The sequence below is a fragment of the Argopecten irradians genome, chromosome 1 (assembly GCF_041381155.1).
Source record: "Argopecten irradians isolate NY chromosome 1, Ai_NY, whole genome shotgun sequence".
Classification (NCBI taxonomy): Eukaryota; Metazoa; Mollusca; class Bivalvia; order Pectinida; family Pectinidae; genus Argopecten; species Argopecten irradians.
Window position 1 is genome coordinate 22,418,025 of NC_091134.1, and position 144,179 is coordinate 22,562,203.

The 144,179-nt window shown below is 34.8% G+C and overlaps 4 protein-coding genes across 18 annotated transcripts; 1 reads left to right on the plus strand and 3 right to left on the minus strand.

The window, feature by feature from the left end:
* Positions 1-465: 465 nt before the first annotated feature.
* On the minus strand, positions 466-19,789 carry LOC138321093 (phosphatidylinositol N-acetylglucosaminyltransferase subunit P-like). Of its 5 annotated transcripts, none has more exons than XM_069264514.1 (5): positions 19,747-19,789; positions 6,684-6,788; positions 6,215-6,287; positions 2,578-2,696; positions 466-2,240 (listed from the first exon to the last, which is right to left on the minus strand). In XM_069264514.1, exons 1-5 carry the CDS (start codon positions 19,772-19,774, stop codon positions 2,128-2,130), a joined length of 438 nt encoding a protein of 145 aa, XP_069120615.1. In that variant the 5' UTR covers positions 19,775-19,789; the 3' UTR covers positions 466-2,127. The 5 variants fall into 5 exon arrangements, with proteins under 5 accessions (XP_069120615.1, XP_069120650.1, XP_069120641.1 ...); XM_069264549.1 differs by lacking the exon at positions 19,747-19,789 and adding an exon at positions 12,763-12,920; XM_069264540.1 differs by lacking the exon at positions 19,747-19,789 and adding an exon at positions 8,124-8,157.
* Positions 8,398-38,211, plus strand: LOC138321038 (nephrocystin-4-like). 7 transcript variants are annotated; one of them, XM_069264450.1, is made up of 28 exons: positions 13,351-13,472; positions 20,559-21,168; positions 21,628-21,768; positions 22,116-22,303; positions 22,755-22,813; positions 23,128-23,280; positions 23,576-23,769; positions 24,174-24,328; positions 24,706-24,832; positions 25,137-25,370; positions 25,685-25,884; positions 26,261-26,368; positions 27,866-28,115; positions 28,418-28,518; positions 28,847-29,035; positions 29,642-29,737; positions 30,207-30,321; positions 30,550-30,693; positions 30,992-31,205; positions 32,480-32,593; positions 33,694-33,902; positions 34,181-34,407; positions 34,829-35,018; positions 35,286-35,375; positions 35,839-35,995; positions 36,258-36,373; positions 36,831-36,997; positions 37,276-38,211. In XM_069264450.1, exons 2-28 carry the CDS (start codon positions 20,890-20,892, stop codon positions 37,796-37,798), a joined length of 4,740 nt encoding a protein of 1,579 aa, XP_069120551.1. In that variant the 5' UTR covers positions 13,351-13,472; positions 20,559-20,889; the 3' UTR covers positions 37,799-38,211. The 7 variants fall into 7 exon arrangements, with proteins under 7 accessions (XP_069120583.1, XP_069120551.1, XP_069120536.1 ...); XM_069264435.1 differs by having other exon boundaries at positions 13,408-13,741; XM_069264443.1 differs by having other exon boundaries at positions 13,408-13,730.
* A 2,344-nt stretch (positions 38,212-40,555) lies between these two features.
* Positions 40,556-83,315, minus strand: LOC138321080 (uncharacterized). Of its 2 annotated transcripts, XM_069264502.1 has the most exons (5): positions 82,653-83,315; positions 82,047-82,132; positions 79,066-80,287; positions 46,994-47,189; positions 40,556-45,367 (listed from the first exon to the last, which is right to left on the minus strand). In XM_069264502.1, exons 3-5 carry the CDS (start codon positions 79,828-79,830, stop codon positions 43,290-43,292), a joined length of 3,039 nt encoding a protein of 1,012 aa, XP_069120603.1. In that variant the 5' UTR covers positions 79,831-80,287; positions 82,047-82,132; positions 82,653-83,315; the 3' UTR covers positions 40,556-43,289. The 2 variants fall into 2 exon arrangements, with proteins under 2 accessions (XP_069120603.1, XP_069120594.1); XM_069264493.1 differs by lacking the exon at positions 82,047-82,132.
* A 13,122-nt stretch (positions 83,316-96,437) lies between these two features.
* Positions 96,438-116,591, minus strand: LOC138321116 (putative defense protein 3). Of its 4 annotated transcripts, none has more exons than XM_069264583.1 (4): positions 116,261-116,591; positions 98,552-98,810; positions 97,467-97,543; positions 96,438-97,189 (listed from the first exon to the last, which is right to left on the minus strand). In XM_069264583.1, the coding sequence occupies exons 1-4, from the start codon at positions 116,472-116,474 to the stop codon at positions 97,023-97,025; spliced, it is 717 nt and encodes a 238-aa protein (XP_069120684.1). In that variant the 5' UTR covers positions 116,475-116,591; the 3' UTR covers positions 96,438-97,022. The 4 variants fall into 4 exon arrangements, with proteins under 4 accessions (XP_069120684.1, XP_069120676.1, XP_069120664.1 ...); XM_069264575.1 differs by lacking the exon at positions 116,261-116,591 and adding an exon at positions 114,984-115,239; XM_069264563.1 differs by lacking the exon at positions 116,261-116,591 and adding an exon at positions 110,309-110,659.
* Between the last annotated feature and the right edge of the window lie 27,588 nt (positions 116,592-144,179).

Sequence of the window (144,179 nt, forward strand, 5' to 3'; positions counted from 1 at the left end):
TTGTAGACTAGATTATATGTTTCAGTAATTGCAAATGAACACAACTTGGGTACAGAAGAAAGGCAGTGACATGGGAGACGTTGGTAAGTCTTCCAGCGATGTTTAAAAACGCTTGATATTACCACTCAAGTTTCGTGACATATTATTTAACAGCTTTATTCAAGCTGGCAATGGAAGTTAAAACATTCGTGTTGATATAAATTTGGCTAAACTTGGCTGAACTTCGCATCGAAGGAAGCTAATTCTACATGTAGCATGTAATGATGCCTCTTGATTATCTTGACTGGTTGTAGCTGCGGTTGTCTCTTCGTCCCTTTATTACTTGCTACTTCCGGTGTGACGTATAATGTCTTGTCCTAGTCCATGAATCTGGTTACACAGTAGTAGTGTAGGATTGACATCGGAGAGATGACCAAGGGTACATAGTCGAGTTCAATATAATGTAGAGTAGTACAAAGTCAATGACAAAGATAAATCGTACAATTTTATTGAATTTTGGATGAATTGTAAAGATAATCAGTCTTTTTGGTATTTAAACAAGTCAAAGCAGTTAATAACTTACGAATTTCAGCATTCCAAAGTTTTGATCATTTCAAGTTTAAAAGAAATGGACCCAGTCCTTATGTTCACAATTACAATTTGATCAAAAATAAATGAATTGTCACATTTAGATTTCACCAAGATAGTACCTTCATTTTACAAACATATATACCATTTGGTTTGCTGTTCCTCTTTAACTGTGTTTCCAAAACTCTGCTGATATTTACTAAGTCAATATCAGGAAACTTGGGTACCTTTGCATAAGTGTAAAATCGTTGAACAGAGTTCTGTGAATTCCTAATTCACCCATAACAAACATTCACATGTTTGCCTTTAGCTGCAATGTTGTAGCTCAAACTACTTTTAGACAGAAAATGTTGTCGTTTTTAGAGCTACAATTGGTGCCTATTACTGCTAATGGAGCAAAGTAATGGTTATGCAAACCATTATTTAAATGCATTTTATCGTACTTGTTTTATATCGGTTACCTACTAGGCAATAAAACTGAACCATATAAAATATCAAATTCTCAGCGAGACATTTTGTTTTACATATACACATATGAATACCTTTCCGCAGTGAATTTATACAGCAAGTCTACAAAGTATGAATTTGACGTTTTGTGAGCGGTACGGTAGATATCAAGAATGGTAGTTATGTTTGTTTTCGACAAAAATAATATGTAAATGCTTGTATACGCACAAAATACTTGGAAACCTACCAAAAAGTATAGAAAATTGTGCCCGAGTGATTTTCGGAGGCACTGCTCCACTAGGACACATAGGGGCCAATTCGTACCCGGCCGAAAAGTATAGTAGGCCGGGTACGAATATTCGTTCTAGTTTCCCTTTAGCTATGATATTTAATTCATAACAATCTGTTTATAAGTCATTATCAGGATTTTAATGACATTTATTCTTCATTGCAGTCATTTGATAAGCAATTGTTGATTGTTGAATATATACATGTAATATGTTGAATCAAATCTATTTTTGGTAACCGCTTATTTTAACTTAAACGTGTTTAACATGTATATATGACCTCTGAACTTAATAAGTGTACTATCTATGACCTCTAAACTTGTTAAGTGTACTATATATGACCTCTGAACTTGTTAAGTGTACTATCTATGACCTCTGAACTTGTTAAGTGTACTATCCCTGAACTTGTCACCCTGCAAATATATTGTACAAATGTTTTATGCTTATTCCTATTGCAGACAATGGATAACCATGGAAAGACAGGTATTGAGTGACAAATGATCTTTGACCTTTGTAATCATTTATTGAATCAATAAAGGCCAGCATTGTACTGTCTATGGCCATTCAGCTTGTCATTTTTCATTAGTCATATGATGATGATGAGAAGGTCAGAATTGCAATATTGGCTACCTATCATTACATTATTCTGAAGTCATTTGTAATCCTTGAGGATGTCAGAATTGCATTGTTGGTAACCTGTCACCTTGAAATTCCAAAGTCACTTGATGACCTTGGTAGATTGAATTCCCGATGACGTGACTCAGAAGTCACATGTTGACCTTACGAAGGTCAGGATTCAGTTTCTGGTTGACTTGTGACCCTGACATCAGAATTCATCTAGATACAGCCTCTTGTTGACCTCTGAGATGGAAAGGTCACATAGTGGAGGAATGGACTCTGGTGGGTAGGTCTTGTCTGTTTGTGGAATCGCATGACTATCTGAAATGATAGACAATCAATTTTACCAATAAAGAGTTAAGTTGATCTTTTTGAAATACTGTATTTACAACAATTTTTGCCAAGGACACTTTAAAAATAAAATTGGGCTGCTTATCAGTGAATCAAAATATAAGTTGTGGACAAAAACATCTAAATGAATCAGCCATATCTTAACTTTTCCCCTACTATTGACACATTAATTAGTCACAGTAAAATACATATGCCTTTTTTCCTTTGACAGTTATTATTCATTGCAAGGGAGGCTAATTACAGCGAATCAGGTATTTCATTTTTCAGAACTAAGGATATGATGATTTTTATATCAATATAATCCTACCTTTAATAATCTCCCTTGATGTGAGTGGTGACGAGTTCAAGAAAGTCATTCCAAAGTACACAGGATAACTCATCAGAAAGCAGACACACAGAAAGGTGGGTATAGCAACAGCCCACTGTCTGTAAAGTCAATGTAAACATACAGACACACAGAAAGGTGGGTATAGCAACAGCCCACTGCCTGTAAAGTCAATGTAAACATACAGACATACAGAAAGGTGGGTATGGCAACAGCCCACTGCCTGTAAAGTCAAAATATAGACACACAGAAAGGTGGGTATAGCAACAGCCCACTGTCTGTAAAGTCAAAATATAGACATACAGAGAGGTGGGTATAGCAACAGCCCACTGTCTGTAAAGTCAATGTAAACATACAGACATACAGAAAGGTGGGTATGGCAACAGCCCACTGCCTGTAAAGTCAAAATATAGACATACAGAGAGGTGGGTATAGCAACAGCCCACTGTCTGTAAAGTCAATGTAAACATACAGACACACAGAAAGGTGGGTATAGCAACAGCCCACTGTCTGTAAAGTCAATGTAAACATACAGACACACAGAAAGGTGGGTATAGCAACAGCCCACTGTCTGTAAAGTCAATGTAAACATACAGACACACAGAAACGTGGGTATAGCAACAGCCCACTGCCTGTAAAGTCAATGTATACATACAGACACAAAGAAAGGTGGGTATAGCAACAGCCCACTGCCTGTAAAGTCAATGTAAACATACAGACACACAGAAAGGTGGGTATAGCAACAGCCCAATGCCTGTAAAGTCAATGTAAACATACAGAAAGGTGGGTATAGCAACAACCCACTGTCTGTAAAGTCAATGTAAACATACAGACATACAGAAAGGTGGGTATAGCAACAGCCCACTGCCTGTAAAGTCAATGTAAACATACAGACACACAGAAAGGTGGGTATAGCAACAGCCCACTGCCTGTAAAGTCAATGTAAACATACAGATATACAGAAAGGTGGGTATAGCAACAGCCCACTGTCTGTAAAGTCAATGTAAACATACAGACACACAGAAAGGTGGGTATAGCAACAACCCACTGCCTGTAAAGTCAATGTAAACATACAGACATACAGAAAGGTGGGTATAGCAACAACCCACTGCCTGTAAAGTCAATGTAAACATACAGACATACAGAAAGGTGGGTATAGCAACAGCCCACTGTCTGTAAAGTCAATGTAAACATACAGACATACAGAAAGGTGGGTATAGCAACAGCCCACTGTCTGTAAAGTCAATGTAAACATACAGACATACAGAAAGGTGGGTATAGCAACAGCCCACTGTCTGTAAAGTCAATGTAAACATACAGACACACAGAAAGGTGGGTATAGCAACAGCCCACTGCCTGTAAAGTCAATGTAAACATACAGACACACAGAAAGGTGGGTATAGCAACAGCCCACAGTCTGTAAAGTCAATGTAAACATACATACACACAGAAACGTGGGTATAGCAACAGCCCACTGCCTGTAAAGTCAATGTAAACATACAGACACACAGAAAGGTGGGTATAGCAACAGCCCAATGCCTGTAAAGTCAATGTAAACATACAGAAAGGTGGGTATAGCAACAACCCACTGCCTGTAAAGTCAATGTAAACATACAGACATACAGAAAGGTGGGTATAGCAACAGCCCACTGCCTGTAAAGTCAATGTAAACATACAGACATACAGAAAGGTGGGTATAGCAACAGCCCACTGCCTGTAAAGTCAATGTAAACATACAGACATACAGAAAGGTGGGCATAGCAACAGGCCACTGCCTGTAAAGTCAATGTAAACATACAGAAAGGTGGGTATAGCAACAGCCCACTGCCTGTAAAGTCAATGTAAACATACAGACATACAGAAAGGTGGGTATAGCAACAGCCCACTGCCTGTAAAGTCAATGTAAACATACAGAAAGGTGGGTATAGCAACAGCCCACTGTCTGTAAAGTCAATGTAAACATACAGACACACGGAAAGGTGGGTATAGCAACAGCCCACTGCCTGTAAAGTCAATGTAAACATACAGACATACAGAAAGGTGGGTATAGCAACAGCCCACTGTCTGTAAAGTCAATGTAAACATACAGACACACAGAAAGGTGGGTATAGCAACAGCCCACTGTCTGTAAAGTCAATGTAAACATACAGACATACAGAAAGGTGGGTATAGCAACAGCCCACTGTCTGTAAAGTCAATGTAAACATACAGACATACGGAAAGGTGGGTATAGCAACAGCCCACTGTCTGTAAAGTCAATGTAAACATACAGACATACAGAAAGGTGGATATTGCAACAGCCCACTGCCTGTAAAATTAATGTAAACATAAAGACATACAGAAATGTGGATATTGCAACAGCCCACTGCCTGTAAAGTCAAAATACAGACACACAGAAAGGTGGGTATAGCAACAGCCCACTGTCTGTAAAATTAATGTAAACATAAAGACATACAGAAATGTGGATATTGCAACAGCCCACTGCCTGTAAAGTCAAAATACAGACACACAGAAAGGTGGGTATAGCAACAGCCCACTGCCTGTAAAGTCAATGTAAACATACAGACATACAGAAATGTGGATATTGCAACAGCCCACTGCCTGTAAAGTCAAAATACAGACACACAGAAAGGTGGGTATAGCAACAGCCTACTGCCTGTAAAGTCAATGTAAACATACAGACATACAGAAAGGTGGGTATAGCAACAGCCTACTGCCTGTAAAGTCAAAATACAGACACACAGAAAGGTGGGTATAGCAACAGCCTACTGCCTGTAAAGTCAAAATACAGACACACAGAAAGGTGGGTATAGCAACAGCCCACTGCCTGTAAAGTCAATGTAAACATACAGACATACAGAAATGTGGATATTGCAACAGCCCACTGCCTGTAAAGTCAAAATACAGACACACAGAAAGGTGGGTATAGCAACAGCCTACTGCCTGTAAAGTCAATGTAAACATACAGACACACGGAAAGGTGGGTATAGCAACAGCCCACTGCCTGTAAAGTCAATTTAAACATACAGACACACAGAAAGGTTGCTATAGCAACAGCCAACTGCCTGTAAAGTCTCCATACAATCATACAGAAAGGTGGGTATAAAGAACAGCGCACTGTCTGTAAAGTCAATGTTAACATACAGACACACATAAAGGTGGGTATAGCAACAGTCAACTGCTTGTAAAGTCAATGTAAACCGTTTTCTGCCAGTCTTATATTAGCCAGGTCTGAATTTAGTACAATAGCTCATCTTCTAATTGGAATTGATCAATGAAAATCTTTAAAAAAAAACCTGTTTTTTTGCAACCTGCATAAAAACTATGGCAAAGCATATGGCAGAGACAAAAATTACAGCTTTGTTTTCATGCATATGTTCTGGGAAGACATAAAACACCAAAAAACTTGAAAGCCAGGACAAACTTGATGTTCTTTTTTCATATGTTGGTTACATGTAGATGTCCCCTTAGTATGAATAAAATTCTAATGTATCTCTATCTTATCTCATGTTTACCACTCCCTAAAGATACATTGACTTGTACAATTTCATTGTGTTAAAAGTAAACGTTAAAAGTCAAACCTTTGATTCAGACTTTCATAAGCGAAAAAGAAACTTACTTCTGTGGCCAGTAGTCCAGTCCCAATTGGTGCAGCCAAGCATCAGGGACCCACGCCCATACAAGGTACAGAACTGAAAACAGATCAAACCACCGCTACGGATCAATTATATAGGAAATCTAACATGTGACTATTATGTAGGTTTATTATTTTAAATTCGAATTACATCAGCAAATTAGTGTGAGGTTAGCATAGTCAGTATATTTCAAATACATATATATGGTGTAGTAAATGATAGTTTTCAAGGTCTATTAGAGAGAGAGTTGTTCTTTAATCTTCAAAACTGAAATGATTATTTCATAGCATCTAATTTTATATAACTGAAGAAAATTTGGATTATTATATTGACTTTTTATTGAAACTGCTGTTTAAATTAAATCATCATCTTTTCTAGTAAATCCAAGTGATAAGTCTTCATATAAAAATCAAATTATCCATTGTTGTAGTATTTATCGATACATTTACTTACAAAACATAACAAAAGACAATAGATACAAGACAAATCCGTAGATGGCCCGTTCAGGTGTCGGTGATGGTGAATGTTCCGGCATTTTCCTATTCAAGGTCTGTGTTACTGTATAAAGTTATGGTATATACAATTATTGTACAAAATACTGTATGCTGTAATTTATGGTAATGTGATGAAGTTATTCCAAATTTGCATATTACAGAGTTATCTGCACTTGCGGGTAGGTATCGATTGTGACGTCATGTGTTTGGGAGTGCAACGTCATACGTTTCAGGGAAAACGACGCGAATTGCGCTAACAAAATAATGACGTAATAATCGATACCTACCCGCAAGGGAGCTAACTCTGTAATATGCAAAGACGGAATACTAGAGGTAACAATTGTTGCAATGAATCAATTCATAATATGATAAATTGATAATATCAGCAAAAAATAAATTGTTTTTCATATTACATTTTGGATGTTATTCAACTGTTGTAGCAGAAAAGTCTATATATCACCTTTTGACTAACTAAGGTGATACATTTTCTGCTACACCTTTAATTAGCTAGTTAATTGTCAGGGATCAATCTAGGTTTTTGGGGAAACTACCCTTTTTCAAAATAGGGGAAAAGTTTGGCGAAATATAGGGGAATTTGAATCTTCTTATTTTGGTTCATAATGATATTCATTTTGACGAAAAAGTACTGTAAAATAACTAATTTTATTTTTAGATTTAGTAAAGCAAGATTTTAAACTCAGAAAAAATTTGAGTTTATCATAAATTTTGCAGTAGCTGTATGATAAATATGAAAAAATTTGCAAACAAAAGTCTTAAAAAATTAATGAAAAATAAGTCACAGGGGAAATTGTGTTACAAAAACGGTCATTTTTTAGCTTCCAATGGGGAATTTTTAAATCTTTAGGGGAATTTTAGGCCAGAGGGGAATTCATTCCTTGAGGGGAAATTTATCCATAAACGGTAATAAATCAGAGCTATATAGATTGATCCCTGACTGTGTCTCACACCAGTTATAAGAAACAATAAGAAGTATAGGTTAAGAAGTCTTTAATTTTAACAATACCCTTTTTTATATCTACATGTAGACAGGTAGATAAAGGAACTTTTAACAAATCAGTTATACTTTTACACGTGTAGATAGTATGCACCTTTAGATGTAAATACTCATGATGTGAAATTAAACACAAATAATCATTGATGCATTGCAGTAGGGATTATTTACATAACGTTAGTATAAAATTGTAGACGTACAGTAAAATGATGATCATATATTATTATATACCGTGACATCACGATCTGTACGTAGCTGTGGGTTGACACATCACTCCAAACTATGTTCGTTAACAAAAGTAATCATCCTTATCATCATAACATCAATAATGTGTCTTAAATGACCACAATCAAAGGAAATTTAATTAGTAACTCATATGCTACATACCAAGTTGTACCCGGAAACACAATACACGTCGAACATAATAAAAGAAGTAGGGAAACGTTTTACATACATCCGGGAATAATTCACAGCATTGATTGTCTAAATGTATTCAAAATGTTAAGATAAAACTTTTAAAAACTTTTGTTATATTTGTGTGCTACTAGTTTAACAAATTAAGACAATATAGTGTCAATAACTGAAGCAATATATTACTGCACTGAATATTTCCGGAACATTTTACTGGAACATTTAAAATTATAATCTTCTAAATACCGGAAGCGCTATTTCTGTTTACATCATGGCGGCGATTGTCTCCACTGGTAAACAGTGGAAGGATTTTTTTGAGAAAAATAACCATTTGCCACCTGCAGAAAACCGGGAACAAGCTGCCCCTGAAATATCAACTCCTATATGTATAAGTCTGACGAATATCGAAGGCCTATTTGGTCGAGTAAGTATAAGATTTTCAAATTTATAGTTTGCCGCGTGTCTGAGCATGTTTTGATTTTTTGATTCTAAACTGTCTTTAGCAATATTCGTTACATCTGTTTGTTTCATGCATATACAACATATTGTATATGTTATGATTTTGATATGTTATATTTGTTGCGCAATGTTTAGCGCCTAAATCGTTGTATATTCAATGTATGCATATATGCAAAAACATTAATAATTTGCAACAAGCTTTGATGTCAGATGCAAACTAAACACAACAGTAAAAGTCTCATTTCCCGCTGGATTTGAGATCTAAGACTGATAAAGCCATTACAAGGCCAACCTTTGTTATGAAATGTGGAGGATATGCTGAATTAAACTATACCCAAACAAAAAATATTTTGTGTATTTATAGTGTACTAGCTTACAAGGCTCACGAGGTTATACGCATAAACAAACTCACTGAGGTCTTCAAAAGTCATTTTTGCAGACATGTTTTCTATAATGTTATTCGTTCAAATAACACCAGCCAAATGGCAAGCTTATAACTAAAGTCAACCAGAAACTTTCTTTTAAGAAGTGATCACATTTAATTTTGACATTAAAATACAACAACGCTATTGGCATAGCATAATGAGACACTGGTGAATATTACTGGATACACCAGTAACACCAGGTACATTAGATCCTGTCCGGATCAATGCCTTTGGATAAGACTAGTACTGAGATCCCAGTCATCATAGCTGTGTCTATATTGGTCAGAAAAATAACGTCCATTAAAAAATTAGCCTACCAGTGGACTCTCATATTATGTCAACTATTTGTATTTGAATTTTCATACCTGCAACAGGAAGCTGGATGAGAAAAAGAAAGCAAGTGTCTGTTCTTTATACTGACAGTAATACTGCAGTATAACTTGAAATACAAAATGTATAATGAAAGGTGTTCAAAGGATGCACCTGCATCTTATATGCTCTGTAATTATCATTACACCATGTAGCAGATGCATGCAGGATTCAGAGGCTGTCAAACTTAAAGTAATGCTGAACCACAGATTGATTCATTCGTCAAAAATCTGATATTCAGAGTCTGATAATTAGAGTACATCAACTCTTCAACTCACCAATGCTTTGTAATGAACATGTACATGTCTTCAGGCCAGGTGTAAGATTTAAGATTCTCGAATCCTTATCTCTCTGGTATTCACAAAACCAGATCGAATCAGCTGACAGGAATTAATCGAATATACCAGCAATTTCAAGACAACTACATTCAACATGATCAGTATATATGTTACAAGATTCAACCAAGGAAGTCTTTGAGATTTACAGGATGTGAAACTGAATGATGCTGAGACCTTCAGAAACTTTTTTTTCCATTTGTCTCTACCAATGTCTGCAGTTAAACTGTTTACATGTAGTTTTATACAAATGTGTCAGGTTTTTTTTTGAAATTGTACACAAACACAGACAGCTACCTGTTAATACTAATTATGATTATTGTACATTGTATTATAATTAATTCAAACTGGGGACTTAGTATTGTTGCACTTTACATGTAGATATATAACTTACAAGCAAAAGTCAAAACTATCTTTTTAATTCAATTTATCTTATGGAGCCGTCGATCAAAACAAAGGCTTTTGTGAAGATACTTTATTAAATGTTAATACAAGTTTTCATTGACTTCAGTAGGAAAAGACAAAACAACACTTTTGAAAAACATAATCATTCATATACATATGTATTACCATTGCCATGAACATGGCTGAAGGTCGTGTGCTAAGGTACATCTGAAGTCAAAGGGTAAAAACTTGATTGAATGCATATTATCTCTTTGCATCAAATTGAAATTGAAAAGGAGTAAATATGTATCTCAATATGTTGATAGATATACAGTAAAACAACAAACACATGTACACTTACAACAAATTCATGGTCTTTGATGAATTCATGGTCTTTGATGAATATGGTATTTTCATCAAAGACTGATCTTGATGGGTAATAATCTGACACTAACTTTGGAATGATTTGATAAAAATGGTGAATGGTTTTCTGTGTTATTTACATGTAAGCAAACTACGGTAGCTATCACTGATTTCAATGTAATATTAATTACTTTTAATTTGCCCTAATATTGGCATCCTAAATGTATAAATTCATGTCAAAGTTACTTTGGAGCAGTATAAGAAAAAACATCAAAAACTATGACCAATATCATTTTGTTTGACATTGATTTACCAGATGGTTGTGGGAAAATCATCTAGAAATCAGGTTGACATTTTCACAGCTCAAATATATATATTTATGGTACTGTTTTTTATGTATCTATATATATTGGCTTAATTTGGTGATAAAAATATATCACAATGCCTAATGCATGATAAGCACGGTGTCAAGGGAGGTAACTCCTCCAGTGCTGTTTGTAGAGTCTTAGACGTTGTTGGTCCTTAGAAAATAAACATAAATTGATGAAAATATACATGTTTGTAATTGAATCCAATATAATGTGTCTATAAATACATATTCCTACTAGTAAATGTCATTGTAATGATATCCAATTGATCAGTTACACAATTAATGTAAAAGTTTTGACTTAGTATTGTGGTAAGTTTTGACTTAGTTTTGTGGTTAAAATAAATTTCATTTTATTTTAACTACCAGTAAATGATGTAAAGGGAGGGAACGCCTCTAGTGTTGTTATCATCTTTCTGTGATAATGTATAAAGTGTAATGACTTCTACATCAGCAACAATCGTAACTTCTATGACAACCTGTTTGTAATGAAGGCATATTTACAAGTATCAAGAATCAACAACTGCTGTACCAATACTAGAAAAAAAACACCCAAAAAACATTTAAAATATATTTGGTATAGCTTGATTTTATCCATATATATGTGTGTTAATGCATGGTATCAATAAGATCTGTAGGCCTATTGAACTGAACTTTTTTGCTAATAAGCCTAGTTATGTATATTGGATCTTTAATTTGGGATAGGTGATATAAATATGATATTGAAATATAATTTGTGAAAGCAATAACAAAAGGCCATAAAACATCAAGAGTCAGGTGATTTGAAGTTTTGATATTTTAAATACTGGGTACCAAAACAGTCTTTGGTTTTGTCTTTTATTTCATATTTTCTTGATACAAGTCCATAAACATAATTCTTTACAGCATTGAACTCAATATCAAGGGTATATACTGTAATACTTCAAAAGTTGAAGCAAATTAACTGGAATAATTGTTAACATTTCCTCAATCGAAAAGCTTGTATTATTTCTATGCCTTAAAATGTTTAAATTGTATATGTTTTTTAGTAAAAAGAAAAAAACAATGTATAAAATTCAGTACAAGATAAAAAGCTTCCATTTAAAACAGATTACATATCCTATTTTAATTTCTTCATGTGTGTTTAGGAAACTTTCCAAGGCTAATTGTATCTTTTACAAGTCTTGAATCCTTTTATATAAAGTATACATGGTTCAATGGGTATCATTTTTTTTACCTGTTTAAATGCTGAACAAGGTCCTTTACAAATGTTTAAACAAAATATTTGTATAACATGTCTGCTTGAATGAAAGTCCCATACTCGTGATGTAAACAAACGTAAATACAGATCGGCTGACAATTTCCACTGTGTGGGAGACAAACAGACCAGGGAACGGAAATCAAAACGTCATTAGAAATTTAAAGAACGGCCGGCAAATCAACCTTACAACATGTGCACTGCTACAATTTACAAATAATAGAGTTTTAAGACCGATTTTGAAATTTTTTTAGTCAACATCTTAATATAATTACAAAAGCCTGCTCAATTATATCATTCAAATTCTAATTAAATTTTGTATACATATTGCAGAATTAAAACAACAGGAAAATTTGCGGAATGGGCAATAACTCATATAGGAGTTATTGCCATATCAGGTGTAGTACCTGCTGATTTCATTGAAAGGATCTTATGTCCTGCATCAATATGTTCATTTTAAAAACTTCTTCTTTAAAACCAAGAGACCTGTTTATTTTATAAGGCCTAGCTGTTACATGCTAGAGTAAATTTAAATAGCCTTTTAAGTCCTATTAATACTAGGAAAAAATTCTTTTAAATCTCATCATACAAAATATAGCACTATAGGTTCGTATGAACAATTCAAGTCTTTAAGGCATTTTGTTTCTATCTTAAATGATATAGTATATTAACCTACCATTCAGTGCCAGCTGATGTCTCCACTAGGTTTTCATGTACCAACTAAATTGTAGCTGTAAAATATCTGGTTATCGTGTTCAGAGGTCCCGAGTGTGAGCCCCATTCTTGCTGTTACAATTTTTTCATGATGTCAGTTTCTAACATTTCATATGAAATAATAGTGTTTAAGTTGCTTGCTTCTCTATCCAATCTCCAATCCATGATCAGCTTCCCTTCAAGATAGTGTGCAAACTTAGGATCCTTGGTCCCCATCATCTCACTGGCCAGTTCTGAGGTTTACATTGCCATCTGTATAGGGACATACATGTAAAGGGAAATAACTCCTAATAATTTGGAATGCAACAGTTGCAGCATATACCATTAACTAATTTTAAGATTTTTAACTATTCAACTATAGTTTAGTGTTTGTTTAAGCTTTCTTCTCTATTTGGACTCCCTGAGCCAGCTTCCATAAGGTCACTAACTGAATCTACCACACAGTAGCCTTTAAAGCTTTGACTGCTCCACCTTGTAGTAGGGACATGCTATATATATTTAAATGGAGTACCGTAGTACTCCATATGTCAGGTACCTCTTTATTGGATATTTAATCACCTCCTTTATACAAATATTTCTAACGTCATGAAAAGATTGTGTGCGTGGTCTTATAACTTGTATTTCACTGGGATTTGACTTAGCTACACGTTGGACTTTCAGAGTTCTTAAAAAGTAGGAGTGTGCCGCATTCTTTCTGGTTTTGTTTGAATTTCGAATTCATGAAAGGGTGCAACTGTGATTGAAAATGAAGTGATTTGTGCTTTTCAAGATTGAGTATATTGAGAAAGTGGCTATGGAGTAAAAAGGAAGAATGTTAATGGTGTATAAAAGTGCATCTCAAAATATTGAAAGGATTATTTTGAATTTATCGATTCCACAACTGAGGATTGAATTACAAATGTGGATGTTCAAACAACTTGCAACAGTGATGTATGGATCTGGTACAGTACAGTGTATTTGGAGGATTTGCATTTAGACTACATATTTATTACATCAAAATACTATGCTTTTACGTAAAAAAAACCCCCAAAAAACCACTTGTAAGAAAAAATATGTATCTGTAATGAAGTAATCCAGATTAGCATGTTCATAAAATGTATATAATTACAAAAAGGGCCTATTTTGATGTTGATTTGATCGGTTTGCTGTATACATTAGATTTAGGGCTATATTAGAGCATTGTCTATGAGTAAATATTGATGCTCTCACATTGTCACAGCATGACTCTCGCTCTCTATTTGTACCATAGATATAATTAATATTGATTTAATCAGTCAATACGCAGTAAATGTACGAGCTGAATATACACAAGATACCTTACCTATCCTAATGTGACAAAGGACTTAATGGATCTGCAACACCTATAATACAGATAGAAAGAAAATAGGGATTGTTTTTTTCCCATATACTTATCAAAACATTGAAAACAAAATGTTTAGTAGATATCACTAATAGAATCAGATAATTCTTGCGCAGTTGAATATGAGATATTGTTGAATAGAATCACACATTTTTTGTATACTTGAATGGGAGATATTGTTCAATAGGATCACACATTTTTTGTATAGTTGAATGTGATATGTTGTTCAAAAGGATCACACATTTTTTGTATAGTTGAATGTGAGATATTGTTCAATAATATCACACATTTTTTGTATAGTTGAATGTGATATATTGTTCAATAGGATCAAACATTTTTTGTATAGTTGAATGTGAGATATTGTTCAATAGGATCACACATTTTTGTGTAGTTGAATGTGAAATATTGTTGGATAGGATCAAACATTTTTTGTATAGTTGAATGGGAGATATTGTTCAATAGGATCACACATTTTTTGTATAGTTGAATGTGAGATATTGTTCAATAGGATCACACATTTTTTGTATAGTTGAATGTGATATATTGTTCAATAGAATCACACATGTTTTGTATAGTTGAATGTGAAATATTGTTCAATAGGATCACCCATTTTTTGTGTACAGTAGTTGAATTGGAGATATCATTGAATACCGGTAGATTGGGACATTTTTTGTGTAGTTGAATGTTAGTAAATATTGACCCCTCTTGCTGTGAGCAATTGCAGGAATTGAATGGTCCTTTGATAGTGTTATTGATTCGTGTGGTCTATTGCTTATTGTATGGTATATTGGTATCAGAGGTAATAACTAGCATACATTGATGCCTGGTACAGGATTTACTGTTTCATCTACAGAGATATTGACATTTATGACCAAATGATCCAGGTGTCTAGGCACAGTACTACAGTTACTATCATTAATTTATTTCTCAGTCTTTAGTTTGTCGGTTAGTTAGATGAATGTCTTATTGAATATTGATAGTCAGGGTCATTTACTAATGATCTCCCTTGTATATGGTCTGAAGTTTGTGTATGTTCTGGGGAACTGCAGTATTTTTGTGTATCCTTGTAATGGTGGAATTGAAGAGTTTTACGTGCCGCCACGTTATCGTTTCTGGCCAAAGTAATAGTGGAACTCTTGTCCCTTTTTATAGTGCAATCTCACCGAAGCATACTATCAGAACCACAGAACAAACACACACCACCCTGTCATACTCTCCCTATATACTAAGCATGAGCACAAACTGCGCCACTTTAGGTGACAGAACTCAGAGCCTTCCTCACAGGCTAGGAGAGCAAGTGCTCGACTCCTGGCCAAAGTGAGGCAGTGTCAATGGGATAAGAAGAAAGTCACTTAGGAAGAATAGAAGAGATAAGATCCCAAATTTAGTTGTTTCAATCTTTGGTTTGCAAATCAAAATCTTTCTATTCTGGAGCAGCTATAGGTATACCAACCGAAGACCGGTGCTTTTTCTCTAGGTAATTCTGCAGTATATTCCTCTACCTCTAAAACCTCCATGTCCAAAACATTGACCCTGCTGGCTGTTTATAGCTAGTACTACACACAAAAAACAAGACTTAAGAAACTTAATTAAACTATTTTTATATATAAGTCATCAGAATAAATTGGTCAGTGATTTGTCACGATGTTGTCGTGTGCAAACTGTGATAGAAATCTTTATTCAAGCCTTCTTGTTAAGTACACAATTAACTGCATGAACTCACACAATTCAGGCCATCATTGACATACATCAAATTTACATATGAATATAAGATCTCTAAAAATACCACTTTAGGACTACACATATATATAGCCCACTTTAGAAGGAGTATGAATGGTATTTCATTACTGTCCTCATCAAATCCCTTTTGTGAGTTTGAAGTTCCAGATCACTGAAATGTTAAAAAAGGAAAATTAATCTGATTGCTCTGATGTTCGAATTAAGAAGCTTATTATTTCATGTTATTTCTGGACTTTTCAACTTTTATTTAGCCTAATTTGTATTAATGTAGAATTAACTTTTCAAATTAAAGATTTTATATGAACTAGCCCTTCCATTTTGAAATTACATGAATTGAGAAGTATCCTTTTTTGTACGCCATGAGTGCAGATATACTTCTTTTTAATTCTTTCAATATGTAGATTATCTACATATACCGTAATACACAGTACAACCATTTATACTGATCTATCAGTATTGAATTTCCATTAATTATGAATAGAATTAATAGTACTGTCTCGACAGCTTTACAGGGCCATCAGCATTTTAATTCAAATGTATTTACTGTATGTTTGAATATATATTAATAAAATAAAAAATATTGTTATGTATAGAGAGGTATAGATCAAGGTAAAATGATAATCAATAATCAATTATCTAGGTGAAAAAACTCTGGTCTACATTGGGTGATAGTGGAATATATTGATTTTAAGGAAAGTATATGCTTACAACAAATCATCCTTAGGCCAAATATTTAAAAATATTATTCATGTAACCTTGTAACAAACTACATTTCAGTCTTAGAGATATTTAAACCCGTTTCTTAAAGAGAATACAATGAGTGTATTGATCAAAAGACTTGCAAATTTGACATTGTCTATTTAAAAAAAAAAAAAAAAAAACTCACTAAAAAGATTCTTGGGGGCTTATTAGGTTCCATGAAAGTAGCTATATATATACTAGTTGCTAGTTTATAATGGATATTATCTCTAGTAAATATTTTTAAATTTGTTTTAATTTATTAAATAAAATCTAGGTGGTTGATTGTATTCTTTGAATTTACTTTACATTAAATATCACTCCGAAAAGAATAAAGAAGTAGAACAACAGAAATAATTACATAAATAAGTAATTAAAAGCAGCCATTTATACGAATGAAACATTTTGCCTCAAGCTTGATATATTACATGCCGGATGCATGCAATTCATGCATATACATGTATATGTGTTTTCAATTTTGTGGCTGGTGTTGCCAGATACCAAATGTTTTAGTTCTCTTTGGTGGAGAACTATGTCACGACATGTTTTTTATTTGTTGAATGCCTATGGGAATAATTGTTAACATTGAACTAGTTCAATGTTTTCCATTAAATGCTGCAAGAGAATTAATCTTAATTAAAAGATTTTGCAAATTGAAGTTTAGATTTCTATACAGCCCCATGAGCAGACTTAACTTATCCATGTATAAAACTATTAGAAAAAGATCAGTTTATGAAATAACCAGCAGTGGTTGAATTTCTTATCACTGAATACTCTATATGTGGATGTAGCTGTTTTGAGTGTGAATATAAATTACAACACGTATGTGATAAGTGAATGCTATACGTATTGATCACTTAACTTGAAGTTTATAGCTTTTGACCATAAAATGATGGCAAGTTTTCAATTTGATTTACCATTTCTTTTTATCTGAAATAGGTATATACAACAAACCAGATATAATTTATGCAGTACTTAAATGACATTTTTGAGCCAGGGTAGTATTTAGTATTGAAATTCAAAATTTAAATGTCTCGCAACAAAATGAATTTGAACTTCAGTCAACATTTTGTGGCTATAGATTTACAGATAAAAATTGTCCTGAATGTGAAAAAGGAGAAAAAATCAACCAAGCATTATAAACTGTTTTGTACATGTTTAGACAATCAGATTGATAAAGCTTACCATTTTGCAAATAAATCTATAAATTTCTTCAATGTCTATGAAGAACAAATTTTCTGTTATGGTAAAACACAATCTCATTCCTATAGGAGCTGCTTTTGATGTTTTTTCTATCATACAAAACAACAAATGGTTGCTTGTATCTACGAGATTAAAAGTTTAAATAACACAGTATTTATTCCAGTGAAATAATGGAAACTAGACATGAAAGGTTTTAGTGCTTTAGCTCTCTCAGAAATAGATAAAAGACGTGATGTGCGTGACAGTAATCACTATAGATTTATGATCAGTGATATAATTGTATTGATTGCACAACCTTTTGTGAAAATTGTAGTCAAAGTTAAACATTAACCCATAAGTACTATTAATGTGTGGTTATATTACTTATATATATATAATTGTATAATGTTTTAGGTAAACACTTTATAATTGAATTGCTTCAATGAAAGAGTTAATTTTCGTACCTGAAACATACCTTGTATGGTGAAGTAGACACTGATTACTACAATACATGTATGTGTGATTTAAATTCCTCAAAATGTATGTAAATCTACATGTGTAAAGCTATATATTAATTATAAGCAATCAAGAAATAAAAGGGTTACATTAATTTTATGTCCCTACGCTGTAAGCAAAGATGGGCCGCAGTGGCGGTGTGGTTAAGATGTACCAACATATTACCACATGCCCTCCACCTCTTGGAAGTGAGTTTGAATCCCTTGTGGGGCAGTTGCCAGGTACTGACTGCTGGTCAGTGGTTTTTCTCCGGGTACTCCGGTTTTCCTCCACCAACAAAACTGGCACGTCCCTGGCTGTTAATAGGCAGGGCCCGAATTTTACAATTTTTGTCACTTGCTAAAAATAGCAAGTGCATGCCTTTAATTTGTACTTGCTAAATTGCATTTTTTATTTATAATTAAATATCCGTATTTAAATTACAGTTTTGTTACATATGAAATCATTTATATCATGTATGATGTTGTGAGGTGAAAAGGTACATAATGTATATATATCAACAACATTTTAGTAAGAACTGGGTCCCCATATTTTCCAATACAACAATTTTTCATAATCATTATGTCATTTTTACAGTTGTTCCTGATAAAAACCACTTGCTAAATTAAGCAAGTGCATATTTTTTCCACTTGCTATTCTGGTATATCTACTTGCAAAAAGCAAGTAAAACAGCCTGAAATTCGAGCCCTGAATAGGGCGTAAACTAATCAAAGCAAACCAAGCAAAGATTCTCACATGTGTCAAAATAGGTGTGGAGGGGGTCTTATTTGCGGGAGGGTCTTATTTGCTGTAAAATATGGTACCAGTATTTTGTTACTGCTATAGTTCTTTCGTTTTGAAATACAATGTACATATTCAGTTCATGTGCCTACTTGACTTTGCTTGTCACATGTAAATTTGATGCAATTTATGTACATTTGTATGTTACAACTTTGAATAATGTATCACATGGACTTCCTGCTTAGTATATATATAAATATAGCGTGATACCAAATTCATCTATTTCCACATAGTATTCAGTAATTCCATTCTAGTGATTATTTGAAGTGAACAGTGTTTATATATATAACCACTAAATATATTCTGATGTGCTGAAATTTTACAGAATCAAATTTATTTGCATATTGAAACTATTTGTTACCTCATTAAAATTCTGTTTTCGTTTTAATGAAACGATGAACTTAACAAGTTAAATGTATCACAAGACTTCTGAAGCGAAAATCACTGAAAATAAGATATCCACTTAAAGTGTGTCAATAGAAGTATGTATAGAGCGATGTAATGTGAGGTTCACCTTATAAATATCTTTATACCTGAACATTGGATTAGGTTTTAGATAGCTAATCAGACAGTGTTATTATGACAATGGTTTGGTGTATTGCCCTGAAGGGTTACTGCATTAATACGTACCAGCAGTAGTATCAGTCGATGACAGCATTCTGAGATTCAGATTATTAAGCTCTTTCCTACGTAGCCGGGAACAGGATTTTACCTGAGAGCCGGCGATGGATTTAAAGCTCTCAGCGAGTCGTATGTCTGACAGGCCATTTTATATGTGAGCTAGTTACCTGTAAAATTGACTGATGGCTCTAATCATGTATTGACGGATTATCAGGCAGTGTGAGAATCTCATCACATATTCATGATAGATATATGAACTTGGTGTTTATATTTATCGGCTGTCAGTTCTGTGTCTAACTGTTTATTGATATGAATTTATTGATGCCTATCTGTCAAATTGTCATGGATCAATTGTACTGGCTGAAGATTCTTTGATTTAAAACAGGACTGATGATATTGAAAATGTGATCTATGAAATGCATTTGTAAGTGAAAGGTATTTTAACAAGTTAGGTCACAAATCTGGGATTAATGTGTCTTGATTTAGCTGTGTTGGAAGTTGTGTCTTGATTTGATTTCTATTGGAAGCTGTACGTGTTAAATGTCGCGGCCCTATTGAGCACTGTAATTGATTTTGTGTGTCTCTATATATACATGTAATGTGACATTGGCGTGATAAAACTAGATTGTACTTTTAGCGGGAAATATATAAGTAATGAAAGTTACATGTTTACTGGCACTGTATCTATGGAAACAAGTTTTTTTTTTCTCATGAATGTTTGATTGACAAATTGGTGATGTGATTATCTACATGTATTGGGAATTTCATGTACCGACTCTTGAGTTGTAATGAAATTGCTTTCTTATAAATATTTTATTCAGATGGAAAGTAAATATTCCTGAAGGAAACCGGATCTCCATATTTTCGCAGAAGCTAGTACATGACTTGTTCAGACCTAATACTGTAGTAACAGAAGCAGGCTCAAGTTTGACATGAGAAAACTATAATTAGACTGTACATCATGAATGTTTTTGAAACATAATAATTATGATATGATGGAAGAGTGGAATGAATTCCTCCATGTTTAAAAATTAGCCTGGCACTATGGAGCTGAGGGATTATCTCTAGTGACATGGAATGAAAAGTATAATGATGTGAATGATATGAGGAGAAATATTTTACTGCATAGAAAAAGGTTGTGTCTCTAAAAACATGGAGAGTGATGCAGAGGCACCGGCGAAATCGGAAAGCGAGACTGAAGAACAGATAAACAAAGAAAACGAGTTGGAAGTACCAATAGTAAGCAAAACTAAGAGTCCAAATATAAGGAAAAGATTGAGTCATATATCACCCCGCCGACAACATGTGGTTCTACCTTATGTTCGACATGTACGTTGGAGTGTGACCACCGAGGAAAAGGTCTATTGGCCTGTAGTTGTAAACTTACGGGGAGTTGAGGGAATCTTCCCTCCCCAGAGCGCAGGATTACAGGTACTAATTGATATTATTATGTCGTAATTAGAACTTTCGCTAGCTAATCACTAATCCTGATTTCAATTTCAGTCCATATTCTTTGTTACCTTGTGTGATCATTCTGTGCTTGATTTGATCATTAACCTTCCTTTTCAGCTATAGGACTGTTAAACAATTGGTGTTTCAACTTTATTTCCTGCCAACACAAAGATTGTCTGAGATGGCTTGGTAATATAGGTCTTGTATGATGCCTTACCCAGTTTCTTTTTGTTGCAGTAATATTGAATGAAGTGGAATCATATAAAGCAGAGCAACACAATACAATTTCTAAGTGGTGCCTGCATGGATGCAGGTTTATATTAAAATGGTCAATGGCCATCGATTATTGGGGTTTAATTTTTCTGAGTTAAAGCTAGACTACAACTACATTTTCCTTCATAGCTTACCTTACTTTACTGTTTTATTTTGTAATTTCAGAATGACTCTAAAACAGTAGAATACCAGCTAAGTGTAAGTCTATACGACCTCAACTTCCGACACTTCTTTGGTCGACAATGGATTGGACCATACTCTTCCATGAATGCCAATCAGAAGAAACCAAAGCTAAAATACAACCAGGTTTGTTAAGCTCTTTAATATTATGTGTAATTTCTGCACCAACATCATTATTGTTTACTTAAGTCTTGTAGTAACCTATAACCTATATGATCAATACTTGACAATAATGGCCCCTCTTAAATTAAAGTTACATACATTGTTACCTATGTTGTCATTCGTTCTGTCCCTTTCCTGTCATGTACCACCCTGTCCAATCAAACTTTGAGTGGAAACAGAGGCATTTATGTCTTTCATACAATTTTAGGTTATAAAATTTTCATATTTCACTGACTATGTACATAGTTATTACTGAAATGGTCATTGATTAATATTCTTTTTTTGATGGAGGTTATTATTTTTGTTTGTAGAATGTGTACTTCCACACATCATTAAGCAATGCCAGTATCGCTGGGATTGTAGAGGTCATCGCCACAGTGAGGGAGGAAGACACGGGCAAGCAGAAGAAGTCGTCTTGTGGCTGGGGCCTTATCCATGTTTTCAAATCTAACGAGGACCTTCCTGACTTCGGTCGAGCCTCAAGCCTCCCTGTTCAGAAGTAAGATATTGTCTTGGCTTCAATGTCTTTGAATCATGTTAGCATTATGGTAGTATTAATTAACAGAATCTGTTGTATTACTTGGTTGTACTGGTACAAAGTCTGTAACATGTTATGTAATGTTAATTGTTAGCTTATCTCCCCTGGTACATCAAAATATTTTGGTATTTATTGTAATTGATATACATTTTGTGAAGAGTATATTTTCACATTAATTTGTGAGGAGAGTCATATGTAAATTCAAATTCCGTACAGATATTTGTATTAAAAATCATCTGTTAATTGAGAACTGAGCTGTTTTAAAAGCATATCTTATAGCAAGCACATGTTATAATAACTTCTAAATGATTGCTGTTTCTCACTGAATAACTTATAATACATATTTTATAAGTAATAATTGTGTTCTGTTATAGATGTAAATCTTAATTGTCACCATTTATCATTATCACAGAGTCCAGATGTATTATGGGACCCCACGAGCTCTTCTCTTTATGGAGGAACCAATTGAAGGTAAGCTCCCATAACTTGGTAAAGATTTACTGTGCAGGTGTGCATAGTCATTTGGTAGTATTCCAGTAAATCCATATATCTTATGATTGGATTGTAGAAGTATAAACATATAACTAAACTTTTCTTTCAAATATGAACAAAAAAGATGTATTTGATTTAAAACTTATGACATAATTTCAGGAGAGTAAAGCAATAGGTACTAGCTAAAAGCAAGCAATAAGCTTATAATCTGATCATTTGAAAGAAAAATCAATGCCATACTACCAAAAAGAGGACAGTGGTAATGACACATTGGTTACTATTTTGTACCCTAGGTAACAGTTACCTGAAGCCCATCCCTGACTGTATGCTGTCCTATACCCTGGGGACACACAAAGCCCTTCTGGATGTGATGAATCTTATACCGGAAAACGTAATCATCGGCAGTAACGATATGGTTCCTGGCCTTCAGGAGAGTCAGACTCCAGGTAGGAAGTTTCTGTCTGTCAGTTTGTATATATTCATATTGCCTCATTTGATCCTTCAATTATCAAATCTGTTGAAATATTTTTTCTCACATAATAACACATAGTATTATATACCATACATATCCTGATTTATTTTTAGATCTCCCTTGAGCTAATAAGTTACTTTCAGATAATGTTTCTAATGTTTTAATCTATGATTAAATTCTTATGAATTACATTCCACAATTAAGACAATTGTTTGGCTGTAAAATTCAGAGAAAACCCATTGTCTATATACTATTTAATTAATTGACAGGTAAGGACCAGCTAAAAAAGCCCAAGTCGATGAGAAAGGTCGCATGCCAGCTTGAACATGTCAACATCCAACTCCACCCTACAGTCGATAAGTTTGAGGAGGAACTGTCGGAGTTGTTACACAAAGACCGTGTTGAGCGGGACGGCCGGGCCACGTCTGGTACCCAGGTCACCATTGTGGAAAGGAGGCTGCTGGTTAGTGGACATTAAACTTAAATCTAAAAGTAATATAACAATGTTTCTATCTCTGTAGAAAAAGTTTATGATATCTTATGAAAATACCTTAATTGATAAGCCGTTCTTGCTATTTATATGTAGAAGCTTTTTGTCGGTATTCAATATAAAATGAAAAAGTACATGACAATTATCAGTTACTTTGGAAGTACATGTAAAGCCATTCATCAATAACTTGATTTATTTAACTAGATTGATGTCTCTTTCATTTTGTATGCCCTGCCAACACGTCCCAAAATGGGTCTATTATTATACACATTCTTACTTTAAAGAATTTTTACTTTTTTGTCATAAGTAGTCATCTTCACAGACAAAATTTGTTGTTCGATATGAATTTCATATTTTTGTCATTTCTGTGTTTGTAGGTGGGCATCCATAATGGCTGGGGATTCCTAGACAAGCCCCAGATCTTACATCTTGACCTACACACTGACAAGTCCAAATCCCTCAAACCTACAGCCAGCCCGAGTGTCCGGCGCAGTAAGAAGTTTCAACAGTCAAGTCAAAAGACAGATGATACGTAAGTACCTTAAACATTAAACAAATGAGTAGGTACATCTGATCAGTTCTGGCTGATTTTTGTATAGAGTCAGGCATTTTCTGGACAGTTAGAGAGGTTTAGTGGATTAGTTACAGATTTACTGATTATAAATATGATCTATTATCAGATTTGGTCTCAATCAGTCAAAAAAGAAAAAGGATTTGTGGTTTGAAAATAGTTATCAGTTGTTAGATTTTAGTTGGTCTATAGCTTAAATTGTGCAAATTGGCTTCGGTCCAAGAAAAGGAAATTTACTCCAATGCAATCTGAAATGTTTGTAGAACAAGGGAGGCAACTTGCATTTGGTAAACAGGGGAAATAATCTTTAGCACAAGGGAGATAACTATTTGTTACAGTGGGATGACTTTCCTGACGCTGCAGAACAAGATACAGTTAGGAGAGCTTCTAGAGGATCCTATGGTGGCTATCACGTTCACGCTAGAGTATGTCATCGGAGAGCCTCTATCTGAGGAGGACAGGAAGGTAAGGTCAAAGGTCAAAAGGTCATTCATCCAAAATAGTGTTTAGATTTTCTTAGGTCCATTGTTCTGTAATATGCCCGTAATTTGTTCAGTTTTGCAGCAAAGGAAAAACAAATACATATTTGTTCAATCAATTAGTCAGTCTGCTGATATCTGTGTTATTTATGAAAGTATATCAGACTACCCACAAAAACATTTTATTGGGAAGGCCCGGAACCTATGTGTCAAAACAAATTTGGCTACTGAGCATGGCCATGACATCAGGTCTTCAAAGGTGGTTTTTTTTTTTGTTTTTTTTTTGGCAGGTATCCAGTCGCAATGCCCGTGGAAACACTCGCACTGTATCCATACGCTGGGCAGCATGGAATCCATTCTTGGCACAAAGTTCATATGAAATTAGATTAGCACTGAACGGAGGACCAAGTCCAGCCCCCGACGAGGAATTCATCTACAAACTACCAGATACCAAGATGCAGAACGAGCAAGTCAGTAAAACAGCTGGAGGAATACTGGCATTCTCCTTCTCCTTCCAGGATCAGGTCAGTAAATTACCCAGGTACCATATCAGTACTATTGACTTCAAATGTTTGTATTTCGTAACTTGTCAAAATAGAATTTTGCGAGTAAATTCACTGGTGATAAAAAGAATGTTAATTTTTTTGTGTTTGAGGGATTTTCTCGAACTTTTCAAAGCACTCTCAAAAATGAAATATTAACCTATAAAAAAATGACAGAAGATGAAATTTTATTACAGTATATGATATATGATCCTATATTATACATAAGTAGTGTATTCTATATTAATACATCCTTATAAATTATGATTTATATTTTACTCGTGTCCTTGTTGTAGGAGGGTGGCTACAGTGGTATGCCTAGTGCTGGTATGCTTGGTGCTGGTGGCATGATGTCTGACGGCCTGATGCCGGGCGGTATGATGCCACCTTCTGGTGGCTACATGCCTGGGTCTATGGCATCAATGCAGAGTGGGGAAGGCAGCGAGATGATGGACTCTTCTGGACTACGGAAACCACCGTCTGGCAGGACTCCTCGGTAAGGTTTATTTCATCTCTTACTTTATGGAATAAAGGATTTAATTACAATTTTGTAGCAGGTACAGCATATTCAAGACATCTCCTTTATATGATACTGTTTTGCATAATCACATTGTGGAAACCCATGAGTCACTGCTTTATCATTTGTGACAGAGAGGTGACGCATGGGTTTCCAATGATAGCATATACAATGTAACTGTTTTATTTCAGACAAAGTTTCATGCAGTAGTGCATTATTCAGCTACTGACACTTAAAACTTTGATTTGTCAATTTAATCAGGATAGTATTTCTTCAAAGCAATAGAAAACTTTAAAAGAGATTTAGCATGGTATAAATATATCAGGTTTTTATACTATTCACCACCTGTTGACAGTGGTATTGGGATGTATGGTAATCAGGGCGTTATGGATATGAGGCGGCCTAGTATGGCCTCCGTGGGCCTGAGTGAGTCGACTACGGCCCGGTATACAATGGATGGCCAGTAAGATCACACTGTCACATTAACATTAACACTGCTACTCCGTAACCACACTTACCATGTTGTACTTTTGTTATTGATTTTGTTTTTATAAATTTCATGATTTGATGTGTGTGTGTGTGTGTCTGCCATTAAGTGATTTTGTGTTTTTATAGATACTTAATTTTCTTTTTTTTTTTTTAATTTTTCTTAATATTAAGCCAGCATTATCACAATTTTAAAACCAAATACAAGGAAAATTTTACTTGCACTCAGTTCACTTCAATTCTGTCAACCTTTCCTCCATGTAGGGAAAAACATAGATACTTGATCAAAAGTAAATGTTTTTGGCACCATTAATGCTATACTCATGAAATAATTATGTACATTGCAGCTATAGATTTGATAAAATTCAACAAGTTTTAAAACATTGCTATTTATATGATATTAACTTTATTTGATATCGATTGCAAAACACGTTAGTTACATATGCAAATCACTTTCAATGGCCCAGATGAAAGAGCATCGTTATAGCCCCACCCGTCTTTTCTATAGCCCAGGTCCCCTAACCCCATCGCATTCCACCCATCCTGCCTCTCATCTTTTTTGATGGCCTGGATGTGAGCGTGTGAGGGCATTGCTATAGCCCTCATAGTTATAGCCCTACCCTTCATAGCTATAGCCTCACCCCCATTGCTATAACCCCACCCCTTATTCCTATAGCCCCACCTCTCATTGCTATTAGCCCGACCCCTTACCCCACAACACCCTCCATCCATTCCACCTTTCCTTATAGATCCTTGAAAACTTAAGTGTTTATCACATCAAATCACATTGTTTGATTTTATGTTTTACTTATCAAACACACACATGTCCTCAAAGATCTGATTAAGTTGTTTGCATGCATTATCATCAAAATGTTTATGAGGTGTCATTTCACCTCTCATTTATCAGATATAGGTACTCTAATAAAACCTGTATTCAGAATCACTTATCAGTACCTATAGCACAATCTGACCGTAGACTAATGAAATTGTCAATAAGTATGTTGCTTCGTTACAATGTTTTGTTTTTTGAGGACAATTTTTTAAATGCTGTTGCAGTGAAGTGATTTCTTTAATTTCATATTTCCTTAAACTTGTAAATTTGTAATCTTTTATATTAAAACATAACTGTCCAGCATTTGATTATACAAATGTACTACAATTACAATGTACATGGAGATAAAAGTCTATGGTATATCTTTTATCTTTAAATATTTCTAGTTAAAAGAAAATTCTATGTGCAGTAAACACGTTTATAACAAACTTCTGAAGATCAAGAAAATGACTTTGTTGCAAGCGACATAATAAGCTTGCGCATATAACGGGAACGTTAATGGAGAATGAAAATTAACATGTTATAACCATGAATAATTGTAAGTGTGTTTGTGATAAACATGTACACTGTATTAGCCCATTATTCTGCTTCTCATTAAAGGTATATCACCCATTAATGTTAATTGATAATTGTGTTTTACAGTACACCAGGAAGTGGCCCCATGTCACTACAGGTGCCACAGATGATGCCGCAGAGTGGCATGAGCCACCAACAACAGATGATGCAGCAGCAACAACAACAACAGATGATGATGGGTCCCCAGGGAGTCATGTCTGGCCCCCAGATGTTCCCACCCGGCCCCCAGGGATATATGATGTACCCCCAGGGCATGCCCCAACAGTCTATGTATGGCCCCCAACAGGGGATGTATGGCATGGAGATCTCACATATGGTAGGGTGATAGACTCTAGATTTATACAGATACAGTAAAACTTTTTATTAGTGACCTGTGTACTAGCTGTATTATGACCCACTCTCCTGCTTACATGTAATAACACTATATTCTTGGAGTCCCAAAATGTTCATTTTCACATTATTTTCATAAGTATACAATATATACTATAAGGATAATTTTTGTTCTTTGAGTGGTCTTTATAGACAGGTTTGAATATGACACTTTTCATCTTTGTAAGCATCTATATGTATGAGGTCAAAGAAAGCATTTTTGATTATCTTTGTTTCTGCATTTGACAGTCTATGAGCAGTCGACAGGTGGGAATGTCTACAGAAATGAATGAACTACCTTTCACCCCTGTCCACGCACCAATAGTGGTACAGCCCCATGCTAATATTGGGTGAGTAGGAATGTTACTAATCATCAATGAGAATGTATAGAAATTAAAAAAAAAAAAAATCAAAAAAAAATAAAAGCAAAATAAAAAAAAATAACCTGTAGGCAATGTTCTAACTTAGCCTTTATGTAAGAATTTAAAAAAATGTGTTGCTGGGATTTGCATACATGCATTGTTTGGTATTTGAAGTTATGTCCTAACATTTTGAAAAGGAAAAAATACCTAAATTTCAAAAATTAAAGAGATATCTCCCCTGACAATGTACAGAGAAAGTGAAATGTATAAATAAGAATTGTTGTCATTAGTATGCTTTCTTTGTTATTCTCTATAGTGCCCAGGGATTGTCTCGAGCAGCTTATGCCCGGCTCTTCAATGCTGGGTTCCCACCGATTCTCGACAGAAACAGCGAGCCTCCTGAAGTCATTGATCCACGACAAGATCGAAGACTTGATCTCAATAAAGAGAATGCTGATCCACTACAGTGTAATGAAATTGTTTTCCAGTTCTTAGCATTCTCAAAGTGAGTGTTCTTATCTTTTATCTGTTATTTTGGTTTTCATTATGGCTTGAAGTGTTCTTTATTCCCTAAACATTTTTCATGCAGTTATTTTTTTATTTTACAAAACGACACTATTTTGTACATTTTGTAAGTAGATTTAGAACAAGTATATATTCAGTGCAAATTGTTTTGTTTAGAAAAGAAATGATTCAGAAATAAGATTTGTTACATTGTATATCAGTGCAAATTGTTTTGTTTAGAAAAGAAATGATTCAGAAATAAGATTTGTTACATTGTATATCAGTGCAAATTGTTTTGTTTAGAAAAGAAATGATTCAGAAATAAGATTTGTTACTTTGATTGTACCACTGACATATGCTCATTAACAATAATGTTTTTTGTGGTTATGTTATTGAGGACATAATGTTATGTAACAAATACCATTTACATACCGGTATACAAATACTTGATATAAAACTAGAAAGAATTAGCATTGTAACTGAATCATGTATGTACCACAAGCACTTTAATGGTTGTCCCATCTTGAGATAAAGTGTTGATGTAATCTATTATAACGAACAGTCAATAAGGGGAGATAACAATACTATACAAATCTCTCAATTTCAGAATGATGGCATTTGAAGCGACAGGACCAAAGTCTGAAACAAACACAGTCTTTTTCACCTTCCAGTTCTACAGGTGTCCTCAAGTCACCACGGAAAGGTCAGTATAGAGGTCAAATGTAGAGGTCATTAGGTTACATTAGCAGTATATCATCTGCGTGGCTGTGTTTACATACTAGATAGGCCATCCTTATACATGTACTACAATTTAGTTTAGAGGTCACCTATATGGGTGGCCATTATGAAGGTCAAAGTCTCAATGAAAGGTCAATTTGGTCAGTGATTTTCTATACCTTTTACATTGGGAAAATACTACATTTTTTATTTTTTGACATATGTATATTTTGAATATTTGCTTCTTTATTTTGGATAATCTTATTCATTACATGAAATTGGGATAATACAGTACCACAGATAAAATATTTAAAGAGAAGAGAGCCTTTATTTGCTCCAAATTCACCACATTTAAACGTTAATATTGGTGACTGCTAAGAAAATTTTGATTTGGCATTGGATCAGTTATAATTATTATATTTAATTAATTAATAGGATATTAATTTTGTTTTAAGGATGAGGCTAGCTAAACCTGAAAACGAGTTATCATCAGATCGCTACTCCATTCCGTACATTCTACAGAAGGTGCAGCCTAGTACAACAGACCCCCAGGGGCAACCAGGAATGGAGGTCAGTCATCTGTTGGTTGATTTTCCAACCAACATTTTTCTACTCTTCTTTGTAACAACCTGTGCAAATCTCTCTTGTTGCCCGAGATAGATGGATTCTAAATGTTTGAGGAAACAGATTACCTGGGGAAAAACATATGGTCAGACAGGTGAACTCACACCTGTCTTTTTGAAAAATAAAAGTAAATTAACATCTAACTAAGTTCAAATGACATATGTTATTTACCAGGTGCGATACCATATGGACCCTGCGTGTATGAAGCCCGGAGAGAATGCATTATTCCTGAAGCACCTCTCACAACAGGTCCTCCATATTGATGTCTGGGATGGCGACACTCTGCTACTGATGGGGTCATGTGGTGTACAACTCAAGGTCAGTCAAGTCATCTGATGTAGAGTCAGGGGTCAAATATCAGAAATAGGATTTTAAGGAAAATGAGAATATTTATTTGACAAAGGGACACAACTCCTTAAAACGGCTGGTTAAATTTGTTCTGAACTTTGATTGTTTGTTTTTGAAAGTTTGACTGATAATTACTTTGCGATAGAATTTGTAGCATCTTTATATAACTAACAGCTTATATCATAGTGCATCAAAGGGTTACTGAAGCATTTGGTGGTGTACATCGACATTGAATCTCTTTTCATGCATTTATACTTTGTTTTCGTAGTATTTGTGTCGATGTGGAAGTGAGGCTGTACAAACGACCTTTGAACTTGATGTGATCACCACGGAGTATGAGAATGATCCAAATTTAGTCAGCAGCAACATCAACCAAGCAGGAGGGATACAACCCATGGGAGTGAAGACCTCACTAAAAGGCAAACTTCACCTACGAATGGCTAACATAGGACAGAAAACAGATCCAAAGTCTACACTCGCAGGTATAGTCATAGGACAGAGGCTTGGGATATATAAAAGTACTGAATTTATCGTGTGTTTCTAGGTTATATATGTTTACTTTTAAATATTTGATGTAATGTAAACATTTGATAGTTGATGTTCTATTGATCAATCATACAAAGGTATGAATAATCTTACAAATGGATTTGATTTTTTTATTCTTCTTCCTGCTATATGGTAACATTATATGATCTTTAAGTTCATACTTGAAAACTGCTATGTGATTCCTGCATTATAAGATCTTTTTCAATAGAAAATAAGAAAGAAGTTGATTCAATTTAGATGAAAACTCGAATTTATGAATTTTGTTATTACAGACCAGCTGAAACCATTAAACTCTCTGTTGCCTCATGTTGGAGGCAAGAAAAGTAATGACTTATTCAGAAATCTTTTTTTAACTTTATATATATTCCTTTTTTCATATTATTTTCCCTGTCTCAGTATGCTGGATATATAAAGGAATATATGTCCAGCATCCTGATTTATTACTTGTTAATTTTTCGGCCTTGCCTTTCAGCTTTTTTCCTGCTAATTTCACCTCTGTACATATTCCAGTGTTTCGAATAGACATCTGTTGGGCTGATATATATAAAACCTTAGTTATATAAAGTACAAAAATAGCCTGTTTGAAGCACAAAATAATTTACAATGGTATCAATGATACAAACTTTAACAAAAGTTGGAATTAATTAGCAAATATTTAGTGTTGAAAAAACTGCAGATTTTTAGCACTAGCACTTTGTTTGCAGAAAATTGAAAATTTGATTTGATGATACTTCAAACATTAAGGGTTATATATATCTTGCCTATTTTGCTGATGACTGTGGTACCTAGCTGTCTCTTCTTCAATCAGTATGCTTATGGAACAAAGGGTTTTGGATTGATAGTAAAGTTTAATGTGATGTTAAATACTCCATCTAACAGTGTGTCTTTGAAATAAAAAACACGAAAACAAAAACACTTCTATCTATTCAGAGAGACTTCATTTTGATAATTTGTTCACTAAAAAGTCGACTTTTGCAATTCTATTTGCTTCAGAAGAAATCGTTCCAAGTTATTTACAATGCTATTGATATGAATTTCAACACAGGACACATGTATTTCTAGTCATCAGCAGTTCTACAGATCATATCCTTATATATATATCTATTTTTTTTTTAAATAACATTTACCTTTAATTTTCACAGAAACTTTGTGTAGCTAGTTGCTATAGTAATCGCGTAGATTTAGACTAGAATTGCTATGATATTTACAGCACAGACCATGCCTATCAGTAAAAACCCACGGGTAATGTCACAGACGGCGGGCAACAGTTCGTACCCGGGCGGACGTCTCACGGGTTCCTTCACTTCCTCTAGTGATTCTCCTGGTAACAGTTTCTTCCTTTACTAATAAAATATTGACACTTTCACTGTGTGTCAGAGAAAAATGTCTTGGAAATAGTTCAATGAAATACCTAACATGATTTTTATCATGTTTTAAAAAAAAATATGTTTCTTAAAAAAATCTTTAAACAGTAAGGGCTAATAAATTCTACTAAATTTTTACTGTATACATTTATTTTTGTTATGGTTTGTGATTGAAACGATGGGTAAGATTCTCTAAGTATTTGTTCATTTTTAAGAAAAGATTAATCATCATCCATGGTAGCTAGCGAGTTCTACAAAGGTTGTATCATTTACTGTATCATACAGCTTTAAACATGTTTTCCCCTTATATATTTACGGTATATGTAGACATAAAAGCCCCCTTATATATTTATATGTAGACATAAAAGCCCCCTTATATATTTGTATGTAGACATAAAAGCCCCCTTATATATTTATATGTAGACATAAAAGCCCCCTTTATATTTATATGTAGACAGAAAAGCCCCCTTTATATTTATATGTAGACATAAAAGCCCCCTTTATATTTATATGTAGACAGAAAAGCCCTGATAGAAATATCTTGTTTCCTGTATAGCCTCTAGTGTGTTATTTTCTGTCTTTTTTGCCTCATATATTATACTCTTCATATCACTATATAAACCTTTGTCCACCATGATTTTACCTATATCTAAGCTGAACTGACATTTATTTCATCTTCATATCAAACTTCATACTTATTATGCATTTTATTCTACAATTTGTGTGTGAGAATAAGTAATTATTGATATGTGAATTTTTATGCGAATGTTCTGCTACATGAAATTAATATTACTATAAAAATACAGATATTTTGAAATGTGAAAAATAAATACTGTTTTTTAAACTATTTTGTTTATTGGTGTACAATTATATCATACATGTAGATAATTTAAATATTTAATATAATTTGATATCTTATCTCAAATGCTGGTTTATTATTCATTTTCTCTTGTAAGTGATAATTCAGAAGAAAGGATTTATGTTGCTATTAATTATTTAGAAATTGAATGAAAGGATGTAAATATTTCTAATATATATTTACACAATTATCTATTTGTAGGTGTATCCCAGCTGAAGAAGATTGCCAGAGCTAAACATCTGGCAGACACGCACCACGAGGTCAAGTCCATGCTGATGTCACACAAGGATCAGATGGTTCCGGAGAAAGATACGAATCGTGAGGGTGACGCTGAGAGAAACAGGAAGTTGTCTCGTCTCCATGCTGTACGGCAGGCTGAGGGCATTGATAACAAAGTCAACACAATAATGGTGAGAGTTTCTGGGTTTTAGATTTAAACTTCAAACATAATTTACTGAATATTTATAACTTACAAGACAGAAGAGTCACGCAAACAAAAAAGAGACAAGAGACTGGTATCATAATTTTGAAATTTTGCACAATTATTTTACGAGTTGCTAGACCGTGTAGTCAGAGGGTTTGAGGGATTATTATTAAAGTTTTAAACTTATTTTAGAGTACCAGACCATGAAGTTCTATGGAGGAGAGACTATAAGGATTAAAGTCTAACACTTTGTGTATATTTCAGAGTTACAAGACCGAGAAGTCAGAACGTATGCGAGACTATAAAACCATGGAGATCTATCGACTTCAGACCAAGAAGGATGGAATCATGAACATGCTTAGTCAGACTATCTCCACTAACTACACAGTACATCCATCCTTCGGCACGTCAGAGTTCTTTGAATATGTCTTCAAAAATCCATTCAATGTACAGCAGACCATAACAGTCGAGTTTGATGATAAGGAATTATCGTAAGTGTTTTAAAAAAATCTTTTGTTAGTTTTTGCATTAAAATCAAATTTTATCAAAGCAAGGTTGCCGAGGTCTACTTTACACATACTTTTTTTTTAATTTCTTGAATTCTTAACAGAAAATATAATAAACCATTATGATTCTAAAGAAAATATTTCAACTGAAATTCTATAATATTGTTTCAATTCAAAAGTTTTTTTAATAATTATGAGACAATCAATTTTATAATGTATTTACCCAATGCCACCAAGAAACAAGAAGAAATCTTTGTGTATATTATTTTGTTGAATTGAAGACTTTTTAGGAAGAAAAAAAAACAAAGATTAACATGTAACAACTAAAATTTCAATTGAAGAAACATATAACACTTAAAATTTCAAATGAAAACAGAAAATAAAGTATTACACTTTTCCTTGGCAGCGTTGTGACAGATCCAAGGGAATGGCGGTACTTTAAGAAGCTGTATGAACTACAAGGAGAAGTAGAGGAAGGAATGTTTAACAACCAGAGCAAGTCTCACTATGTGGAGATCTTCCTAAGGCCTAAAGAGACTGTCCAAATCCCATTCAAATACCTCACACTGACAGCAGACGAGAGTGTTCAACCTCAGGTATGATGACTGTAGTTCTAAATACATAAGGCTGATATCTCTGTATATATAGATGTAGCATAGTTTGATCAACTGTGAGTTACTATAATTCAAAGAATGACACAGTTCATTGTGAAAGAGTTAAATTCTAAAACAGTTTTGAATATATAGTTCATAAGATATAAAGAATGTTTGAAAATTCAGAACACTTTTTTTCTGTTGAAAGAGCGTTATTGGGAAACAGTTGTTGAATGGCATTAATATATATGTATTCGTATATGATTTCAGGGCCCTGTGGATCCCTTCAAGCAGAAGAATGAGGATGATGAGGACGTTAAGAAACCTCCCACACAGACCATGAATGAGAAAAACATCAGGGTCAGTTTTAGACTGTTCATTTATAGTCTAGAAATTAAGTACCATATACATGTACCTGGTACACACAGCCAACTGCACAACTACACTGTATAAGCAAAACGTTAACTTGATAAAAGTTAATATGTACCTATGTAATATTGGAAAGTGGGAGGAGGGATCATAGTGGCAGAATGGTAAAGTTAAATTTGTATTCCAACATTCTAACACCAGCCTTCAACCTACCGATATGTATTGGGACTGTGATACCCATGTGGGGCAGTTGCCAGATACAGACAATATCACCATGGGTTAATTGACTTTCTTTGGCCACCCTAGCTTTCATTTAGCTACTAAACCTTGCACATCTTATAAATGACCCCGGTTGTTTGTCATTTGTAGGTTATATATACCTGTTGTATTTTACTTATTCTATTTGTCACTGTAGGTTACCTATTGTATTTACTTTTTCTATTTGTCCTGGCAGGTTTTCTTCAAGAGTGAGGATGGTAAGGCCGTGTCTATCCTCCATGTGAAGGTGGAGCCCCAGCCTCACATTATTGACCAGACGTTCCGCTTCTATCACCCTGAACAGTCCTTCCTCAAGAAGTCTATCCGCATGCCGCCTTTCCAGTCCCTGCCAGGTGAGTGGATACCGTAGGGAAATGTGGAGATGCCCTGTACCATGTAATAACTAATAAGTGTGGATTAATGACTAACTCAGGGACTGCTTATTGAAGCGAACTTTTCTTTGATTGCTTCTCAAATGTAGAGTCTCTATATGAAATAAGTTTCTGTATGTAATCTTCTAGGTGATCCAAGTATATTTGTTTGCGTTTTTTTTTGTAGTGTTTTGTGATTACTGATTTGTGATGTATGCTCTTTAAACCTTGATTTCCGTTCCAGGTGCCCCTGTAGGAGGCCCCGGTCTAAGCCAGGTGTTTGTACGATGTAGTAACAGTCATGTGATCTGTGACAGTAAGAGTACTCAGCCCGGAGAGCCTACTGATGTTTTCCTTAAGGTACGAGGGGAGATGATGCTGGTTTAAACCATCTGAATTTTAATTTACTAAATAGGATGTAACTAGTTTAACACATATCTAATAACAATATACAATGTGCCTGCAAATATCAAGGGGAGATAAATGGTTTACCTCATTGCAAAGAACAATTTACTTGGAGATATTTAAGGGAAATTGGTAAAAAGTAATTTTAGAAATAATTCAGTGGTAGCTGTTCAGGGGAAAACTAATTTACTATCATATATTAAGGGTAAATAATTTGTTTAAACCATTGCCTGAAAAAAAAAATCTTGAAGACATTTAGGGAAATTATTATTGATAAAAGATATGCTAGAAATAATTCAGTGGAAGGTGATAGGTTAAATTCATGGACAGAACTAATTTACTATCAGATATTAAGGGCAGATAATAAAAGATGAATATATTTCTATAACATATTAACATTTCTGTATTACAGGTGGCCTTAGGTCCATCCCCTCAGAGTAAGAGGTTCTTTGTGGCAATGTACTTTGATCCATTCATGTCCAGACCTGTACAGATTTGGCAGTTCTATGTACATGCTCTACAACGTGTGGATGTAGCATGTGTTGAAGGACAAACCAGTCGGTTTGACCTTTTACTGAGGTCAGTACACACGCCACTCTCAGAAAAACTTTATTTAAAAAATGATATTACACTTATTCCTGGAATCTAAAAAGGAAACAGAACAGAAGTTTTGATTTCCTTCAAATTTATTCATTCATATTTTGGAAAAGTCCGTTTGAAAGTGAATGTAATTTCTTAAATAATGTCCTCCTGGATAAATGCAAAAAAAAACAAAAAAACATCAATATGAATGTGAATCTGTTTTATGCAAATAAGTTTAGCATTTGGATGTAATGTAACAATGCTTTATTTTACAGAGGAACCCAGGCCTCACGCTTGGTGAAATGTTACTCTTCTCACCCCAATGAGATGCAAATGTACCCAAGTGAGCAATTCATGCTGACCGCTGGAGCTGTCCACGAAATGACCGTTGCAGTCCGTCCAATGAAAGCAGGGAACAAATTCTTCTATATAAACGTTGTAGATGTTGAGTATCATCAACTTATACGCTCATGGCTCGTGTGTGTGAGTTGTCGCGCTCCGATGGTGTCTCGATCATTCGATGTAGTCTTACCTATGGGTGGAGGGAAGGGGAGCAGTAAACGTATTCCATACACGAACCCCTACCCTCACAAGAAGGTGTTCGTCTTACTGAATAACCGTGAGGACCTGTTACAGTTCCGAGAGTCGCGGCTGGAGATCGAGGGTGGAGAGACACAGACGATAGGACTACGATTTACACCCGTAACAAAGGCGGGTAGTGTAGAAATAATGGTGTTTATCAATGACGAGGACGATAAAAATGAGGAGACCTTCAAAATTATGGTCACCTACCAATAGTGCTAGTATATACTGTAGATTTATTTTGTATTGAAAATAGTTGTTATTGGTGATAGTTCATGTTACATTGTACCTGACATGGCGGAAAAAACAAACACAACTAAATTGTACGTTTTTGACTAAGGTTGCTATTTCCAAATACATTTGTAACTTGATAGAAATAAGTCACAGGTCAAATTTAATTTTCTTGTGAAACTGAGACTGTTATCGTATATTTTGAAATTTTCAAATTTATCCAATTGACAGTCTTAAAACTGTAGATTTGGTTATCTATGTTTACCTCGCATAAATATTTCATATAAGAACAAAAACAAGCAAGACTAGTCATTTTATACACTGAAACATTGCTGCACTTTTGTCCTAAATGATATAAATAATACCAAAACAATATACAGTACGCTGTGTTGTGGAAAAAATAAGGACTGACATTGTTTTAGGTTTTCTATATATTGAAGTACAGAAGTTAAAAGAATTTGTAAAACCTAAGTCACATATCATTGGTTACAGCTTGTATACGTGATATTTTCGAGATATTAAGACATTTGTACAATTTACCTAAACATATCTTGTAACTTTATATAATTTACCTAAACATATCTTGTAACTTTATATAAACCTAGTGCCTCCCCAAGCAACCTTATCTACAGCAATTTACCTTGTTTGCATCTACTTCTGGGTTGTGTTGAACAATATTTTTCTTGAGGTACTGATTTTAAGTTTTTTTCTTTGCATGTTTACATGTCCACAGTTTTTGCCAAAGTCCGTCCAGCTTTACAGAATTGTGCTTCTGTCCATACCTGTGCCTATAGCTGATAAATGGGAATATAATCCCCATAGCCCTTCTCAAAAATACAATTGAGTAATATACAAATGTAGTAAAGAGATGAAAATGGGTCGCTAAATTCTAAAAAGAATATTTGAATGAGAAAAAGCATTGAACAAACATGGTTTAGAAGATTATAAAATATTAAAATTCCTGAAAACAATTGTAAACTCATTGCCTATTTATTACTGGGAGTTATCTCCCTTAGGTCTGACAGGTCGTTGGATGTTGAAGGTACAGTTCAGTATTTCAATGTTAGGCAAAGTATTTAAAGATAAATTACCCAACAGTGTATATGATCTGGATGAAGTTTGTATTGCAGACTTTGAATTTTCACTTGTTTTATTTTCATTGGAGAAAAAGTAGACAAAAATATAAATTTGCATCTTAGTGAGATAATTGTAAAATTTGTGTTTTTGTGAGTTTTGTTTAAGTGCATGGTAAGAAAGAATGGTCATAAAGCCTGGTATGATGAATGTTGTTATGCTTTGAAGAATAACTGATAGAAATACTTATTAACTGGTGAATACATTTCAACCTTTAATTTGCCCTCTGGGGTCAACATGAATCAGAGTTATCCCCCATATTTGTAATGATTCTTTGTGATAACTATTAAACATCATAGGAATGGAAAGCTCTTTGGGGATTGAATTGTATTCATAAATATAAAACAGCATTTTCTGTTAAAAATCTTTCAACTGCAAACATGAAAGAGATACACTTTTTTCACTTTTGAAGATTTTCTGCCATCGAAAATATCAATATCAACATTTATCAGTATGAAATTAGTATCATCTTGATATATTAAGGCATCAGATGACCATCAGATTGTATGGGTGTGGTTGTAAGACTTTACATGTGAGTTGGTTGTGTGGTTAACTGTAGTGTATGATGTGTGTACAAGCCAGAAACATTGTCTGTGATATCATTATTTACTCAAAATATACATAGATCTTTTATATAAATTATCGATCTGATATTAAAAACTGTATTATTAACATGCATGTGTATATAAATAAGTATTTAAAAGCTGTTTTTGTACGATAGAAAAGTAAAAATATTTAATAAACTAAGACTAGAAAGTTCACTTGATTTGATTTTTTTTATTTCCTGTATCTGAATTATGAATTATTTGAAGGCAACTGATTTTCAAAGAAAGGACTCATCTTAACAGAGGTAAACATTGCAATATCAAACCCCTACTACATAAGAATAAGTTTATGTAAATATGAGCGGAATACCTTCCGACTATATATTGTTGTGTTATCTCCCTTTAATTAAGCATACTTTTGGCATATTTCCCCAGACCCCTTGGTCAGACCGACCATTTGTAAAATTCTGAATGCCCAGCACCTACACGATATGTAAGCGTGTTAGCAACAAGATTAATTTCATCGGGTAAACAGAAGAAATCCTTGAGAGCAAAACAGCATTTCCTAATAGAATTCAAATATTTAGAAGCACCAAACAGACTAGGGGAAGCTTCAATTAAGTTGATTGAAGTTTCGATGGGTGGTTAAAGAAAACATTGAAAGATATTGTGGACGATACATTTTGATGCCAAATTTCGATAGCAAGTTATATGGACATTTGCAACCGCAGACTCGACTAAACCCATGGTCGATTACTGACCTAAAATATCCGTAAAACATACTGACACCTTCTAATATTGCACTAGTGGACAACTCATGGAACCATGTATAGCAACGAATAAAACATTGATAAATATAATTCACTAGATACAATTTTTTGTTTTCTGTGTAAGTCATGTAGATATAGTAATTGTTACAAATGATGATAATGTCTTGTCTGCAGCAATCGAGAACATTTTAGATATAGTATGAAAGTGTGTTAATTGTACCAAAAGGCGTCGTATGATGTTGTATAGCCTCTTGGACGTATCAAATAGATAACACAACAGAATAAAGCACTGGTAGTTTACAATTGATAAGTTTATTTTTGATTTGATTGACATTTAAACAAAATCACTGAACACAAGAGAGTACAGAATAAATAAATATAACAAGTGTTTCATACAGTTAGCGCAGGGTGCTTTCCGTTTGTTTATCCCGACATCCATCAAAGTATTTGGCATTTCTTATAGATCTAAAGGTCTGGTACCATATAGGCCTAGCTAATTGCATTAGCAAGGTATTATGAATAAATCTTCAAGATACATTGTATGTGTAAAGATGAAATTATTGAAGCAAAATTTTCTAGATATATTGAAAGATGTCGATATGTTAAATAGCTGATTATCATTTCAAAGCATTGGGAGTCACTATTAAATGATCTACTACAAGAGCTTGTAGAATTTCCCAATTATCCACTTTTGACAAAAGCGTTTGATGGCAGCTATACAAGGTAGGCATTGACTAGATTTAACACGATTCCTCGCTTTACGAAAATTTGATTAAACATATGTTTGCAAACACAGTAATCCCACATAAAAAACTATTAAATTTTAAAGTCGACAAAACTAACTTACGATAAAACAAAACATAATAGTTAGAACAGAACCTTTAGAACCTACCCAATAGTTTTGGGTAAGCCTAATTCCGAGGAACTGAAATTCTCAAATACTTCCGACTGAGCACCAACTAATATCAATGTTGGAAATAAATATTTAAAGATGCTCCACCGCCGACAAATGGCATTTTTTCACTGTCAAAAACAGGAGCAGACGATTTAGTATTTTTCTTCGGTTACAAAAGTTACTTACTTTACACCATTAGAACCATTGAAAAGTTTGAGCTTCTACTTTTACTTAAAGTTAAAAATATGAAAAATAATTAACTACATCCCGAAAAAATTCTGTGTCACTATATCCTATATGGAATGAAGTACTGATTGCGCATGCACCAAAGGCGAAATAAATTATTTTATATTATTTTTTGTGTTAATTAGACATATATCTACACGATTTAACACCAATTATTGTTCAAATGATGAATATCATTTATGCTCTGTCGGCGGTGGAGCATCTTTAACAAGTGGTTCATATTTGTTGATTAACAAAAATGTGAAACGACCGTCTTGGGTACCAGGGAAAACAAAGTGATAATGCTGAGAATGATTTGACACATTATTATAAACATCTGTTGTGAATGTTCATGACAATTTTTGGCTAAGAGATCCTTCTCACGCGAGATAATAATTCTGTTTCCACATATATATATACAATTGTTATTGAAACATCAAATAATAAGACCCAACAGTATGAAAATATGTAGTTATCAGGACAAAACGATCAGGGAATATGGTCGAGAATGGAAATTAGAAGGATAGGAAGTGCAAATCTACCAATAGCACAACAAAGTATCAGAGAAAAAAACACAACAGTAATAAGGTGAAGGATAAATAAGCTGAATTATCAATACATTCAATAAGTTAAACAATAAACATTAAACATCATTTAAAATGTAAAATAACATATAAATGGATTAATTGCAATAACGATATACCTGGGGATATGCATGTTATCCTAGACACCGAATCTGTCTTTAATAATGAAGCACTATTTTCTCATTGTCCGAATCTGACATTATATGGGTAGAATATGACTGGCATAACAAAACAAAATTATACCTTAACGTATAGAATCCATCGTTAAAGAAGAAGAAAAAAATCACAAATGAATGGCTATTTATTCTAACGAAAAAAACAAGTAAGTTACGGCATCCAGAAAAGAAGAATAATAAAAGTTTGACTGTGAAGCTTCAAAAAAGAACATAGTAATGTAGATTTACCAGTTTTTAGTAGTCTAGTTATATTTACATCACGATTCCGAAATCTATCATGCTTTTCACCATTAGCTGCCATTGCAAACTATTGAATTTATGTCAATTTGAAATAGCTGAAGTCAAAATTCAAAGGTTTAATTCAAACAAAGATTGAAAAGTTTGAATAAGCGATGCCTCATTTGATAGTATTTTTGTCAACTCTACAACTCCCGTATTAGTTCTAATCTAGAAGAGCTCTCAATGCACGACCTTTCACATTATTTTCCATTCTAATTGGACTTCTTTTCAGCTCAATTGATATTGAATGACATTGTTATTGTAATGATGATAAAATAACAAAATCGAATATACATGTAGTTTAATAACTTTACCCAGCAAGTGACAATATCACGAAGGCTAATAAGACAGATCTATGCAGAATTTAGACAAAACTTGATATTTTTTGCTGTATTTGTATATTTCAACGAATGTTTAGAAAAAAAAACATTGGATGAATCGTTAACAGAAAACCAAATAGCAGATCACTTCACAACACAACTTGCATGTGATTCTTTCCTTGGTGATATTGGTATAAAAGAGATAGCAATAATCAACTTTAGGCCGATAAATACTTAATGACATATAATAAAAGAATGAATTTAAACACTGACAAAAACTAGTTTAAATATGTTATGACTCGTCAAATGAAATAAAATGCTAAATAAAAAGAAAAAAATCCGAAAAACTAAAATTACGATTATGCATCACATACATAAATCATTTTCGAAATAAAGCTTTTCGTTATAACAAAAATGAATAAATGGTCGTACCACCGATCATTTCCAAATTAACAAACTGTGTCATTCCGTTTCTGCAAGGCCACCAGTAATACGAAGGGTTATATACCCTAATTTTAAGACGGAACTTTTTCATATTGCCTTTAATATCAGAAATATACTGCTTCTGTGTCATGTGTGTTTAGACCGGAAGTGACATCACGCGGTAAATTCTCAGAAAAATCGTTTTCGAAACCTTGTTGAGTATTTGTTTCGTCATTTGGCCAAACAGAAACTTCCTCGGGCCAAGGCGACGAGCTCTGACGAGCACGTGCATCGTCGCGGGAACATGCAGGTAAAACGTTAGATCCCTGATTAACAAGTACGGAACTCTCTAGTCCGGAATTAAATCCAGAATCCCCATGATCCGCCTCGGATGTGGAATTCACCATTATATCAGATACGGGACTACAACTTGCTTTGTCTACTAGCTCTGAATACTTATTAGGATTAACATTTTCGTATTTTAAAGATGGCAGATAATCAAATGGATTTTCACTACTTCCAGTACTTCGTGTGTCCGAGAAACTTTTTGATACAACTGCATGTGTTCGAAACGGATCTTCTTCAAGTGAAACATTACAATCTGCAGGAAACACGCTCGATCCATCCTCGGAGCCTTCCGTAACGGAATCGAACCCAGGAATCGTACCACAAACAGAAGGGGTCCCCGGACACCCTACAGAAAGAGCTTCCTCAAAACCTCGATCAATATCCGGGTCAAAAGTGAAAGATAATGGCGTCGATGTATTGCTTCGCGGACTCTCAATGTTTCGCCTGTCATTATGGTCTGCCATATACACCCGTGAAATGCGGATGTCAGATTTATTTTGATAAGGCGAGACCGTGTTTACCGAATAATCAAATGTCGGAGTATGTTCATTTTGTCTTGAAAAATAACTATCACGCGAAGAACTGTCCGACAAGTTCCTAGAAAACCTTTCTTCGACTGTTTCTATTGCATTTTGAGAAGGGGGAATAACTCTGGCGATACCGTCATTTATTTCTAAATGTGATGATGGCTCTGAATAAGATAAATCCATTGCTAGTTCCTCCGCTTTGTACAGACTCGACCTTGCATCTCCGTCACCGTCGGTCCGATATGCACGCGCATCCACCTGGCGACTTGAGTCAGCAAGGAGATCGCTCACATCTACGTCATCGAAAGATGCACGCGATTCACTGCAATCTGACTGCACTTGACTAGAACATTGGCTTGATTTACGGACATGTTGTAAGTAAGGATTCGGATGGACGTCATTTTCATGGTCCGAGTTGTCTGAAGACTTCACGCCGTTTGATATGACGTCAGGGAGGTTACCATTGGATAGATTATCGCCGTCACTATCTCGTCCCACACTTGACGATCTAGAATGCTTCTTTTGTTGAATTGATTTAAAGCTTGACAAATGTGTCCGTGTGCTGTGCACCTCTACGCTAGTCCGATTTGACTGACTTTGATCAAGAATCATTTCTATATCGCCTTCATCGTATTGTCCACTGACACCCTCACTTTCGCTGCGTTCGTGGAACAGGTGACGCTTCCTGGGTAGACTATCTGTGTTAAGGTTGTCCGGATGGTAATCACCAGATAAATAGAAATGTAGGCTACTGCTGTCCTCTCGCGCATGCGCACGTGTGACAACCTCATGTTTATTTCGAGCCCTATTTGCCTCGCCACTATCAAACGCCTCATTTACAAAGATTGGAGGCAAATGCTTCTTGCGCATTTGCTCTTTCCAGTCGTTGCGCGAACAAGCAGAAGCTGAACGCGCCAGATCTACCTCCTTGGTAGCGTCAAGGTATGTGATCGTGTTATCGGGCTTTGAATGATCTGCTAAATGTTTTTGAATCGGTGATGCATGCGAAGAAACTGCGGAAGGAGCCCGCTGAACGTGTTGGACGATTGGAGAATGTTGATGGAGTGGACCAGATGTGGCTGCGAACGCAGTTGACTGTGCGTCTATCGAGTTGTCAGGTCGTTGCCGATACCGTTGGTTCTGCTGTCGAGCGATTGTGCCAATATCCGATAGGGGGAGCTGTCTGTTGGTATTTGGATTGACGCCTGCCTGTATCGTCTCTTCAGTATGTTGCCTTGGTAACGTACCAGAAGGTGTAGACCGAGTACCGGTTCCATTCAAATGCTGTGCTGTTCGTAGGTAGGACTTCAAAGTGCAAGCGGCAGGATCTGAAAAAATAAATTTAAGAAAGGTTGGTTGGTTGGTTGGTTAGATTACCGTCATATTAACAGCTAGAAGCCTCATGTGTTTGCAATGCATTGATTGTGTGTGAAGTGCGAGACGATTTTGGACACAATAACATGTTCGTGTTGTTTGCCTCTGTAATAGTGTAACTTTTGCCGTTTTATAGCGCTATCCCACTGGAGAATACAGCCAGATACACGGAACAAGTACACATCACTCCGTCATAGACTATGCAGTTGTTTTACTAGACCAAAAGTGAGGTGGTTTCAAGGGAGACGTTAGGAAGAGGAAAGTCATTTAGGACGATGAGAAAAGATAAGATTACAAATTTAGTCGTCTTTTACGACCATAAAATGGGAGCAGCAGGTACAATTTTAACGCCTACCTACATGACAGAAATAATAAATCGAAAAATGCATTACTATTTCTGAAACATTATGCCTTTTTATATATAACTTCCATCTTTTTTGTATTTTGACGTTGTTTAAATAGAAACAGAATAAGAAAGAGTACATTCTTATTTTCATTAAATCGTGTTCATTTTGTCCCATCTGATATACCATATGAAGTTTGGTGTAAATAAATTTTCCTCAATATTTAACTTTGACATTAGTTGGCATGAATGTTTACTTAGATTCTTTAATGACATTTCTAATGCGTTCTTGTGTGGAGGAATAAGTGTTTTCGAGGAAAAATAATGTTTTAGGTACATGTTGTAGTGAATGCTTTTTCCAGCACAAATGCTGAATCGCAACATTTCAATTAATTTCTGCCATTATCGTTATGAATCTTCTATGATTTTCAGTGATTATGTGATCATGTGAAGTGCACATAGGTCGATGTTGATGAGCAATTTCGTGATGACTGCAGCAATATCGACATTGTTTTAGTGTTTTGTACTTTTGGTATGTTGCCTTGGTGAAGGTCGACCATGCCTTGTTAAACTTTGAACAAACTTCACTGACGTCAAACCCGAGCTTCACCCAAGGGCATACCAGAAGGAGGATTTAATTAGAAATATCACAAATTAATTGGAAGAAGAAATTAATTTCAAGGCATCTGATCATATTTGTAAGATAAAAAGTTACCTTAGATATATTATCCCTTGGCCAGCTAAGCCGCTGCCAGATTATCATTTGTTTTTACTTAAGCATTAATTAGCATTATGGAGTACACAATACAAGATGGATAGTCTCTTGGACATATGCTTCGGGGAAGGGTCATGGAATAAATATTATAAAATGCATAACTCAACTTTGGAAGCACTTCTAAAGGTTGCCATTGGTGACATGAACTATTTTAGGTTTCGTTTTACTAAACACAGAAGGCGAAAGAAATAACATAAACTTTTGACTAAGTTACATTTCTAAAAATTCATTTTAAAGCAATGATGTTGGCGAAATAATTCTATAAAATAACTAACCAGCTTCTGGTAGCTTTGTCAACATGTGTCTAAGGCTTTCTAAGCAGTTTGAGTCTTAGATATATGATGTGTAACCAATTGTATCAGATGACCAAGAACACTTTTTTTCATTTTTTTTTCATCATTTCTTTCCTTTTTCTTTCTCATGTGACAACATTCCTTCATAGATATAAACATCATATCATACCCTCTTCTTCCTCAGCTGGTCTCCGAAGCACGCGCACACGCCATATATAGACGAATGCATGCCGATAGCGCGTGCTGACGATCCAGAGAAGATGGGGCAGACACAGAGACTCAATCAAGACCAACCAAATGACAGCATTCTCAATATTTCTGCGTGGGGCTCCCGGCGGGGATGTCAAGGCCGCGAACTCCAACACCTGGAACAATTAATGAAAGCAAAATGAGACAAAAGAAGTTAGTACAACAGAGCACAGACACTTGTATTGCATTTGAGAAGTTGCTTTAATCGAACAAGTGTATTGGTAATTTCATAGGACTAGAGTTACCGTATAACTTTTTGGTTATGCTTTTAAAACAACTCTATGAAATGCAAGCGACAATGCCACTGAGTCAGAGCGGTTTTAAAGCAAAGAAATGATTCTATTTATTTGTATGATACATGTGTGCGGTATTGAGTTACGGGAGAAGAAAACACAGATATTTCAAATGACCGGTCCCTATTAAAAACATTTGTCTAGAGATTATTACAATGTATATAGAATTTATTTAACACATTTAAAATGAAAAAAAAAATAATATGTGATCTTGGAGTTTCCTTCCTTTATAATCCTCATGTAACAAACACAAATTGTTACATCTACGAAATCAATTGAAAGCTTCAGATAAGAAAAGCATTTACATACAACCAGATTGAATTGGAGGACTAATTGGATACAACATACTAAGCTTTAGAGGTCTTGACCTTTTGTTTTCAATATGAACGAATCATAAATATTTCTGTTATAGTTATAAATATTGAATAAGTCTAAAAGATAATTGTGTTTTGAGAGTTTGATTCCCCAGTTGAACTGAGAGGGTGATGAAATCAATTACATGTACAGCCGGCACACTAATTACTTTTTAAAAAATCAATAATATCAATTAATCAACGTCTTTTTAAATTAAGTATTTCAATAAATGAATCGCGATATACGCAACCATTACGTTATTTCGACACACACTCGAGATCTAGGACTGTAAAGTGTTTCCTTTAATGGCCATTCCTAATTACGGTGCTGTGAACCGTGTAATTGCGAGCATTGGTTATGGAGACACCAGACTGCCATCTGTTCCTGTAAAATGTTTCGTCCTTCAGGCGATTCCTAACATATGTCGTGCAAGTACGATTAACAACCGATAGTTATGACAAGCAAAACGGTACACTATTATGGAAACAAAAATAATCACTCTCTTCTTAACGCTTCGGTCGATAAACATACGTACAATCAGCTTAGATTCAAGGGTGCTCGAGATGTAAGCATGGTGGCACAGCGATTCAAATGCCCATTAGGATTTTCTGAGATGGCGAGAGTGTGATACGCTGAGGGATACAATCATGCTATGGCCGATCTAGGTTTAGTCTGATAATAAGAATATTACCGATTGTGGATAACAGGGATCAAAGAAATAGAATGGATGGTTCGTGTTTCGCTATATAACTGTCGACTTTAGGCCATATAAAGTCCATTTTTTGTTATCAGTGATTTCCATACAGGAAAAAATGGCGTCCAATCTAACATCAATCATATAACAGCACCAAAGCAGAAATATAATTCTTATCTAATATTATATCAAAGACAAAATTCCTATAATGTTAAAAAAGAGACAAAATGTAATGAAATTAGAAATAACAGAGAATCATTACTTCGAGGAACAAACACTAAAATGGTTTCGGTTACACTAATTATAGGCGATTCTACATGGAACGTTCCCTGAAGGAAACTTGACAGCTCAGTAGGCTCTTAGACCATACCGGGAACCACAAGGGTGCAGTGTTGACACGTGTGAAATGAGGGAGTAGGAACGCTTGTTACAGATAATTAAGGATTATTATTTTCCTATCAATTTATCTTGGGAATCATTTTCGTGGGATTGGTTATGTATTATTCTATGAAAGAACAATATTATACATGTATATCCTATAAGGTTGACGGTATGGTATTTTAATCGCATTAATTATTTTCTTTTTCACTGAAAAGAAGTAAGACTGAAATAACATTTTAATTATTATAAATATGCAATGTGTTTTTCATAGAGTAAGTTTTTTATTTACAATTCAAAGTGAAGGATGTCTATAACGGACTATGTCAACACAATGATGTCATACTTTAACGTCCCATCATACAGCATGGTATGTAACATTTTTCCCGATGAAGTGCGACGATTTATACACCAGACCCATTTTTATATTTAAGCCACACTCATAAAAGTTAACTCATAAAACTCGTAAAGCTGTTCCACCCTTCTAGGACTCATAAGTGATGTTGAAGTCATGGATAGAGGCGGAAAAGCGCCTAAAACAGAACGGCAATAGTTCGATTGGTGCAAAAGAATTGGCAATATTGAATTAAAAATAATGTAAAATGCCATTTTTTTGAAATGGCTTTTTAAGATTGTTGGTACAATGATACCTAGCTACACATTCTATTTTTCATCCAAGTTGCTCTAAGGCATGTCACTGTTGAGGAACACAATATCGAATGGTTTTCCTTGACATTTTCTGAGAACACAGTGTGTCGAACGCAATTCGTTTACTATGACTTTTATTCATTCATAGTATATTGCAATATCGCTCTATAAAGGCAAAGCTTGTCCATGGAATGTCTGTTACAATGCTTACACATATTGATAAAGAGATGGCTACTGTCCCGAGGGTCTTCGGAGTGCAAAGAGAAACCCGAACATGCACTCCCCTTTACTCTATAATTAGGCGGCAGTGGTTCGTTCACGGCCGTATGTGTCGGCTCATAATGACTCTGTAAAACGAGACAATCATTGCAATAAGTTGACATATTGTCTGATGGTCTCAAGAGAGTGTCCTCTGTCTAGCTATGCCATTTGTCCTAAAGTCTCTATGCTATCGCTATTGGGATTCGTAATTGACGCGGAATGGAAATCATTTGCTTTCCTCCCGATAAGTTGTGATTAAAATTGAGGGATTCGACTTTTTCATTTTGAGCTGTCTCTTTTTCAAAGCAGCTTTCGAGAGCAAAGACCTTCTTTAGTGGTAATGGAAAGTACCGTATAATATTGTAATAGCATGCTTTATAGAATATTTCAACTCAATTACCTCCAAACCGATCATATTTTTTCAAGGTGTTCTTTGCATTTCTCACGGACTCCTTGTGTAATCTTTCAATAAACATATTTCCAATGAGTTATTTTTATTATTTTTTCGTGTGACAAAAATTACTATAATACGGTCGTTATGTTATTTGAACTTAAATATTTTTTTGTGTGTGTAATCTGATATCGTGTCATTTACAAGTAAATCCGTCCGAGGTAATTAACTTGGATTCTTTATCTCTGTAATGGCTTTGATGACATACTCGAGAGAAACAGCCTAACAACCTGTAATATCCTGCATCATGTATGTAATTCTACATCACGCTTTCATTTTCTGGAACACATATCTTCCGCCTCTAGAGATCGACAACAGACCGATTTGTGCATGAGGGGGTTATTTGACTATAAATAGTGATACTCAATATATTTAACGCTTGTTTTATAGAGTCCATTCTGCTTCTCCAGAGGAGAACTAAAGTCGTAACGAAAGCCTCGCTGTGAACCGCTGCGTTAATCTCGAATCCCCCATCGGTCATAAAATTATTTCTCCATCGCTATGATCAATTATACACATTTAGAGAAACGTCACTCCCCGCACGCGCTGTCCTAACTATATTAGACCAATATGTCATCTAGTTCAAACACAAGATACACGTGCACACAGAGACACCGCGCATGCGTAAATACAACTCGGATGATACTATTAAGGCCAACCAACACAAACTACAAAACATTTAACGACGAACCGATGACTCAATGTTAAGGTGAAAATGTCATTAAATCCCTCTCGCCACATTTTAGGGCTAATGATTCTATCTGGTTCTGATGGGGTATTACAGAATACCAATACAATTACTATACTCATTTTACTGTCCTCTTTGTCATTATCACTTGCAATTTGATGAGAACTTTCTAAATTAAAATCATCGAATGAAAGAATTTTCTAGGATTAAATGTCAGAGGCAGAATATCTTTAAATCAACTGATTGGTTTCTGAATCATACTGGCATGTCAATACTATGATGCCGGTGAATTCAGGGGTTCAAAGTTACGTGATTTTCAACTCATACGCAAAATACCGATATGAAGTCAAACTTTTTATGGAATTAAAACGCTTCTCTCGCCAAACAAATAGTGCAACGTATGAGCAACAAACATGTCTGCTATCTGACAGCTGGATACTGTAACCGAGTCTCGTGAGACGATGTTCACAAAAAGTCCATTCGACCCTATTCCCTAAATATGATTGACTTTAAGTATACAATGTAAGTCGCGCAGACGTCAGTGTCCCGTGAGATTTACATCACTAGACAGACGACAGTTCAATCAACGTTAAAATAAACAGAATCCTCAGCTTTGTAACATCAAACCAACACCATTCTAGGAGTTTTTTCTTTTCAAAACGATCTCGGTGAAATCATCAGAGCAACCGACAGTATTACATAAGATGAATCACGGCTTGCCTGCCTTCCGTTGGGACGTGCGGCCCATCTGACCATGTATTTATATAAACATAGTCAGAATAATTTAGGACTTCCAAATCTTGACATAATGGCCGTTCAGCACGCATGCACTCGACTGCAGAGAAGGAAAACTGCGCGCTTTCATTTATGGGGTTGAAGCGAGTCAAGACCAACACTACCGGAGAATCGTGCGGAACTGTGACTTAGAGAGGAATCAAAATCAGGTCCCTGTGGGGGAGAATAATGCGGAAAACAAACACAGGAAATATTTTATCATTTTACGATTCATACAGAGAATGCAGATAGTCAGCAACAGAGTCAAACTTTCCACGTAGCTTTTCTCGCCAAAAGTTCAGTTTCTTGCTCATTTATGATTTTAGAAATATATGTGTTGGAGTGCATCACCGAATATTATTATGTATTTATAGTTGTAGGATGAAATTTCATTTATATATATATATATATAGAAAGACAAGATATATAACTTGTTGGGGTTTAGTTTATGTATCATTTTATCATTTGAAATGTCTATATTGTAGTAAAACGTTGTAATAGACTATTAATTACGTGAATGTCAAAATAAATATCTAGTCAACACACGCATATCATTTAATCACTACGTTTACACACAATATCTTAAGAAATTTCTAGTAACCTCGGGATATACAATACTGAAAAGGCATTCACTAGACGAACTTTGAAATCCCTAATTTACTAAGTGGATCAAATAGGATATAATACACGAAACAGGCTATCTATTTCCGCACGTGTTGACCTTGTTTGTCAGACACTCGATGGCAACGAGCGTGTATAAGGAATGCAGGATTTCCTGTACAGACCAGTTGTTCAAGAAGCATTGTTTATTCATGTCGATAATAACGTTTGAACAGACTTGATTCTGACTGTCAATTCTTACAGACATCGTTCGATTTTGTTTGATAGAAACAGAGCCGGTCCACTGTTACAGTTGCTCCACAGTTGCTCCATAGCTGTTCATGCTATAGCTAGCAGAAGCCCCGTTTAATTTCTTCCAGTTTGCCTCTAAGCAGCGAAGAGTGCCTCGATATGTCGATAACACATTGAGATCATTTTGCATAGGCTACATTTGTAACACTGTCCAATAGCCTGTATCATAGATCAACACAACTACCTATACTGTATTGTCCTCGGGAACGAACAAATGGTGCCTTGTGTACTTTTACAAGTATGTAAATCAAACTCCATGCGTCTGTTTTTGACATTCAGTCATGACCAGGGTTTTGACAACATACTAGTAGTAGCACCTGTCAAATCAAGATCTTTATTATGGTGTTTTATATCAGGAGGACAGAACCACGTGTTTCGGAATTGCTCTCCCAAGAAATTTTCTTTTAGTTTGCAATCATTATTGTGTCATATCATCATGGCCCAATTTTCATTATCTCATACATGTATTTTTCAATGTCTATTTTTCCTTATATAGAGGATAGAGTTTATATTTACAGATATTTTTTTTAAAATATTTTTCAATGTTTTTCCACATTAAGATAAGATACAATTGCATACTTGCCCCACAAAAAGTCTTTTGCACATAATACTAATAATATTTTACTTTATCAATAATCCTATCTCAACAGGGAAATGAAACAATGTACCCTAGTTTTGTTACATCACATATTTCGTGTGGTCTGCTCATATGTGCGTGTACGATCATAGTTATTTCTTTAAAAAACAAAAAAATAAGTAGATAAATTTATCGAGAGTATTGGTTGATATACAACAGTATAGACACATAAAATAAGTTTTTATCCTCTGAAATGGTACAAATCGATGACCGATGGTTGTTGGTCAGTATCTGGACTGAACGGTCAAGCATTATAAGGCATCATTGATCCCCAGGGTCAGCATACAAATTTATAGAGGTCACGATCTATCCATGGACTAGACACATAATTACCGACAAGCTCCCGACAAGCTCCTTGAACCGTCCTTTTAGATAGTTAATATGAATTATTTTTGACGTATATATGTCTCTCAAAATGTATGTAAGCATTGTTTATTCATGTCGATAATAACGTTTGAACAGACTTGATTCTGACTGTCAATTCTTACAGACATCGTTCGATTTTGTTTGATAGAAACAGAGCCGGTTCACTGTTACAGTTGCTCCACATACATTTGATACCGCGATATAGTCTCACACAGACACTTTTGTCTCAATGGTGTTCAGAATACAGTCGAGGTTCATTCAAACGGTTTGCAGACATTATAGTAATTTTAACACTAATTTAAACGTTGTTGAAAGGGTTGTCAGAAAATGTACATCAAATTAGCAGAAATCAATGTACTGCCATAAATTAAGTCGAAGAACGACGGAGCTTCAATACAACAGAAAAAAACTTTACTTCTAGTCGAGAAATTTTCGACAACGGACAGGATTTCAGATGTAATCCAACTGTATTTCTAAATGCATGCGAAGTATCTTAAAATATTGTCAGGCAAGAGCCGATGTATATTCAGAACAAAAACTGTCTTTTGACTGCTGTCAATGGGCCAACGGATCGGATACTAGTTTTAGACCAATCCTATTTAAGACTTGTCAGAGAACCGACATGATATTATTAGCAACATTATCCAGACATTGGACAGACAAAAGAAATAGGGTGCCTCGTCCGAACCAATAGACCCACGCCTAAAATAATCCTTGTCTTTTATATAAAAACAAACAAATATCATATTACACCATAGTCGTGACACACATGCTAATGCAACTAAAACAAAACTCAATAAAACCTACACTTGGGTGTTCCGGAAGAGTGACCGTTTTATGCTTCATTGATGACGCCCAAATGTAGGAAACACAAATGTTAGTGATGATAGTCTAATCGCAAAGTGGTATGGTATTTGTTCCGATCACGCCATGAGGCTGGCTTTTAAAACTGTTACAGTTTCACACTTTAAGACATTTAAAACAAGGTTGTCCGTCAACTCATATCTTTCTATAAAGCTAAAACATCGAAAAGTCGTTCATGTTTCCAGTTTGAAATATTAGTTATATTAGTCCTATTAACAGCCAGAGTAAGTTTGAAATAAGTTTGTATTTGTTTATAATCGCCAGAATTGTATTGGAAAACAAAGCTTGTGATATTAAGTTTGACCGTGTCATTGAAGGAAAGAACGGTGTGTCAAATCTACCTATGCTTTTTCGCTTGTCGCAATACCGACGTGCTTTTAGATTAATTTCTATTGTCCAATCGATTTGAATGGTTTTATTTTATTTTCATAATTCATTTACTTTTTTGAGATAGAATCTTCTTCGAGAACGAGGTGAAAATGATATATATTTCGGCTTCAAAGAGCTAGTGTGCGATCTCAGACATCAAAGAAAAATCCAATTGTTTTCTCGATCGATCACAGCCAGTACAATAACCATCGTCTAGGGAGAGGGGTTATGCATAATACATTAACTTTACTCATAAGATGGATAGATCTAGTACATATTTTGACTGACACAATACTGTAACAATAGTTCGAGGCAGATATACCGATGTCGTAACCTTAGGGTACTTTTACTTAACCTTCCAGACAACATCGGGGCATATATATACAAATTATTGGATAGTCCACACAACGTACATATATGTGTGTATTTTATTTGTCTGTGTTATAAGAACAATGGTTATGAAAACACAAATAATGATAACAATTTCTAAATCATATGGTATGAATATTTTTCTTGAGTATTATTTCATAGTCATTTAGTATTTTTTTCTTTTTTTGGCTGTTTTATTTGCTCGTTTCATATTTATCACTTTTTGTCTATTTTGATATTTGTTTCATGTCTTTATGTTTGCTCCGTTTTGATTTAAAGCACATCAATCTTTGAGAAAGAGACGGATGCTGATCTGATTTGTCAGTAAAGAATATCTATACTCGATACTAATCCAACAAAAATAGTCTATTTCTGGCTCAACACAATATCAGAATAACATTATGTTCCATGTCAATGTAACGGTAACTCCTCCGGAACACTTGCTCTATTCTCCTGTTTTTCTAGTGATAAAGGTATATCTTTCCATATATTTCTACTTGTTTCACCGTTTTAGATTACTGTAAACAATGTTATTTTCAACCACATCATTTATTCAATGGTTCTTACTGATAACTGTGAATTCTTGTCCATTTTAAGTAGAATTGGAGTTCGAGCTCATGGCGACATGGCGAAATTACGCGACAATTGTATCTATCTTTCGAATAATTAAGTGGTTTATAGTCTGATTCACGGATTTTGTTGATATTCCTCTTTTTATGAGAAATGTGGTTCATGAAAAAGTTACCATTAATATGGAAAAAAATGCAACAGAACACCACAATATCATGAATGAAAATCAGAACATGACCTCGTGTGATACAATTTGTAAAGGTGTTGACCTTTGACCTTATATTGTAAACATGTTATTACCATGTCCATCGGTAGCGTTAATGTCCTATTAAAACAGCGTTAACTGAAACATTACTTATGTTACACGACTAGAGGTCTGGTTTTGTGTTGGAACATTTCCGCCCCACATATTGATTTGGTTGGCCCAGTATTGACAATATTCATAGTATTCATTTACAAGCTGTTGCTACCAAGCCCTCGCTCACATTGACTTATGCATTGCCCCATCAGCCTAGAACGAGTCAAAGCCACGTACAAATAGTGTATAAAAATTATTTAAAATCTAACAAATAATCACTAACACCCATCTAGCCCCCTCGCTCGCACTTATTTACATACTGCACTATCAATAAAGTGCGTGTCGGTTGTAAAATCTTTAACTCGACCACCATACCACATGAAGCAAGACTCCAGCTTCGAAATACAGTCATTTGTCATTCGTCGAGTTCTGATTATATAAATATTGGAGAGAGCGTACATGCAAATCTGAATTAAATTCTCATTATTTTGAAATCCATCATAGCGTCTGACATCTTGCTCATTTGATAACAAGGACAGCCTTAGCGGTAATCTATAACTAAATATCTGTTAAATTTGCAGGCTACATGAATATTCTATCGAGCATATAAACTCCCCCCCAAACATACATGTTTCATACAATACACGTCTAATTAGTGAAAAAACTACTCTCATTCCAATATGACTTGATGACAACTCCGTCAATTAACGTAAATAACACGTCAAATAACGTGTGTGTTGCATTCCACTCACCTCCCCATCATATAAAGTGTACTGTAAACCAAATTTCTTTCGAGGCTAATAAATTTCGCGATTTTAGTTCGCTGAGATTGTTTTTCGCGGCATGAAAATAAATAAATTAGAATTTATGTTCAATATGTATTTAGTAATGACCTATTCGCGGAGATAAAAATTTCACGAATTCATTTGGATCGCGAATTCCGCGAAAGAAAATCCTACGCGAAAGAAAGTTGATTGAAAGTAATTAATATGTCATATTTCTCTTTTGTGATAGTGTAAATGTGAATATTTTCGCGAGTTCTTAATTGCGCGATTTTCTTGCATAAAACTTTCACATGGAAAATTTTCGCGATCAAGCGACCTTCACATGATAAGCGAAACTTTTTCTCTTGCGTAAATTTCTTCGTTAACAGTTTTATCACTATAAAAGGAGTAAAAAGGCCGGTTTCCCTAATGTATCATGAGACCAAGCAGGGTGTGCCGATCGATGTCTTAGGCAGTTATTGTCATTGTGATAGCATAACGAAATAAAGAACAAAAGTGACGCTTTTACATGAACACACAACACGAATATACCTCAGTATCCCAAAAACCGTGCGATTTCCGTGCGATAAGGTATAATGCAACTAATTTCAGGAAGTAGTTGCTATTTTTAGACTTCTCATGTAACACGATTAATCAAGTAATCGGTATTTTTATCAATTGCTAATTGTGTGGAAAATGTTCTAATTAATCATTGTGCATTACTCGAGCATTGGGATTTTGATGGAGTGAAGTTTTTTTTTAAATCAATTCAATAATTCATCTACAATATGAAGATAAAACGCTTGAGTCAGGGATTCCGAGTGTTACAAAGGCGACGTATCTGTCAACACTAGACCTTGAAGTACAAGTAGTTTTTTTTGCATTTGCATTGATGAAAAAAAAACAACAGCGCACAGAAAATGCGAGGAACAGAAAATTTGTATTGTTGAAAATACTTAAAAAAACAAGCATGGAAAATGCGAAGCACAGTGAAACCAAAGTTCCATTTTCCATTTTCAGCTTCCAAAACAAAAGAAGTCAAATGACATAAAAGGCAAGCCAAATCTTCGCTGCTGATGGCATGGCTTCAAAACATTAAAATGAACAGTGTCATTGTAATCTGACAAGATTGCCTGAGAACCATCAGGTAATGTTTAATAAGGAGACATTGAAATTAAGTACCATCATGTCACATTATAAGAATAGGAATCATATTCGATTGGAGTATGCATATTTTGTGTTCTTCTTTCGAAAACGGCTCTTTTAAATCCACTGAAGTTTCAGCGAACGCCTAACGATATTTCCTGTAATGATATCTGTTTTACAACCATTACTTTATGTGTGACGTTTCGATGACTAGTGTACACATATGTGTGACAAATATCATATACTTGAACCATACTTTCCACCCTGATAATAATCATTCGAAAAACTAACGATTTTATTTTTTCAGACTATTTGAACTAAAATATAAAAAAAAACCGTAGAAGGGTAGATGGCAACCTATAACTCAAATCATTACAGTAGATATAGCTGGGTTAAGTGAATACCCTGTCACAGAGAAAGCTATCAAAATTGACATGGTTTAGAGCATTTAAAAATGCCTCTGTGGAGACATCCCTCAATTACGCGTGACTGCTCCGTATTTCAGCTATAATTATACACTAATAGTGTTTTATAGGTGAAACATACATTAAGCCAATTCCTAATACAAACTTAGCACCATTACTTTGACGTATCTGCTCATTTAGGGCCACGAAAACAATTAGTACCGACCTCTGATAGGTTTTGGTATGCAATACAAACATGTATGTTCATTTACTCTAATTGTTTTTTGTTCTTTCCTGATCCCGTCGAAGAAAATATTGCCATCTGCAACGTCAATAGCATTTCATCGATTGTTCTTTTCTTCACTTTTGCTTGTAACAGTCATATGCTTCAGATGTCAACCCGTCAATCATAGTTAAGTTAATGTCCACACTGATTTGAAGTATTTTGCAGACTTGGTAATTTATAAAGTATCTAAAAGGTAACAAAAGTTTCTAATACGAAATACAAGCAGCATGTGGTCGATACCTCGATACATGCACTTTATGGCTTTACTTCGTATTTGCTCTCTGTTATGTAAACGTGCTATGTGTAGATGGATTCGTTTCAGCATTGCTTGAACAAATCTCTACCCATGGAACTCTGTCTTATATACTAACAGTGCATGTTAATGAAAGCATAAAGCTTTTTTTTAATCTGTTTATTCATATATCATATAAAGATTTCAAGATTTCCATATTTGTTACTCACATGAAAAGAAGAGAGCAGATAAATTAATCATTTGTCGAAATACTTCCAAGTGATTAGATTAAAATCAAGAGATTCTTAAGTGTTTGATGCATTAACAAGTTTTAGCTGTAGTAATCATAAAATAATTATTAATATCTTTCAATTTATCGAGTAAAGGCCACGTTTTCTAGCGTGTGTGATGTGAGTTTATTTCGCTACAATCGAGGATAAAAGACAGTATGTAAACCACCAAGGATTCCAGTCAGATGTTTATTTATTATTTACACTATGATAAATTTTGCCCTGTCTTCCCTTATAGAACAAGTAAATCAAAATACATGATGCATTTTATAGTGACGGAACTTTGTATATAATCTGGTATATGTGTGTGATAAAACATGATTTTGAAACACGCTTCACATCAACAGGTTGGGTCAGATGAAGAGCACATTGACAAGGGATTGTATCTATATGATGTTAATTAAACCAAAATTACACGGATACTTTTAATTTTTTTTTTTTTTTTTTTTTTTTTTTTTTGCAAAAGCGAAAATTCTTAATTTAAGAGATTTCTTTATGCAATGATTTCTATACTGATAACTAAGAACTTTTAGAAAAAGCATTTTATCTAACTATTGTTATACAAGAAAGTATCGTATGAAATGTTGTTTTAAACACTAAAGTTTCAACACCTACCCTTTTTGTAGACGCTTATCATAAGGGGTGAATCCAAACAGACATATGACGAATCTCAATTATCACATTTCTATATTTAAGTTAAAAAGTGTCATAAGCTAACGTATTTCTGCTACAAACTGCCAATGTGTGAACTTCACGGCCAAACTGTGAACTGCCTCCTACAGAGGAACACCTGTCGTACAGGTATAATATTAACTTCCGGTTTAAACTTAACTTCCGGTTTAACCCAGGGAGAGGCGGGAAGTGTTTTTAACTCCAATCTATGATCCCCTTTTCAATCCTGTACAAAAGCATAGTAAAAAATCATTGCATGAACAAACTAAAGTTGGTGTACAATAATTGGTGTAATTCGTGACTGATTTAAATTTGCTACGAAACGTTAAAAAAAATTAACTAGCTTAGAATAGCGAAAATATAAAAGATTTAGAAAAGTTTGATTTTAATTGTTGTCATTGATTCTGATACTATACTACATTTGTTATCTATTTTATAGCCAAGGATTGTTATGATAGCTGTAACAGCAGGATAACAATGTTTAACACTGGTACATTTGAAAATTGAAAATGTCCATTTGACGATTGTCACACAATTCTAATCGTTGATATCAAATCGCAATGTAACTCGACCCTTCTTATTTTTCTTCATCGTATAATATTCGTGTAAAATTCATGCCATTGTTGTCCGAACTATCACATCCTCCATTGTTTCTGCTTTAATCCACCCACAGACATCAATAATGCAGAGTCGCAACTAGGATTAAACCGAGAAGATGTCGATATCTCAAAAATCATTGACACATAAATATTTGTTTATGGGGAATGTTTTATTGGTACTGCGTCTACCAAAGCCATTGCACTACGGTTATGATTAACATACTAAATGCAGATATATCCTAAACGAGCTATGCTCCCAAGTCAAATTCAGAGCAGTTATATACATTATATATATACAGTTTGACTAAAACACGTAAATAATAGATCCAGTATTTCGGGAGATTTTGCGGTCTGTAAACCATTTTCTTGATCTGCCATTAAATTATTCATCGACTATATTTGTCTGCGAAGAGTTTTCAAGAGGTAAAATAGCTAGACTTATTTATTGACTATATTTGTCTTGTATGTATATCCAATAGGTAATAATTGGCGAGAATGAATAATTCATCGGTTATATTTGTCTATGTGACGTTTCCAAAAGAGGTACAAAAACTGGTATCATTTACCGACTATATGTGACTGCTGGTTGTTTCCAATAGGTAACCAGAATTATTCATTGGCTATATTTGTGTATGTGGAGTTTCCAAAATGTAAAATGACTAGTGTTTTTATTGGCTATGTTACTGGCAACACGGACGGATACGTTTAGTGTATTTAATATAATAGTGTTTATGACAAATAATGCTTCGTATCACTTTCCACCGACATACCGCACTTTAACGTCAACTTATATTCATAAAAGTGCATTTCATTGAAATGAGTCGTCTAGACTATAACCTCCATCTAAGTGTAAATAAAGTTTTCTTTATTCAATTGCCGAGAACTAGTATTTTTGGCACAGAAAATACATTTTGTTTAAAAGATGCATTATTAGAAAATGGCCATGATAAACAAAGAATATATGGTCGACATTTTTATATTTTGATGATTTTTGATTTACTACAATTGTTTTGAAGACATATCAACTAATAATGACAATAAATAAAAAAAGTCATCCAAGCGACAAAGAAGAGTTTTGCTACTAAAATTTTCCATGTGAAATATCTTACTCTTTTTGGAGTGAATGCTAGCAGTAATTAAACATAGAAAAAATTATTATGTAGCAAACAAAGATTTCTAATTAATAATATTTACCATGTTATTCAGGCAGTGATGTCACTATTTTTTTAATTTCATTAGGGTATGATTATTGTCCTAAAATGTCTAACATGTTTTCGTATATATACGAATATATGTCCTCTTCACTGTTCTTTGACATTCGCGAAACCATATCACCATAGCCTCATATAGTTTTGTTTTTAGATAACTAGGTTAAACCTTCTTTTATTATAATGGAATTGGCCAAAGGCTGATTTATATTGCATATGTTATGAACCATAGTCTTTTTTGAAAAAGATAACAAAACACAATTTACCGTTTAAATCGTTATCAAACACTTATAGGAGCATACACTAGACTGTTTGTTTTGTGGGTTGATGCATCAGTCTGTGACCCAATAATTGGTCTGCAAGAAAACACACAATAGGGACGTAGATAGTTGATCAAGGACAGATTGCAACATCTGCTTCGCTTCATATATGTATAGTATGATATTTGGATGTTAAAACGCAATTAACTCAATAAAGTATATAAATATATATGATAGATACCAGGGATTGGTTTTCCGTATTATTAATAGGGCGTTATGCTAACCTGGTGGAATGCAATACTGACCGAGGGTAAGAGCCCTGGTCAATATTTTGAATACTGTCTTTTCAGTATCAAAGTTATTAATGTTTTAGACGTTAACAGAAAGAAACTGCTCTGTGCGATATTTTTGTAGGTTGATAAATCCTTACATTAACCTGTTAAGCAGGGTTATTAATATTTCATAAACAAATGAATATGCAAGACAAGGTCGGTACTTATGTTTAGATTTTTGTTATTAATTTTAATAAATTTCGATGACACTTTCAAGTATCTTAAGAGAATATTTCAACAAAATGCGTGCATCATAATTTTATCTTGTAACTGAAATTTACTTAAATTGCTGTGATTGCTTTGGTACTGTCAATTTGACGAAAGTCATGGACTTGTCGCGGACTTGTCGAGGACATTTAATCGCTCTGTAACGTAAATGCCGCTTATTGACTGACAAAATATTCGTGTAAAATGCATGCCATTGTCATCCGAACAATGATATAAGTATATGTAATATCAACTCATCAAGTTAAATGCGTATCATTTTTTTTATTATATTCTTGTGTAGCTTTAGGCTTCAACAAAGATCTAAGCGCCTTTGATTAGTTAACTAAAAACAATTCGATGTTGTATTACTGTATCAAAAGAAATCAATCATGGTAGCAATTGATGGAGACACATTTTCCAATGATGCAAAGCACATGAAAATGTGGTTTGGAAAAGAAAGTCTTTCAAAAAGTGTCCATGAACATAAGAAGGGTATGCCCCTGACTTTCAGCAGCAGCATTATATGTGTTTTACAATTTGCTGATGCTAATCGAATAGCGATATGACATAATAGTTTAATTCATTCAAAATGATACCGTCTGAATATGAAGGACATCCATTCAAAAATAAGCTTCTCTAGCAGACGACAGCTAACAATGCTTGTTTCTTCAGTGTTCATGCTGCTGCTGTGATTCTATTCGACGAATTCATGGAAATTTTGTAAAATTTGACAGTAACTAAACGACTTCCCGGAGACGGTGACGGCTAGAGGCTTTTCAGGAACGGAGTAAAATGATTACTTTAACCGCAGAGGCCAATTAAGTAACAAAAATAATATGGGGCAATAATTGAAGAGCTGGCAGGTTTACATCACAGGGAAGTTGGAGCATAGATCAATGTCAAACTGACGGAGAATGGGAAAGCTTATATGAGAGAACGCTTAGGCACGACAACAGTAGCAACAGGTAGCATGAATATGGAATGGGAAAACGTGTGTTACACAAAGCGTATGTTAGGATATGGAGCAACAATATTGGATTCTCTAATATTTTTTTAAAAGAATTTTCTCTGTGTTTTGTATTTTAATATTATAAAAACATATCTACAGTAAATATTCACATTCATATCTTATCTATTGTTTTTCGATAATCAAGATAAATATGAAGAAATGCTTATGAAAAATGTTCATAGTCCGTAGTTAGCGTGAATATTGGCAGATAAAAACACACGTAAACATATTCAAAATTTCTCTCAGCAAGTGAAAATGACATTGAATTACAGTCTTAAGTAATCATATTGACAATGAATACGTAACATTTGAACACGAAAAAAAAACCATTTCATGGGTCAGCTGGATTGTTTTGTAGTAAGAATATTAAGCAGTCATACCTCCCAAATATAAAGTACTCCATCACAAAGTTATTAAGCAGGATCGATTTTGGCTACGATATTTTACTTCTTTTGTCTCTTGTGTCTTTTCAATACAGTCAAGTTGTCATGGACTGTTTAAGTTTTCGTAGCCTTAAATATCTCTTTATTTTGAATAACTCTGAAATTGCCGAAATGTAATTGGTATGGATCAGTCTACTTGAAGTTAAGAACTCGCCGTCTTGGTACAAGGGTATTCACCGACAGGATCTACAAGATCAAAATAATTGTATGGTGTAGTATATTCCTATAGGTATTGATAGTGTGAAAGTGCAGACTATCTCCTTTATGATTTCAGTGGTACATAGCATCATCAGTAAGATCCGGAAGGGTGAAATAATTGTAGGATGTTGTCAATTAGTGAGCTAGACCTGGTTAGCCACAATCAACATGTTTGGTCTGTATTGGTCAACATTACCGGTGTATCATTTCGTCAGAGACAAGAAGGTTCCGATGTACTAAAACTAGTACTGAAGATCAAAGTTGCATATGCTGTGGCAGTCCATTTTAAAACATATGTAACTGAATAATGCATAACGTATAGCAACAGTGGCTTCTTTGTTGACAAAAACAAAGAATCATGAGGAAAAGCAAGACGAGAGCTGTTCTAGGTGTTCTGAAGCAGAAATATGAATATTCGACTGATAGACAGGACAGGTTTACACACATGTCAGCGTTAACGATGTGTTTAGTATTTTTGTTTGGGTAAATATTGGTTTTTCTGATTACACAGATTTGTCACAGAAACTATCATTGTTATTCAGTGGAGCTCGGCACCACCGGGGAGTCGCTTGGGCGCCGAGAACATGATACAGATCCATAAAAAATATGCTGCTGCGCCATTTTCATAAATGAAATATCGATTTTATCATTAAATGCAAGTATCAGGTTTTTATTTGTGTAACCAATTTAACAAACCGTTGTCAATTTAAAAAACGCAATACCGTTTTTTGGAGGGAAATAAAAATTTCTGATTACCTTCCAGTACTATAGGTATGAAATTGCACACGAGAGATCTGTCATCATGCAATTTATTACTTCCGCCAAAAAGCGAAAAATCATGAATATTTCATAACAATGTTTGCAATCAGTAGTATTAGCTTTTATTTATTACTATTTTGTTATGAAATAGAACCAAATTAATTTCAAAAGCATGTCGGTTTTTGTTTAAGTACTTACACAATCATAGAAAAGAGTATATGGGGTGTATGATGTTTTTTTCTTATATAGGGGACGCCCTTAGTTTCCATGCGGTTTCTGGTGGCAACTATTTCTATTTCTCATCCATTAGTCCTGATCGGTTGAAGGTTTTTTCCTGTGGGCCCAGGGCTTTCTTTACCAGCAAATCCTCGAGCGTCACTATATAACCCAAATCGTGATAGAGAATGGACGTAAACAGAACTCAAGAAAACAATAGAAAATGAAACGCAATGGAATCAGTAATGAATATCAACCATTCCACATAAATGACACGTTATGGTGTACTGTTCCCGCCTTCCAGGAAGACTCGAAAATAAAAGTAACTCGTGGATTATCTTCTCTGTACCTTTCCAGCATCCGTCTCCATAGTAAATAACCAATTCATACCACATAGGAATTACACCAGTTATCCAATAACCTTTTCATAAGAAATCTCCAAATGTAATTAATCGGGAGAGTGACAGTTTGTATGCCGGGTCTCCACATTCTATCTCAGTAGATTTAAGGGACCAATCGCTCAATAATAACCTATAAAAGATATACCAGGCCGGCTGGTCCCTATAGTGAAAGCGTTTCTATTACTGAATTAAAAGTTCTCTGAATTTGTAGCGTTACAGAAATCATCAAAAACCTATAGCAACGCTAACAATAGAAGACTAAAGATATCCAGATTGTAACTAGGACGTGTTTCTCCTAAGCTGCTGCCACGATGGAACAGTTTTACCAAACCCCATTAGATTTCCTTAGAGTTTTTCATCTAACCCATTCACACAGCTCTACCAGCTCTTCATATTTCACAAGAGTACAGGAGTACACCGTCTCAGTGGGCGTCTGTTTCCAGACAGTAGGTAGAGCTGTGTAGAACAAAAGCATTAGACACAAAGAGGATTACATACCCTTGGGTGCACATGTACTGTCTTTCTATTTTAGCATTTCTTTAACTTTGATTTCATCTTTGTTTTGTCTTGGTGTTCTTTTCTACATTTTCGTGATAATTTTCGCTAAATTAAATCCTTAATGCAGCATTTCAACAAAATTGGACGATGATTATATAGCAGTGTCACACATATAAAATGATGTATCACATGGATAAATGTTGTTTACATTATTTTGCCACCAATGCGATTTAATGGAAAAGAAATCCACGGAGGGCCACATACAGAGATAGACAAAGGATCATCTATTCTAGATTTGTATGAACGTTCACTCAAGAAAATCAAGCTTTATTTAAAATTAATCGGTATTACAACCGAAATGTAACTGTCAAGTAATATTCCTGACAAAAAGGAAATGTTTATATGGAAAGATTGTGGCTTATTGCTTATAATTGCTTCTAAAACCAAATAATAAGCGGGATGAGTGCAAAGGGTATGTTAACTGTTGCAATTTGGCCAAATGATCCTGACTGTCGATCGACCATTAAACTAAAACAAACCAAGTAACACTCTCTTATGTTTGTAGTGTTACACACCAACATTTACAAAAAATTATACTAACACACATATCACATCATGAAGTATTACTCATTCTTCTATAGGTTTGCTCGCTAACCAGTAGCAAGTGTAGTGTTACACGCTAACCACTGTAGTGTTACACTTTAACCACTGTAATGTTACACGCTAACACTGTAGTGTTACACTTTAACCACTGTAATGTTACACGCTAACCACTGTAGTGTTACACGTTAACACTGTAGTGTTACACGCTAAAACTGTAGTGTTACACTCTAACACTGTAGTGTTACACTCTAACCACTGTAGTGTTACACGCTAACACTGTAGTGTTACACGCTAACCACTGTAGTGTTACACGCTAACACTGTAGTGTTACACGCTAACCACTGTAGTGTTACACGCTAACACTGTAGTGTTACACGCTAACCACTGTAGTGTTACACGCTAACCACTGTAGTGTTACACGTTAACACTGTAGTGTTACACGCTAAAACTGTAGTGTTACACGCTAAACACTGTAGTGTTACACGCTAACACTGTAGTGTTACACTTTAACCACTGTAGTGTTACACGCTAACACTGTAGTGTTACACGCTAACCACTGTAGTGTTACACGCTAACACTGTAGTTTACACGCTAACCACTGTAGTGTTACACGCTAACACTGTAGTGTTACACGCTAACCACTGTAGTGTTACACGATAGCTATAGATATATGTTATGAGCTACAGACGACGATACCATGGAAATAATACTGAACAGTTTCATGTCCACCGATATTGCCGACGTCAGTAGATAATGGTGCCCAGCACCTAATAAATCCAGAACTCAAATTACACTGTTTTACGTTTATAGACAACACGATAGAATTAATCTTTAGAATAGTCTCTGTATGTTTTCTACATAGTTCGTACCCATTAGTACGAATAGGTCCCTGATGGCAGGAGCGATCTGATTAGTAATTAGTAAGCTTTTTAAGTCTGGCTTTACAGTTCGTCATGTTTCTCCGTGTTATGATTAGAATTTCAACTGTACAAAGGATAGCACCACACCATAGAAAATTCCTTATAGAGAACATCTAATTGTGTGTTTGTGCGTTAATTGCCACATCATTCGATTACGATTTTAACAGTACACACAATCTTCTACACGATTATATAGTATATTAGCAGATATGCTTACTTTTTACCAGGCCGTAACTCGTAAAATATATTGGAATTGAATTATTATAACTGCAATATTCAATGCTTTACGGCTTGACTCGGTATTTCAAAGTCATTATTACTTGTTATCATCGTTTTACAATCAACTGATTTTCTACTTTTTAACAGCAGACTGAATCAAACAATGGAATGAGTTCAAGGTCTGTGGATTCATCAGTGATAGATAATAATATGTGTCGATACAACGTGCTGGTAATGACGTCATTTTTCAACACCGTACCTTAAAGACGAACCAGTCAATATGTTTAGTATATAGCATATTTACTGCCTATTTAACGTGTTAATCCGATGTTTACAAAGTAGGACGCAACAGCTGTGTATGTATCTCTCCGCTTGAATTGTCATTACCGTAGCATAATTTCACAAATATGTCTCCCAATCTTTCAAGGTTTGATGTCTAATACAGCGAAGAGCCGACTTATGGTATTGGTTTCCAGTCGCTTTTAAAGTCGTCACCTATTACAGTTGCTTCAGACACTCTTCAACAATGATGAATAGGTGGAAAAAATATGAATTGAACTTAAAACATAAAAAAAATTATGTACAATGAAATATGAAAGAATTGTGGTAAGGTACCAATATCTAACTTACTTTCACCTGTGCAAGATTACAGATATCTCAAAACGGGATGCGTCATGTAGGCATAGAACATTTGCCAACAATCGATCGGATATGTTCCTCCATTTTTATAGACATTTTCCGTAGATTTTTAGCTTTTTACTGTTTTAGCTGGTTACCTTGCACACCATAATTTAAAATAATGTATTATTTTAACTCATAACTGTATGGTTGTGTTTATTGACAAAACGAATTCGCACAGGTTTTACGCCAGTTGGGTGTGAAGGCGACATTTGAATGAAAGCTGGGTTAATAATACTGTAATGGGAAGAGAATTCAACAAATTGCTCAGATACATCACTCGCTGGCGATGGTTCATGAAGCTAATGAATAAGCTATATTTTGGCAGGGAAAACGGTTACTATTTCGTAGAGGACATGTTTGTTCTTGGTGATCTGTGAAACTGTAAACAAATGATTTCTGACAGTGCAGAGAGATCGTCTATCTGTTTGCCTGTCAATTTATTTATTGTGACTTATATCGAAGAGGTCCGCGGTTGGCATGTGATCACACAAGATCTCTGTTATTTTTCAGTCGAGAACACGAGATGTTCTGCTGCATAAAAATGCACATTGATTGATACAATCAATACAATGTACACGTAAATTATTATTGTATGATGATCCTTGTTCTAGACAAAATATCAATATAAGGCTAAGCATGTTTATAACGCATGGACAGAAAAAAGTGAAACATTCCACGTGTAAAAATTAGTCATATCAAACTCAAATAGAAAAGGGTGACCATTTTCAGCAAATCATGCCAAAAATATGTCACATGCGATTATCATTCTCTCGAACAAACTGCAACAAAATTGTTCATAGCTGATATAATTACATGACCGTGTATAGCATTACACATTCCCCATGTTACCAATACTTTAGTGTTGTTTAAGGTAAAATATTAAACATTGGCCATCTTAACCGTCTTTATTGATCACAAACATATAACAGATACTAGTAATACCTTTGACAGATAAAACTAAAACATGCTACTGATCATGCGTCTATGACAAGGTAGCAACGCAAACGGAAACTGAATCCTAAAATTTACATACAACATAACCTGCGGAAGCGGCCACTTCGGTATATGGTTGGTTGGTTGATGAAGCTTAACGTCCAAATCAAAGGCTAAGGTCATTTGAACCTGCAATAGCGACCATCTTTGTTAAAAACCAAAAGTTCAGTAAAATATCGGCTTTCGGGGTCCTAATTTGACCATATCAACACAGTTTAACCGGTAAATAAAGACCTCTTCGCTATAAAACAAATATTTATTTGTACCTTTGGTGGTCGTTATAGACTAATAAGATTGTATATCAAAATGATGATAAATATAATGGTGCAAATAATACGTTTGTAATTCGTCTCCTTACAACACCGATATCTTTTAAATCCGCCTAGACTATGGTTCAGAACCTGTAAACCTTCTAGACCTGCCAAAGCCAAGACTGTAAGATATTTCCCTTAAACATCAAACTTTGGCAATCAAGATATCAATTATATAAAACTGCATACGTAAAACAGAAATAACCTGAGGACATAGGAGAGCAGATGTCTGTTCAAAGGATTGGCTAAACTGTAGCACGAACAGGCACAAAATTCCATCTGTGAATAATACCATCAGGTTTTTGTTGATTCATGGGAGTATGAGAGCATACTAGCAGTGATAGTCACGCGTATACCATCTCTCTCGTCACCAAATAAGGACGACATTGGACATCATGTTACAACACTGGGGGTAGCCAAGTACCGGGACCACGTTTCCTAATTATAAGGCTTAAATGAAAATCAATAGTAAGCGTAAAATATGTTCTACTGACCCAATCCAGGCTAACTCCTTAATAGTGCGTTGGTTGTCGGTTTAGGAACGAAAGTAAGCGTGAATCCAATAAGGAGAAAATGTAAAAAAAAAATATCTCCTTCTAATTTCGATTTCAGAAATAGGATAGAGCTACCGTATTTAAATTCTACACGAAAAACACCCAAACATTATAAAATGTGATCATGAGTAGCTCAGGTAGGAAGTTATAATTGTACCTACTGGACATAACGTAATGATCGTAAAAAGGCGACTAAATTTGGGATATATTTTCTCTCCTGTGACAACACTTTATTTTTGGCCTTCTGTTGAGCGCTCGCTCCTATGAGGTAGGCTCTGGGTTCCGTCCCTTGGCCGAGACATACCAAAGTCTATAAAAGTGGTAGTTTCTGCTCCCGCTTAGCGCTCAGCATTAAGGGAGTGGGACGACTAGTTCGCCCGTTGTCAGTATAATGCGACAAAGAGGGATGTATTGCTTGAGGTCTTCGGCGGTATGCTCAGTGATATAGCACTATAAAAAGGGCAACAGCTCCACTATACAAGAAAGACAAAACGAACACTCCGCAGTCTCTCAAAACACGCACTATGCAACATGGCTGTTCATAGGACGTTAATTGAATCAAACAAACATAGTTGATAATGTGTAACATTGAAGAAGACAAGATCATGATGATGATGATGATAATGAGGAGGAGGGGGAATAATTCACAAAAAGAGGCCAGTTCAATGTAAGCATGCAATGAGTCAGAAAAGTCGATATAGTTATATTAGGGGTCAGAAATGATGCCATATCAATATGAAAAGTGCCAATGAAACACCACTCAGTTCCTGTATTAGCTATTGAGTCGGCCCTTAACAGAAGGCACATTTGGTCGATAACCTACATATGTAGATGTACCTGACAGGTCATTAAACCTTAACAGCCAGACAAACTATTTACTACTTTTAAAAACCAAGCGACATAAGCTTAGTTTCCACATTAGACCAAATTATACTATGAGGAATTCTATACTGCACACAACTGTACCAATGATCCTATAAATCACACAACGCAAACAGCACGACGGACCCGATTTCATACGTATATCGACGAAAGCTAACACCACGGGCAAAAAAATTAAATAGTTTCATTTCGAAATCCAAATACATACATACAAGGAAATCCAAAGGAAAAAAAAATCAAAGTATTTTCGCTGTCTTCTGATGGAATCTGAAAATCCATTTCCATGACAAAAAAATGCTAGAAGTCTGCAATACATTCTGGAAATGACACCCTGTATGTATATTGAGTGACATTTTACTTATAAACTTAGTATTGCATGCATGACAGGTTATTGTTAATACAGAAGTTCATATTCCAGGTCGTCAACTTTGTCTAGAGGGGCAATAATATTGCGAATAAAAGAAAGGCAAGCACATGTCACTTTAATAGAGCACCGTGTGTCACCGTTTCTTGCTGTAAAAGACCGACGGCTTCCATTTGATGACTAGAATTACCCTGTCACAGTACCTAGCTGATGTATGTAGTTAACTACTGGGTATAGGCCGGAGAGAAATATACGCCAGTCTGCACATAACGTTTTACAGCCTGTTTACGGAGCATAGGAGTTTTATGGAAGTCAATCATTCTGATCTCATCTATCTTGCCACGCGATGGTATGTGATTTTATAGGGAACATGCACCAGTTTCCTTGTCAATATAAGAATAAACAGATATTAAATTTCCGTGAGATGAAATTCGATTAAACGTGATTTTTTCCACTTGATACCTTGACGCACGAACTAACAGCAATTCGTAATAAGAAAATATGTTTGAACATGCAACATGTGAAATGCTGTTTATCTGAGAAAGAACAATGGTGGAGAGTGTGGCGAGAAATAAAAATTTAAATTCACAATCACGAAATTATCATTATTTCTTTTTATCTTAACAATCTATACTCTCCGATTTTCAGATTAACGGTTTCGGTTGAATGCACCTTTCGATCTTTGCTGTAGACTTGGCAATTATCAATACTTCAGAATCTTTTCTGATCTCATATTTCTCGTATCACAAAAACTTTTTTCGTTTCCTACGAACAAAATGATTTAAATACTCGAGTGTTTGGCTTCGAATTTGGGAGGTAATGAACGGAATTGTTCAGAGTTTTCAATGTAGATTCAATGACAGTGCAGCCAAACTCGACCGGAAACCTCCGTCCACGTTCAATGTCACGAAACGAAATGAGGACCGGATATCTGGATTAATGGCGTCATTGCGAACTTAGGTGCTTAAAAATAAACTGTTATACAATGGTAAATAAACAATTACAGCGTATGTACTTACTAATGTTATATATCTATCCAAATTTAAATAGATAAGGGCGACGTTCATTTTGTGTACTATTAAGGGTCACCAAACACAAGCGGTTACAGACAGAATGGTTTTGAACACGAATATACCTTCACTAACGCTACCACTAAGTATAATCGAACTGCAGGAAAATCCTTGGCAGCTAACATCCAATAGTACCATGTTCATTTTCTCTCATCAGAACAAAAAATACTAGTAGTCCCCACGTCAGTCAAGGACTAGCTTGTGGATGTCAACTCTCCCAATACTGTCCAACAGGTTTAACAAACAATAAAACATCAAACACACCAACTATCTCTTCTATATAATAAAGTATCTATTCAAATACCCCGAAATGTTAAAAGACTTTGTTTGTGATGGTCTGTGCGTTCAATGATTACATAAGAGCCAGTGAGAAAACACATGAAGGCTGTTCCAATTAGTTACTACACCACCACTAGCTATCCTATACGACGATATAGTTAAGTCCGGAAGTAGCATTAAAAGCGAACATTTGCATTTTATCGCATTTTTGCGATTTGTCCCATTGGTGCACCTTTGGGACATCGGAAATAGTGTTAGACGCCATGTCGTTTATTTTATTCCGAGAAAAAGTAATTGTAAGAAGAGCAGTATATACCTTCAGTAATGCCAAGAGCATGTGTATACAGCGTACATCCATGCTAAGATGCAATTCTGTTTGTTTTATCTATCTTGAGTTTCGGAGGTTATTTTCTATCGATAACTGGCATGTGCAGTTGACGGAACCGAAATAGCATCCGAACATGCAAATAACACTTATTATAAACGATTTTCATCCAATCTAATTACAGTTAAAAGATGATGCGTAATATTTATCTATACAAAGCTCACACAAAATCAATTCAGTGAATTTCTTGTTAAATTCTAAAATGAAAGTTCTTAGTTCAGTGATTAAATTCATATTTTGAAAATATCGTCATATTTTTTTTAAATTATTAAATCCATTAAGTTATATGGACAATATGAATGATTCATCGATAACTTCAAATTCAATCATATATATATATATAACATATTGAGAAAGATCATGTGTATGTTGGGTTGTTTTTTTTCTCTCCGTCACACGAGGCATACACCGATTTACAATGGTTTCCATCAACTTTCAATGTAGATGCAATACCAGCTAATTCGAAAACGAAAACTATTTCTTTTTTTTCATATTAGTGTATTTACAAGAAAACTACATCTTAAGATTTTTGCCACCAATACCTGGGAATACAGCATCCTTCTAAACAATAATATCATTTTTAACAGTTATATGTTCTTAAAGTTCAAAAACGAAAACTATTTCCTTTTTTTTCATATTAGTGTATTTACAAGAAAACTACATCTTAAGATTTTTTCCACCAATACCTGGGAATACAGCATCCTTCTAAACAATAATGTCATTTTAACAGTTATATGTTCTTAAGATGTCTGCCATCCCCTTTAACAATCAAGAATGCATACTAAAGATAATACCATTATCAAACTATTAAAAACATAATAAACAATTTGCTGTATTATATATATCTACGGTTGCATTAGGAAATGCAATGAAGGAACAATACTAAGAAGTTTCGAGAGAAGGCTTCTTTATGTTTTATGTTTCAAAGTGCGCAATCCCCTCAAAAACCCCAAAAAAACCAAGCTCTCAAGTGAAACACTTGAAAAAGAAAGAAATCGGAAGTCTTTCAAATGATCTTTGACAGCAAGACTAATTCAGAGGTTTCAAAAACACTTCATCAGTTATAAGCCTTCAAGGCTCCTATTATTATGAAGACTTTGTTGGACATGTGCTCTTTATTCTCGGATTTGACGAAAAGAAACCACAACACAAGTGATTTTATCCTATAAAGTAAGACACGCCTTTCTGAGATACGAGACTCACAAACATATGTCAAGCATTTTATTTGACCGGTATTGAGTCTTCTCTATTCCAGAAGTCGCCTACAAGGATTAGGCCAACTGCTGTGTGAAGCACGAAGTAAATGTTGTATTCACATTGTTGTACTAAAGCAATGCTGGTATCAAATATCCATTCAGTAACATTAGGTTTAATACAAATATCAGTACAAATGTGTGCTGCTCTAATCAGTAAATTTATATGAGAAGGATTTAGCGGAATAAAAGAATTAATAAAAACGTGTTTGTGTGGAGATCGTTGACAAAAGGACATAAATATTCCTAATACGAACTAAGCTTCTCTGTTCTACCACATGAACATAAATATTAAAACACACGCGGGCTTCATTCAGTTTATCCCGTATGCATTGGAACATAAGGCATTAAAATGAAAAATGAGTTAAACTCGTAGATAGCATGATAAAGGGGTATTATCTCTGGAATGTCGGAAATTTAATTAGGAGAACCTGTCAGTTTTAACAGGATGAGGTGTGTAATTAATCTCTATAAATTCCATAAATATGTGTCTTTATATCAGAAAGATTGACAAATTTTGTCCTGTTATCTCAGATTAATCATTAGATTGCAACTTCAACGATAATCCTTCTAGCATGGTACTTTTAAAATTGGACAAATTGAAACGTATAACAAATTTCTTAACCATCGAGATAGAGAAATTATGGCTTAATTGAAAGATTTTCATGATTCATCGATATTTTCCGTGGGATCCAACATTCTTAAATGCATTTATAGACATTTTTTGCTACACCTTCTGATAGAGACTTGCCAGTTGCCAATCGAGATACTTCTGTATAATTCGACCATTTGCATAAGATGAATATCATAAATGCTTTCGAATGATCATACTTCTGTAGGGCTTTTGTTTTGTTTATACGGATCCACACCCTAAAAAGAGTCATTTACGGACGACGTCCCTTGTGCCCATTGTGTTGTGTGGATGTCTGTAAGTATTGGGAGGCTGCGGTATATTCGTGTTGTGTGTGGATGTCTGTAAGTATTGGGAGGCTGCGGTATATTCGTGTTGTGTGTGAATGTCTGTAAGTATTGGGAGGCTGCGGTATATTCGTGTTGTGCCTCCTTCTAATGGTGATATAAACTTTATATAGTGTTGTCCCACTGAAGCATGCCACGAAAGACACTGCACAAATTCTCCCCCAGCCCGTCACATTGGCAAGCCAGCTGGGCAAAACATTTATCAAGTTGATTTAATTCTGATCTGATATAGGTTTGTTTTCTTCGTAAAATTCAAACACATTGTTATGTATTTTAGAGGGCTTTGAAATATTCACTGAAGTACAAAGAGGCCCAAAGTCATTAATTCAAATATCTTGAAATAGAAAGTATAACTAGAACAGGCTTTGTGACGATTTTGTTTGTTTGTATGATTAATTAACGTTCTATTAACAGCCAGGGTCATGTCAGCCTCCCATGTACGTGGTATATTGCGTGTATGAAGTGCTGGTGTGGTGTGTTATGGGAGACTGTAGTGTATTCGTGTTGTGTCTTCTTGTATATTAGAACTCCTGCCCTTTTTTAATTGCTATATCACTGATGCATGCTGCCGAAGACACCAAGTAACAGACGCTTCCCGGTCACATTATACTGACAACAGGCTAACCAGCCGTCCCGCTCCCTGTATGCTGAACGCTAAGCAGAAGCAAAAACTACCACTTTTATAGACCTAAGTGTGTTTCGGCCAGGCGACAGAACCCAGAGTCTTCCGCACAGGGGCGAGCGCTCAACAAAAGACCTAAAGTGAGGCGGTGTCAAGCGAGACGTAAGGAAGAAAAGGAAAATATCCTAAATTTAGTCGCTTTTTACCATCATGCAATAGGGGCAGCAGGTAAAATTCTTACGTCCTACCTGCCAGGCCACTTTGCCACGACGGTTTGAGACCATCAATAGAAGAGTTAAAATAGACATGGTAAGTTTCAGCCACACATCCGAAGTCTTCATTTGTTTAAATTGTTCGATAGTACTATATTGACCATATAGATCAATTTCGGCACGTCTCGAAGTACAGTGTTAGCAAGAATATACATTAAGAACCATGGTAAGTGGATTGAATGATGGCCGACACTTGATCACGATTTCCGGCCATTTTGTCAGTCGCGACAGGCCTATTGTTATTGTCATCAATGAATGATGCCAATTATCTAAATCGAAAAGTTATATATAGGTCCACACGAAATGGTTGAACCGGCGCCATGTTGGTCAATAACAGGAAGTGGCGTCAGTAAGTGTGAGAAATTTGAGTCGTTATATTACACCATTATTTCCAAGAGTGCTTTTCAACCATCTTTAGCACTTTGTTATGGCCAAAATACAATCTAAGAAGAATGGAAATTGTTCATTCACTTGCAAAACACCTTGACGTAGAGAAGAGATAATGTACAGGTTGACATTCTTGATGTTATTTTGTATCATTACGAGTTTTTAATATAATGACATACTCATGTAATAGTGTTATGATGTTTCCAAAGACTGACATCATATTACTTTATGTATTCTGGTCAATCAGAATGTACCTAAGGTTACATACAGTAGCCTTCTTTGGGAATTATGTCATTGCAAGCGTCTGTCTGTGACTATACAATCTACAGTCTATATGGCTTAGCTTAGGTTCTTTCTTGGTTAATGTTATGGTCCACTTCTGAGGATAAAAGATTACACGATTACCACTACAACCATATACAACAACTAATATATATCATTCGCCATACTAAATTACCTGTGATTTAGTTCATTTCAAATTCATTGGTCGTAACAGATTTTAACGACATCAAAATTGGAAAAAATTCAAACAAGTATTTAAAAAGAAAATTAAAAATCAATCACTCGCTACTTATTAAATGAACGGTAAAGTATACCAAAGTTTTCAGTTAATGTAATCGAACAAACAGGAAGTGATATTGAATCGAGGTACTTGTTTATACACATGATCAAATTACCACGCATTATTAGAGTCATTTTTTATTAAAAGTATAACAGAAAGAATATGTTTAGCTTCTGTAATTTGAGTCGGCAAATCTACATGATCATTAAACGTATTCACCCGTGTACATAAATAAATCTGTTGGTGATTTATAGGAATATCAATAGAAAAACGTGATGTTTTTTAGTTCATCCGACTAAATATGGAATTAATTATGTACACTAAACATGGATAAGAAAAAATAGAATTAATAACTCCAGCTTTACAATGTGTCTACATATGTTGTATTAGGACTTCTGAACAATAGCTCATTTTCATTTCTTCATATTAACAGAAAGAAGTGAGATCAGTTAGACACGTTTTACTACGATATCAGCTGGTAGTCATCTTCCTCAATAACATACATGGGAATACCTCATCCATGTTGTAAAATATCTAAAACAATTCGTGAAAGTCTCTTTATAAATGACATTATGCACGCTTTGTGGTGGTTAGCGGAATCAAAATCACATACGCTTTGTGGTGGTTAGCTGAATCAAAATCACATACAATCCTGTAAAAGGAATATCGAGCATCAGCGATTTTTATCCGATGTTCATACCATGCAAAATATCATGTTTTTTAGATTAAATTTCTTTCAACAACCGGCATGCTCTTTACCTGCATCCTCGGAAAAATGACGTCAAAATTATGATCAATCAGCTTTTATCTAAAGTATAATAAACTGAACAAGATGAAGTGATTTGTTGCTGAATGAATCTTAAATCGTGACTTCTACCGCAATAGAAATGTCAACATATCACTATCAAAATGGCAATTCTTTCTGATGGACAGGATTATTGAAAATAAATGTTTTCTTGTAACTTTAACATTTGATCAGGAAAGACCTTCGGTATAAGTAAAGAATGCAAATATCACCTGTAAACCATCTTGATTAGGGGTCAACGATTTGCAGGCAAAAAATTCATATTGCATTAACACGCATTATGATGGCTGTCTGCAATTCTGTTGCATATCTAGTAAATAGAGGACATGTAATGATAGTTTAAGACCAAACCAATAAGTAAGATGACAATTGTTGTCATTTTAAACCTGATTTTACTTTTATCCTCACAAATACTTGGATATTCTGAATTTAAACATCAATCTGGCCTGAGGTGGGACTAATGAAGTTTTAGTTCGCTGTTAAGGATAGATATTTCGGACAATGGCATTGGGTACAGAATGATACCAAGGAACCCCAAAGGGTGACATTATCACACGTGCCTGGCAGTTGGTATAAAACCCCAAATACATTAAGGTCAAAGTAACAATTATTCAAGTATAACTTTAAATTTATGTGAGTATTGTAAAGCTGAAAAAACCAGCAGGTAACAAAACGAAAAAAAAAACAGTAACCTGATACATATATAAAGTTTCGTGGAGCTGCGATGAACCGTTTTAGAGTTATAGCCCGTAATCAAAAGGAAACAGTAATTTGGTATTTTTGACTAAGTTTCTATGGTAACGGATTTTTTTAATGGAAGGTCCGCAATAGCAAAAGTCCGAACTAGTACACTTGTCTGATGTACACAGAGAGTTTCAAGGAACTGCGTCGAACGGTTTTTGAGTTATAGCCCGGAAAAGAATATCGGACGGACTGACGGACGGAGCCCAAAGCAATATCCCCCGTAAACGCGTTTCGCGGAGGATAATAAGATGTACTTACAGAATATGGTATATGGCTGACCAATCCGCTGCAGAGAATCCAGACGAGGACCAAGCGACACACATCCCAAGCGAACGTCAGCTGGTGATAGCGTTCGTGTATCGTGTACGTCCCAGCCCCAGGGACGCTGGACCTTTTCTGGGGGAGGTGAAATCGTCCTGCTCCGTATTTCACCAAGGCAACACGTCTGACGTACTTCAACAGAACTGTCGCGTCACACACACAAATTATAGAAAACACAATACAACTGAACACAAGCACTCCCATCACAACGCCCAGCCCCTGGCCAAGGTCACTGCTGAGGAAATAACACTTCCCTTCCGAATGAAACGTCTGTGGGACGGCCCCTATAATCGGTAGAAGCCCAAGCACAGCCGAAATGGTCCAAATTGTAGGAACAGTTCCCTTGACGATGGTAGTGAATCGAATCCTTTTTCCTTTAGTCGAATATTTCATAATTGCCGACCATAAGACGGATAAAGAAAGAATGGTAAACGCTTGAAGCACCCTGAAGCAGATAAACGCCCAAACATAGAACTGACACAGAATATCCGGCCATGTGTTTCCTGTAACCTCCACAATGGCAGGGATAGCGGGCAACAGAAGACCATTTACGGACATTGTGATGACGTATGAGAGAAATAGAATATCAGATCCGTGGTAAAAAGGCGTGTAATGACAAATGACGATGGCAGTTATAACACCAGTGATGCAAGCCAGGGGGGATAAAACTAGCCACAGAACGTTGGTCACAAATTCGGACATCGTTGTGACATACTCGCCACAAACGCCGCTTCCCCTGTGACATTTACCCTTCTCTAACACTACTGTAACTTGCAAACGAACCCACCATCTTTTTGTCGTGTGCGGAAGTACAGTAATGGTAGCCTTGATTAATACTCCCTATGAATAAAACATCACTCCGAACTTCCGGTAAAGACGATCAAATAGACCTCCATACAGCTACCAAATAGATTTTATGTATCACTACATATCTGAAGAAACCTGAACACATATTCATACCGCCGTGTAAGGTTCCTGTATAATTCAAGATCAGATGGACTTCACTTCCTGAAAGGCCCGGATTCTGATATTTAATTCTCGCCCCTCTTTAAGCTCATTGGCTGTAGTTGTCCATTTTAGAGCATCGTAAGAAAATGTGACGATATGATTTCGTTTCAAACACCGCTACCAGATGATACCCTTTTCCTATTGTTTAGTCCTAAAACGAAAAATCAAACATTGAATTTTAGAATTTTAAACACACTGTTGCTGTGCTATCGATAATTTGCATTTCATAGCATTAATTAGTTTCAATGCAGTTGTTAAAACAGCTGTTGAACATACACGATACGTCATGGTGCATGAATATACGCCGCAACGAATCTTGCTCTTTCGGCACAAAATACAAAGCAAATCTCCATTTACTGACACCACTGTTGAGACCCAGAGAACGTAGGCTTCATTTCGTATTTATGAAGGTTTATTTGTACCTATTTTCCACGTGGGCTCGTGCCGAAGACCAAGGTAACCTTACTTATAACCTAATACTAACTATGATAACATCTGTCTTATTCTGTCAAACACGTGGTCCGGCCGCCATTGTGGTAAAGTAGATCAATTATTAATTCAAGTTTCCACAAACACAGTAGGGTGAGATATGAAGGCCTAACAAAAGTCCCTCTCGTAGGTAACATCAATGTGTTATAAGTAAATGTAATCAACGGCAAATCGATCAGCCGCATGGAGGTCAAAGGTCAACCAATAACGGCACGTGACTGAAATCAGCCACAATCAAGTTTAAAAGACTTTAAATCACAAAGAAAAATCTCCCTTCAAAGCAAACGCAGCAATGTATGGATTGTATATAAACACAATGACTTGTTTATATTTATTGTTGGATAAATTCTAAATATACTTTGTGTAGATGTTATTTCTGATTTACAAACCTGAAGTATCAACAAATACAGGCCTTGATGATAATTCTGGATTGCCGATACCATCAAATAGTACAATCAGAGCCATACAATAAGTCGTTGGAGCACGGGTAATTGGTTTTAATCATTACACAGTGGTAGTTTTGTTTGTTGTGGGTTAGATTGTTAAGTTTGTTTGTGTGTGGTCACTCTCTTTGACTGCCATCAGTAACATTTATAATTCATCTTACGGACCTACAACACGATTTGCCAATTACAGCAATTTGTCCCAATTGAATGTTTCGTACCCGAGGAAGAGTCATGGGTAAGCGCGTTATCCCTATTCCTTCACCTTTCCACCATCTTGTCATTCTATTACGGGAAATGTTTGTTCTCATAAGCCACCAAAAGCTATCAACTAAAATTTAGCTGCCTAATACCTATATGTCCCTAACATTTTCTCTCCTTTTATCTTAACACAACAATTCCTATGTTCTTGCAGAGCTAATAAAGTATAGATATAATTCAATTCAAAAATAAATAAATAATGACATTTTAATTCGTTGTGGTTTCAGAAATGATAATGATATCTTCTCCATTAAATCATATTTTATTCGACGATTGAGATTTCTCAAACTTAGTGTTATCACCTTAGTGATGTATACCGCTGTTCATACCTTTACTATACGTATATTATTATATATATGATGTGTAGTCGAGGACAAGTGACGACTCGCTTATCATTATCCTGATGCCGTGTTGCTGTAGGGACAGATCGGATTGTACGTGCTGGTACATAAGTAGACAGATTTTAAAATCCCGTTTTAATATTCACTTCCAGGCAGGACTTGGGAAGTAAACGTGTATACATTTCAGCATAATTGTATGTAAATGGTCATCACAAGATATCGATGTATGCAGTCATTTACATGTCAGGTGGTATAAAGTCGTGTTCTGTATATTGCACATGGCTTGGTGGTGTAGGTGTTCATATAGTCTGTCGTTAGCCATCCAACCCAGGGCTGCCCGTTCGAAACCTATGGGCAAAAGTTGCAAGGTACTCACCGTACCTGTAGGTCGGTGATTTTCCTTCGGGTACTCAAATCAACACCTTCATCAAAACCTGACGTGCTTTAAAGGACCAGGGTTTACTGCAAAATCGATTTCAAACCTAACTTCACACATATGGTTTATACTTCATGTATGCTATACACATCTACACACGTGTACTATACATATATGCACGTGCAGTAGAACATAAATCTTGTACGCACGTGAATACACATGCATGTTATATAAATATGTAGATGTGATTATGTATCAGACACTATGACACCATTGCTAACGTTATCTAACTACTGGTATACTTACATGTGTAGGACATTCACAATTATCATCAATAGGATGTATAACCAGCAGATTAGACATTTATTGGACATTTTCACGTTACATCTGTATACCACGATGTAATGGACATGTAGCGCAATTACCATTTTTCTATATATAGGTTAATTGGCCAGGTGTGTACTGTGTACATGGTGATGTATCTCCGTTTTTATCTTCTTCATAACAGTATAATATACCGGGAGAGAAATCGCCTGGTCAGGCTATAAAACCAACATATATCGATATATATATATATTTGTTTAAAATACTAGTATAAATATTTACCTGTTGTTTTCCCAGCGCAGCTCAGGTAAGATCCAGGTAATTAAAGTATTTGGAAATATCCGTGCAGCTGTACAGTATCACGAACACGCTTTATCCTCAGCTAGCTGATATTGATGTCCATACCCACTTTGTCACATGGCCAGGTGTTTTTCAGGTAAATGGAAAATAAAAATCTCACAGCCTCAACTGTCATTAAAATAGCATCATGCACCGGTACACTTAAATTAACGCACTAGTCACATCAGAGTTAAGTTCACAGCAGCTTCATGAGCGATTAGTTTAATGTTTAATCCGACATGAACATTTAAAATTCTATTTATATCTGTATCCGTGCTAACAATGCTCGAGCAAGTCATCTGTAACGGGTACACATGTACGTTAGGTATCCGGTGTTCACGTAAGGAACATCATTAACAACAAGCGAAGTACGCCGTTAACTGCCAAACAAAGACACCCTACGTCCCAGTCATTATTGTCCGAGACCAATTGTTGACGGGCACACTAGACTCGATGCCGTGTACTCGTGTGTCCGTTCGGTACTCTCGTCATTATAAGGATACTCCGTGATGCTGACGGACCGATCGATCGATATCGAACGGTCTATATATGCCACACATGCGCAACACAGCAATCCATATGAGTATATTCTTCAGGGGTTATATGAAGTGCTAAAACGCAAGTCATTATAGTAATGTCATGTGTTTAATCGACGTGTAAGGGTATATCGAGCAATACACACCAATTACGACAGATCGTTTGTGATATATGTCAAATCGATCTATGTCGGGTGTTATACCAGGAACAGAAAAGTATAAGTAGAATCGGTTGTGAAGCACATTGAACGATGTTTCATACGACGTTCTTTGTTTAATTGGCAAAAATTAGCCTAACTAAAAGTTTCTTGTGTGAATGTTTCCTTCTAAAACAAATCAAGCACAATCATGGCAATTGTCTGAAATGAAAATTGATCTCTGGAATTTTGCCAAACTTATTTCAGTTACCTTCAAAAACACGTTATAGTGTTCCTTTTCAAATTAGTAAGTACTTATAAAATGGGTATGTATAATCATAATCGTATACAAATTATGACTTATCTAAGGTTAACATTTCTTCCAACTCCAACAACTTATGACGTGGTAAATATACGGACATTCAGATGGTAGTATTTATGACCTAAAATCCCATATACTTTTCCATAATTCGAAACATTAAGTGCTGATACCCGCTGATACGAACACCATATTTGATCAAGTAAGCATTCACTTGCGACAGTTCATGAAATCATACAGATAACAGACAAATGCACACATGTATCAATGCTTGCTGTGAGAGTCTAATTTGGTTTACTGTATTCAAACTCCATTACTGATTACTGATCTAAAAGAAATTATATTGATAACCCAATTTATGTCTACGTAACACGTGTTTTTGATCTAATAATTTTGTGCAATAGGTAGGATTGCTTTACGTGTTACTTTCATAACCTAGAAGAAAACGTGTGCTTGGCCGCCGATCACATTCATTGCGCACGACATGTGCCATGATAATGTAAAGGGGAGATAGTTTCATAAAGCTTGCCATTCTTCGCACTGAAAGTGTGAAAACTTGATTAAGCTATATTTTGGTTTATCATCTGTGATAACCGACATGTTTCCAAGGATACGCCATTTCGTCGTCATGTGATGTATTAACGGTTTAGACACATTATAACGCAGACATAGTTTCGTAAAGCTTCAGATTCCAATGTGTACCTCATAATAACTATCACGATTCAAGGCCTAACAATGTCGACGTCTCGATAAAAATATCAAGCAGATGAGAGCCTAGCTTATAATTGAGTTTTAAAGTCGGAAAAAATCCGTTACACCGTTAAAGTGGATCCCAGCGTCATTAATATAATTTTTATTCGAAAAGATTGGAGTAATTAAATTGTCAGTATGTGTCATGACTGTCAAATCCTTTAATTAAATCAAATCCCGACGGCAACAGACTTAATCGCATTGGAAAACAAGTCACGGGATTATCAACATGCAACATGTTCATTATCTATAACTGTTGAACCGACATATTCACGAAAAACGACGATTGTTGCCGATTGACAATGAAGCGTTATTTTCTGTCAGCAGTCTGTCCCAATCAAAACAACAGTACCACGCCTTTGAACGAGGAAAATGACAAGGAGATCCGATTGCGGTATGTATCGGATCCAGAATACATTGCATATCGGTCATGTTGTTTCTGAGAGACGCAACCTCAATTCGATACGAATTCCTGTTTGGTTGATTTTATGTGTTGGTGCCGGATAATGAACAATAGTCGTAAAGAAATAATCTATTTAAATGTTTAAATCACAGGTTGATTTAGTAAGACATCAATCTTCAAGACACACGTTAAAGATATCTCTCTATTTATTCGCCAGCACTAAAGATGGGCATTAACCTTTCAGACACGTAGACTAAATGGCTACAATTCTTCCTGAATGATTTCTTTCCAAATAGATTAAAACTTTAAACCCCTAGTATTGTGTGTATGTAGCGATCGAATAGTACAACTCACTAGGTTGGTTGATTGGTTTGACGTCCTCTAAACAGCCACTGTTCTTTAACGATCTCCTCTTTATTTAGTGTTTTGTATGTGTATGTCTTGGGAGGCTGCGGTATATTGTGTGTTTCTTCTTGCAATAATGGAACTCTTGATCATTTTACAGTGATATCAGACTTAATCATCAATTTCACCTGCTGCCTTTATTTCAGGATCGTAAAAGGCGATGAATTTAAGATCTTTTCTTAGCTTGCTAGCTTAAGTTCTTCTTCTCAACGTCTCCATTGACACCACCTCAATTTTGGCATAGGGTTGAGCACTCGTCCTTGTGAAGAAGGATCCGAGTTCTACAACCTGGCCGAGACACACCATAGTTTTTAGCTCAATATTAAGAGAGTGGGACGACTGGTTCGCCAGTTATCATTATAATATGACCGGATGTGTTATGTTGCTTAGTGTCTTCGGCTGCATGCTTCAGTGATACAGCACTATGAAAAGAACAACAGTTCCACTACACAATAAGACATAACATCAATATACTGCAGTCTCCTAGAACACGCACCTCGTATTTCACACACGCCAGACACCACATACACGGGAGGCCGTCCTTACATGACCCTGGCTGTTAATAGGACGATAATATATTAAACCAAACCAATTTTGCACTTCAGCAAGCTTAGCAGATAGAGCGTTGGAAATGCACCTGGTGCCCCTTTTGTTTTGCGTAAAACGCGACTGTTATTTTTATCCCTTTTTTATCTTACTGGCTTTCTTCTTCTTATCATATCCCTTGATACCATCCCACTTTTGGCCTTCACTTGAAGTCCCGGGTCCTGTTTCCTGGCCGAGAGTTTCTACTCCTGCTTAGCACTCGGCATAGTGGTAGTGGGGTGTGTTTATTTGGTTCTTAGGCGGCATGCTTCAGTTGGAAAGCACTACAACAAGGGTATGAATGAGTTCCTCTATTGCAATAAGATACAACACGAATATACTGCAGTCTCCCAAAACACACAAAAACATCTCACACACAACACATTGCACATAGGAGGCCGTCCTGAAATGACCCTGGTTGTTAATAGGACGTTAATCTGATAAACTCATATCTTTAGCGGTATGCTTCAGCTAGGGTGTTAGAAACTGTCTTCTGCGCCTATTGCATGACCGTTAAAGGCGACTAAATTTAGGATCTTAGTTTTTCTGTCTTCCACACTTTCTTCTTCCTAACGTCTCCATTGACACCACATCACTGTTTTGCCTTTTGTTCCGCGGTCGCCCCTGTAAGGAAGGTTCTGGAATCTGTCCTCTTGCCTAGACTCACCATAGTCTATAAAAGTGGTAGTTTTTGCTCTGCTCAGCATTAAGAAAGTGGGGCGACTAGTTCACTCGTTATTAGTATAATGTGACCGGGTCGGGTGTGTTGCTCGGTGTCTTCAGCGAGCACTATACCAATGACAAGAGTTCCACCCTACAAGAAGACATTACGAATATACCGCAGTGTCCCAGAACACGCAACTCGCACTTCATACACGCAACACACCGCATACATGGGGTGTTAACGTAACCAATGCTTCAGTAGGATATTATTGTAAATGGAGACTGATGCAAAGAGACAACACAAACATACCACAGCTTCCCAAAATATAAACATTCACACAAACACAATACATACAAGCAATGCCGATCTTAAATGAAACATAGCTGTTAAAACCAAAAAACAACATCGTCCGTTATACCGGAGAGCGCACCGGTCACATACTAACAACGGACAAACCAGTCGTCCTTCTTCCTTTACGTTAAGGAGGAGTATATACTACCACTTTTATAGTCCATAGTGTATGTGAACAAGGTGGCGTAAGCCAAAGCCTTGGAATGGAGCGAACGCTCAACTCAAGGCCAGAAGTAAAGCGGTGTCAAGGCAGACGTGGGGAAGAATAAGTTAGTAGGAAAATAAGGAAAAAGAGGAAAGATAAGATCCTAAATTTAGTCGCCTTTTAAAACGTACAATAGGGACAGCAGGTACAATTCTAACACCTTACCTTGCAGGACTGATAAGTCATTTGGTATAGTTAAGCAAAGCCAATTGCTCCAGAAGTAAGTCATAAACAAAACCAGTTATTGCTGGATTAGGTAAAAAGAAATATTTCAGTTGCGTTTTCTGAGTAATGTGAAATATAGTTGGCTTAAAAGAAAATTTGTTACTCTTCTTATATATATAATATATTTTGAAATATTTCTATATTTGGTAGATGTCGAGTGAAGATGTTGCAAATGTAAAAAGTAAGTTCTGCATGTTTAGCAAGTTTTTTATGTGGTGTTCAGATGAAATAAAAACAAATATTACAGAAAAGATAGTCTTTTATGTCTGTCAGAAATGAAAATTATAGACGTCTTATCACAATCCAGGATGTAGAACGAATGTGCATACCCGTCCTACCACACTGTCATGTCTGTCTAGATGTGCTAACAAACTGCAACGAGGAGATGGTTCCATAAAACTTGGCATTCTTCAAACTGAACGTGAAAATTTGATCAGGCGGCATTCTTCAAACTGAACGTGAAAATTTGATCAGGCTGTATTTTGGTTTATCATCTCAGAGAGATACGTATGTACCGAGATGGGAAAGTTAGTTTTTTGTGCCTTGTCTTTAGGGGATAAGCGGTTCAATCTATCTCTCAAAATGTGTTTAGTCTTACCATAAAACCTGCATTGAAGGTCACTTTGTGACAGGGGAACACGAAGAAAAAAGCAAACATCGTAAAAAAACCGCTTTCCTTTCTTGGGTAACAGTTGTCGTTTAATTTGTCCTAGACTCAAAGGTTAGATTGGTTCGTATCAATCCGTCAATAAGGTCCTACTCCATTGCGATGTAGATTCATAATAATTTATTAGGTCTGACAATAATATCTGTCATGGAGGTCTGAATTTTGTTTGTTTGTTTGTTTGATTGATTTACGTCCTATTAACAGCTATGGTCATGTTAGGACGGCCTCCCATATATATATTCCTCGTATAGTGGAACTGTTGCCCTTTTTATAGTGCTATATCACTGAAGCATGCCACCGAAGACACCAAGCAACATACCCCACCCGGTCACATTATACTGACAACGGGAGAACCAGTCGTCCCACTCCCTGAATGCTGAGCGCTAAGCAGGAGCAGAAACTACAACTTTTATAGACTTTGGTGTGTCTGGGCCAGGGGGCAGAACTCGGAGTCTTAAGTTCCTCACTGGGGCGAACGCTCAACTCAAGGCCAAAAGTGAGGCGGTGCAAAGGGAGGCATTAGGAAAGAGAAAGTCAGTTAGGAAGAAGAGAAAAGATCAGATCCTAAATTTAGTCGCCTTTTACAATCATACAATAGGGGCAGCAGGAACAATTATTACGCCCTACCTGCATGGCCAAGGAGGTCAGAAAGTATGAAAGAAAAAGCAATCAAGCAAAAACCATCGCTTTCGCATGGGTACTATTTGCCGTTTTATTGTCCCTAGGCTCGAAGGATATGTTGCGGTGTACTAACTATAAATAAGATCCTATTAAGATGTAGTTGCTTTGGAATGGCATCCTGATTTTGATAACAGGCTAAACGCGTGGCGACAGTCTAGACTTGGGTAATTATTTTAATGTAACACTGTTGTCTACATCACCGTACTTACTGGTTATGTGTCTTTAGTATCCAAATAGGAATGTAATCACATCTAATGGATCATTGGAGTTAACCGAACAATCTAGGGTGTTGATCGAATGGTGTGATTCTGGCACATTCTAGTTTGGGGACATTATTTCACGGAGTTTGGATGTTCTTATAGAAAAGCAATTGGTTAATCGTTACTTATAACGAAGCCATTATTCAAGCTGCTTCCAAAGGGATGAATCAGGACAAGGCGACCTTTCTTTACGTAACAATGGTTACAGAAGTGATTTTCACTTTAAATCTTATCATAGCTAAGTGATCCTTGCTCTTTACGTGGAAACACATAGAATGATACTTACCCGTTGATGAAAGCTTTACGGTAACAACATATTTTACTTGCAGGCAGACATGAGTTAATAGATACAAAGTCAGATGTTCCGTCACATATTAGCCAAGTGACAATTTGGCAGACACATTTGACAATGATGCGTTTAGGATAAAATTGATCGGGCCCTCGAAACAAACTTAAGTCATATATTTTCATATAAGTTACATAAGGGGAAAAAAAGTTTTGACTTACGTCTGTCCTTTTGTTTCGAGAAATCGGGGCTAGATGCTCTCAGCAGTTATATTTAAGACAAATCATACTACAAGGTATCTTTTTTTAAGATAAATCATACAACAATGTATCTTATTTTTAAGATATAATCATACTACAAGGTATCTTATTTTTTAAGATATAATCATACTACAAGGTATCTTATTTTTTAAGATATAATCATACTACAAAGTATCTTATTTATAAAATAAATCATACTGCAAGGTATCTTTTTTTTAAATAAATTATGCTGCAAGGTATCTTAATTTAAAGATAAATCATACTACAAGGTATCTTACTTTGCATAAGATAATATGCAAAGGTGACAAAGAGGGATCTCATGGATAAAATAAGAATACAGTGAATCAAATTTAATGGAAGGCTCCGCCCGGAAGAACACTACTTAGTAGTCATCTTATTTTATAAAGCAACCTGCTAACTTCGGGTAAAATGAAATGAGTAGCGATTGTTTCAGTCGATCCGTTGCCATACAATATCGGGGTTATATCAAGAGGTCCGTGGGCCTTAACGGTCATCCGACTATTGACACAACACCTCAAAGAACATAGTCGTGGTAAACATGTAAGGCAATACAAAGAACTCTTTTAATAGAAGAAGTTCATGTTCTGATATAGTTGATGAAATCGACCATTTATGAAGTTCCCCTGATCCCCACCATGCTACAAGTCCAATATCCAGTCCCTAAGCCTCTTAGTTATTTACAAGTCGTTAAAAGATTTTAGCCTATTCCACCCCTGTGACCTTGAATGAAGGTCAGGGTCATTCATTTGAACAAACTTGGCAAAAACCTTCATCAAACTTTCGGGTCAGGTGACCTAAAAAAGCAGGTATCAGTCTAACGAAAATCTGCAAAAATAGATTATAAAGAACATCCGCAAACGGTTTGTAGCCAGAAACGTAAAGAAAGGGAGGTAACTCAATCATTGTTTAGTCATCCCGACAGAAGGAAGCCAAGTTAAATGTGTTTTTAATCACACACATCTACAGTGACAGGAAGATAATTATGTCCAGTTAGTGGTTCTATGTCCATTATTGACCGATCCAGGCACGGGCTGGGATTCCCTCTGGTACGATGACAAGGTGTAATTATGGACGCTGTTTTTTTAATGGAGACTGTTTTAGTGTTATTATATCCCCGGGGTGTTCTGGGGTATCCTGATGATGTTAGGCTGCATGCCAATTAACAATGCTAAGGTTTGTGACTTCTGCTCGGGGACACACAGAATGCTGTGTTGGGATTCAATCAAAACATTAACGTTTTGAAACAGGAACGACCTTTTGGTATAATTCCCAGCGTTTTAAAACAGGACCTTATAGGGTGTGGAAGGAATTACAGCTCTTAGGTAAACAGATGGAATACTCAGGTTACCTGTTAAATTTTTAAACTTTTTGTATCTATATATTTTATACAATAATGATTAAACGAGCTCATATATTTTGTTTTTATTTACAACTTTTACTAAAGGTTTATAGATAATGAGTGTCATGTCTCATCGTATTTTGATGTATGCTAAAGCACCAGCTTTTGGTGATACACACTCAACAAGAGAATTCCGCCGGCCTCAGGGGAAACGGTTCCTCTGGCCATTTCAGGAGCAATTATCTTATATTTACCAGAATTATCAGAATGAGACTAAGAAATCATCCTAACTCTTGTTACCTCCACATTCTGGCATTAACAGAGAAGGGAAGACTATCGACAATAAAATCGGCCTATAAGATTGGCATCCGATACAAGACCTATTGTGGGAGGCATGTGTCATTGACAGAAGCCGATATATCGCAGAGTTAACGACGAAGACTGGAGAGGGCTGTATTAACAACTATTGATATTTATTAGGGAACAGAGTAAAATAAAATTGATTTAATCGAATTATATTCTAAATGAACTAGACTTAAACAATGGTTAAATCAGTTGAAACTATCATTCTATCCCTCCCGTCTTACTCCTCTCTTCACTATTTAAAAAAGCATATCTTTATTTGAAAATCAACATGACTGTGCAATGAATCATTACCATCACCAAAACAAATCTTAAATTATTTCGTAAATTTGAAATTGCTGAAAATAATGTCTACTTTTCAATGCAGTTAAAACCAAGACAGTTTCAAAATAAGGCACCGTCCATTTCATTTTATACATTTGACCCCAGCTTAAAGAGTGTACTCAAACATCTATCATAGAAGTAAGGGCGTTAAATTTAACTTCTAACTCATTGCATGATTAGAAAAGTCGACTAAATTTGGAATCTTATCTTTTCTGTTCTTCCTATCCGGTACCTGATATTCCGTCTCAATTTTGGCCTTGTGAGTTCGCACCTGTGAGGAAGGCGTTGAATTCTGTCTTTTGGTCGGGACACGCAATAAGGCTATAAAACTTGTAGTTGCTGCTTAATTTTAACGCTCGATATAAAAGGAGTCTGACTACTAGTTTGCTCTCTTCCAATATAATGTGACCGGACGGGGTGTGCTGCTCGGAGTCCCACAATTCCATTGAGGCAAAGCACACTTATACCTGTTAAGAAAGAGATATTCACACATTTATGCAACACATTGCACACAGGAGATGCTTCCTTTTTTCTTGGGGTACTTAAATTACTTTACCCGCGCCGTCGATAACAACGAGTATGTGGATTGAATGACCTTAGCTGTTAATAAGACGCCAGGTCAAGCTTGCCAACGACTCAGATAGTACCCCTGGAGATGACTGTTATAGAATAAAAGATCCCTTTTTGAACTGCACTGATAAAGTATAAAGAGATATTTAAGTAGTTATGTATTTAAACTTTGTGGGAAAGTGAAACAAAATTGGCACGGTACTTCTACCATCTACTTCTACGTCTTTTTTCACAATGAATTTCAATGACCACAGTCGGATTTATATCAATACTAAAATATTGTTTTCACTTATTTTCAAGGCATTTTCATTTAAATATTTCTTTCTCATCCTACTTGTCCTAGCGGTAGACCCCACCCATCTTTCTTGTTGTGCTTTGGTGCTAGTTATTTGACTTTTATTCAAATTACATGCTTATCAGTAGACTTAAAATTAAATAAAATCCACAAACGTTTCTTGAGACAAAAAAGCGGATAAGTATATCTATGTTTAGACCTCTGTATGAAAGAATCTGCGATAAATATCTTTTAGTCACACACACACAGCTACATCCTAATGAAGGTAATTATGTCCAGTTAGTGGTTCTATGTCCTTTGTTGACCAATCAAGGCGTGGACATGGCTTCCCTCTGGTGTGATGACACGGTGTAATTACGGCCGGTACTCTTTGTGTTGCATTCTCCTCCGGGAATTCTGTTTTCTCTGATTATGTTAAAACATATGTCAATTAAAAGTGGTTAGTCTAGGGGATGCTGCTTTGTGACACAAGGTTTTGTTACCATTCAATCAAAACCGTTGGCATGTAGAAACTAGGCCATTTAGGTCCTTGATCGGGCTGAAAGGAATGAAAACCTCGTTTGACTATCAGTTTATTCTGACCGAAAGCTTCCTATTGGGTACACAGAGTGATAAATTTTGCCCTATGTGAAGTTGCTTGATGTCTATGAATGCTTAAAGGCAGAAGCATCCAAAAACTCACGTCAACTAGATAGGACTACTGACCATCGGTACATACGGGGCGCCAAATGGGACACTTGTGATTTTGTACACGAAATCCAATTTTGTGTTAACATAATTTATAACATAAACAAAAATGAATTACAAAAACATGTTTTGTTGTAGAAAAAATCTTTCAGTGGACAAAAGTCACGACGAAATTCAATTTTGTAGACAAAATTCAATTTTGTCAACACAAAATTGAATTCTGCCGTAACAAAATCACTTTCGTCCAACAAAAAAGTTTTTTTTATAATAACTTCATTTCCGACCGTATTGACAAAAATAATTTTTGTTAAACAAAATTATCTTTCAGTGGACAAAAATCATTTTTGTTATGACAAATTTCATTTTTGTGGACAGAATTCATATTCGTCATGACAGAATTCATTTTTGTCAGTTAGTATGCAAATGAGTCCATGTTTGACCTTTACTTTATAAGCTGCTAATTAAATATATCCGATTGGTTTAAAAGCTTACAGTTCGCTCATTCTTTGGCGAAGGGTAACCAGACATGGACTTTGTGATAGTAATCAAATATTTGTTGAATATGTATGTAATCATTACGCTTATGAAAATTCATGTGCATTTCCCATGAAAGACTTTTTTCTAAAGAGTATTCATTTCCGTATATACGTAATCGGCCTGTACTTGATATCGTAACCTCCCTCCCCTTCTACTAGGCATAATAAATGATATTTCAGAGCATGCGCATTTCAAAAGAAATCGGGACATATTCTGCTGATCAATGTAAGTACATGATGTATATTAAACATCCACAAAAATGAAACGGATGATACAAACACAGGTGCTTGCAGCCTATCCATTATGTAATGACACATTGGTTTAACACTGTTTGCGCGTGCCATACTAACGGTCACTATATCTAATGAGGCCACGTTACAAAATTGTGATGAGACAGTTCATTTGCATATATCTATAGTTGGAATCGGTGACAAAATTGACTTTTGTGACACAAAATTGAATTTTGTGTTCAAATTTCACTTTTGCCTAACAAAACTCAATTTCGTCCACAAAAATAAATTTTGTGTAGACAAAATTGAATTCTGTGTTCAATTTTTACTTTTGTCTAACAAAACTCAATTTCGTCTACAAAAATGAATTTTGTCATGACAGAAAGGAATTTTGTGTAGACAAAAATGAATTTTGTGTGCTGGAGATAATTTGGAAGACGAAAATTATTTCGTTATGACAGAATTGAATTTTGTTTACACAAAACTGATTTTAATTACAAAAAGATAAAGTCCCAATCGGCGCCCCCGTAGTACATGCGTTAAAAATATTTTCAATATTCTGACTGCAGATTTCTGTAAAATTATCAAGAACTCTGTCACATATTCAAACACCTTGCAATTGGAGGGTTACAATTGTGCCTGCTGCCCCTATTGCATAATCGTAAGAGGTGACTAAATTTTAAATATTATTTTTCCTTTTTTCCCCTAACTTACTTTCTTCTTTTAAACGTCTTCCTTGACACCGACTTAATATTTTTCTTCAGTAGTGAGGTAAATTCTGATTTATGTCCCCGGATCGAGACGACACGCCATAAAGTGATATTTTCTGGTCCTGCTAAGCACTCAGCATAAAGAGAGTGGGACGACTGGTTTACCTGTTTTCAGTATAATTTGACTGGTGCTGTCTGGTGTAGTCTCTGGTAGTTACTTCATTAAACTAGCACTTTAAAATGGGCAAGAGATTCCAGTTTCCACTATTAACGCAAAGAGACGCAACACGACAATATCGCAATTTCCCAAAATATAGACATTCGCACAAATACATTGTATACAGGGGAGACTTCTTCAAATGATCCTAGCATTTAAATAGGACGTAAAAAATAAACAACCGACCAAATAATAAAATTGACTACTAACGAATTATCACCGTGAACAGCTCACACACACAAAACACTGCATACATGGGAGGCCGTCCTTAAATGACCCTGGCTGTCAATAGGACATTAATTAAACAAACAGTTAATTAAGGGTGTTTCTCAAAATATAAGTCGAAATAAGAAAGCATTTGTTTCCAATACACAGACATCATAATTGCACACCGCATACATATATGAGGCTCCCTTTAAATGACTCTGGTTGTTAATAGGACGTCAATTTAATAAAACAAACAAACCATACGTGCAATATTGTTCAGGATTAATAACTTTGTCTAGACAAAATTCCCATTTTTGAAAAATGCTTTGTAAAACTACCCATTTTTCCCAATTGAGAAAAATCTGGTCACCAAACTATACATAGTAATATGATAATAAGACCATGAGTGTTCTTGTTATCAACAGACATACATTTTTAATGTAATATTCACATTCAGTCCTTCAAGGGTATGGTGACACATTTCCAATCATCGACATAGCTGAAATTAATTGTTTATTATTTATTATTTTTTTCTGTGATAAAGTCACTTTGTATTGTGAATATCTGCCGACTATCGAAGACATGTATTTTTGTAAACATGAAGATGATATTTAAGTAAATATCCCAGAGTTTAGTCTGATAAACAGAGTATGTCATTTATTATGATAGATCAGATTTATAACTCCACTTTTAGATATACAATACTTAGCTATGGATTTTTATGACATCAGATATTCTTTTCGCTTTTATTACTGTTTTTACAACTCCACTTTATGATATACAATACTTAGTTATGGATTTGTATGACATCTAGGCTCTCCAGATATAGATATAATAGATATGCAAGCATTCCTTTACACAGAAAGGTAAAGTAAAAGCAGTAACTCTTCGCTGGTTACTTACAACTTAAAGAAAACCAGCGCCAGAACTTCTATTCATGTCTTCGTTTTGTCGTATTACTGTTAAGAGGACAATAATTGTGTGTAGTAGTGGTTATATTCCCTTTGCTGAGCGATCTAGGCACGGACAAGATATACCAAGGTGTAATTAAAGCAGCAACCTCACCTGTTGTCAGTATAATACGGCAGTATGGATTATGCTTCAGTGAAATAGCGTAGTAAAAATGTTAAATGCTCCACTTTCTATTGCAAAAAGTCACAACACGAACATACGACAGTCCCCAAAAACGTTCACGCAGTTGTCACAAGAATTACGTCCTATTTACAGAAGGTGGTCCTTAATGAACATGACTGTTAATAGGGTATTTTTGTTAATTTGGGGTTCGGATGTTGAAATGGTCCTGGCTATATTTGTCGTTTACACTGGTGTGGTATCCGTTTCTACAATTTCTTTGATTTCATCAGATGCATGGAAACGTATAACACGAAGTTTCAGTATGAAATTTTCGTATACCGTTTACCAGAACGCGTTAAGTCCAGTGTGGTGTGTGATCCGCACTATCTTTATTTTTAGAATAAATTAACAACACACAGATTAATCTACAAATAAGTTTTAATTTAATAAGTGTAACATTGATATCAGTTTGAGATGACATAAAGTTCACGATACTATCCTTACTCAATCCTTGGCACGCATCAAAGTTCTCTAATAAATCACCCATTATCTTATTTTGCAATCCGTATGTGAAGAAAAGAGAATTTACCTTTTGAACCTGATTTTAGATCGTTAATTTAAACAACATTCCTAAATCCGTTTTTTAAATTCACCAGAAAGTCAAGGAATTATGTTGCTTAGCACAATTATAACATTACCGTATACATGTTATTACGATACTAGCAGTTCTAATTTCTCAGTATGAGAAAAAATGAAGTAGAAAGAAAATATCCAACATGAAGCAAAAAATAAACAATGCAAAGTCGTATATCAAGATTTCAACAGTTAAATGTATATTTCTATGATTATCCCAACAATACATCTGTTGACATATATTCTGTCTTTCTATTCACGTAACAACCATATAATTTCACCTTCTCCGACATACATCACACGTAACGTTTCCTATACAGCCCCCTCACTACCCATCCCGCCATTAAATGCCCTGCGCATGCCAAGAAGCGTTCAGCCTTGTTGTAGTCCTTGACCGACCATGGGTGTTCCTGGACGACCTGGCTGGGCTGGCTGTCTGACGTTTGCCATCTGAAGACGTCTGAGGACCTGGAGTACTTGTTGCTGCAGTCTCTGATTGAAAGGGTCGTAATACAGGCGACACAACAAGCTTCTTTGTCCTGTGGAAAACAGCAAGTATTGGTAAACTTTGGTAAGAAGGAAAAGAAACAAAGAGAAATGAACACAATATGCTACTTCGTCAATATTGGTGGCAGATCCTTAAGGAGGAGAGGTTTCCAGGTTGGGGAAAAGAGAGAGAAACCAAATATACTACTTTGCCATGACTGAGGAGAGATCAGAAATGAGGACTCCTTACTTTGGTAGAAAAAGAAACCGAAAGATTAGAGGGAGTATTTTACATTAAACAATGATAAAAATGTAGAATAGGTTGTTTACCTTGGAAGCCGGCAGGCGAGACTGGGTCAGAACGTACATCCACCCAGTACTGGCTATAAGTTTTCACCACTGTAGCTCTGCACAAACAAACATAAGACAATATTTAACTTTTTTTTAATAACTGTGTTTTGACGTATATTAATCTTTTGATAGTATCATTCCACAGCCAACATTATACATGTATTATTACGATTGACATCAGATCCTTTTTTTTTACTAAATCCATCCTTCGCTTGAAATAACAAAATCCACACATTTGAATACAACATATTAGTGTAAATTTAAACAAATAAATAATGAAGATTCGCTGACTAAAACAAACTGGCAAAGTCACTTATTTCTGCAATTGAGGAGACAGCAGAATGTATTTTAGCGTAGAAACTAGGACTTTATATTTTATTATTAAATGTATTCTAAATGCGAATAGGGTAAAAATTATCGACACTTTAAGTAAACCAAAGGCATATTTCATAAAATGAGGGTATGAGCTAAAAGATTATTTTAGATACCAAGAATTCTGAATACATGTAATTGGAGTGAGAATAGAACTAGTCCATCGAACGTGGATGTTTCATTGATGGCTACTCAAATCTGGATCTAATCTGAGTATGTATTTCAAAGAAGAATCGTGCCAACGAAACCACTGGTAATACGTAAAGGTAGGAATAATTTTATTTGTATTTAGGAGTTTGCTTTTATTGAGCTTCCTTCAGGATTAAATCGGGTCGGCTAACAGAAAGGCACAATTCGTCATGGGTATCAACTCAGGCGTCCCCCAAAAATTGTTTTTGTATGATACTTAAGGAAAGACATTTTCAAAAGGACGTGATAGTTAATAGTTTATTGGCAATCTTGGAAAACAAAGACAAAATGGGATTTCGAATACCATTATCACTGTAGATAGTTGAAAACACCAGGCGATTCAATGAATAAAAGTTTTGAGCAGATGCTTATCATTAAACCAAACAAAAGATTTTCCTTTGTTTTTGAAAGGTCACGTTCCATTATCTGCATTTCCCAAATAGTGTCATATAGTGTACGAGGAAAAAAACCCAAAGAAAAGTGGGAGGAAATAAATTACTTACACAAACTGAATATCTCCTAAATTACATCCTACCGGAAGTATGAAATCAACAGACACTTCCGTTTTGTTACTATTTCCGGTATGAGTAATTCCGCCGACCTGTCCGACGGCTGCCCGACACAAGCGTGGCTGTGAGTTCGAATCCACTGGACGGAATGTGCCGTAAGCAGGTCTGTCTTGAGAGTCTAATGGGTAGTTATCACGTGTTGCCTGGATGAAAAAGCCTCTGAAAAAATCCCCTGGTGCTGCCTTTAGTGTAACTGAAAAAGAAAAGAAAATATGAAACTTCCTTGAAATAATTTTACATCATTTATCGCCCGGCGTCATACTAGTAATGATGCCTTGATTGAGACGCCTATCGTATGGATGAACTGACTATTTGGATACAAGTAGAAGAGGCATAAACAGCCAGATAAATACAATGACAGGTGTCAAGGGACATCAAAGGTCAGGATACAATCCTGATGATAGGGACACATATCCTAAGCTCAGGGCCCGACATCTCAGGGCTCAGACATCTTAACGTCAGTAAACTTCTTAGCTTCAATTCTCTTAAAGAAAATACTGCTGAAGATAAGAAAATTCCTCATTTCCTTTGCTTATGTAATGATTTTTATGAAGAATTAAGTTAAGAAAATTCCTTAAATTTATAATGGTGTTGAACTTTTGGTATGGAATAAAATTTTGGTACGACCCATTGACTGGTAAGCTCTAACAGATATTATTTCTGGACTGGTTAAGTATATCTTGTTAAGGGTATTTATCTGCAATATCTATCGAACATACTTTCTATTGAATCTGGGTTACATATGAAACAGAGCCTGACGCCAAGTAAATATAATTCTGCATAACCGAACAGGTCAAAGGGTTTATGTTCAAACAGTAGATTTCGGCTTATAACCCAGCTGTCTTACCATAAAATAGTTCTTTATTCATAGAAGCTATTAATAAACCTGTGAATTTTCGTTATTTGTTTTCACAAACATATTGCAAAAACCACTTTATGTATCATATTTTAACCACAAGAATGTAATATTATTAACTACATTAATATAAAGAGTGAACAAGTTTAATAACCGACATTGAGGAAACATATATTTATTATTATACATTAAAAAACAATAGTTCTGTAGGGCTTTTTCTTCGTAATAAAGATTCTATCTTATTCTTTCTTTGTTACTTATCAATAATTGTCTCATTGTCTTCTCATCTTCATTCATAAGGAAGTACTAAGACACATATTCCAACTGACCGATCAATCAACTACACTAGCCACTGACCAATCACAATGCCCAGTGTGCAGTACATCAGGGATGGCCGGAACCGTAAACCTGTCACAATGACCAATCCATCAAATTCATACAGGCAATATATGGACAAAATACACCGGTGGACGAGTATTGAAGAATGTATTTCCCCAACCCCTCCCCCACCCCTCATATTGCAGCGTCATTGTGTATGATAACAATAACATTGATGTGTATTGGTCTATTATAACGAGGTTAAAACGGTATAATGCTAGTATATTAATAATCCTAAATAAAAGTCCAATATAAATTCAAAGTAAAATCAAAAAATATTTCTATGGGATATATATTCAGCCACTATAGGACCTTGGTCAATTATCATGAATATTATAACCATTTGATTGTAATCAACACATTCATGTTGGTAAAATTATTATAGATATATATGATTTTTAATGTCCCAGTCGGCTGTTTGATGAATGTCACAGTCTGCATACAATGTACCATAGTCGTCATTCACGTAAACGTTACTTAAAAACATGATCTTGTTCTGTAATCAAATCTGACTATCTACATATATCTACATTACTGGATTTATATGTCGTAGAGTCTTTAGATGCAATAAACATAAAACTGTTTTTTTTCCCTAAAAATAACGAGTTATGCTAGTTTCCTGCACGTTTCAACAAATTGAACGGTATTGTGTTAGATTAGAACGGTTTTCACGTTATTAAAGCAAAGCGTTCAACTTTACTCAATAGTGCTTTACTGGCATCATCTTTCTTTTCACGTAGTTAGCTTTCCATCATACGACAGGGATTATCTTTGTAGAGCGCACCATAGAAATATCTTAAAAGTCTTAAACAATGCAACCTACAGTTATTCTTAAAATTATATGTAAATAACAAGCACTACACCAGAAAAATCACTGATGAGGAATATTACACATATATATACATGTATATGGCATCGCATAATGACTCTCACAATACATTCCAACTACATCCGAGATTGGTGTACAATGGTACTATTAGTTCTAAGTGAGGGTTATCATCACACGGAACACCTAAACAATAATGTAATGAATTTCGCTTTGTTTTGATATTTGATTATACATTTGGAAAATTTTCTCCAGGGATATCTTTGATGTTGGAGAGTTATCTGTTCATGAGGGAAGGAATTGATTGTTTCGTATATTGGTTTGTATGCAAAATTCCTCATTTCACTGAAAGCATGACGTAACACTCGCAAACACGTGATATAACAAAACTTACCAACACGACAGAAAAAGATAATTAAGCAATATGTAATAATACGTTTAAATAACATGTACGTGCATGATTAAATAGAAGTAATGTTGGTCTTAATGATAAACACCACAAATCTTGCAATTACATTGCCAACGTGGGCAACTGACTGTTGATCGATGTCTTTTCGACTGAAACTCTTGTTCCCTTCAATACAGAACGGTTAACACATCCGATTTAACCAATACATCACAAAGCCATGTCCGTAGAATACGCCAATACGCCATGTCATTTCATTCTTGCCAACTCTCGTGTTTGTGGCGGGAGTCTCACGATTTATAATGCCCATCCTCCACGAATACGTGTCTCACAATACTTGTACATCAGACAATTTTAATTCACATTTTCACACAATGGTATATAAAGCAATATGAACTGTATCTAGATGTTTATATTCTATTTAAAATAGACACTAGTCAATTATATTAACAAAAATAACCAAAACCTCTTTGAAATATCATAACACATTTGCATGTACTTCCTTAACTTACAAATAAAATAAGTCAGCTTCGATAAGTGTTTTAACACTTTTAAACTACAAAAATATATCGCCTCATTTGGTTATTGTTAGGTGATTTGTCTTAGAAAAGACGTGTAAACCATATCAAGTTAAAATGTACGTCTACTTAAGCACACACTCACTAAACAATAAGATAACAATTTCGTAAGGAAATAGAAAAATTCCAGACAATTTTCTGACCCATTATTGGAAATAAATCATAACTTCCGGACTGTTACCTCGTATCCTCATCCGGTTGAAATATCTCCGAGTGGAAGTTTCCAATGTATATGGACTTGTTAACATGTGTTGTGGAAAGTAAAATCCGACATGGCTAGAATTAAGTCTCCTCGAATGGAAAGGGGCTGGGTCCGCACACGTGTTATATGGGGCTCCAGAGGGGTACGACTTCACTAGAGCACATAACAATCCCCATACTACCCCAAAAAGGGGCAAACTTCCTGTTAAATTCCACGAAACCATAACACTGAGTTCTTTGCAAAACTAAAAAAGTATTGGCCAGTCTGGCCTTGAGACAATCGTGACAGGCAGTCTGGTCAGCGACAGTATGACAGATGGTCAGTCTATCAAAAGTCGTTATTGCATTGAACGGCGAGACAATTTAACGACACAATGTCTACCACACGTTATGTATCAGTGTTCAGTCAAACTATAAACCTAAAGTCGATGGAACTAAACTTTGATTTTTTGAAACAACTACTGGAAGTTTTAAAAAAAATCCTTCTGAATGTTTTGAAGCCCAAACGCATACGAGAAGAATTACTGTTTATGAAATATATCCCATCAAGACATTTATCTTCAGCCTTACATATTTTCCATTCCAATCATGGTTAGAACAAAGACTATGGCACAACGATGAACCGAAGAAGGCAATAATAAATTACTGATTATGCACAAATTGATTCAATCCGGATGACGAAAGTTGTCTTATATGTAAATACGTCCAAATTCCTCGACGTGAATAAACCCGAATTCCTCTAGTATGTTTTCGTTCCTTGACTACAATATCTATAATGGTAAGTCTTTCTTAGTTCGTGGACATTTGTTCCTCCGACTCGTTGCTGTCCCGACCCTCCCGACTACCTGTCTGCTACTTCTGGTACATCCTTAGGTTATGTATACCATTCCGACGAAGTGGGAGTAAGCCATTATATCGTTATTGTCTATTTGTCAGACAGGACCTATTTAACGACCATGTTTGTACGGGGATAACGACCAGCGAACATCAAAGTCGTACACAATTTGATTGTTGCTAACGACCATCAAAGACCAACATTTCCGATTCGTCACCTCGTGTTGTACCAACATAAATGTCCGGAACTCTTCCTTGTAGTTCACGTCACGAAAATAGACATGTGACGTCACGAAATATGCGTAGGTACTATTTAGACTACTATTAGTGTCAATTGATATCAATTATGATGACAATGTATATTAGTATTGTTCATATCTATTTAGCGAAAATTCTTGGTTGAGTGGGTTATGGTATGTATCGGTGAAGTAAGAAATGTGATATTTTAATTGTATTGGGTGTAGAAATAGAGATTTTGTATTAATTTATCAAGTAACAAATTATCTCCCTTCATTATAACCTCCCTTTCTGAATTACCGTCTCGATTACTCCCCTTTCGATTTATTTCCTTGTAAATCTTTTCGGTTTGCGAGACTATAAGTGACGTTATAAAATATGATATAACAATTTGAACGGAACATGATAACTAAAGATTAATTTAATATGAACAGTTATATTATATGATAAGAAACATTATTTACTGTAATACTTATGTTGATAACGGAATGTTTACTTAGAAGCTGCATTATTTTAGAAAATAAATATATAACTAAAATATCAGTTAAAGGCCCACTACCTTTCCGAAACGGCTTTTAATTTTTAAAATGGGAATGTAAAACAAGATCGATAATTTTGTAGAGTCCTATAAATTATTAACTTACCGTTAATACTACATTTATCATCACCCTCTGAACGATTTGATTAAAATAAATAAAATGTTTATTTTCATAACGCGGGTCGTATTATGTTTCCCGCCTTCGTCCTAAATACCGCGCGGTAGTTGACTATCACTGCGCCAGACGGCAAAACAGCGAATTGACTCTCCACTGTTTTCATATATTACGCAGGCAATCTTGCTTATGTTTGGTGTCGTAACCTTATTTTAGATCATCGGTATGCGTTTTCTGATATTATCAACGTTTTTTAAGAAACCTTTATATTTTGCTCCGGAAACGTAATGGGCCTTTAAAAACTTAAAATTCGACCTCAGCACGAGAGGCTACCGATTATTTTTCCCAAGTCTATTCAACCGTGGATTAAGTGATTTTGGAATTATTAGTTAGCTTTTAAATACGAATCGTAGTGGAACAGAAACGAAATTCGAAGGAAAAAGTGAAGAAATAAATATTTAAACCTACTAATTACTAATTATCTAAAATTTGATAACAGTAGGTCATCAAACTATGCCCTCTCTTTTATTGGTATATTTTTTTTTCGTTTTAAGACATACGATACATGTTCTTGTTTGTATTTTTATTCATCCTAAAATTGTGTACAAAACCCCTTACCCAACCAACGGCTTCCTAAAATACACAAAAATGTGTTATACGACAGATAACATGAACAAGGAAACACTAAATGCCGTTTAATGGCCCGCGGTATCATCGTTATACACATTAATCGGGCCTTGAACTTATTTCCGGAAACTCAGCGAAGAAGGAGTATGCAAGATATTTGAGATGCCGTGGAAAGGTAAATATGCATCAAAACACATGTTTCGACGATATTTGAAACGTGAACGATGTCAATCACCAAAAATATAACAATCTGGTTCAAATTCGATATTTATTACCGTGTTCGATTATCTCTTATAAACTCAGTTTGAGGAGCAAACGTAGTTATCAGAGACTGTGGGTGCAATATTAATCATTAGAATCTTAATTTTATTGATCATATACAGACTTTGAGAATGTGAAATCAAAATTTGATGTAGAACTAGATTATGTGACATACTATAGAAGTAGTCACAATGGCGGACATCAACAGAGCAGGCCCAATTACTGTAACAAAACACGGACTTGTTTATTTTTGGCTAGCACTGATTGACATCTTACAACAGGTCGTGTACTATTTGTCAACTCTAACATTGTCCGATAGCATTTAACTGATACAAATCACACCAAGTACAGATCGAGTCATACTTTCCACTGTGGTGTTGATTTTGAAACAATTAACGACGTTATATAAGGTGACATTCTTTTCCTTTCTCTATTCCACTGAATTGTTTTCAATATATGTGTTTTTATTATTGGCATTAGTCTAACACTGTTTTTACGATAGTCTTCCTGTTGTAATCTAATCATTGTGATGTTTGATTCTCAAGCAAACGTTATTAATTATAGAAAAAAAATCATTGTGTGTTTTAAGAAAATTAAGAAAACGAAAGAGAGTGCAAATTGTAATTGCATTAGTCCAACTTGAAGAAAGCAATAAGAAAAATGTTTATCTTGTTTATGAAATAGTAAAATCTGAAAGTTATAAAACTGTAAAGAAAACTAGAGATGTAAGGGGGATAACTCTCATGTCGTGTTTCGAGTTCTGCAAGATGAACTCACTGAATTAATCATATTTCGTGTATCATTATGACACACGAAAGTTGTGACAATACCTTTGATGTGTACCTAATTATCAAATTAGGAAGGATATTGTGTCACCTTTAATGTATTCATTGGTATTCACCTGTCAAGTTAATGTATATAAAAATGAATTAACAAAGGAGTGACAAAAAAGGCTTAGCTATTGAAAAAAAGAGTCATTTTCTATTTCAATTATTGTTTGGGAAGTTGAATTAAGTAATTATAAGTTAGTTATTTTCATGATAATATCATTTTAGACTACATGTGTTTTAGTTGAAAAGAGGGGGGGGGGATCCGCAGTTTTTAGGTTGATAATCAATATCGGTTCATGTAAATATACATATGAAAAACAAGAACTTTACTATGTTGTTTCCATATATTATAAAGAACTATGTTAGCTATTTTGCTGTACTTAAATCATTTATCTATTAATTTATTCTACATAAGAATTGTGCATCATTCATGTTTTTGGAACAAATTTTGTAAACAATGATGTAAAGATCCACTCTCCTCTCTTTTGGTAAATGTAAATTTTCATTTGGTATCCATGACAACCAAATGACACACAATGTATTGAAAACTTTCACAATGTATTTGTCATCTTAATCATATAGTTATCTTCCCTTATATACATTTAATTTTCTTTGTTTGTTTTACTATGTATAATTAATGCCCATTATCATTACTGCTGAAATAAATAAATCATTGTCAGGGTTCTTAACCATAGTCCATTCCTCACACACAGATGTTAGACAGGAGTAGTCTCCCATAGGACGAAACTACGGTTATACTCGATGAACAAATAAAACGTGTGTCCGAATCATGTTCAAAGTATTACAATTGTGATACATAATGTAATGATGTTAAAGATGCCCCACCGCTGACAAATGGTATTTTTTCACTATTAAAAACAGGAGCAGACGATTTAGTATTTTTCTTCAGTTACAAAAGTTACTTACTTTACACCATTACCACCATTGAAAAGTTTGAGCTTCTAATTTTACTTCAAGTTAAAAATATGAAAAATAATTAATTGCATCCCGGAAAAAATTCCGTAACACTATACCCTATATGTAATGAAGTAATGATTGCGCATGCACCTAAGGCAAAATAAATCATTTTATATTATTTTTTTGGGTTAATTAGACTATTATATAGACGATTAAATACCTATTATTGTTCAAATGATTAATATCATTTATGCTCTGTCGGCGGTGGAGCATCTCAAATGTTTATAGATGGGTGAATTAAAGTTTATGTTAAAATAGATAACTGTATTGTATTAACAATTATTGCAATATTCGTGCAGTATTGCACAACCCAGCCCACATCCCCTTCAAAGACAGAAACCCACAAAGCAACAAAAATATCGATGCCTGACACATACATATACAGATAAATACGAAGAAAACAACACAATACTTTGCTTTGTATGTTTTACATAGGCATCTTACCTGTACATGTTTTATAAGTGATCTATTATGTATCAGCTCGTTTAAAACTGTTTACAACAATTAAAAACAAATCATGTGACTAAGCTTGACAAAGTGTGTCCCATTCTACGAGATCTCTGCCGTATCGTTCAATACACTCAGGTATATTTAAACAACTCTGTATTGAGAAAACCGTTCACGCAACTAGAACAAAAGGATGAAACACAATACACAGGTGTATGCATGCTAATCATTCTCATCAAATTCAATACATTAAAAATTTTTGCTTGTTATTCGTTATTTCTTATATAAGCATCATGCCGTTTACATAATATTTAGAAGGTGGAACACCGAAGTATTCGACATATGTTAAATTTAAGACCGAATTTTTACATTTTAATTATATCCACGGTTGTTGATTTCTCTATCTGAGATTTTAAATCACAGTACGTATGTATGTAGTTTTCCAATTCTACACACATCTAATATAAAATCGGATCAGATAACTGAATGATCATCTAAAATACAGCACATCCATATTGTTGTTATGTTTTTTTATTTAATAGAATGTAAAATTAAAAAAAAACAGTCTTTCTTAAAAGGCTTAATGTATTTAAAATCCGTCAAATAAAACGTATCCATTGGATGTGAAAGACAAATTATCGTGGCAGAGTGACAGTTTATTATAGAATTTCCTCGGAAACATTTTGGTCTTAAGGTAACAGTTAAAAAGCATCGAAATAATTTCTCAATATCTTTCATAATTTGCATACGAAAGTTTTTGTTTCGTTTCGTGTGAATTTGTTATGCCATAGAACGTCCCCATGTGGCCTACCACAATGGCAGTTTAACATTAAAACAAAAGCAAAATTTGACACCACAAAAATCGAGAATCAAAACATGTTTTATATCATGGTAGAGTATAGTAAATGATACAGCTTACAATAGAGTATAGTAAGTGATACAGCTTACAAAGTCTCGACAAAATATATCTATACTATAGTGTCTTTGTTGTACGAGGGGTGTCCTACCGACCTTTGCTTGAAAAGGCAATGACCGGAGCCTACCGGTGCATTTACCGGAAGTTATTAAATCTTATGATAATATTCTGTATTATCCAATAAAAGTACGATACTTTATCTACATGTAAGACTCTGTCAGAAAAAGGCATTTTTATTGTCTTTAATAAAGTACAGGCTTTGGTTCAAACACTCACATAAGACGAAGTGGGTTTTTTTTCAAAGCATGTCACTGACAGAATGTTCTCACTGAAATGGCCATAAATGTCAAACATGCTAATGATATTGTCATTTTTATTTGCTCCTTTTCACGAAATATTTTAACTTTATGGCTTGTTTAGCTCAAAATCAATTTTTATTCCAGTAGTTCATCACGAAAAAATTAGAAATTTTGCAAACAATTAAAACAAATATACAGATGAAGCATTTAGCCTGATGAATATATTATCACAAGTGATGATTTCCCTTAATCGTGTTTTCATTTGTTTTGATTAACTCCAAAGGCAATAATTACAGAAAAGCGGAGGAATTTAAAAGACCAGGGAATGATCCAAAGTCAAATAATGCCGAGTGATTCCCTCCTAAAGTCATCAGATATTTTCGCGGAAATACGTAATAATCTATTCCGCGATGAGTTTCGGATGAAGTGAAACATGATAAAGAGGGGACATTCAAAGGGAGATAATTCGCACAAGCGTGTTACGTAAAAACTGAAAAAAAAAGTTTTTCTTGAAATAGAAATAGATGTTTAAGCGTTTATTCTTGTTTTTTTTTACTATAAAAAACCCGTAAACGACATATTTACATATTAGAATGGGAACTGTTGTATTGTTGTCATGTTTTGTTGTACATTTGTATTTTTTTTCTTCAAAATATTAAAAATTTATTTATTATTTCATTGTCTATTTTATAATTATGATGGACTGTGAATATGTCTTGATTAGCTGTGCAGGTATAAATAATACTAAGTATTGGCTATCGTCGTTTACTTATGTCGCTTTCAGATGTTAACTAGTGATTCTTTTTAAATGTACGGAAATCGTTATTATATGGATAGCAGGTAGTCGTGCTGGGTGTATGTAAGTCATACTTACAGAATTATCAAACAAGTCGTGTAATATTATCCCATGTTCATTAACAGATACATAGTAGGTTTGAATTAGTAAAGCTAGTTACAGTTAGTTGCTGGACAGTCTATGGTTGTGTATGGTATTCAAACAGATAATTATTATGATGGATCGTTCAACTCTCACCGTAAACCATAACGCCGTCATTATGTTTCTGACACCAATATTAACATATCTTCGGCTATAAATAAATCAACTCATTACGATACTAATTAACATATCCGCGGTAATGATACTATAAAAAAACCGTCTTCCGCCTATACTACGTTGAGGTGATATTGGAAAGTCACTTTCAGACTTCACAAATGTCAAATCTAATTCTCAATACAAAAAATCAAGATTTTAAGATTGATTTGGTTTAATAAAAATGAAGATGGAAATATAGTAAAATAAATGGAATCTAATAACAAAATAATGATACGAATGGAGGCCATTGAAACGTAAAATCTGTGTCGCTTGTGTCCGTCACTTATAGCTAACATCATTAATATGTGTTTTATGTTCATCTGTAAAACGCTTCGGGATAAAACGTATTTATATGTACATCTACGATGTACACTGTTATAACCAGGTATTTGTATCAGGTAACATTTCATCACTGACCAATCACATCACATTTCCTGGTAAAATTTAAGCTCGCTATAATACACACAGGTTTTTATAATGTAGTAAATGAAACGACGTAAAATCTATTTCACGAACAGTTGATTTAATATTCCATAAACAAACGAATTCGGCACAAGGTATAGCAACTTATGAAAGTCCTCTATACAAATATTATATGCACAACTAATATTATTTATATCAAAATTAAAAAAAAAAAAAAACCCAAAAGATATATAATCGAAAGTAAGAAAACGTGATGCAAAACGAACTTACTATTAAACTTACCATATATGCATTTCATGCTTAAAAACTCTATTTTCAGTTACAAAGTTTCCTTTATATCTTATTTATTTATTGATAGGCCTTCTGTTTTAAGAGTTTATTAGAACAAGAGAGTGATTTGCATACGTAAAAAATATCCATTGTTTGTTGTAGATGTAGAAAAAGACATACATGTCTATGTGATGACGTCATTGTAATGACGTCATCACAATGACGCCTTAACAGTATCTTATATTGGATAAATAAAAAAATAGACTTTAGCCTTTTAAACTCCTACATGATTTGAGGCAATGTCGATATTTTCCGATCCCATACACGTATAATAAACTTTTCTGGCAAGATTATATAAGGTTATATATTTTACGTGAACTAAACTCTATTTTCAACAACGTAATGAATTAAGAATGACTTAATACATTCATCCATATATTCATAATATAGCAATAACCTTCAAACGTTTAAAACGAAAGTTAAGGTAACTTATGGTTTATCCAATCGTAGCATGAATCGGAACTTCACAAATATATATCGTTCTCAGAAATAACTTAACGAAATGGAACCAAACTCACCTCTGATGATGTCACTTTGTTTTCGTTTGCCGATGGTCCTGTTGCGGTATAGTAACTTTTCGACCACCAGTTTATATTGACTTGTGGACGCGTTTTGAGCTAGAAATTGGCCCACATGAGTTTCATTTAAAGCCTCAGTGTGAAATGTCACAGGATTTCCGCATGAATCCGGCGGTGCACCATATATAAAACCGCGTACAGCACACACAAAAATAGTGACTAGGAAAATGGGCAGCAAACATTTCCTCCCCCCAAAATGGATCTTTACATCCCCGGTCATTTTCACAACAGAGAGCAGCTTAGTCACAGGCAGGCAAACGTAAGGGACTTCTCACCTCCAGTCACGTGATGGCAAAGGTAACATGTGCATGTCAGGTAAAGCAGCTGTCAATCAGCTATAAGACAACAGGTAAGACAATCGAATACGAGGCCAAATGTCAGCCAACCCAAGAGACAACTCCTAAACGTATAGTATGATGAATTTGACAGTGTCGACTGCGGTCGTAAAACTCGAAATGTCAACAGAGGCTTTCTGTCAGATGTGACCAACGACAACGTCCGTCAGAGCTAACGTAGTGTTACATCGGGAGGCAAAAAATCCTAATGACTTTAACATGTCGCAATGTATAAGGTAATTTAGTAATTATGATCATGTACGATGTATAAAAATGTCGAACGTCGACAGAGTAGGGATGTTTGACGTACAATGTAAGATAGTATGTTTATAGAAATAAACAACTTCAAAATAAGAAAATGATTTAAACACAACTTCAATTATTTATATTTTAAATGCTTTCTCGGGATGAAAACGTTTTGTAGGGTTTTAACGACACATTTATTAATGAAATGTTTGAAGTTTACGCGAGGGGGGTTATCTTTATTTGGAAAAAAAAATTATCATTTAATAAAAATAAGGCCACACCATCTATTGAAGCATAGGTGATATTAGATTTAATCCATTACTGACATCCATACAAAAACGATGGAGATAAGTCAAATATGATATGAAATTCAATAACATCCAAAAATTAGATAATTTAGTTAGGTAAATATTTTTTAAGTAACCACAATACAATTTAAATAAATCATTAAATAATACAATACACGAAGATAAAGTGTTTAACACCAAAGTTTGATTACAACAAAATAAGATATATTAAGCAATGGTCACAGTTTGGAACTTTTAGTTCAAAACGAAGGCTATCTGGGCCCAGTTTCATGAACATTCCTTAAATTCAAGGCATCCCTTAACTTAAAATTCTCCATAAGAAAGCATTACGTATTTAAAGGAATGCTCCTTAACTTAAGATTTTTCTTTAACTTTTGTTATGCTTTCCTATGGAGAATTTTAAGTTAAGGAATTCCTTAAAGTTCAGAAATGTTCATGAAACTGGGCCTAGATTTCTGAAGCTTACTGGATTTTCTAAGGGACATAACTCAACATTGAATATAAGAGACACAACTCGGTCATTCTCCATTATCTAAATTGTATTATGTTCAATGAAATAATGGTGGTCGCTAAAGAAATCACTAATCATCTTATTCAATAAAGTGTGTAAAACCAAAATTTTTTTTTCATCGGATATATGCAATCATGCATTTGATTGAGATACAACACAATTTTTTTGTCAACAAGAGACACGCCAAAGATAAATTGTGGGTCCGAATAGAGATTTGGGTCATTATCAATAGTATGATACATACAACAGCAAAATCTGTCTTACAAGAAAAAAAAAAAAAAAAAAAAAAAAAAAAAAAAAACTTTCAACTAGCCATCAATAAAAAAAAGCAACCTCGATAACTAGTAAATTTCAATGGTACTTCGTCGCCTGAAGCAACACTAACAACAAGGAACATCTAATAAACAACAGTCAAACAACAACCACAACGTCAATATTGATACCATAACAACCAAACCCATATGTCCAATATATGAACCGGCAACGATGTGAATAGCTTGAACAACACTACCATCAATATAAATAGGTAACACAAACAAGAGCATCCACCTCAACAATTAATGTTACTAGATGGAACTGGTGGAGGAGAATATGGGGTGTCTGCCATACCAATCGTGTAAAGGTTTCACAAAATAGCTCAGCCTAGAAGTACAACAGGTTTGAAAATATCATTGATGTATTGATGAAATGGAAACTGAAAAAAAACTTAACATTCGACACGGAAATACCATACTAGGTGAATGGGAGAGTCGGGAAATGGGATTTTATGTCCTATTGATTAGCTTCTGTAACATTTGTGTAACCACATTGCATAGAATAAAGAAAACTCTAAATGAAAGACATTGCCATTGTAGATAATCAGAAAGCTTATTCAACAAAATGAGTGATATATGTCTTCTCAGTAGTTTTTGTTAACGTTGATAAGTTTCTGTGTATTTATGAAATGCGAGCTGGACTCCATTGTTTTGTAATATTAAGAATACATGTACATATAAACATTTGATTTATGTAACAGGGAATGCGTGTAATGATATTCTCACAAAGAAAGCTATAGGTTGACACCAATGTGACATTGTTTGCAAGATTACATTTCCTTAAGGTATTATTAATGACTGTCAAATGGCCGAGGAACAACAGTTAATGCATGGCCAGAGGGCAGTTTATTTATCACACAGCCAAACTGACCATCGTCCGCACCTGTTTCTGACAGCCCTTGTCACAGAGGGTCAACAAGTGGAGTGAGAAAATAAATTAATTGCAAATGGTTACTAAGGCACGGGAGGTCGCGACCCTTTCTCTTACTTAGGACTAGGTCACCAGAGTGTTTTATGTAAGGATGGAAGTCACAGTGTATTTTAAACATAAGGTTATAGAAGTTGTATTTTCCGCTCAGAATTTTTATCCTTTCTTCCACAACATGATAATGTTTTGTAACAAACTCGACCATCTGATCCATATACTGTTGACGTGGATGTTTTTGCATGTGCTTTATTTTGCAACATGTAAGAGTAAACAATTTGCGTTGGTATCATTTTCGCGAGAAAACAATTCAATATAATATTTATGATATTCACAAAACTATATGCGCGGTTGAAACTTTTGCATTAAAAAGACTTTCGCGTAATTAACGTTAATTTCCTCCTGACGTAAATTTCCACATTAACATTAGAAAAAACCATTGATACTATCTGATCAAAAGAAAAAAAAGAAAAAGCATTACATAAAATAGAGAAATATCCAAAAATAGTTGTCCTTAGTAACATTTCCAATGCTTTCCTATGGAGTATTTCAAGTAAGGTAATGTTACTGGAACTGGGGCCAGGACGGTCTATAGATCAACTGGAGCCAAACATTTTTTTTTAATTAAGGTTGTTGAAACGTTTTAAAGATAATTAAAAATGTCGAGCATACAATTGATGATTTCTTAACAGTACATCAAGGGTAAAAACAACGTAAAATCATTCTATGGTAAACACCATGATTCGGTAAAAAATGCAGTTTTACAACTGAAATAGCTACAAACATCATGACTATAAAATACTTAAAACAAATGAATACAAAGGTAAATAAATCAAATTAGAAAATAAAAACGTGAAACGTGACAATCATAATGAAGCATACCGAAAACGTTGATATATATTATGGAATGGTGATAGTTTAGTTCTTTTTTAAATGTTCACGCGGACTCACACTGCTAATAAGTAAAACATACATTAGGCAGGTCACTACCTACTAACTGAAAGTTTCTCTTATTCAGGTTTTATTGCCAACAAGCCTATTTTATATTTACAATATTGCTATTGTATTAGCTTACTATCATACCCGCATGTCTTGGAATGTACTGTTTTTGTTATCAACTAAACTTTCCTCGTTTAAACTCATTTTTTATAGAAATACGCTTTTAAAATATACTATATGGCTTCCGAAAAGGTATTTTAGACGATGGCAAATTTATCATACATATAAATGAGATAATTGAACAAGTAATTTAACAAGAAGTTGAAATAAAGAATTATCTTTCGGTGATTGACAATTTTAATCTTCTTGATTTCTTTATTAATTCCCCTTATCTCCGAGCCGGATCTCATACAAAAATGAACATCCATTCAAAATATGACAGAACGCAGTAAGTAATGGGTACTCTATGCTTGGTTATTTACTAAAAACCGAAGGCCGTTAGTGGACACGTTGATTTGGAAGATCGCCATATCAATAACCATTTTGGCAATCGAATAACTCGACAGAGATTCATGGTTCAGCTCGCATCACAATTTTGAAAAATCTTCGCAGAAAATAACGCCATAGTCGAATGACGCACAAAAGGAAGGTACCTAAAAGGTTAGCCCTTGTAATGACGTGCATTCATGGATAGGAAAATGAAAGCGTCATCACTGGCCACTCAAGTGACCATGGCGATCTATATCGTTAATAATGACATGTTAGGTGTACATGCACTGGCACAACTTTGGCTATCACCATAGTCACATCACTACTTTTTGTTTCCATTATTAACCAATGCCATATCATGTACAAACAGTCATACGTTTTTCCTTTTTAAAACATCATACCGATAAACTTTTGAGAAGTAGATACACATGTACATCATCTGTTTGCGCTTGTATTGGTGATGCGACAAACATGTTTTTGTGAAATCGCGAATGCAAGTTTTTACTGAATATGTTTCAGAAGAATAAGCTCTATAAGGCATGACTTACCTCTGAGACTATTGGTTGCCGGGTTATAAGGACTGGCCGTAATCGTGTAGCCACTGAAACGGCCGTTTTGGGCCATAGTCCCCATGTGTCCAGGTTGTAGATTCACATTTCGAGTTGCAAGAGAATCATAATAGCAGAAATTGGTCGGAGCACCAGACCGGTACCCAGCCACAGCGCCCAATATGGCGACTAGTCCAAAACATATAACTTGGATATCCATTTTTGGAGAGAACATTTTTGATGTGAAGTGTACGGGTGCTTGCTGTTTTCTGAAGGCCAGAAACACTAATGATCAGTTTTAGGGGCCTCAGGCAAGATTTGGCGGTAATCAACAAACGACGGTCAGTTCTTCGTGTCCGAGCCATTATTTAACTACAGGCGGAAAAAACATACATCCTTGGACATTTATGTGCAAGTATTTATTCCATGTATATACACAGATGTCATTAAAATGTTTTATTACACGCCCCCTTTATACACAGCAGCGCATCAGAACAATGTAGCTTAAAGTCGTGGTGCATTTGAAATGTCATTAGATTTAATTTTGCCTTTAAATAATGTGATGATCGAACATTTCGATATACATAATTATGGTTCATAATTACTATTAACTTTGAATCCAGTGATGTCACCGTCATTCAAGCGTATAATTGACCTTGACCGTCCTCATCTCTGATTCATTAATGTGTTTACATGTTATGTTCAAACTTGTTTACCAATTAACCTTCACGGACCAAGTGCTCCGTTCGGTAGGCCCATGCTTGTTTATTTCAACATAAAATTATGAATAGATCAATGATTTTAATAAATTAACTGAATGTATCTCACCATCTTTGATTCAAGGTCAATTTCAATCTCAGAACAAATCTACAGTCATTGATGACCCAATTCATCGAATCTACTGATGTCAAATCGGCGTTTAATGGTGTATTTCAATTATTTTGTTGCACAACATAAAACATGTCATATCCTAAATTCAGTCCTTTGTAACTTTAGATTCCTTTGAAAATATATCAAGATAGTGATGAAAGAATTCCATTATGTTATGGCGCGATGCACAGAACAGCCATTTTAACCTGAATGAGGACATGCAATAAAAATGTTCATAAATTTTCAGTAAAAAGTGACCTTACTGTTGTATTGACAAGTTTGCCTTATGCTTACGACAGAACTGATTAGTGGTCTCACAAATGAGATTTTCAATCCATCGGAAATTACAATGATTTTAGTTCAATTCATGGTGTCCATGATTACAATGCACACGAACACATTCTTACCTCTGTATGTCGATGTTGCTGGATTAAAACTGTCGATTTGTAGGGTATATGAGCCTGTCTGTCCATTCTGAGGCGGTATACCTCCATGACCCGGTCGGAGGCCAACATTTCTGGTAACTAGGTCTGAGTACTGACAGAAATCGAAAGGTGCTCCAGAACTGAATCCACGCACAACACTTATTAATGACATTAATATTATCGCTATCCCTTCCATATTTGTAGTTTTGAGTTTGTATATTAAGCACTTCAACTGTAAAACTCGCCCAAATGGATTTCAGTCCAGAATATTGAGTCTGTGTGCGTAAATATCCCCCCTTCTGTCTTTAAAGCTTTGGAAGCGTGTCACGAGTCTATGTAAGTGTCCGTTTGACAGGCGTCGTTGTGTACTCTTGTCAATATTGTTAAATGACATATGATGGCCGAAACCGCGCGTTATTGACCAATATGACGTCATATTGACGTCTTGTAATATATCAGGCGGCATCTCAATCATGCTATTGTCTCACAGTTGCCTTTAATCATCACTTAACTATGGGGATGTTTTAGACGGGCTCGGGATAGAGTAAGTGTATATTCCGTGTGGGGCCATATTATCTACCAAGATTGATGAATGATATTGCTCACCTAAAACATGAGGAAATAAGCTGACGAAAACAGGTCTATAGATCGGACAAATATTTTGCTTTCGTCACTTCAAACCGCTGTTACTTGTGTAATGTGTTATCAAATATTCTTACTATTGTTAGCTAAGCGTTGCAAATTTAACAATGCAGGGATTTAAGTGGAGAGAAAAAATACACGCGAATGCATTGTTCCCTACTTACCACAAATTTCAAACTCGGGACGGAAAAAAACAAAAGTGACATAATTAACGCTTTCCAATTTTGGTTTCTTTCACCCTCTCGAAAACAGTGTACTTTTTCTGGATATAATAATCGATACGTGACCTTACCTACATCCCATTGGCATAAGGACTCTTAAACGTTCCGAAGATAAGACAGTTAGAATTAACTTGTTTTACTGTTTGACCAAAAATTGGGAATTTACAAAAAAAGGTTATGTCCAAGTTGTGACATCGAACCGTTAAGGAAATCAGGAAATACGACAGTTCTAATTTTATACCACGTTTGTTATCAGAATACATTGTATATCTGTGCATGGTATCGTTGACCTAGATGTGTATCCGGTTATTCTTCCGTATTCGGGAGTATTCTGTTTTCTTCCTCTTGTAATATTCAACATAGAAGTGTATGTTTTGTTGAAATTATGCGCCTGAGTTTGAATTATGATTTCTTAATGATGTGGATATTTCTCAATGTTTAATATTATTTTGTAAATATATATTTCAATTTATTGATTTAATTAAAAACACAAAACCTAATAATTTTAGAGATAAAAATGTTTGAAGAATTATTTTTATTATGGATCATACAAATATTACAATCAGAGGAAAATAAATCAAAACACGTAAAACATATAATAACCTACTTGCATCTCCGAAATACAGAAAATACTAGTCCTTCAACAGAACTAAGGGATACTTTACAAATGTACTCACTTCGTCAACAGAAGGTAAATACCAACAAAAAAAGTATATACTTGTTATTACTCAATAAAATGTGTACTATATATACTACTTTCATTCAGAAAAACCATCTGTACGACAGATATATTTATATATAGTTTTCTTTTAATTTATTTTTTTCCTAATATGTATTTATTATTTATGTCACTGTTATAACTTGATTTTTTTTGTAAACTTACATGATTTTGACCGTTCAAACCAAGCTTTCAAATTGTATGGGTTGTATTTTCAGTATTTTCATTTTTTTTATTGATTACCGTTAGCTTTACTAATTGTATTACAATTTCAGATAAGGAAAACATTGCTGTTCACTATGAAAAAAACAGCATTTCCGTAGTTTCCAAAATATTTCTAAACTTTCAGAACATTGTTCGAACAAAGACAAAAATTATGGCTCAAAGGTTTACGTAATGTGAAAATAATATCATTAGAAATGGTAACTTTTAAACTTTATTTGAGAAAAACGTTTCATGGATACAAAATTGAAGTTGAAAAGTATCACTGAAAATAGTGAAATTCAAGAAAAACCTTTTCTAGCAATCCATATTAAGAAACACCATCATCAAGAAATGAAACACCATCATCAAGAAATGTTAAATGCAGAAACTACTTACTTACCTTAAAACCACTACTGGGTACAACCCATAAATAACTTTCATCAAATCCATTATTTCTTCGTTACACCTATCTCCTAACAGACGTATCACATTTCGTTAACAGACGAAGCAATTGAACCCTTTAAACTACTAAGAACAACATAGTAAGTAAAGAACTGAAAATAAGAGAACATTTCAAAACAAGTCGCATAAATAGGCATTCGCTTTTGCCTGCCCAGGCGAATATCCGGGAAAAACCCCGAAATAGGTTTCGTAAAATATCATATAAATTCATAATGTTAGGTACATTACATGAGTAACAACCTAGATAGATATACATGATATATGCACCTTTTTAATCACGTTGATAATTGTTTATGCAAAACATATGAAGATTTCATAACGTCAATATATTTCAATGCAAAATGTGTCAATGCAGCAATTCAAACACGTCTATGAAGCCTCTTGTCACTTTTATGTTACGACATTATCATAGATGAATATCTAGCTCGCTCGATGATTAATGCCCCAGAATATGTTTCACTGGTACGAATTTGCACATATAAAGTATTATATGTACGACTGAGTAACAGGACGGGACGATTGTGAGATAGAATATGGTTTGATCATTTTCTTGGAGACAATTTTTTCAGATTGGTAAAAGGTAATCTCATGGAAATTGTAAAATTATCTCACAATATAGCACTTTCTAAGCTAACCGTGTGCTGATTTGGTGCGAATACATTGGGCGCCAACTCTGATATTTCGGATAAAATCATAGCCCTGTCCCTGGCACGTCTCGTTCATCATTCGAATCCCTCGCCGAACGTTCGCACATTAGTAGTGACGTTGGCTAAGCCTCTTCCACGGACCAGTGGGAACCACTGTTCTGACAGCGTAGCTTCGCCCTGAGTACATGGGAGGGGAACAATCTCAGCTGATGTGGCAGTTCATAATACCAGGGACAGAGTGAGGAGGCGTACACAGGGAGGGGGCCTGTTGAGAGATTTGAGACGCTAAAAGCAATAAATGAATTACATAATAAATAGATAAATATGTAAGTAAGAGTGTTATGAATATTGTGTCACTGTATGGAAAAATCACTCAGATAATGAAAACAAAAACAAAAACAATTGAAAAAGACATTAATAAAATCTACTTAAAAATGATGCTGATAAATCCCCGAAAAAAAAATCTCTGATATTAAAATCAATACTTGCTATGATACTCTTAGAAAGAAAAGAAAAAAATATAGAACTAGTTGACTCGGAAGTACATGCGTTCTTTGACTACGATTTACACTTGTACTGGGTGACAACCAGACTCTCGCAATCATATGTGTATTCAAATGTTTCAATATACACGATTTTCACACATTTTAAATTAAATATCCATGGTAACGTCTTCTTTCAGAAGATCACTTGATTCACTAACATTTTTCTTTAATTATACAAACACATATGGGATGGCGAGAATTGGTCGCTGACCAGTAGCCACTTAGTGATGGTTTAAAACAATTGCAAAAATTAGGATGATAAGAGGCAACCAAGATTTGAATTACGTCATGCAAAGTTCGAAATGTATGGGTTTGAAGGTTCAAAGGTCGCTACTAATGATATTATTTTTATGACTTGATGTGAAGGAAACAATACAAATGTTATGACAATTGTTAGAAATATGGTTAATAAAGGTTATCATAACATTATATTCACATTTGTCTACTTCACCGTGTCGTCACTGTGTTTATATCATCTACTTATCATCATTGAAATTGTTCTTTATTGGATGGCCATTATGTATTATACTAGTAAAATGTGGATTTACATGGAGTTCAAAGTATCAGATATCAATAGTAGAACAGTAGAATGGTAGAATTTTACCTGTAACATTGACGACAGCTTCGGCTTCTTCTCAGGTTAAAATGACATTGTTTGAGAATAATATGTTCTGGAAACGGTGATCAAATATGAGGTTGGCTCGTACCATCAATATTACACCCGTCGTCATTATAACTATCAGTTGAAACACACTGAAATATATTAGTAGGCTATATAGAGTACATTTACTTAAGGATATTACAACAAATGAAATTAAATGTTGATAAAACTAAATATCCAATACAACAGGATAGACACACGATCATATTATTGCCCTCATACAGAAAACAAATATTTGCAAAGAAGATATTAACCACAGCAGTGATACATAATAAGGTCTCGCTCAGATCACAATCAAAAATAGTAGTAAGCCATCTTACGCAGAACTATGTGGCAAATGTGAAACAATGGGGAATGACGGAGAAAAAGCTTTATGGAAGCATTCCATCGCATGTTGCAGATACTTCGCAAAGCCAATGTTTCAAACGGACTTTTTTCTGTCTTTCAATAATGCCCTTAATTCAGGTGAAACTTTAAACCGACCTCTTGTTTTGATAACATTCGTAGTATTTCTTTGACGATGTAAATGTAAAAGCCACTGAGTTTCAACAATAATTGATACAAAAATTAAAAAAAAAAAATCCGATATGTTAAAAATTAATCCAAATTTCAAATATTGAATACATGATATGAATTCTTTCTAAGATGTTTTCCATGGTGTGAATATAATCAGTATATGTCTATATACCATACCAGTCTGGCATCTTCCTTCTCTGGGACATCTAGAAATAAGAATTAGAATAATAAGGATTCCTTAAATATCAAACCTTAAACGGAACTTCGTGATATTATCAGTGCTATCCCTGCCACCTCTGGGTCTACTTGCATACCCGTCGGTAATCGGGGCGGGATATGGACATTTTGTACATTCTAGAGTAGCTGTATTGTACACTCACACAAAAGGATGGAAAACGACACATAAAAACAAAAGGTCGATCAGCGATACAGAAAGACTCCACCTTGAAAAAGTTTTAAGCTGCCAGAGGAATCTCCAATCTAAGGTCATCGGATAACTTTGACCTTAATTCATGACTCCCTATTACGATAATGTTTTACTTTTACTTGTTGACAATAACGTTAAATTTCACATTACTTGAAAAGCATCTTTGTTAAACACACATGCGTTTATGTTTCAGCTCATAAATCAATCGCAATCAGTGTAAAAATAAAAGTAATAATCTGCAATAGTTCAAAACGAACATATGAACCTAATTCAAAATTGAAAGTAGAAGGCATCAAGAATTTTGCAAAGTAAATGTATAACTAAATTTACGGCTTTCCGTTTATCAAATGATTGAATTTTTTTTATTTCATTTAGGATTTTCGCTATGCCTTTCTGTGTATAACTTTAACAATACTAATGAGTTAATGGTAGACGAATCTGTTTCACAATATTAACACGAATCATCGGGGCAAACAAAGGCGACACCGCGTTATTTTCTCCTCTCTTCTTTTTCTGTTTACTCTTTCATCTCTACTTCCTCCTCTTACTCAATCTTCTCATCGCAGATTTACCTGTTCACGTGTAGTGAGTCGATCTTCCCTTAGCATGTACGTCCTGTTGTGACCCAACAACCTGTAGTGCAAATGTTTTTGACAAAGGGAGATAGTCTTGAGTGTAATAGGGCCGCGATTGGAGTGCATTATATAAAGGTTTACGGTATTGTAAATAAAAAAGGTATTCATTACTCTTATGTTCCTATTTTCATCTTTTATTGGTATGTGCAAACAGTTTATTTATATACCTAACTTGTGTTACATGAAATACTCCATAATTATTTTAAACATAACCTGTATACAGTTTTTCTATTATTATAATTACTGATTTGCATGGATGTTGAACGTAATCCAGGACCAATTATCAATGAGTTATCAATCTTCCATTTAAACATTCGTAGTTTTAGAATCAAAATTGACTTCATAGCTGATATAGCAAGTGATTAAAACGTTATCGCTCTAACTGAAACACATCTCGATGATAATATACTTACATGTACCGGTGAACTAGAATTACATGGTTTCAGTAGTCCTCTTAGGGCGGATAGAAATTTTGCAGGGGGTGGAATATTGGTTTATTTTTCGTCACAAATGAAAGCTACGAGACGTTTAGATTTAGAGTTTCCGAACGGGGAGGTCGTTTGGACTCAGCTAGAATTCCCGCGGAGTTGCGTTTTTAATGTACTGTATATAGACCCCCTAATTCTAATAACACTTTCTGGAATCTTTTACGGGCATCTATAGAAGGCGCTTTGGAATCATCTTCAAATTGTGTTATAGTAGGTGACATTAATGTTGACATGGTATCTGTATCCCGGCAACATGCCTTGTCGGATATTTTAACCGCTTATAATCTAAGAAATGTTATTAACTCTCCTACACGTTTAACCAATCACAGTGCTAGTCTTCTAGATCCAGTTATTCTGTCAGAAAATGTCAAACACATTGAATCGTCAGTGTTACCTATTGATAGAAACATAAGTGATCATGAAGCATGTGTGGTATATATAGAAGTTTTGAGTAGACTTAACATATCTTATAAAGGTGAAGTATGGTGTTATAAACAAGCTGATTTAAATGAACTAAATAGACTAATTGAAAATTTTACCTGGAATGAAATGTTTATAGAATCAAACAGTATTGATGAAGCATGTATAAATTTTACTGACAAACTTTAATCTATGGTAAATAAATGTATTCCCAAAAAAAGTTATATATATTAGACCGAATGATAAGCCGTGAATGACGTCAGAACTGAGAAAAAATATTCGTATACGTGATCGGTTATACAGGAAATGCAGAAGAAATATGAGATATATTGATATGTTTTAAAAGAGCTAGAAATCATGTTAATAATATGGAAAAGTATGCTCGAGAAACGTTATAAGCTAATATTGTTGGTATTATTGATAATTATGCAGTAGCAGATCCGAAGGCATATTGGACACTGTTGAGAAGGTTAATTAACACAAGTGATACATCTAATGAAATCCCGCCTATGATTGATCCACGTAATGGTAGTATTGTGTATAACGATTTTGAAAAAGCCGAGCTTCTGAACAATTATTTTTCTTCTGTTACGGACCTTGATGATACTAATGTTAGAGTTCCTTCCTTTGATTCTTGAACAAATTCTTCCTTGGATAGTATTGTACTAAACTTGAGAGAAATAAAAGATGTTTTGGAAGTATTGAAATTAGGAAAGGCACCAGGAATAGGTGGCATTAGTCATCACATGCTACGTTACACTGCAAATACTATATGTAAACCTCTTCAAATATTATGTAATATGTCTCTGAATTCATCTACTTACCCCACCCTGTGGAAACAAGCCATAGTTATGCCGTTATTTAAAAAAGATGATAAGCATATCCCTTCAAATTACTGACCTATCTCTTTACTGTCAGCCTTAGGTAAAGTATTTGAACGAGTAATTGTTAAACATATTCACAACTATTTTCTTGAAAACTCGCTCTTCTATTCAAGGCAATCTGGGTTTATGTCTAATCATTCTACTGTACATCAACTAATTGAAATTTATTATAATATCTGTTTAAATTTGGAAGAGAAAAAACATACATGTATAGTCTTTTGTGACATATCCAAGGCTTTTAATAGAGTTTGGCATCAAGGTCTAATCAAGAAGCTAAAAGTATATGGTATTGTAGGAAATTTTCATAAATGGATAATTAATTATCTTAAGGACCGTCAACAAAAAGTTTTTATTGGAGACTCGTTTTCTAATAGTCAAATTTTGAAAGATGGAGTACCACAAGGCTCAGTTTGGCCACTTCTGTTTTTGATTTATATAAACGATATTTCTGAAAAATTGAGAAGTATAGCCAGACTTTTTGCTGATGACACATCTTATTTATAGATTTATAGTTCCAATTCAAGCAACGAGATTGAACATGTACTGAATCATGACCTTCAACTTATAAATGAATGGTCCAAGAAATGGTTAGTCACATTTAATTCAAACAAAACTGACGTTTTGATTATTTCAAATATTTTAAAAAATAACGATATTGAGTTATTGTTTGATAACAGTGTTCTAACTTTTTCTGATAATCATAGACATTTAGGGGTAACTTTAAGCGCCGCTGCTAAATGGGGTGATAATGTTGAAAATATTTGTAACAGTGCGTCTAAAAGAATAAATGCTTTAAGACAATTAAAATTCCTATTGAATAGGAAAACCCTTAGTAAAATTTATACCAGTTTCATTTTACCTGTGTTTGAGTATGCATGTGAACTATGGAGTGACTTATCTAATACTCATATTGACATGTTAGAAAAACTTTAACTGAAAGCTGCAAGGGTAGTTACTGGGTTGCCGGCATATGCCAGTAGACAATTGTTTGTATTTTGAAACCGTATGGGATACGTTAAAAGTCAGAAGAGAACGAAGAAATCTTTATTTTATAAAATGCATAATAAAATGACGCCACCATATCTTAATGCATTGCTACTAAGCTTAGTAGGTGATAGAAACCCATACCCTCTAAGACACAATAATAACTATACAGTGCACAATTATAGTCTTACTAGTACTAGGTCCTCGTTTATACCGGTAACCACAGTAAATTGGAACAATCTTTCTGAACCAATAAGGTAACAAACTACAGTTAGCATTTAAAGCTGCTATCACTCCTGAACGCCATAAGCCGCCATGTTTTATATGATACCATATAACCCTTTATCCCTAAATCCAATTTTGGAAATGCTGGTTTGCCAATTATTGCAAATGAACATATTTTTGAAATTGTTCAGACATTTATCCGTGCCAGTGACCGTTTATAAATTCACTTCTGCGTGAACAGGTTAACTGAACCTCGTCGAAATATCTCCCTTATCTTTACTACTCCCTCTTGTTATGTATTTCCTGATTATTTTAGTTTTCTGGTTTAAAGATTGTATTTTAGTTAAATTGAATTTAATTTTCTTGTGTGGCACTGATGGATATGATACCTAGAATGAAGTGGATTGAACAGTGGATGGATCTACGGAATGTGTTTTATGGACAATTGATCTGACGATGGAACATGACTGCAATACGTGCCATGCAATAGTTATCATAGTGGTTATATAATCAGTGTGTACTGTAACTTTATACTCCTACAAATTAGTTTGGTTATGTCTTAATCTTTTCTTTCTGTTTTTCTACTTCTTACTTTCGCTATATCTTTTGTTTTCTATCTCTCTCTATATTTTTTTTGATTAAAATATAATATTTCATGTGAATGTCGCTTTCACCAATTTTGTTATATAATAGTTGTGGAGAGGGCTTTTTAAGTTGTCATAACTTGTGCCATATCCGTTCGTTATAAGCAATAAAATATGTTTAAACCAGAAACCGCGTTATTTAAGCATTATTCTCAATTATTTTGGATTTATGGAGTCATAGGCAAAAACGCAAAGCGTCCACGGAAAATAATCCGTCTGTTTTTTTGTTTTTGTTTCTACTTCAAAAACTCAAAATATATTGAGTATAATGCTTATGATTTAATTTGAATACCTCGATGAGGTACACATGTTCTGATAAGGCATTGATTTTTCGTATTTTTACAAAGAAACAAATGAGTTGTGATGCATTGATATCTTGACAGAAGTTGAGTTTGACCAATGACTGTACCTTTTTAAAATAATTTCGCGATAACATTTTTCGTGTATGACGTCATAATACTCGACGTACAATAATTCAAATTATGCCAAAATAACTTCAAACTTCTAAGCAGTGGCAATGAGTGTTACAAATGAAATTATAACAAAATATTTTCTACAGGTGCTAATATCTTGCACCATCAACATATTTTAGCTGAGTTTCTGGGTATCGCGGTGACTATTCATTTTTCTCAAGTGCCAAACATATTTAGATTATGTTTGGTATGTCCATTCATGTTTTTCAGAAATGTAAATTTTGACAGGTCAGCAGAAATGATTTAAATGTCCTCTTCACATCCACAGGTATTTACTAAAAGGAAACGCCATTTGGATCTGGGAGCGAATGCAAGACAATCCCCAGTACATCCGCGAGATAACCGTTTTCTTACCTGCTGTTCACAAAAACGATTGTTACCTTAAAGTGAATAGTCGGGCAAAGAAAACCAGTCTAAATGCGTTCATTGGCCTTCCAAAAGTTCTCACATATTAATACGACGGTCAAGTTCTGCTTAGTTTCCCAGTTCTGACCATTAAAGTAAAGAAAAGTTGAAAGCATTGAAAGCGAGGCTGCGTGGAAATGTAACCACGGACATAGTGAGCCGGGAGGACGTTTTAGAATTTACATACTTTAAATTAATTTCTTCGTACGCAGACAGATTTTGACGAGAGATTTTATTTTTCCATTTCATAAGAAATTATACTGGATACATTCACACCATTTTTACCGACTTCAGCTATCCTTGCCCGACTGTTCTCTTTAATCAAGTTTGATTAATTTGAAGTCCGCCTTATGCAAAATAATTTTACGTAACTGATGAATTCTTTTTTTATCAATGTCTAAACTCCGCCAGATATCACCTTGCTTTCGTACATATCCAAGAAAATCTTCCAAGAAATGGTGTATCTACACATTGTATCAATTACCGGTATGACATTGCTATAGGATTATAAACTTTAAACTGGGTTGGACAATCATTGTATAGACTATGCTGGCGTTTTACCTTGCATTATCTTAAATGACACTTCCGGGTATCACGGGGCTCTCTTACGTCATCTGAACTTAGACTGTGCTATATGTCCATTCACTTTTTAGCGTGAATGTAAATATACAAGTGAGCAGGAATGATCAAAATGTCAAATACCTATCCACATGTGGCATCGACAAAAAAAAAAAAAAAAAAAAAAAACGACCAATAGTTAGGACGTGGGGCGACATTATTGTCAATACATTACACGTTACGATGAAAACATTAAGAATTAATTCAAATTAAGTTACAAATATGTGGAGTGTTATTCCAAACAAAAGATATTATTTCATACAAAAAGTAAGCATCTGGAAAGGCATGGCACAGTCTGAAGAGTAATCTTGTATTTTTTTTTGTAATAAATACAATAGTCAATTTTCACATTAACTAAAACTTCATGTACATACAAAATAGTTTATTTCTCTTTAAAAGCATTGGTTTTTCATTTCTAAGGTGAGTTCACAAAAAAAAGGTATATGAATTCCGTTTAAATATATCTACATTTCACCTCTATTCGAAAAGTTATTTATAATTTATATTATTATTTGGACAGTCACATGGGTTTTGTCGGGTAAGGCCATGTTGAAAAAACATTGGTTTCTTTTTAAATGCTTAATTCATTAAAACGTATTCAATAATTGCATAAATAGTTCCATCAGTATTCTAATAATCAAATATACAATAGATTCAATAGATTTCCTAGACGGACTACATAGCAATACGACACAAAACATTTTAGAGTTGTTCAGCTTTCAAATTTATTTCAATGTTTTGCTTAGTCTATGTAATGTTTGATATGTTTTGTGAGTACGTTATATAATAAATAATCAGGTACTCAGGAATGTGAAGATAAATAAAAATATATCAATTTACAACGTCTTGTTTGCTTAATAAAGAAGGTGAAGTGATAGTTAAATAAATACATCCATGATCATTTCTTCTTTGTTTACCAGTCAAGTAGTACCATCCACTTTTTTCTATTTCATCGGGACAAACACTAAAAGTTCCTAATCTGATGTATTATTCATCTTTCATTAGGTACTATAAGACTCGATTTGTTAATATATTCCTGTTAACAGCCAGGGTCATGTAAGGACATGCCATGTTTGTTGGTGGAGGAAAGCCGGAGTACCTGGAGAAAAACCACTGACCAGCAGTCAGTACCTGTCAACTGCCCCACTTGAGATATGAACTCGCGACCCAAAAGTGGATGTCTTGTAAACCTTTAAGCGGCAAACGTGACTAATCTTATGTAAGAATGAGCATGGCCAACTCTGTAATATTTTATAGAAATGTGTTTTTGTGTTAAATAAAATCAGACCTTATTGTTACCTATATATATATATTAAAAATTATATTGAAACTCAATTCTGATATGTCTTTGAATGATCCTCGCTGCTGTAGATAGGAAATAAAACAATTTGATGGTGGGCTTTTCATCAACAAGGAATTTCGTTCAAGGTCATACATATTAACAAACAAAATAATTACAAATTAGTAGGCATTTGTATATGCATGTTTTAGGCTTAATATCAGGCCTGTAGGCCTTCTAGAACTTAGCAAGAAGTCTTTTGATAATTTGATTTCAGCCCATGTGACCTTTAATGAAGGTTAAGGAGAAAACAATCTCTTTTGAACTTTGACCCTTATTTCCAACAGAAAAGTGTTCCGTTAGTTATTTGCTCCAATTTTGATTAAACATAAGATATTCAAAACAGAAAGAAATTTGTCAAGCCGTCAACGAGATATTAGCATTAGTTAAAAACCCGAAGTGAGGTCATAGCGTCCAAATTGGATTTTTCACCAACACAAAAATGCTGTCACACCTTAAACACATGCCCTACAGTATGCTGACATGCTCATTGGCATATCTCTTAACATTTCGGAGATCCTTGATCCTTTGTATACAATTTTCTGTGTAGAAGCATAATAAAAAACAGAACAAAAACAAAAGGTCTTTTTTATATGCGAAAATTCCTAATAATTTGTTCAGTAACCGCTAACTCTGTGAGATCACCTGGTCTTGCTCCCTTTTAATATATTTGGAGTAGAAGCTTTGTTATCATCATTTTAATTTCATTTTATTAAATATTGGATCGGATTATCGTGATACGTTAATAATGGAAGTATATTTTCACATTAAAATGGGATCACAATGGTAAAATAGCATTCCATCATTTTATCTTTTATCTTCTCCTGTTGGTTGCTGTTGGTTTGAAACTCAAACGTGGAAGTTACCGAGGACAATGAAGTTCTCCGGCATTTTCTAAATTGCATCATGGCCTTATCACTGTTTGTAAATTAAGTATAACATTGTTGATTTTTGTTCTCCGTATTATGTCAAACTGCTATACATTGCCAATGACATAGAGTCAAAGTGGAATAAAAAAAAAAGTCCAAGGAATTTGATAAATAAATACCAACATTTTGAAAAACATATTTGAAACTCTATCATAATCATATTTTATCCTAAAAGCTTTTGTTTCGTAAAATTCAAAACAATAATACGAAATCTACTCAAATTTACATCTACGCCTGGTACTAAGCAATACAATCAAGCATGTTAAAATAATAGATATTTGTTAAAACATTAGATATGCCATAAACAATCGAATGCATAATTTTGTGATGATTAAAACGATATTGATTTCTTGTTTACTCTATCAAGTGTATGACCTTTTTTAAGACTTGAATTTTAAAAAGATTTCCCTATTACATATACTCCTTCAATCCGGATATGGCGCGACGGTATTATCTTAGGTCCATAATGATATAGTATCACCCACTCAAATATGCTATGTTAATTTAGATTTTGCGTAAACGTAAAACGGTAGGTGCCCAAGAATGGGCAAAAATCTCCCTTTATAGTTAACAATGACCATCGCCCTAAAATGGATCTTACTATGTATGACTTCATAGAGACGAGGAATTCGGCATCTTACATCCGGGACACTCAAATTATACTTTATTTATCACGAAGTTCCGTTCCCAATAGTATATATAAGAGAATTCTGAAAAATGTTGAAACATATTTTCACTGCAAGAGTACAGACCTGTCAAATATACCAAGGGGCTTTCAGATTGTCGCACAATAGAGGTATGTTTATGTGATATATTCTTGAAATCGTGTAGAAATATAACTATTAATAATGATAATTCAAAAGCGAGACGTTAAATGTATAAAAGGAAACCACAGGTTATGTCTGACCACTGATTACAAACAGTGATATAAAGGGAGTGCAAAAGTATATATTAACAAAATAGAAAATAATATTATTCCATTTAAAAAGAGTAAACATAAAAGAGGTGACAATTTTAACGTTAAGGATAAAATAGATATTAACTTCAGCGAAACGTTACAAAATTTACTGGTAAAACCTTTACAATGGTGGCGTCGACTTTGAAGATAACATTGTATCGGAACGTAGTCTTGATTTATTTTTTTTATTTTCATCTATTTTTTATCTTTATCTTTTCTTTTTTTATTTTTTTATATAAACATTTTTTTTATTTATATCTATTTTTTTCTATCATCAATCCCTGCTTGAAATCTGAAGATTATATTGTGTCGGAACGTAGTCTCGATTTCTTTTTGTACATGAATATCAATTTTTTTTATCCATTTTTTTTTTATTTTCATCTATTTTTGTTTATTTTCTTTGCTTGTAATCTGTTTATTTATGGTTTCCATTTTTTTTCTATGTATACTTTGCAATAATTTCAATCAATTTCGAAATTATAGTATGATTAAATTGCTTTTAGTGTGCAGATTTTCTGCCGAAGTTGTACTGTAGTGAATGTGTCTAAGCATTCTACAACTAGCTCCCTACTTCAGCATCGCTATTTTAAAACTCAAATGGGACAGTGTCCAAGTACATGTACATAACACAGGTTATGGATTCACTCTCGAATGTTCCTGAGTGTGCCATCTTCCATCAAGTTCTATAATAACACTCGCTATGAATAAGGATGAACAATCAAAATTGAACTGAATACTTACATAATTGATTCTTTTATGTACTTGAAACATATCTCATTATTTGAAAATACCAAAAGATCAGGCACAAGTTATTTAACCACCTCCATATCAGTATAACACAATCAGCATATTCGTGATGTCTATAGATATTAAACCGTTCAGAATATTTTTTATTTTTATTTACTTCAGTATGTACCAGCTGACCTTTACACTCCTGTTGTCATACATATTGATGGAATCACAAGCCAATCCGGTATTCGATCACCGCCTACAAAATATTTTACACTCTGGAAATGTTGTGTTTACCAGAGAAGAAGCTGAGGCAATAGCTACAGAAAGTCAGACATATGGCACTTCTTGTGAAAGGTAAACAATCTTAGTTTTAATGTTCATACCTATATACACATGAGAAATGTCTTCACCAGAGTAATCAGGTAAAAATATGAAAACTACAGGTGAAGATATTTTCCGTGTGTAAGAATAGGAACAATGTGATTGCAATCAAAACTACCTGGTATAAAGAGGTATATATATTTTGTTTGCCTGTACTTGAAAACAATTTAACTGCTATAAAGTGTTTATGCATCCGTCCTAACCTTAGATGTGTTTGCCTTTGTAAAGTCGAATTCGGTTAAATCAGCGCTCCTACTACATGCTATAAACACGAGTTAACACAATGGCATGTTTATTTGGTACAGAAATATGTACCGAACCCTATGAAATTACTAAACTGAAGTTTACATTTTTTTGCTTTTTTCTTGCCAAAAGTTTCAATCAAATCAACTGTAATACCTAAGGTTAGGCCTGATGCTTGATTATGTTCAAGTAAACCTAAGAAGTGATATATAGTCATAAAAATATCACTAGTTTAAACAGGGTCAAAAACCTTAATTATTAATCCGCCACTACTATGAAATACTGATATCGTAATTGCTCTATTTGTTAATTACGAAATTTTCATTTTTTATTACCTAGCTCATCATATCCGTCTACAGACCGCCTCCCTGTGTACGCCTCCTCACTCTGTCCCTGGTATTACGAACTGGCACATCAGCCGGGATTGTTCCCCTCTCATGTACTCAGGGCCAAGCTACGCTGTCAGAACAGTGGGAACGGAAGTCCGTGTAAGAGGCTCGGTCCACGTGATTACACATGCGTGTACATCCGGCGGGGGATTCGAACCGTGAACGAGACATGTCAAGGACAGGACTGTGATTTTATCCGGAATGTGAGAATCGGTGCCCAATGTATCCGGACTTACTAATCAAAGAGATATTTTACATAGTATTACAAGTCGCTAAATTCGTTCCGTCTCATCAATTTACATTTATACATATCAATTAATATATATATTTATTGTCATTTTGGCGTATAATTTCTGCCTATTTTTGTAGAAAATTTATTTTTATGTCAGAAAACAATTATTAGTAATAAAGGATAATTTTGTTATATGCTTTTTTGAATAATTGAATAAATGCGACCACTTACATGAATATGCGAGACAATGATCGCCCCTTAATTCACTGTTTGTTATTCCATCATGGTAAATACTAATATAGTGCTTCACATTGTGAAGAATTAAATGAATAAAACCAGAGACCAAGCATAGCGTATATACATCGTCAAGCAATGTTGACTTATGTGATTATATTTCTTATACATGTATTAGATATTTTGTTAGAGGGATCCCCTGCTAGACGTTGATGAATTATTTATGAAAATTATTCACGAATATATTTACATGAATATATTTATTCCTGAATATTCTTCAATTATTCATGAATATCTTCATGCAATTTATGAACTTATAACTTCATGAATAATCAAGGGAAAATATTTCATGAATATTCATGAATCCTTTCATTCATGAATCCATGAACCCTTTCATGAATCTCTTTTAATCCCTTTTCTTAATGAAATTATGAACACTCTTAACAATCTATTCATGGAAATTCATAAAATGTCCATGAATATTTGAAGAATAATCATAAACTTGAAACCATAATGGATAATCATGAATGTTTATTCATGATAATTCATGAACTAAAACGCCCAACAGTATTCACTAACCTGAGTCACGTCAGTGTTGTCTTCATGAAGTTTTATGAATCCAAGTTTGAGTCAGCGGTAACATTTTATTTTGACTGAGATGAAAGCAAAGTCCTTGGCCACTGGAATACCATTGGAATCCAGTGATATTCCAGTGTTACCCTAAAGAAAAGTTCATGGAAATTCCACTGGATTCCATAAATACTTCCACTGGTATTTACATTGATATTTTCAATAGAATTTAAGTGGTAAATTTATATGAAATTTTTCTATCAAATAAAAATTCTATTAGAATCAATTCAATATTTGACGAAACAGATTTATATGACAATTAAGAGTTGTAACCTTGCAACACCACATCTGTAACTACAACTCTTATATCCAGACTAACTTCACAACTAGAGGCCTGTGTTTCAAGTTTTCATCCAATATTGGTGTTTTGACAATATCAAACATAACTGCCATATGAAAATACTACATTTTCTACGAGATATGTGTCACCACAAACTATATTCAGCCACCCTAGAGCTCAAGCGCCATCTAGATCAACTTTCTGCTTCCACCACCGCACACCCTAATAACATTTGTTTGCAGAAGATACAACACTTCCAACATAAGAAGAGAGAGTCACTCAGACACACCCAACAGAAAAAATTACAACGTGACGGAGTAGCATTTATACCATTCACGGAATACATCCCATCCAAGACACACTAAGACACACAGAAATAGAAGGTTCCGACGAAAAGACCCGGTACACAGCCATCTACAATGTACTTCACGCAACGCAGTCGTCAACCTTTCCGACCATCATATCACTGATGCAGAAACTGCCCTTGTGACTAAAGGCCTAAACTTTTGCCCGGTTCCCAAAGAAGTTAACCATGCCGAACTCTTTGATGACGTGGAAAAGTTTTACAGGCTTCTCAGATTACGTGTGCATTTTGCCAGTGATGATGACCCACATGATGTTGATGATAGACCACCAGCACCACCTCCTGTTGCACTCCCACTAATACCTTAAAGGAAAAGAGCACTTGGAACCCACCACCCAGTCGAGAGACCGCTCGTGAGGCATATATCCAGGCAGTTAGGGAGAAAGTTGCTGCTCACAATGATCGTGCCCAGTTCAGTCAAGACTACCTATCTACATCAGAACGCCGAGCATTTCATTCACTACAACAAAATCCTGAAATTGTCATTAAACCAGCAGATAAAGGCGCGGCAGTTGTAATAATGAACAGGAGATAATACATTACGAAAGCAAACCGTCAGCTCTCTAACGCACAATTCTACCAGAAACTGGATAGGGACCCCACAGATGAACACGCCAAACTGGTCAATGACACCTTAGATAGGAACCTAGACCGAGGAGACATTGACGAAGACACAACGACCTTTTTACGACCAGAAAATTTCAAGAGAACGCTCAAGCAGGCAAATTCTATCTCCTCCCCAAAATCCACAAACCTGGCAACCCGGCAAGGCCAATCATCAACTCTACAGGCCACCCTAACGAAATGATATTTATTGATTTCCATATACGTCCCGTTGTTGAAAATTTACCATTTTATCTGAAAGATACAACTGATTACTTGAATAAAACGCCATGCCATGACCTACCAGGTGGCACTCGGTTAGTTATGATGGAGAGGTTGTCTCTCTCTACACCAACATCCCGCACGCGATGGCATTGCTGCCTGTCGTTCGCCATGGGACAGACGTGTGTCTAACTATCCGTCGACTTAGAGTTTAGTAGATCTCCTTAAACTTGTCCTCACCCTTAACAACTTCAAGTTTAATGACGACAACTACATGCAAATCAGTGGTACAGCTATTGGCACCAAGATGGCTCCTTCGTATGCCAATGTATTCATGGGACACCTTGATTCTACATTCTTAACATCAGCCCAATCAAACCTTTCAGCTGGCTCAGATTCATTGACGATATTGAAATCAAATGGACCTCCAATCGACAGTCTCTCGATGAATTTATTGAACATGCCAACACATTCCACAATACCATCAAATTCACTGCAGACATATCACCAGATACTAATATATTTCTAGACACTAGATCCACCTTAGTTGAAGGGGTCATTAGTTCTGACTTGTATTCTAAACCTACCGATTCTCATCTATACCTCCGTCCCACCAGTTGTCATCCCTCGCATACCACCAGAATCATTCCCTATTCACAAGCATTACGAATCCGCCGAATAGTGTCCGACAATACCACCTTCAAACTCCGATGCGAAGAGATGAAATGCCACCTTCTCTATAGAGGATACAAATAGCATCTGATCGACCAAGAAATCGACAAGGTCCACGCCCTAGATAGAGCCAATCTTCTTATATACCAAACCAGAACTGCCACTCAACGTGTTGTCTGTGTGGTATCCTTCCATCCTAACTTACCACATTTCCCCTCTATCCTTAGGAATAACTGGAAAATTATCGAGTCATCTACCAAACTTAGTCGTATTTTCCTAGAGCCACCGCTACTAGCCTACGCAGACAAAAAAATGTAAACGACCTTGTAGTGAGCAGCAAACGTCCTCCTCTTGCTCCTGCTGCACAACGGGTTCATTCATATGCAACAATAAACGGTGCATGATATATCCATGGCATCCACGGAAACATTTGAATGTGCTATCAACAACAAAGCATACAACATCCGACAGTTACGTGCAAATCCAGCAATGTCTCTACCTCCTCTCGTGTAGAAATGCATAATGCAATACGTTGGGGAAACGGCGGCATCAACGTCAGAATCAACAATCACGCTGGTCTATCAAACAGAACAAACCTATCCAGTTGCCGGACTTTCAACTAACCCAGTCATAGTTGGAAAATATGCAGCTGATTGCAATTGAGTATTGTTCCTACTGGACACAAGCAAGCGTCGATCGAGAGAGAGATTCTGAATTACCTACAGACCCGCTATCAAGGGCATTAACGAACGTTATATATATATATTTTGCAAATTGACATCGATTGATCACTCGTTTTTCAATTGCTAATACCTACTTCCATCATACATATTCCCGTTCTTTTCTACGCTTTCGTTTGTCCTTTGCATGTGCTGCCCGTCAAAAGGTGACTAAATTTAGGACTTTGTTCCTCTGCACACACACCGAGGAGATACGCGACTAAATTTGCATCCAATACAAATGAGCACTACATAGGCACGCTCTCCAGCCACCGCTCATATTGTAGCGTTCTGACGAACAGCATGGATACTTTTTGGTAGATCCGGCCTTCGGCTGCCACTTTCCGAAGGGTTAATTGCAATGTTAAATATTTGACTTCTTTCATTGTCCCATTTTACTGTTCGTGTCATATTATGTAATCGTATTCATTTTGTGTGTCTTGATAATGGGGCAGATCGCCTGGAAAATTTGACAATTGTTTTGTCCACGCGGTTGGAATTACTTCTTTGTCCCATGTAATTCATATATGAATATATAACGTCAGAAGACTTAACATGAAATCACCAACAGTTTACTGTGTTCATTAGGTGCCAAAAAACAAGTGCTAGGAAAATCTAATTTCAGGCATATGCAGCAATCAGTTTCATAATACATTCCAGGTAAATTAGTATAAAATAAACATATAGTTGTAAAGCATGATAGTTTATATGAACAATTTAATTCAATAACATTTGCCAAAATTTCACAAACCAATATCTAAGCAGAAACACTATAACAATATCAGTGTGCAACAATTTCTTGTTGAAAAAGAACTGCAGATAAATCAAGACTTACTGAAAGTGTTCATCTGTGCTTAAAGAAAGTAATGAATGGGAAAATCCTTCAACTAATGTCGCCAAAACTTCCAAGTTAAGATGAATAACGTTTCCCCTTCCACACTGCATCAGATACAGCAGCCCATTTTGGATGGTGACTGTTTTAGCGTGAACATATATATAGAAGTCATGCGACTCATTTGGTCAGGTGACAAGTCATGTAACTTCGATGGATAATCATTAAAATCCATCAAAATAAATGAAATATCATGTCAAGAATCATTCATGAAGTTTTATGCATAACTGATATTCATAAAAATTCTTAAAAATGAATGAAAGATGTTCATTTATTTCAAAGAATTTTAATGAATATCAGTTTCCATAAAACTTCATGAATGATTCTTAAGACATTGATCATGAACAACCATGAATGTTTCATAAATTCAAATAACTTCATGAAGAGTTCATTAGAGTCATATTCATTATTAATGAACTATTTTTCATGAACCACCAACTGCTTATATTCATGAATTTCACTTGTGCGGAGCACTCCGAAAAAAGAGGCGAATAAAAAAGTTATGGAAAGAAGAAAAAATATAGATTTACATATCTGCATGTCAATGGTAACCTTATTACCGACACATTCCTCTGATAACACAGTACATTCAAACATTAATATATACTTAATTGTTTTGTAAAAATTATCAAGAAAAGTTTGTAAAATGATGTTATGGTAAACAATTTTATTTTCATTTGGCAAAAATGACTTTTCTTTATACAACCAGACTATATTCCTGTATAATATCGTAATTTTGCATTTCTTTGAATTTTGATTTACACTGACTTTATTTTTTCAAACAATACAGGCTTTTTAATACAGATAATGCTTGAATCAAAATTAAAGAAATATTTTACTTCCTAATTTACATTGTGTTTGTTTCCGTGGATGTGTGAAGGTGTTTGTTTTTTTGTTTTTTTTTTTTTGTTTTTTTTTGTTTGTTTGTTTGTTTGTTTGTTTGTTTGGGTTTTTTTGCCGTAAATGGGATTATCAATACAAATAATATTGGTCCTTTCTATCGTATCTACTAGTATAGGTTGATTGACAGCTATACCATACTACGCAACTGTTGAACTTGGAATCAAAGAAGTTAAAATCACTTCATTGTTAGATTATACGTCATCACAAAACCAGGACTGACATCTTTAAATTGTTTCACTTTTTTTCAAAAAGAAGGTTAAGTCTCGTGTCAATTGTCAATCAATTGGTATTTAAAGGTCTGACCTCTACATGGCTGTCAATACTTAACGAGAAGTAGGACATATCCTTAACTGTCATATCTAATGTCACATTTTGTAAAATATCGAATCAGATATGCAGCGATAACATTTAATTTAATCGTGATATAAAATAGGGGGCATTGATCAAAGAGTTTCCATTATTTTATTTTTAAGATGTTTATTATCTTTTAGATATCCATTTAAAGACTCGTGCACTACAATTTCTTTAAAAAACAATAATAAACATAAGAACATATATACCGATGGCCTATAGCTTATAACACCAAAAATATTCAAGATCCCCTTCGTCATTATCTCTGCTAACAGTGAAGATTATTCAGTGATAATGAACTAACGCGCGGTTGACGGCGGGAAGCATAAGACGATCCGCGTGATGAATATGACCATATGATTTATTTTAAAAGAATTGTTCAAGAGATTATGATAAATGTAGTATAAAAGGTAAAAGGTTATAACTATTGCGACGAAAATTACAAAATAATCAATATCGTTTACATTCCCATTTTAAAACTAAAAGCCGTTTCGGAAAGTTAAAAGGCCTTTTACAGATATTATACCTATAAAACAGAGGCCTTACCCAAATGGAAAGGCGAAGGAAATCTATATACAAAACAGGACCATTCACTGAAATACGTAACAAGAATTATCATGAAATAGATCCACGTGCTCTAGAATAGAAAGCGTTTTTGTTGTAATGAAAGACTGCTGGATTACATTTACAGTTAAAATTTTAATACCTCTGACACTACAATTATCTCCTTATGATGTTGTTAATGTATATGACAACAGTCAAGTATCCTCAAATATACTGGAGATATTTAGAAGTTTAAAACACAAACATGTTAACATCCGACGGAGATTAAATAAATGTGGAATTTTGTCTGTAACTTTGATCATATTGTTTATAGCAAGGACCACATGGATATTGTAGGGCACACTTTGAAAAACATTGGACGTTGATTAGGGTTTCTGAAAACCATCAACAGGTTATAAGCTGAATGATTTGTGTCGTTTTGTTTTTGTTTTGATATTTGTTTTGAGCGGCTGACAAAAATAATGCGATGAGTGTGTGACCGATAAAGTGGTTGTTATTTTTAGAAAAGCCGTCGTCAATAAAAATAGTGATAAGATTGAAAGGACCAAAATAACTTGTTCTGATAAGCGCTTTTCTTACATAACTTGCCTGTTATCAGGTGGCATTGTAACGTACCTTACACGTAATAGTCTGATATTCAATAAGATGTCGTTGATGTTCTAATACGTCACTATTTCAATTTAACCTGGAGTGATTTTCATTGGCTGCAGAAGGTGGGAAATTTATTTAAGGTCATTACAAATACAATGATGTGATGTCATGAAACAATTACGTAAAATCAGGATTGAGGACGGTGTCACGTTATGGATATCTTGTTCCATGTTGAAATTCTTCAAAATTTAGGTTGTTCGGTATTTAAAATGTTCCTTTCACATACAGTTCAATGAAAACATATGACAACCAATTGATAACAAAATAAAATGTATTATCCTTCATTTTTAACTAGAAAAATATTGTCTGCGGTCATATTGTATACCAATATTAAATTGTATTTGTATCGATAAAACATTATTTATGTTTTAAAAAAGATTCATGAAACTTCAAGGCTCGTTAAAATAAAACATAATAAACTTATGATACTTGCAGCCAGTGGACAAAAAAAACTACAGTGGAAAATGCTAAGTTCAAGGCAAATGTAAGGCGGTTTCCAGAGAAATTTTTGGGAGGGAAAAGAGAAAAGATAAGATCTTAAAGTTAAATCATTTTTGCGATCGGGTAATGGGAGAAGAAAGCACTGTAAGAACGCACGGTCTGCTGAGCACATGTCTAGAGAGACAACGAGTAACATCATGACTCGTTGATGTTCGCTGGACGTTGCGATTTGATTGGCAGCTGGTGACGGTCAATGTTTGTAAAATATCATGCAAAAGAAAAGTGAAAAATATTTTCTATCACATAATTCTGAAAGTTATATGTGCCGTTATAATCATACTCACGAATCAATAAGAGGTTGTAATATTTTATTCACCACCAATTACAATACTTACAAATGCATAAGTTTTAATTATACAAGTACAAATAAGAACTGAAAATGATTTTGGAAGCATTGCCAAACATCAATATATTTACATCTACAGTGCAGTGAAATGAATACATAATGCAATTTATTACCATAATAAAATTGCCATATTTTTTGCATACAATCATAGTGAAAATATAACTAACATTAATGACAAAAAGGATACATTTTTCCTATCTTTCATATCCACATATGAAAGAGTATTTTTCTTTCATACCTCAACGTTTTATTGCAACTTTACAACTATAAGAGTCCGTCATTTTGCAAAAAGTTCGCAAAAACAAACTGCAGCTGCAAGTCAATTTTTCATGCAAGACAATTATTTTATAGTATTTTTTTTTCACCCTTTAAATTAAAATCAGCCTAGTTTCTGGAAGAAAACTGTTAAAATTTTGAATAGTAATTTTTAATCTCAGGCGACATGAGTGTATTGCATGAGACCTGACAATATTATATTCAAACACGTGCAAAAAAATACAGAGAGGTATACTAAAGTGAATTAAGGTTAAAGTAGTTCCCAGTAATGTATCAGTTATTCAGAACAGCTCGTCAGCTCTTAAGTGCCCAACAACTATTCTAAATGATTACAACAGTTATATGATCATAAAGTGGCTAGTAGCTTTACTGTCTGGACGGAACATGTGAAGAAGGGCTATTTCATTTGACAATTTATAAATCTGGGTTTAAACGATTTGATGAAAACGATTTATTAATCAACATAAATCAACATTAATAGTTTAACTGCGTAAGGAAAGAGTCCGGACACATTGTGCACCAACTCTCACATTTCGGATAAAATCACACCCCTGTCCTTGGCATGTCTCGTTCACCATTCGAATCCCCCGCCGGATGTATACGCACGTGTAGTCACGTGGGCCGAGCCTCTTACACGGACTTGCGTTTCCACTGTTCTGACAGCGTAGCTAGGCCCTGAGTACATAGGAGGGGAACAACCCCGGCTGATGTGCTAGTTCGTAATACCAGGGACAGAGTGAGGAGGCGAACACAGGGAGGCGGTCTGTAGACGGATAGGACGAGCTAGAAAAAATGAAGAATTATTGTATGTTTTGTCAAACTCATTAAAATGCGCAAAACATTTTATGTGTTATGCTATAAAATCGATGATTGAAACGGGAACAAATGTAAAGAAATTTTTTTTTATTTCAAAATGTGTTTCGTTGAATTATTCTGTCGCAGGTCAAAACTGCGATTTAATCTTTTTTAATAAAAAAAGAAAATCAAATTAGTAAAATAAAGGAGTAGATATGATAGGACCAGTATTTGGCCTTAATTTTTCAGGCCGAAAAATATTAATTCTGATCCATATCAGTTTCACATCAATAAATACTCTCATACTTGCCATTCATCAAAACATAACTTTTTTATAACCATGTACACGATGTGCTCCACCTATGACGTCATCAAATTGATGATTTTCCTCTTCTTGCTAGAAATTCATCATTTTTAGGTTAGAAAAGGCTTGAAATGGATTTGGCCGCCACCTTGGAGCAACTTTATATTTTGCATGGATATGCGTAAATACACGATACACAACGTGTGAAAATCTCTTTCTGCTCCACGAAGGTGAACACATTCATTTTTAGAGAAAACCACTCAAAAAGTATGATTTTTCAAGGATTTTTTTGAAAAATGGCGGGAAACTGCATGTTGATCACGTCATAGGGAACAGAATATTGGCACATGCGGGATATTTTCGGGATGTAATGTGTTAGCAAATGTATTCAACTGTTATATGGCAAAATATGTTGTTCTTTATTGGAGAATTAATTTTGGGGCCATATTCGAGTCTTAACGTACCTTCTCCTTTCTCCGTGCGGCCATGAGAGTACATGTAATTTAATTGTATATTTGATACAACGGTTATCTATCATTTAGAGAATTCATTTTACTCGATCATGGCATGTCTCGTGAAATGGCGAAAACATCTAACCCCATGAACAGCATGAATTGACAAAAGTCCATTCTTAAGTTCAAGTCATAAAAATAATTAATGAATAAATGCGGTAATCAATAGCGTGTTACCTGTCACAGCTTGTTCCATATGATTGACTCTCATTAACCATGGCCTCAGCTTCTTCTCTGGTAAAAATTACATTATCGGAGTGAAGTATACTTTGGAGGCGTCTACTCCAAACAGGGGTAGCTTGTGTTTCAGCCAATAACTTTGTCAGCACTAGAATAAAGATAGCTTTTGACATTCTGGAACATAGATATGACCAGCAAATGTTGAAAAACTTGCAATTAACACGTTTACAAAAATAAAGAGAAAAGCGTTAATAATAAATTTGTTAGTATCTCGAAGTCAAGTTATAAAAAGATTTTTCCGGGTATCTCATTCTCAGAATTATTTTCAGAATCAATACAAAATGATAAATTAATAAGTACTCATGCTGCCAGTTACTTCTAGAGAGGATCGTTGTGGAGAGTGAGCATAAATTTGCGGGATATTTACCATTTTTTATTTATTCTTCTTAATCATTATTTTTATTGTTTGTAATTGATTTATTTATAAGTTTTTAATGTATTGGAAATTATCTGCCTTTGAACATACTTCGGTAGATTTTTGATACAATGTTAATGCGATATACTAATCTAAACATCTCTTTTTTGATAAATTACAAAAGCTATATACATCATGATTGCCTTCAATATAGTTTGCATATACATAAAGGATTATATTAGTATTTGTTCTGTGTTTAATTCCAATACAATCTTGTAACATAGGTAATTGTCGGTTATGCAATATACAAATATATATTACCTGACTTCTAAATGATCTTCTGTATTCTATTCTCTGATGATATGCAGAACCTGATCTTCAGACGAATTATGTGAAACTGAACTAGACAAAATCTTTATATACAGAACCATAAACGGACATTCGTGATTCGTGAAATATATAAGTAGAATATCGGATACTCTGTGAAGAGTCCTATCCACTTGTCAAACATGTAAAAGAATGCATTTGTCTCAAAATACGTAAAGGCATTCTACAAATTCTTCAGTACTTGTTATTTTACACACACGCAAAAATCAAGGAATTAACTAACAGAGAAACTGAGTAGGTGGCATAGTTTGATGTTACTACATGAAGTCGCGCGCCGGTTGGTACTTCAGATAAGCGATATAATGCATGCACTACCCAGAAAATGTTATATATCACATGGAAGTAAGATAGACACTTAGGTGTTATCAATGAACGGAATATTTTTCTCTTCAAAATCCAGGTAGAATCGTGTCGGGTCGGGTTAATTCATTCGCATCTAACAGTACCCGTTTTCTTCTCGTAAAAAACTTAAGTTGAAAAAGCTGACTTAAGAGGGAAAAAAAACAAACAAAAAAAAACACATTTTATGTTACTTAAATCAGGTGAACACTAAATTTTCACTTTTGTGTCGAGATGTCGGAGGCTGAGGAGTGATTATGTACTGATTTGTGTAATGATGATGCTTGTGTACATGACGTACTAGCAAAATGCCGACATTGTGATATGGTCTTTTGTGAAAAGTGCAGTTTAGTCTTACCATATGCAATATGAAATTAAACCAAGAACGTTTGATGTTTTGTTATAATTAATTAGTTGCTGGTTTATCGCCTACATGACTCTGCTGATAACTAAAGCCATGTTTGCTTTTTTGTAATTCCAGCAGAAATGGATGCAATATGGATTGATTAAGCAGTTATACAGTACAGGATATGTTTACATGTGTTGATATTTGTGTCACTTCAACAGATATCGTGACCTACTGCTCATGTTGACTTGTTGACATTGAGGTAGTTTCTATGTAACAGTTAGACTCGCTTTTCCGGGTACACCTGGATTGTCAACTCAATCTAAAGATGTGCGTGGTTATATGATAATTAAAGTTTTGACTTGAAGTGTATTAACTGGCGCACAAGAATGG

What these genes read in the sequence shown, in the direction of transcription:
- LOC138321116 (XM_069264563.1), bottom strand. Translation starts at nt 110,588, where the DNA reads ATGACCGGGGATGTAAAGATCCATTTTGGGGGGAGGAAATGTTTGCTG. An exon ending in ACAAAGTGACATCATCAGAG is followed by an intron (nt 98,811 to 110,308) that starts GTGAGTTTGGTT and finishes TTTCTTTTTCAG; the next exon opens with TTACACTAAAGGCAGCACCA. An exon ending in CTCGCCTGCCGGCTTCCAAG is followed by an intron (nt 97,190 to 97,466) that starts GTAAACAACCTA and finishes TGTTTTCCACAG; the next exon opens with GACAAAGAAGCTTGTTGTGT.
- LOC138321080 (XM_069264493.1), bottom strand. Translation starts at nt 79,830, where the DNA reads ATGTCCGAATTTGTGACCAACGTTCTGTGGCTAGTTTTATCCCCCCTG. An exon ending in TCAGCCATATACCATATTCT is followed by an intron (nt 47,190 to 79,065) that starts GTAAGTACATCT and finishes TAATTGTTCCAG; the next exon opens with GTGTTGGAGTTCGCGGCCTT. An exon ending in ACCAGCTGAGGAAGAAGAGG is followed by an intron (nt 45,368 to 46,993) that starts GTATGATATGAT and finishes TTATTTTTTCAG; the next exon opens with ATCCTGCCGCTTGCACTTTG.
- LOC138321038 (XM_069264450.1), top strand. Translation starts at nt 20,890, where the DNA reads ATGGAGAGTGATGCAGAGGCACCGGCGAAATCGGAAAGCGAGACTGAA. An exon ending in CGGTATACAATGGATGGCCA is followed by an intron (nt 26,369 to 27,865) that starts GTAAGATCACAC and finishes TGTGTTTTACAG; the next exon opens with TACACCAGGAAGTGGCCCCA. An exon ending in TCCAAAGTCTACACTCGCAG is followed by an intron (nt 31,206 to 32,479) that starts GTATAGTCATAG and finishes TGATATTTACAG; the next exon opens with CACAGACCATGCCTATCAGT.
- LOC138321093 (XM_069264514.1), bottom strand. Translation starts at nt 19,774, where the DNA reads ATGCTGTCATCGACTGATACTACTGCTG. An exon ending in ATCGACTGATACTACTGCTG is followed by an intron (nt 6,789 to 19,746) that starts GTACGTATTAAT and finishes AACTTTATACAG; the next exon opens with TAACACAGACCTTGAATAGG. An exon ending in ATCAAGGGAGATTATTAAAG is followed by an intron (nt 2,241 to 2,577) that starts GTAGGATTATAT and finishes CTATCATTTCAG; the next exon opens with ATAGTCATGCGATTCCACAA.